Genomic DNA, 143,328 nt, shown 5'->3' on the forward strand with positions numbered 1-143,328 from the left:
CAGCCAGCATGGGGGAAAGATGTAGCCTGGGAGGCTAAGCCAGTCTAGTCTTTTCACGTTCTTCTGCCTGCTTTTTATTCTGGCTGCACTGGCAGCTGATTAGATGGCGCCCACCCAGATTAAGGGTGGGTCTGCCTTTCCCAGCCCACTGACTGGAATGTTAATCTCTTCATAGACACACCCAGGGTCAATACTTTGCATCCTTCAATCCAATCAAGTTGACACTCAGTATTAACCATCACAAATATGTATACTGAACATGGAGTTTAGAGAGATCCTATGAATTTTGAGCACAAAGTTTACAACGAAGCCAAAATATAGATGAAATTGGTTCAAAAAATAACAACAGATGTGGCTCACCCACTTTCAGTTTTGTGTTATCAGTTGTTAGAAGCAACTAGGATCAAATAGATAAGAAGCTGTTTCTCCAGATAATTTGTCTTACGTAGGTTGACCCAGCCAAAAATAAAAACATACAGTAAAACAATAATTGGAGAGGGAGTTTTTTATGTATAATATTTCAAAAATCTCATATTTCTGTTATTTTCAGATTCTACTTGGAGTGAAGAGTACAGAATATCTAAAGTGTGGGAGTGTATTAATAAATGGCCAGGCACAGTAGCTCACACCTGTAATCCTTGCACTTTGGGAGACTGAGGCAGGCAGATCACCTGAGGTCAGGAGTTCGAGACCAGACTGGCAAACATGGTGAAACCTCATCTCTACTAAAAATACAAAAAAAAAAAAAAAAAAAAAAAAATTAGCTGGCGGTGGTGGTGGGTGCCTATAATCCCAGCTACTTGGGAGGCTGAGACAGGAGAATCACTTGAACCCGGGAGGTGGAGGTTGCAGTGAGCCTAGATTGCACCACTGCACTCTAGCCCAGGTGACAAGAGCAAAACTCTTATCTCAAAAATAAATAAATAAATAAATAAATAAATAAATAAATGGCCACTGAAATTTAGAGTGCATTTGAAGAATTTCTCACAAAATGTTTTCTTTTCTCTAGAATGAAACTGAACTTCAACCTTTACATACTAATCTTTTTCTGTTATTATTGTAATTTAATTGATTTTAATATTCAAATTATCCCTGATTCATTCAGTCATCAAAATTTAGGAGGCACCCACTATGTGAAAGTCTCGATTAGACATTCTGTAAATATTTTAACAATAGGAAGACAATAATTTCTAAATAAAGATTCCCCCAAAATAGTCTTTCACGAGTGAAGACTTAAGACTTAATTTTTTTTTCTGAAAACATGTCACAGTCATAAGAAGACTTGATTTTTAAGAGTAAAATTAGTTGTTTATTTAATGAACCAGGGAAAAATAGATAACTTCAATACGTATATATATTTTTAGACAGATTCTTGTTCTGTTGTCCAAGCTGGAGTGCAGTGGCATGATCTCAGCTCACTGCAACCTCTGCCTCCCAGGTTCAAGTGATTCTTCTGCCTCAGCCTCCTGAGTAACTGAGATTACAGGTGCCCACCACTATGCCTAGCTAATTTTTTGTATTATTAGTAGAGACAAAGTTTCACCATGTTTCCCAGGTTGGTCTCGAACTCCTGACCTTCAGTGATCCACCTGTCTCAGCCTCCCAAAGTGCTGGGATTACAGGTGTGAGCCACCACACCAGGCAAATTTGGTTAATATTAAACTGACAAGGTAATGTTTAATCCTAACTTCAGGTAAAGTAGGCTTAAAATCTTATTAGAAGTATTTCATGATGTGTTTCCATGTAAGCCACCATGAATGTCCCAAAAATGCCAAATACTGCAAAAATTATAATTCAGGTGGTTGCTCTGTTCATGTTTTTATAGTCAAATTTTCTTGTGTAATTTGGTATTCAGTGCTGGCATGATTCTTGCCTGCCTCCCCTCATTACCAAGAATAACTCAACATTCTCTCATATTTGGCCTTCTACATTAAGACTTTCTTTTCTCAAATTTGATACAAAATACTGAAAATATTTTATCTTTACAAAAGCAAGATTTTTTAGTGGGTCTTCTTTTTCTTTCTGGAGTAAAGAACAGATATGTTTTGGCCGGGCACAGTGGCTCATGCCTGTAATCCCAGCACTTTGGGAGGCTGAGGCCAGTGGATCACGAGGTCAGGGGTTCGAGACCAGCCTGACCAACATGGTGAAACCCCGGCTCTACTAAAAATACAAAAATTAGCTGGGCATGGTGGTGGGCGCCTGTAATCCCAGCTACTCAGGAGGCTGAGGCAGGAGAATTGCTTGAACCCGGGAAGCGGAGGTTGCAGTGAGCCGAGATCGCGCCACTGCACTCCAGCCTGGGCGACAGAGCGAGACTCTGTCTCAAAAAAAAAAGAAAAAAAAAAGAACATTATGTTTTAAACAAGCAAGCTTAGTTTTCTGCATTTATTTTCACAGAATTTATATGTTGCATAATAATTCTAGATTTCCTCCCGTCACTTATCCCAGTAGATACTTTTATCATGACTTATTCCTACTGGGTTCTATTTCTCAGTCTCCTTCAACAGTGCCTGTCTAAAGTGGGGCTGATAAACCACACTAAATTTAGGATCTGAAAAGCAGGAAATCATCTTAGGTCTTAAACGCATTTGTTAAATATGCATCCGTACTCTTAATTTATATAGCACTTGGTTTTAAGTTGTCATAGAAAATGTATGTCCCCTAGCCAACATGGTAAAACCTCATCTCTACTAAAAATACAAAAATTAGCCATGCATGGTGGCACATACCTGTAATCCCAGCTACTCGGGGGCTGAGGCAGGAGAATTGCTTGAACCTGGGAGGCGGAGGTTGCAGTGAGCCAAAATCGTGCCATTGCATTCAGGCCTGGGTGACACAGCGAGATTCTGTGTCAAAAAAAGAAAAGAAAAAAAGAAAAGGCATTCGTGTAATTTTATTGGTTTTTATTGCTAAAATTGTACCTTGCAATAAAAAACAAGACCAAATCTATATATTGTACAAAAAATTGGACATTGACTCTGTTCAATTTGTAATTTGAAATTACCTATGTGTCTCACATTTGTGTCTTGCATTGCATTTCTACTAGACAGCACAGCTTTGGAAAGTGGTGTAAATTTCTTACTCAATATGTCTCATGTTACCTTTTATTTATTTTGCCCTTACTCATATTTCTTTTTCTTTTCTTTTCTTCCTTTCTTTCTTTTTTTTTTTTTTTTTTTTTTTTTTTTTTTGAGACAGACTCCTGCTCTTTCATCCAGGCTGGAGTACAGATGGGATCTCAGCTCACTGCTACCTCCACCTCCTGGGTTCAAGTGATTGTCTCACTTCAGCCTCCCGCGTAGCTGGGACTACAAAGTCCATTGACTTTGTATTAAATTTCACTCCTTTGTTTAAAAGATATTTTCAAATTCTGCTCAATTCCATGAGAATTCTTGATTATTTTCTTTATACAAAAATCCTTCCATAGTCTCTGTGATGAGAAACCAGGATTACAAAGCCATGCTCCCTGCTCTCACATTAATTTTCACAAAACTTACATATTGCCTAACACTTCTAGATTTGTGTGAACCTCTCTTGCAAATATTGTCTAATAGATACATTCATCATTAGTAAGTAAGACAATGTAGTAGTGGAGAAAGCCTCATATTATCTTGAAATACAAAGAAAGAACACATAAGCAGAATCTACTAGAAAAGCAAATGTGAAACAAAGCCCTGGTTGTTTATCTTTAAAATCATATTTCAGAAGTTTGGTCGATTTTAAAGACCCCCTTCTACATTTGAATGAAAATCATAAAATTTTTGCCTTCAAAGGAAATCACCTGGCTGGGCACAATGGCTCATGCCTGTAATCCTACCACTTTCACAGGCTGAGGCAGGAGGATCACGAGGTCAGGAGATCGACACCATCCTGGCTAACACGGTGAAACCCCGTCTCTACTAAAAATACAAATAATTAGCTGGCCATGGTGGCACTTGCCTGTAGTCCCAGCTACTTGGAAGATTGAGGCAAGATAATTGCTTGAACTCAGGAGGCGGAGGTTGCAGTAAGCCAAGATTGCGCCACTGCCCTCCAGCCTGGGCGACAGAGTGAGACTCTGTCTCAAAAAAAAAAAAAAAAGAAAGAAAGAAAGAAAAAAATCACCTGTGCTTCATATATCAGAATATGATTAAATATAGCTACAGTTATTGAGAGCCAACTATATAGCTAATGCTTTGTGAATGTTATTTTTAACCTGCATGAAATTCTACAAAGGAAATATTATTATTATTTTATGGATATGAAAACTGAGACTCGGAGGATAAGTAATTTGACAAGGTGAAGCAACGCAGTCAAGCCAGTTATCCATTCTCACATCTGCTTAACACAAACCCAATGCCCTGTCCATTGTTGCAGGCCCTGTACTTTCACCATGAAGTGATAGCACTGCAGTGTCCAGCGGGGCAGTGACTAGCCACACATGCCTATTGACTAGAAGTGTGGCCAGGTCAAATTGAGACTAAAACACACGCTGGATTTGGAAGACTTAATACCAAAAAAAAGGAATGTAAAATATCACATAAATTATTTTTATGTTGACCATATGTTGAAATAGTTGAAAATACCTTGAATAAATATTTGAAATAATATTTTGAATATATTGGATTAAGTATGTTATTAAATGAATTTTCCTTATTTCTTTTTCCCTTTTTAAAATGTGGCTACTGGAAAATTTGAAATTACCTATGTGTCTCACATTTGTGGGTTACGTTGTATTTCTACCGGGCAGCACAGCTTTGGAAAATGGTGTAAATTTCTTACTCAGTATATCTCATGTTACCTTTTATTTATTTTGCTTTTACTCTTTTTTTCTTTTTTAAGACAGACTTTTGCTCTGTCACCCAGGCTGGAGTACAGGTGTGATCTCAGCTCACTGTAACCTCCACTTCCTGGGTTCAAGTGATTCTCCTAACTCAGCCTCCCAAGTAGCTAGGACTACAGGACACACCACCAGACTCAGCTAATTTTTGTATTTTTAGTAGAGACGGGGTTTTGCCTTTTTGGCCAGGCTGGTCTGGAACTCCTGGCCTCAAGTGATCTGCCTGCCTCAGCCTTCCAAAGTGCTGGGATTACAGGCGTGAATCAATGTGCCCGGTCTCATTTTTTTTCTTAAAGACTGTAAAGCTACATGTGTGGTCATTACCTAGCTGCAGAAAACTTTTACTGGATTCACTAGCAATGTCTTTCTCCCTGAAGACTCGGATCAGAGGATTTGTAACTTGCTGAGTGCTTGAAAGGCTTTTGGCTTCTACAGAATTTCATTGCTGCCTGAATAGAATTTAAGTGCTTTCAAACAAGGGCCAATTCTCGCTTTCTGTTTTATATTATTTCCACAGTTGTCAAATGTATTGGGAGATAGTTAATGAGCATTTTATTGCCTTTTAAAATCAGTTGGTACAGATGGGTTGAGTAGGACGGGAGCTGAAGGCTCAAAGCAAAACACTATCCCATCTCCTTTTCAATGCCAAAGAGACATTGCAAATTATTGTCATTAAATCCCAGGTTCACCAAAATTGTTTTTATTCCAGAAAAATGTTTATTGATACCGCCCTCCTGCTTATCTCCAACACTCTCTCTATGCCCCTTGACTTCTGAGGGTGTCATTATCTACACTCTGAAGAGACACAGGTATCTGGCTAAACTCATTCAAAATCTCCCTGCCTTCCCCCTTAGTCCCAACCACTTAGGGAAACAATCTTATCAGAGTAACATTTTAAAAAGGGAAAAGAAAGGAGAAGCAAAATATATTCAGTCTAATTTAGCTTCTCTGATTTCTAGATTAGAATATACAGATGCCCCTAGACTTAAGATGGGATTATATCCCAAAAAAACCATCATAAATTGAAAATATTTTAAGTCAAAAATGCATTTAATACACCTAACCTACTGAACACCATAGCTTAGCCCAACCTACCTTAATTATGCTCAGAACATTTACATTAGCCTGCAGATGGGCAAAATCATCTAACACCAAACCTATTTAATAATAAAGTGCTGGCCAGGCACTGTGGCTCACACCTGTAATCTCAGCACTTTAAGAGACTGCGGGAGGAGGATCACTTGAAACCAGGAGTTCGAGGCCAGCCTAGGCAACATAGTGAGATCCCATCTCTACAAAAAGTAAAAAATTAGCCAAGTGTGCTGCTGTACACCTATACTGGAATCTGAGGATAATTTCTTAATCCCAAGCATTCCAGGCTACAGAGAGCTATGATGGCACCACTGCATTCTAGCCTGGGTGACAGAGTGAGACCCTGTCTCAAAAAAATTAAAAAAAAAAAAACAGTATTCAATATCTTATGGAATTTATTGAATACTATACTGAAAGTGAAAAACAGAATGGTTATATGGATACCTGAAGTATGATTTCTGCTAAATGCATGTTGCTTTTGTACCACCATAAAGTTGAAAAAATCATGTGGAACCATTGTAAGTCCAGATTGTCTGTAATCAACACATATTTCTATCAATGAAGACGCTTTCAGTTGAAAATTATAGAATATAAATTGAGTACATAACAACATCACAATAAATCTTTTTATCTTTTAAGATAATACATAGACTCTTTCCTGAGAAAATCCATTCCAGGCTATTTAATTAGGGCCAATCCTGCATCCAATCCCAAGTTACAGGGTCTGGATTTAGCCAGACATGACCAGTCAAATTATCTCTTATTTCTGGTCACAGTAATTGGTTCTGCAATGACATCTGAAACAAGCTGAGCCAATTAGATCCTTCCTAGGATGTTTTATAAAAACTACTGGGAAAGACCATTTCTTTCTGTGCATAGGATATGCGTCTAGGGATGCTGGTGGCTATCTTTCCCACCACAGGAAGAGGGCTTATCTGGAAATACAGAGTTAGCAACCTGAAAATATCATTTGATTCCGTGGATTTAACTGTGCCCAAAACCACATATGCCCTATTACATATGTCCATGTTCTCTTTTCTTTTTAAATAGGTATGAAGTGGATTCTGTTACTTTATCCCAAAAGAGTCTTGGTTGACACAAAATTGATATTCAGAGTGGAATGTCATAGGTGAAAAACACCAAAACATGAAATAAACTCAACTGAGTTGCAATTGCAATGAAGCACAAAGAAGATCTTTTACCATCATTTTGGAAGATGGCAAGTCTTATTAGGGTGTGTTTATGTCAGCTGACTGTGAGCCAAAGTAGCAAATGTAGTAAATCATGTTTGCTTGTTTCTGCTTTCCAACGTAGTTTCATAAAGCCCCTGACTCTGACAACCTGCAGCTCTTCAGAGGGATGCTTTGAAGACAAAACAGGATAGAGCATATGGCCCCCACGTCTCTTGCCTGAGTCACTATACTCTTTAAAAGATAAATGACCCTAGTTCTTGCCTTTTCCTATACATAAGATAGTATCTGTCAGGCATAGTGACTATGCCTCCGTAACCAGATGTACTCTTACACCCAAACTTTGCTATGATTTTGAACATACTGAACCCCTACTACCTGTGTATAAGCTGTGAGCTAAAGCACCATTTTGGAGGAGTCTGACAAAACCTCTCTGAAGAATTCCTCCTGGGCTCTAGTCTTCAGTCAACAGTCCTCAGCAAGACTTCTGCATGAAACTAATTTTTTGAGAGCTCGATTTTTTTTTTTAATTTAGTCAACAAACTAATTTAACAGTTACTTGTATCTTGTAACATAGGTCATATTATCACTGAGGTTAGAGCATTAGGAGACAGGAACAATATCAGGATGTTGGAGTGTGTTAATCATTTTTTACAGCTATTAGTAAAGTTCTAAAAAAGGTAAGTATCTAAAAACAGACACATCTGGAAATAGAACCAGCATGCAGCCATGCTAAGGAAGTCCTTGTTGCTTACAGGCCAGACTTCAAAATCTCGGAGAGCCAGATAATCATGGACCCTGGGAGATTTAAGAAGCTGAATTTTCTGGCCCACGTTGTTTAAAGTTAGTATTAGCAAAGACAGGGAAGCAGGAAGCACAGAGGAAAATAAGTTTTGGACACAGGAAGGACCAAAGAACTAGCTGAATTCTGTTTACTGAGGGCCACCAAACACTTTGCTGAATATTCTTGGCTCCCACAAAAGAATAATTATCTCCAATATAAGGCACTATCCCATGGAATGAAGCCTGGGTACAGGATGTAGCAGAGCCCAGCCTCATTAGTGTAACCCATGGGTTTGTATTAGCAGGCCAAGGTGAGTGTTAGGCTAAAGGTAAGTATAGCGGCCAGTTGAGAATTGACAGATACAAGGTAGAGTCCAGATTCAAGTGTCACATCCTGGCCTTGGTTTCTAACCCACACAGTCTCAAGAATTCAATTTAGTCATCAGTAAGATGAGACATTAAGGAAGTTGGGAGCTCCAAGGAAACCCAAGGCTGGTAACCAGGCTGTTCAAACCTGAGGCCATCTCCAAGTTCCTGAACCTACAATGATAGGAATTGTTAAAACAGAATGTTCCCCAGAAGAGGAAGCTCTCAAATGCACCTCACATAAGAAGCTGTGACAGGTAATAGGAAAAGGAAATCCTCTCAGGGAGTGAAACTGGAAGCAACCAGATTAGCTGGCCAAGAAACTCATTCCTTTGCCAGGGCAGGGAGTCTCTGCTTTCCCCATCCAATGGGATACGGTACATGCCACAGACGGAGACCTCTACATGTTGTTTAGCCTTCTCCTCTTTTCTAAATGGGAACTTTTGTTAGAGTTTTGCTGGATGGGCTTATCAGTAAGCTAAAGTTGTTAAATATTCATTTGGACTAACCAAAATAAAATGTATATCATTCAGATATCTTGGAATTGGGTGCAATAACTAGATGGACTTCGGGTTGCTTCAACTTGCAGAATGGATGAATGCCCTTTCAATTTCATACTGGTCAAATGCAGGAATTTCTGAAATTGCATGCATTGAGAAAAAGATATATATATATATATAAACGCCATACAGCTAAGAGTTAGAATGTAGTCGACATCTGTTATTTCTACCTGCCCAATACCCATTCTCATTTCTGTTGATAATATAATCTCTTCCTTGAGGAACTGTAATAGAATTAGTGGGCTTTTACCACAGAATATTTGTCTAGATCATGACCTCTATAAAAACACTTGTTTAACACTACAGATAAATAAATTTAAGTGGTAAATATGAACTATTTCTGACACAACTGGAAAAGGCATAAGCTGTGATGTGGCAGGAGTTTCTGAGTCTTCTTCAGGTATTCTGATTTTACTATACCTCTGTAGATTAGTAAATGACTTATATTAACAATTTATGAAGCAGATCTTCTGTTTGAAACTAACACCTGAACAATTACACATCCTTTACAGGTACCTATTTCAGATGTTTCAGGTGGAGATGGCCCACAGTTTCCCAGCCTCAGAAATGAGTATGTGACTTGACCTAGCCACTTAAAGTGTTCCATAATCCAGAGACATTCAGAGATTGGATTTAACCAAAACTATGCTAAGTTGACCCCTCCTAGCCACTTTTCTGCCAAAACAATAAGAAAAGACATTCATTGTCTTTCCAGAACTTTAAGCTGTAAGAAATGCATCTGGGGCTGCTGGCAGCAATCTTTTCTGCTGTATGGAGAAAGCTTTGTTTATTGAGCACCTATTAGGTGTTAAATATTGTGCTACATCTATTCTATGGAAATAGAGTTGTAAAAAAATGAATCTAGTCTGTGCAATCAAAGAGCCAATAGTCTGGAATATTAGTAATAAGCTCTGTATCAGCCAGATATAAATATTGAATGAATGTGTCTATCAGTGTTCAGTTGCAGAGAACTGAATTCACACTAGCTGGTTTAAGCAGAACAGAATATTGACAATGGATTTTATAATTACCAAAAGAAGAAACTCACCACAAGAAAGAGTCTTGTCTGGGCTGATAACCTGGCTCCAATGCCAAGGCCCTGGGTGTCAGAGAAAAGGACTGGAAGGGCAGTGTAGCTGTGCTGGACTCAGCTTGCCTTGAATAAAATGACCCTGTTTGGAATTCAGGAGCTGGGCACTAAAAGCAATCCCAGTTGGGAATATCAACCCACTTTGGCACAGAATATCACAGTTCAATTGTTCCACTGGGGATAGAAGATCTCTGTGTACTCTGAAAAAGTATTGCAACATAAGAAGCAGACCTTGGCTAATGGACTGATCATATTTCCTTGTTTCTTGTCCTTTGAAACTTTTGGGTCCTTTGACCTAAGTAAGCACTTTGGGAAGAGAAATGTGTTCCTCAAAAGAGATGCCTGAGTCATACTCTAGACCACTTAAGTCCAGTCTTTGAAAGGCATAGATGAAAACTCATTATCTTTTCAAAATGCTTCCAAGGTTAAAAACAACTCGGTTAAATAATCACAAATTAAAACCATATCATATGCTTTCTTTCCTTGTCTTTCTCTACAAGCCTCAAATCCTTCTCAGGTGCTAAAATGTGGATTTTGTCAATGAATTTGTACTAAGAATTTAGCTTCTTTCAGTTATGCTTATATTCATTTATTCTTTTGTTCAACATTCTATAAACAACATGAATGCTAATCCTACTTCCTAACTAGATGCTTCAAATAGAGTGACAAACAAAATATAGTCTGTAGCTCTCCAGGAACCCAGGAGCTTTCTTCCACCTACCTCCATGCTAGATGGAACTGCATGCCCATTCATGTCTCTCAGACCTCATCAGCTCTATAAAAAATAAAATCCATTGACATAAAGTTTATTCCTAAGTGCTTTTTTCTTCAAGAAATACAACTGATTTGTCATGAGATTTCCAGCATTTCCTGTGTCATCTGAGTTTGGAATAACTTGAACTCTGATGACCCTTGTATCCCAATATATCCTCTTTTTGTCTGTCTAGTTCAGAATAATCAGAAAGACAAACAAAAAATCATGCCTATTCACATTCGTTCCAAATTTTTAATATTTCTAAGGAAATATTAAGGCTAAATTTCTTTATTCAAAAGCAGCTCACTTTTCTTTGTTAGGTAACTGAATTATGTTTAGGATTCTAAAAAAGAGGAAAACTAAAAACTATGTCTAGAGCCTTTGATTTGGAGGCTATTGTTTGCAGGTGATTTTAAAATGTATTTTTTAAAGCCCCATTATGTTTCACTAAGGACAGTTTCTCTGGTTTCCATAGTGATATTCAAAATGAGTGTAGGTGCAATCAAAGAGAATGATCGCATTAATAAGTGGTTTAGCATTTCTGTTGAATATGAAGTTTGCCCAATATTTTAAAACAATTGAGCTATTTTTTAAGTCCTCATTCCATAATGGATACATTTGCCAGACATGCTAAACCATCTATTAATGCAATCAGATGTCTCCTTTATGAAATGAGTAACAAAGCCCACTTTGCTTGAAACTTAAAAGAGTTTCAAAGATATTGAAGTTATTCTGGTTATATCTTGCATTTTTAAAAGATCCTATGAATAATTACTTCAGGCAATTATTCAGAAAGCACTTTTTAAGTAACTGTGTCCAATGGCATAATAAGACGGGTAGAGATGAGAGGTGTGAGCAGATACAAACTGGGTACAGGGTTTACATCATTTTCAATCTATCAATGAAACCCAGCCAGTGGTTCTATTTGGAAGCTAATTTCCACTATGGTAACAACCAAAGTCAACATATGTAATATAGGGAGTAAAAAAAATCATTGAACTAGCTCATAAAACCCTCAGGATGCTCTTTTCCTCCATCTACGTACTATGTGGGATTGACTCAATTAGGGGCCAGACAGCTGTTGGGTCTAATCAATTATTATTGAGTTATTTTAGGAACAAATAGAATCCACAAGATGTCTTATGACACTTACTCAGTAAACAATGGTTTTCCCCAGCTGCTGTCCAAAAATTCTCATGAATTAAATTAACAATAGTCCTTAGGAGAAAATTTAAAAAAACAAAACAAAACAAGATTTAAAAACCCCAACTGCACTAGCCAACTGAGAGAAAAATAAGCAGTAGCAGATTAGCAGAAGAATCTAATTCAACTTTAGAGGTAAGTACCTTCAAACACCAGAGGGATAATGAAAATAGCCCTTTACTGTAATTGAATGTATTTCTTTGAATTCATCATTATTTTATGCAGTTACCCCTTCCTTTCCATGATCATCTTTATCAGAACACCTGAAATTTTTTTTAACACTTAATTTTTATTTTCAAAACATTGCCATAAACATACATACAACACTGAATTTTATCCCCTCCATTGGCTGGCTGTGTGCCATGAAGCACTTGTGACAGAAAACATATGTAAGCTTAGGGTAAAAGTTTATAAGGAATCAAAATATCTTCCCAAAAGAGGGGGTAGAGGCAAGAGGAATCAATAAGTTTAAAAATCATAACTTTCATTTTATAAAAAATAGTTTGAATAATTTTCTTATAAATCTTTAACGCTTACAAAAGCAGGAAATACATTTAAAATAGTCTTTTTAACACAGATTCATTTGTACAATGTGGCCATAAGAAAAATAACTAAAATGACATTTCAGTAGTCTATATTCTATTCTTGGCAAATTCCACATAAAATTTAACTAATTTACTATTCAAAATAAGATTTTAACTGCCAAGGATGTCAGACTAGTTGTGGTTAGTACCTGAATACCAAGCTCTTCTCCATTTTATATGTTGTACTAAAATTTTAAATACAGCTTAGCAGTGATAGGTACTAATAACAATACTTGACTACATGGTTACCACCCATGACTACTGCATTGCAGTTTAAAACATGCTTTGGTCAGTAAATTTAAAAGATATACATCAAATAACAAGGCCAGGAAAGTTGTTTTAGAATTTCTTGACCTTAAGTAAACTTTAAATACATCGACAAGGCAAAAAAAAAATATGATCAAATATACAGAAAGGTTTCCAGTTTTTCAACCATATGGCATTTTATATTATTAATTTCACTGTTTAAAATAATATTTTATACTCCTGTGCACAGATTATCATTGCTCTCCAAATTAAAACTAAACTACAATTACTTTCCTAGAATGTCGAGTAGTGTATATACTAATTGCTCCTTTTGCATTTCCATGAAGATGATCCTTCATCCTGTAACTTTTTAAATTTTGGACCAAGAAAGAACCACCAACCAAATCCAATGAAAACACAGATAATGGACTCCACATAATAACCATCCAGGGCTGTAACACATGAGCCACCCAGTTTTTTGCAAAGCTTTAAAAATAAAACTATAGTAAATAATCCACAATTTCACAATGAAAGTATTTAGCAATTAACATGCTTCTACTTTAAAAAGAATTAATCAAAATATATTTTTCTTAAAACATTTCAGTATTTCACTGAATTCCAATGACAAAATATGTTAATGTATCTTAATCTCTCTAATGCTACTAACAGGATTAAAAACAATTTTCAGTTCTTGCTGTAAACAATACTCATTTTCTTTTTTGAGGCAGGGTCTCACTTGTGGCCCCGGATGGAATGCAGTGGTGTGATAATGGCTCACTGCAATCTCTGTCTCCTGGGCTCAAGCAATCCTCCCACCTCAGCCTTCTGAGTAGCAAAGACCACAGGCGTGCACCACCATGCCCCATTAATTTCTATATTTTTTGTAGAGATGATGTTTCACTATGTGGCCCAGGGTGGTCTTGAACTCCTGGGCTCAAGTAATCTGCCTGCTTCAGCCTCTCAAAATGCGGAATTACAGGTGTGAGCCACCACACCCAGCCGAATATCTGTTTTCTTTCTTTCTTTTTTTTTTTTTTTTTATTATACTTTAAGTTTTAGGGTACATGTGCACAACATGCAGGTTTGTTACATATGTATACATGTGCCATGTTGGTGTGCTGCACCCATTAAATCATCACTTACATTAGGTATATCTCCTAATGCTATCCCTCCCCACTCCACCCACCCCACAACAGGCCCTGGGGTGTGATGTTTCCCTTCCTGTGTCCAAGTGTTCTCATTCAGAACACCTGAAATTTTAAAATAAGGTAGTCCAGACTTCCATCTGTTATTTGTCACATTTTTGTATTTACCTGTGGTGATGAGTTTGAGATAAGTACATTTAACACTCTGACAGTTTTACATCAGCATAGGTCTTGCACACTGGTTGTCAAATAAATACATGCTATGGGCTGAGTTTGGAGAGAAGAACGTTCAAAGTGTGTTGATTGTATGTTGATAACTTTTTCTAGTTGTTTAGATATTGATGACACTCTTTCAGTATTCTGGGTTGAGCATTTAGTTATAAAGTGTGCCCAAGGTGGATTAAGACTGGAGCATAAGCATTGTTCTGAAATGATTAAGAGGTCTCTGCGTCCTTTTAAAGATCCAGGATCAATCAATCAATGTATCATCTATCTATCTATCCATCTGTCCATCCAGTGGGATATTTATTGAGTATATGTTGTGTGCTTTCATTGTACTTGGCATTATGAAGGGGAAAATAAACCTGGTCTCTACTTTCATTTATGTAGCGATAGACCTAAATCAAACAGCCTTGATCATTGAAAAAGTGTTTTACAAAGGAGAAATAGGTATTAACAGTGGTAATGGGTCTGTGTAAGGAAGGAATTTAACTCAACAGGATGACAGAGAAGACCCTCAGAAGAAGGGAAGCATGAAATGGGAGCTGAAGGAGGAGGAGTTAATAGAAAGATGGCCAGATAAAGGTGAAGAGAGAAGTAGAGGTAAAACCATGTAAGTGCTTGTAGTCCATATTAAGACATTCTATCAGTATGTCAATAGCCATCAGTATTAATGGCCGTTGAAAAATCTACCGAGATGTGGGTGGACATTGCCAGATTTTTGTGTTATTGTTAGTAAATGTTTCCTTTCATCTGTGGCAATACTCCTAATCTTGAAGTCTAGTTTGTTAGATATTACAGCCACTCAGCCTTCTTTTAATTGGTGTTTACATAATATATACATTTGCTATTATTTTGCTTTTAAGCTGTCAATATATATCTTTTGTAAACAGCATGGGATTGGGTCTTGGTTTTTAATGTAGTGTGACAATTTCTACCTTTTGATTAGAGAGTTTAGTATTATTGGCACAATTAGGGTTAAGGCTATGGTCTTGCCATTTGTTTTCTATTTGTTCCATCTGTTTTCATTTATTTTTTTTTTCTTTCCTTTTTGGGATTATTTTTTACACTTCTATTTTAGTTCATTTATTGGCTTTTCAGTTTTTCTTTTATGTGTTTACACTAGGAATTATAAAATGTATCCTTTATGTATTATGGTCTATTATATATTGGTACTATATGATTTAATATTAAATGTAAGAACTTTACAACCATATATTTCCACTTACCGTTTCTCATATTTTGTGATATTTGCTTCCATTCTGTAATAAATCTCACAATACATTGTTATTATCTTCACTATAAATAATCAATTATATTTTAAATTAATTAAGACATAGGAAAAAATCTATATTGCCTGCATATTTACCATTTCTTGCATTATTCATTCTGTTGTATAGATCTGGGTGTGTAAATGGTTTCATTTTCTTTCAGACTGAAGATTTTTCTTAAAAGTATTTCAAAATATATGAAGCAAAAGCTTACAAAATGGAAGACAGAGATAGACAAATTCACAATTACAGTGGAAAAATTTACTTTTCAACCTTACTTTTTCAATAATTAATAGAAAATGGTGACCAAAAACGGGTAAGGGTATGAAAGATTTGAGCAACATTCATCATCACTGGCCATCAGAGAAATGCAAATCAAAACCACAATGAGATACCATCTCACACCAGTTAGAATGGGGATCATTAAAAAGTCAGGAAACAACAGGTGCTGGAGAGGATGTGGAGAAATAGGAACACTTTTACACTGTTGGTGGGACTGTAAACTAGTTCAACCATTGTGGAAGACAGTCTGGCGATTCCTCAAGGATCTAGAACTAGAAATACCATTTGACCCAGCCATCCCATTACTGGGTATATACCCAAAGGATTATAAATCATGCTGCTAGAAAGACACATGCACACGTAGGTTTATTGCGTCACTATTCACAATAGCAAAGACTTGGAACCAACCCAAATGTCCATCAATGATAGACTGGGTTAAGAAAATGTGGCACATATACACCATGGAATGCTATGCAGCCTTAAAAAATGATAAGTTCATGTCCTTTGTAGGGACATGGATGAAGCTGGAAACCATTATCCTTAGCAAACTACCACGAGGACAAAAAACCAAACACCACATGTTCTCACTCATAGGTGGGAATTGAACAATGAGAACACATGGACACAGGAAGGGGAACATCACACACCAGGGCCTGTTGTGGGGTGGGGGGCGGGGGAAGGGAAAGCATTAGGAGACATACCTAATATAAATGACGAGTTAATGGGTGCAGCACACCAACATGGCACGTGTATACATATGTAACAAACCTGCAAGTTGTGCACATGTACCCTAGAACTTAAAGTATAATTAAAAAAAAGAAAGATTTGAGCAACACTGTCAATCAATTTGACTCAATAACATTTGTAGAAAATATGCTCAACAATACAGAATACCCATCCTATTCAAGGGCATGTGAAACAATCACTAAGAAGGTAATATATTAAGGCATAAAACAAATACCAATAACATTAAAATATGAAAATTATACACAGTATATTATTTTACCATAACAGAATTAAATTATAAATTAATAACAAAAAGATACTTGAAAAATACCAAATATATGGAAATCAAATAATCTATGGGTCTAACAAGAAATCACAATAAAGTTAGAAAATATTTTGAACTAAGTGATGATGAAAATAAAGCATATCAGAAACATGTGAGATACAGCTAAAGCAGTGGTTAGGGGACATTTATAGCTTTAAATGCTTATATTAGGGAAAAAATTCTAAAATCAGTAATCTATGCTTCCATCTTAAGAATCATAAAAAAGTCAAGAACAAATTAAAGTCAAAATAAGTAAGAAAATAGAAACAAGAAAGATGAAGGTATAAATCAATGAAATAGTAAACGGACAAGTTAACAAAGTCTTAAAAATAATTTTTGAAAAGACTGATAACATTGAAAACATTGTGATACCATTTTCATATTTGAGTTTTAAAATTTTCAGGTATTTTAAATTTTATGTAATTTAAGGTTCACAACCACATTTTCCTCATATCAGTGTGTCGTAATTTGTTACTAATAAAAAATTACCAAAATTTTAAATGACATTTTAATAATTAGAGCTTATTCAAGTTTATTCCTACAATGTTATTCTCACCAAATTCCATTAATACATGCTTTTCTGAAAGAGAAGAAAAGAATGACATCATAAGGTGTACTTTGTGGGTTGTATATAACCGTAGATATTCCCATGAGAATGTCTCAAATTTGAATATCACTTGGCATGCTTGATAGAAGTAAGGGGAAAAAAAAAGCTAAGAATCATTTAAGTAGCTCAGCTAATAAAAGTCTCTATATTAGAACATGAATATTTGTCCAAAAGTTACATGGAATAAAATCACAGAAAAATGATCAAGAACATGATAAAAGGGTTGAAATAAACCAAGAGTCAATGTGCATTAGGCCATTCTTGCATTGCTATAAAGAAACACCTAAGACTGGGTAATTTATAAGAAAAGAGGTTGAGTTGGCTCATGGTTATGCAGGCTTTATAGGAAGCACTGTGTCATCTGCTTCTGGGGCGGCCTCAGGAAGCTTTAACTATGGCAGAAGGTGAAGCAAGAGCAGGCAGTTCACACGGTGAAACCAAGAGCAAGAGAGACATAGTGGTGCTGGTGGGGAGGCGGGGAGTGCTACACACTTTTAAACAACCAGATATCATGTGAACTCAGGGGAAGAGCTCACTTATCACCAAGGAAATGGCCCAAACCATTCATTCATGAGGGATCCACCCCCATCATCCAAAAACCTCCCACCAGTCTCCACCTCCAGCATTGGGGATTACTTTTCAACATAAGATTAGGGCGGAGACAAATATACAAACTGTATCACAAGGTCTGTTGGCACTTGCATCCGTTTCTTTGTGTGAATCCATTAGATCCTATTCCAAGGTTGCAAAAGAGTTATTTCTAAAAAATAAACTCTGCCCTTTAAGTTGAGAAATGTTTTGTTTTACAGGGATCTTTCTAAAACTTCAGATAGCAAATTTCTAAGCAGGGTCAGAATCTTTCAGGATGATGTAAATTAAACATAATTATATCTCTTAAATAAATGTTTCCATTGTTTCATTCCTAAGCATTATATATATATTTATATATGATAGATATTTTTGTATATGTATATATATACATATATATATTTCTAGGTGCTGTTTTTGAATGAAGAAAGACTATGATTATTTTACCTACCCAATGCAGAAGTATGGAAGTAAAATTAATACTATGTCTATGCAAAGATTTCATAAAAACATGTTTGTAGGATAAATTGTGAATCCTTCTAATTCCCTGGCTATTTTCTAGAACATGTGTGTCTTCTATTTATTTGACAAAAAATGTATGGAGTGCCTACTATATGACAGACACTGTGCTAAGTGTTTGGGATGCATCACTGATAAAACAGATTTCTCTCCTCATGGAATTTGAGATTAATTTTCCCAATGCAAAGTTCTAGTCACTTTATAACTCCATTTAAAAACTTTCAGTAGGCTGGGTGAAGTGGCTCATACCTGTAATCCCAGCACTTTGGGAGGCCAAGGCGGGCAGATCACCTGAGGTCAGGAGTTCAAGACCAGCCTGACAAACATGGAGAAACCCCATCTCTACTAAAAATACAAAATTAGTCAGGTGTGGTGGCGCATGCCTGTAATCCCTGCTACTCGGGAGTCTGAGGCAGGAGAATCACTTGAACCCGGGAGGCGGAGGTTGCAGTGAGCCAAGATCGTGCCATTGCACTCCAGCCTGGGCAGGAAGAGCAAAACTCTGTCTCAAAAACAAACAAACAAACAAAATCTTTCAGTTGTTCCCCGGTTTCTGCTAAGTTAAAAACAAGCTCCTTAGTCTTTCATTAAGACACGATCTGGCCCAAACTTCCTTCCCATGTTTGCCTCCTGTGTTTTATTTTCTTTGGCTTGATCTTATACTTCAGTGAAACTGGGAGATTCCTACCTTCAGGTTTTCACCTACCCAGAATGTTCCAGGGCCTGTCTTTATTATCATCTTTCTTTTTCCTTTCAGTCTGTCTTATGTTTCCCCTCCATCCTTCCCTTTCTCCCTCCTTTCCTCCCTTCTGATCCTCTGTCCCTTCCTACCTATCCACTCATTTCCTCAGCAAACATAATTGAGTGTCTACAGTGTGCCAGGCACTGTGCTAGATGCTGGGGAGGTAAAGACAGTTTTCTCCTTATTTCCACTTATTGAAATATAAGCAAGCAAGGCTTGAATTTGAGCATTAAATCTAAGTAACACTCTTGAGTGTGGGGCAAGACACGTCACTCAAATGTCTGTCAGCTCAGTTACTGGACACTGACATCCTATAAGCTCCAAGAGGGCAGGGGCCATGTGCGTTGTTCACTTTTTAATCTCCAGTGCTTGGCACATATCCTGGTTATATGGCTGATGTTTACGAGTAATTTTTGAATGAATGAATGAATGAGAACAAACAATAAGACAGTATACTACTTTAGAAGAATAGTAGCAGAAGACAAAATTATTGAACTGCCCAAGATCCTTGAAGAGGCTGAGCATAATGGCTCATGCCTGCAATCCCAGCACTTTGGGAGGCTAAGGAGGGAAAATCACTTGAGCCCAGGAGTTCAAGAGTAGCCTGGGAAACATAGAGAGACCTCATTTTTACAAAAAATTTAAAAATTAGCCAGCAGTGGTGGTGCACTCCTGTAGTCCCAGCTATTATAGAGGCTGAGGTTTGAGGATTGTTTGAGCCTGTGAGGTCAAGGCAGCAATGAGCAGTGCTCATGCCACCTACTGCACTCCAGCCTGGGTGACACACAGAGCAAGGCCTTGTCTCAAAAAAAAAAAAAAAAAAAAAAAAAAAGAAGGAAAAGAAAATGCATAAGGAGAGGAAACTTGGAAGCCTTGGAGTTGGAATGATAAAACCAGTTGAGAGTTGAGTTTCAACTCAATGTTCTAGGTAGATGAAACCCTGAGGGTACGAATCTCCCTGTTTGACTGCAGTATAAGATCATCACAAAGAAAATAAAACACAGGCGGCAAACAAGGGAAGGTGGTTTGGGCCAGACTGGACTGTCTTCATGAAAGACTGAGGAGTTTGCTCTTAACTTAGTAAAAACAAGGGAATAACTGAAAGTTTTTAAATGGGGTTATAAAATGGCTAGAAATTGGACTGTTACCCATCTCTGAACTATCCCCAAGCCCAGCAAGTAATGAAAAAGAAAACTTAGAAAACATATTTATTTTAGAGACATATTTCTTGAATCTAAGGCAAAAAAAAAATGTATCTTTTCAGTTGCACTTCCTTTGATTAGGCAATTAAAATCTCTTTTTTACTTATTTGCTAGGAAACTCAGCTGAATAGTGTTCAACTCTCAAGTCCAGCTAAGCCTCAACTATAAATGCAGGTGCTATGATTTCTCTCATCAGGGTACAGTTAAGACAAAGTGTGATAACTTAAAACATGAGAACTACACAGGTCCAGTTACACAGGAAGAGCTCAATGCGTATAGCTGCTCCAAATATTCCAGGAACTCTTTATACTCCTGGTGTCTTCAGATAGGACCAACTTGTTTTGGATCCTAGCATCCAGCAATAGTAAGTGGCTGGGAACTCCGAAACCAGACTGCCAGGACTTTAATCCTGACTTTGTCCATTTTTATGTAAATTTGAGCATCAATTAATATTTATCTGCTTATTTTCTTATCTATAATATAGCTATCATATTACTATTTGCCTCAGAGCACTGTAAAAAATAAGTTAATAGATATAAAAGTCTTGGTAAACAAATAAAAAATAAGTTAAACAGATAAAAAAGGCTTGGTAGATCGGGCACGGTGACTCGTGTCTGTAATCCCAGCACTTTGGGAGGCCGAGGTGGGTGGACCACCTGAGGTCAGGAGTTTGAGACCAGCCTGACCAATGTGATGAAAACCCATCTCTACTAAAAATACAAAAATTAGCCAGGTGTGGTGGCATGTGCTTGTAATCCCAGCTACTCAGGAGGCTGAGACAGGAGAATCGCTTAAATCTGGGAGGTGGAGGTTGCAGTGAGCCAAGATCGTGCCGTTGCACTCCTGCCTGGGCAACAAGAGAGAAACTCTGTCTCAATAAATAAATAAATACATAAAAGGCTTGGTATACATTCCCAAAACACAGAAAGCATATGATGAACATTAGCTTTTACAAGATTCTTGGCTGTAATCAACAGAGTCTTCAAAGTGGGAACATCTTAATGATTGAGAGCAAGAACCCTGGGGTAAAATTGCCTGGATGCACATTATAGGTCTACCACTTCCTAACTTCCTTTGTGAACTCAAGCAAATTAATGCCTCTGAGTTTAAATTTCCTCCTCCCTAAAATGAGAATACTAATAGTTCCCATGTCATAAAGTTTTGTGAGTTTTAACTCCAATAACTGATCGTACACTTAAAATAGAATCGGTCATATAAGTATCACTCAGTAAATATTAGCCCTTCTTATAATGAAAAAAAATGCATACCCTCAAAGTGCTCATAGTCTCATAGGAGGGAGAAAATGAGACATGTAACAAATAATTACAACATACAGTGGTCAGGGCTGATGGGCCTATGCTTAATGAGAGTATAAGACAGACTCCTTTGTGTGGCGCTTCAGGGAAATTATCACCTAATTGATAGTTAACCAAATATATTTACTGGGTAGACTATAAGCACTTAATTACCTGATTGGAATAACAAATATTGGCAAAGAAGGGGAAACCCCTCTGAAGAAAATAAGCATTTTCTTAGTGGGACATTTTTGTTTTGATCATTAATGACTTAGCTACATTTCATTTATTCTAAGTTTCCTAAAAGATTGTTCAACTGTGCTAATAACAGTGAATCCAGCTCTTGCTTCATAAGAACAGACAATATGCTTAATTAACAATGCAAATCACAACAGCCCCCCGCCAAGTAACTATGCTATTTTCACAGCTTGCTTCATACCTCTTCTACCAGCCCCTGGTAATTCTTTGTGTATTTTTGTACTCCAGGGGAAATCATGGTTATTGTCTAGGCTGTGTCTAAATAGGTTGCATGTACCCAAGAGTTTGTGCCATTTCTTTACACTCATCAACTTCATCTGTCTACTTTGTTCCTTTTGTTCATTGTATTTTTTTCCCCCTATGACTATGCTGAGAAAGATCAAAGAGCAGATTCCTACTTTGTATGAGTATATTGTTGGGGAGATTGAAATGTAAGTCAGAAAGGTTTAAACCAAAGCCATCAGAGCCCAAGTAAGCCCGACACACGGAGGGGGCTTGCAGTGATGGCTCAGAGTTATCATTAGATAAAGTGACAATGACTGCACTTTGTTCTGTGAATGTGCTGATTAGTAGAAAGTTCTAGTTAATGGAATTGACCATCTGAAAATATAAAAGACTATGCTTGGTTTTTCTATGGTTCTGCTTGTTACTTAACTTGCTTGCTATTTTTCAGTTTAGATTTGGTTTGCAATATATTTTTCTTACGCTTTCTTTACCCTTAGAGAAGAATGCAACAGTTTATATAGTTGCCGTCCATGTGAGTGACAAAAGGAAATCCAAGAAAATCACACAGAAACTCCCGTCTCCATAAAAGACCAGTCTGAAGATTTTATGTCCCAGAAACATCTTGCCAGAAATGTATTCCTACTGGGAATAAAAGCCTGAACCTCAGGGAAGAAAATACTTTATTAATACTTTCTTAAAGATTTTAACGTTAGTCAGTTTTGGATCATTTATGAAGAGCAGCCTTGAGAACATGTTGGTAAGCTTAAGTAACACAGAATTAAAAAGTCACAAAGTAATAATTTTGTAGAAGCTGCATTGGTTGGGATCTTTTTCCATCCCCTTGCCCTGCTTTTCTCTCCAGGCTTCAATCTTAAGAATCCATGCAGCAAGAAGACATCTGACAGCAGCTGCAGCCCTCTATCCACCCACATACAAAGGCAGTAGCATTTCAGTCTCCTCATTGACCTGAGTTGAGTTATGTTCTTAGGTGCCACTTGACTTAGGCATAAAAAACATGCCTTTCCCCAAGCCTTAGGACTGAAATATTGGGGAAGGATGGTTTCTATGGGTAATTTAGAGTGTTCTTAACAAGCACAAAATGAGAAATGGGATAGTAGGCACTTAGAATACAGCAAATACATTCTATTAAAAGTGCTAGGAAGTCATTTAACAATCAGTAAACGTGCATTATATGAGGGAGGCACTTAACTGTTGGACAAGTAATGCTCTATTAGTATATTGGCTCTCAACAGAAAATAATTTCCCATATTTCCTTGTGTTACGATAACAAATAATGTGAAATAGAATTTTGGTTTCTTCCTTCCACCCTTCAGACCTTTGACAAAAAAATCAGAATCACAGAATATTAGAGCTGGAAAGAATCTGGAGCTTCATTATGGAGCTAGGTACCATTTAATTTAACATAGGGCCGGATTTGCCAAAACATTTTCATCAAGGTCTTCTATGAATAGGAACTTTTTCTTTTCTTTTTTTTTTTTTTTTGAGACAAAGTCTTGCTCAGTCGCCCAGGCTGGAGTGCAGTGGCAGGATCTTGGCTCACTGCAAGCTCCGCCTCCCGGATTCATGCCATTCTCCTGCCTCAGCCTCCAGAGTAGCTGGGACTACAGGCGCCCACCACCACACCCGGTTATTTTTTTTTTTTAATTTATTTTTTGTTTTTAGTAGAGACAGGGTTTCACCGGGTTAGCCAGGATGGTCTTGATCTCCTGACCTCGTGTTCCGCCCGCCTTGGCCTCCCAAAGTGCTGGAATTACAGGCATGATGAATAGGAACTTAATGAATACATATATATATTACTAATAAATTATATTCCTCTACTATCCTACCAGTATACTGTCTATATTATAAATGTACATCAAGAAAAGAAATTTCAAAAAAATTTAAAGATGAGATAGATGATACATTATAATGTCTTCCTAATCATGATGGTTTCATGTTTTCATTTGCACAACATTTACTTCCTGAGATTCGTAACTAATTATGGTGGATGAAAATCCAAAGTCCAGGTAGTCTCTTGATCATTTCAAATATTTGGGCCAATTCATTTCTAGTACTGGTTAAACTGACTTTTGAAAAAATCCTGTAGTATTGCTGATAAAAAGATGGCAATAAGTTTAAGGAAAGGGTCAAGTCTACCGTTTTCTTTCTTATTTGAATCTGAATTAGTAGTATTTGCTTCATTCTGATTTTTATTTTGTTCTGTTTTTTATCAGAAATCTTTTTAAACCACATGCCCATTCTATAAGTATTATTTTATCTAAAACAAAAAATAGTAAATCCATAAAGCTCCCTGACTGGACACTCATCATCTGCCATTAGAGTAACGACCCTCTGTCAAGAGCCACCCTCTCTGTCCTCAGGACGCTTCTCACATCTTAAGTGCTCACTGAACAGTCCAATGAAGGACAAGCATCAATCTATGTATTAGATACTTTTAAAGCCAATTTCGTTCTCATTTCTAAGATAAAGATAAAAATAAGTGCTGTTTTCTCCCCACAACCTGGGGCCTGCCTTGAACATTCTCTAGGTTAGACCAATCCACGTTGGAGACCAAAGACTAGTGGCATAGGATGTGTACAGGCCAACAACATCTGTTCCTACTGGAAGCCAACTGTGCAGCTTGGCTCTATTTGCCCATCAGTAAAAACAGGATTATAAAGTGATTCTCACAGAGTTTTTGCAAGGATTAAGTGAGATAATTATTTTCAGTGCTGAGCAACCTTTTCTGAAGAGACAATAAGTTGTCTTCATTAGGATCTTGTGTGGCCTGAAGTCAGACTACCTAAGCTCAAAGGCTAAGTATCAAGTCTGCTAATGACGTGACCTTGGGCAAGTTACTTACACTTTGCAAGGCCCGGTCTCTTCACGTGTTAAATGGTACAGTAATTCATTAATGGCACAATCTTTTGAGGATTAAGTTAAATAACATTTGTAAAGCTCTTCCTACAGAGTTTGATATAAGGGAGTACTCTATAAGTATTAAATATTGTTTTATTATTATTCTCAGGATCAGTTACAAAAAATGTTTACTAAGCTATTTTCATAATGGATATAACTATATAACCCTTTATAATTATATATAAAATCTCCTTACAATTTAGACTAACTGCATCATACAGAACAGCAGTTATAAGGTGGAGTCTGGAATTCCTTGGGTTTTCTGAAACTCTTTCAAAAGCTCCGGCAGGTCTAAAGCATTTTTGTAACGATACTAAGAAGTTGCATTATTTTTTCACTCTCATTCTTTCTTGAATTTACAGTGGAGTTTTCCAAAGGCTATATATGTGATGTTGCAACAGACCTATTCAGCTGGACATTAAAGAATTTGTCAAAATTTCCTTTACATTTTCTTACTAGATTGTTTTTTATTTATAACATATATTTATTTTTCATAAAGATACATTATATATGTAATGGTTTGTTATTGTTTTTAAGTAAACAAGTAAATATGTATTTTCAGTTTTTCTCAGAGTAATTTCCAGTAAGATAAATCTTGACAACTATAACCCACATAAATAAAAATCTGTGGGATTCTTAGTAATTTTTTTAGTAAACAAGTTTCTAAAACCAACAAGTTTGAGAATTGATATAGAAGATTGTCTATGAAGAAAATGGCAATGTTTTTAGCCACTAAAATTAGCCACACTGTCTATTCTTTCAGCCTGAAGGTAGAGCCCAGCTGGGAGGCTGTGGTTAAGCTGGATGCATGAGCCTTCTCCAGGAGACGACTCTGTGATGCTGATGTGAGCACTGAGCATCCTACCTGGTGAAAAGTGGGGATTGTAGGCTGGGCCTGGTGGTTTACCTGCAATCCCAGAACTCTGGGAGGCGGAGGCAGGCAGATCACTTGAGCTCAGGAGTTTGAGACTAGCCTGGGCAATATAGTGTGACCCTGTCTCTACTAAAAATGCAAAAAAATAGCCAGGCATGGTATTGCGCACCTGTGGTCCCAGCTACTCCAGAGGCTCAGGTGGGAAGATGGCTTGAGCCTGGTAGGTGGAGGTTGCAGTGGGCCAAGATGGTGCCACTGCAGCCTGGGGTGACAGAGGACCCCATCTCAAAAAAAAAAAAAAAAAAAAAAAAAGCGGGGTTTGTAGCACAGGGTCATGGTGGTTGAAAAGGGACCCAGAAGTGTTGAATGTCTTTCCTAAGGTCACAGTCCGTTAGTGACAAAGCGGGAATACCTAATGGAGTATTTATTCCTTCTCCAAATTTTTATCTGAAGGTGAACTTTTAAATATAAATATTCCAGAGATTCTCACAATTATCTTTCTGTCTTACAATCCCTTGTAAATATAGTAGAAATAAAATAACAAAACATTGTGATCATTATGAAACATTCATTCATTAAATTGTAATTCCATCAATCTTATTGTGACTCTCATCTTACCATTGTCCCTTTTAGCTAGACCTTATAAGATCTATAAATAGAGACATGTTACTATTTTCTAGTTGTAAACAGAGTATACAACTTAAGGATATTTGTCATATTTTGTAGGTCTCTTTAGAGAATTGTTCAACCTAGAATCTGCATTTTCTTCACAAAATGTCTTCTACAAATGTCCCATTGCTCTATTCCTTCACTATCTAGTGCTATTTAGGTCTTTCCTGTTTTTTTTCTCCCTCCCTGCCCTTCCTCCCTCCCTCCCTCTTTGCCTCCCTCCCTCCCTTCCTGCCTTCCTCCCTCCCTCCCTCCCTTCCTTCCTTCCTTCCTGCCTGCCTGCCTCCAGTCTGCCTTCCTTCCTTCCTTTCTTCTTTCTTTCCTTCCTTCCACTTTAAAATACATCCTATAGGGATAATGGCATATTTCTTCTCTTCTTCATCTCTCATTCTCACATATTAAAGGCCAACTGTAACCTGCCAACTAGCAAAAAATTGTCCTTCTGGACAGAAAAGAAATATCCATTCTGGTTGTACTCTCTAGATGCTTAAAAATGAAAGCAGAGAGCTAGTCAGTCAATTCTGTTTGAAATCAGCTTTTCAAGGTGACATGTGGCCTTTTTGTGCTTCAACATGGTAATGGGATAGAATAATTTGCTTCTTTTGGTAGATTTTTCTTTAACGGTAATAGAAACCAAGTTTGAGGTTTCACTGTTCTCGTATCAAACTCTTGTAAATTCTAAGGATATTTAAATGGTAACAGCTGTGAGACTGCCATGGGAAATTTTGAGGCAGCTTAATCTTTTGCCACAAACAGGCAGTTCCAAAGCAGTAATAATTTAATAATGTTGTTTTGTTTTGCAACTATGATCTGTGGGCTTAATTTTCTTGCAGCCACAAAGTTTACTGAAAGTGTTTGCTTGTCCTCTGTAGTTTTCTTCCAAGTTATAATTACAGTAATGATTTGTATAAAATATTTTTTAAGATGTGGGTTCTATCTGCCATGCTTTATGCAGGAAGTCTCAGAGGCAAAAGTAACTGTGAAGTCTGCAGTTTAGCATCATGGTTAGGAGTTGCTGTCAGGCACATCTGAGTTATCATTGTTTCACCAGCCTCTGTTCAATCTTGGGCAGGTCACTTGACTGCCCTCAAACTGTGAACTATAAATTAGGCTTGTAAATAGTTCCTGCATGCTGTTGCTATGCAGATTAAATAAGGCTAGGTTAGTTAATGCCAAGTACAATTTCAACAGCTAATTAGCAATACAGACACATTCGCCATTTTTATTATGTCATAGGATATGGGAGCTAAAGGCAGAGAGAGGGAGAGAATGGAAAAGACTGAATAAACAGAAAAACAGAAAGTTTAGGGCCAGGTGTGGTGGCTCATGCCTGTAATCCCAGCACTTTGGGAGGCTGAGGCGGGTGGATCACCTGAGGTCGAGGGTCGGAGACCAGCCTGATCAACATGGAGAAACCCCATCTCTACTAAAAATACAAAATTAGCCGAGCATCGTGGCACATCCTGTAATGCCAGCTACTCGGAAGGCTGAGGCAGGAGAATCGCTTGAATCAGGGAGACAGGTTGCGGTGAGCCGAGATCACCCCACTGCACTCTAGCCAGAGCAACAAAAGTGAAACTACGTCCAAAAAAAACAAAACAAACAAACAAAAAAAACTCCCACGGGCACCTCCGTGTTAATTAGCAATAGAAGTTAGAAAAATTCACAAGAATGTATGGCCAGGTGCGGTGACTCACGCCTATAATCCTAGCACGTTAGAAGGCCGAGGCAGGTGAATCACCTGAGGTCAGGAGTTTAAGACCATCCTGGGCAATGTGGCAAAACCCCGTCTCTACTAAAAATACAGAAAAATTAGCTGGGCGTGGTGGTGCCTGCCTGTAATCTCAGATACTCGGCAGGTTGAGGCAGGAGAATCGCTTAAACCTGGGAGGCGGAGGTTGCAAGGAGCCGAGATCAAGCCACTGCACTCCAGCCTAGGGCGATAGAGCGAGACTCCGTAGCAAAAAAAAAGAAAGAAAGTTTAACATAACAAGAGAACAAGAAAGAAAGTAGTAAAAGAAGTTTTTTAAGAGGTAGCTTTATAAACATAGGAATAGAAAAAAGGGACATTTGGTTATGGAGACTGAGAAAAAATGGAATGAAAAAGAAAGATAAATCAATTGCTGAAACATATGCTAGATTTAGAACTCACGCCAGAGATTTATTTTTCAAACAGTACTGTTTGAGCAAGTACAGATGAGATTATTTAGATCTAATTTTTTATAAGGTCTAGCATCATCACTTGCTTCTTGGGTTTCTCTGGAGGCTGGGAAGCAGGAGCAGCTTCTGCAGTCTCCCTTGAGGCTTGGCCTCTTGGAAATTTGTCTATCTTGCTTTGTGACAATGTCCCAAATGCAGACTCTTTCAGAGACAACAAAGGTCTTTTACCAATATAGTAATGAAGTTGTAACCGATCAGTGACCCTGCCTACTGCCCAGAAAACAATACAATTTTCAAGAGCTTCAGTGAACTGTCTTGGCCTAAAGTCATCTCCTTTGTGTCACCACCTCCCAAACATTTTTCTTATATTTAAGATGTTTTTCAGAATCCTCATAAATGCCAAAGCGAAGTTCCTTTGAAGGAAAGAAAAAGACAATTGTTTCACAGCTATTATTTTGTTTTTCAGTCTGAATGGTTTGGGAGAATGAATGCAATACAGAAATCTGGATTATTTGAATTAAACTCTTTGAGCTTTATATATTCTGCCAGTAAAATCTAAAAGAAAAACAAAAAAGGCTGGACGCAGTGGCTCACGCCTGTAATCCCAGCACTTTGGGAGGCCGAGGCAGGCAGATCAGCTGAGGTCAGGAGTTTTACACCAGCCTGGCCAACGTGGTGAAACTCTGTCTCTATTAAAATTCAAAAATTAGCTGGGCATGGTGGCCGGCACCTGTAGTCCCAGCTATTTGGGAGGCTGAGGCAGGAGAATAGCTTGAAGCCAGGAGATGGAGGTTGCAGTGAGCCGAGATCGCACCATTGCACTCCAGCCTGGTTGACAGGAGTGACACTCCATCTCCAAAGAAAAAAGAAAAACAAAAAATACCCAAAACCTGAAACAGACCTGTCTGACTGTCTTACCTTGGAATATTGGAAAAGTGAAAGGGCTTGCTCTTATATTTTGAGGTTAATGTTAAATTCTAATTTAGCACATAAAGTAGTCTTTCTGAAATAATTCTTACATATTGCTCCCTATTGATATTCCAGGTCAGTGAGCAGTGGACCTTTTCCATATTTAAATTATTTATTATAAAATGGCTTTAGCCTTATTTTGTTTCCCCTCTATTAAATAATACATTCAGTTGGGAGTTTTACTGGCCGGCTGCTTACAGCTATGAGTTAAATTACCACTGAGAATGAGAGCTGCATAAAATCAGATAAGATGTCTTCTCACTGTCTTAACAGATAAAACAAGGAAGCCTGTACGGAAGCTTAGAAAACCCTCCAGGAAAATGTGTTTTACCTGGAAAAGAATAGTAAAAGGTACCAAAATGTCACTTGTGGAAATCTGAGGTAAATGAGCAGACAGACATTTTTCATTGATGTCTAAACAATTATTCCTTCATGTCACCTCAGCCATTTTCTAACAGGGGTAGGTCAAAAAACACTCACCTCCTGCTCTTTCATGAACCATTGACTTATACTCCTTGGCTCAAACTCAAAAAGAGTAATTTAAGTTAAAAAAATATGGTAAACATGACAATTCTAGCTATGGAGTCACCGGTAGCATATTAACACTTATAGTGTAACGTGTCTCTCCTCCCAGAGTCAACTGTGCTACCAGTGGGCATTTACATGGGCTGACTCCCTTCTGATGTAGATTTAATAGGGCTTTTAAAATCCCTTCACATCTGATTACATAGCATCCACTCACTCATTCATCAGGTATTTATCAAGTGCCTACTCTGTGCCCAATTCTGTTCTCGACATGTTTAATGCTTGCTCCCAAAATATTACTGACACAACCCATGAATGAGACCAAGCTGAGTTTCCTGAGTTTATTGGTAAGGGACAATGCCAGCTCTACCAAGTAGCAGTTATGTCTCTGATCACATAGGCAAGGTCAGATTTGTTGAGAATTAAAAGTCTGGTTGAAAGAGGGTCTTTCAATGTCAGGGAAAGGAGAAGACTAGATTAGAATTAGACTAGTATCATGATATAACAGTTTAGAATTGATGAAAAGAGCAAGGTGGGGATTTTTTAGGCAAAAGAGTCAAAGAATCCTCCTTAGTTAATAATCCCTCTCTGTTTTCTATTGAAGAGTTGATAGATCTTTCTGGATCTAATATAATGAATAATCAAGTTATGTGCCTGGGCAAGAGTCTCTTGGAGTGAGAAAGTTATGCTAATGAAGACAGTGGACTAGTCAAGTCATGTTAATACTTCCAGTAAGTTGCATGTGGCAGTGCAGATGGGGATCGGTAGTTCCCATTCTCAGACACTTAGGATCCATCAGCAGACAAACGGGAGGAAAACCTTTGCATTTGTGGGGTTTACATTCTGGCAATTTCAATCAATCTCAAATTGTGAACAAAAATGACTCGTTTAAATTATGTGTCAGTCACTGTTTTTTTCTTTCACAGTTTGAATTTAGAATTAGCCAGACATTATTATTTATTCATTAGGCTATTCGACCAGGCTTTCTGGACTACTCCAAATGCCTGGCCATTGAGTTAGCTGTGATGGTGAGACTCTGTCCTAGAAATTTTGCTGTTTAGCATGTGATACACCCTTGCAAAGAGATACCTCTTTATACAAGGTAGTAAGTGACTTCTAAGAAACAGTTGTTTATCTGATAAAATTAATATTTGTTCTAACACAGGGTTCTATTTAGAAAAGTACTTACTTTATAGTCACAATACATGAAAAGGGAAAGTGAGTTAAGTGGAAAGGTGAATTTACAGACTTATATAACCTGATCTATGATTGTTACATCTGTTTCAAAGTGACTGTGTGTTTGAATAAGACCCAAGTTCATTGCATTTACTTGTTCTTATGACTAAGCATGAAGAAACTGACAATGTATCTCCTCCCCAGTGTGGAGACCCCGCTTTGTTAATGTTACTCTACACGTGGTTTTAACACTTACTAAGGAGTTACAAAATGCACAGGACCTCTGAAACCTGACAGACACAGTAACCTGTGAAGTGTTTAGCTGTAGGTGAGAACTGAGCTCAACCTGAGGGTACAGAGGGACAGAGTATGTGCTCCGCCTAAGGGTATTCACATTGCCTCAGGGGAAAAGAAGGTACAGACCAAAGGAAGACCTGTAGACATGATTCAGCTTGCCTCTGGCCTTCTTATTAGCCCTGATTAAAACAAGGAAATTCCATAAACTAGGGCTTCACCTTCAGTGGACTGGATCTCCTGGTAGATCTAGAAGCTCATCGGTAAATAGAAAGAAAGGTGCTGTTCACTTCCCTGCTTCATCAGGGACTTGACCATTAACCTCCTTCCTTTATAGAAATTCCACTATACAACCTTCACCCATACAGGGAGAATCAAAATATAAGGCAAGTGGAGGTGGTATGGGCTTGGATTTTACTTATGTAAAATAGTGATAAAAAGGTGGCACAGTAATAAAAGGTAGCACAGTAATAATTTCAGCAGCAACAATGGCAACTTTAATTTGGAGAAAAAAGATAAATATAAATAAATCTCTTTGGGTTAAAGTGTGGTCACTATGTTATAATTAAGACATGTCTAATGCTCATGCATTTTGTTTAATATACGTATTCCAAATGTCATTCTAAATTCAGAATTGTGTTTGTATATATCATAAAACATAAAAAAGACCTGTGTTCATAAATTGGGCATGTGTACCTAATGTGGGCCACATATGGACCTAATGCCCACATAATTCAAATCTTTCACTCTTCAGATGGATGAACAAAGACAGAGAGATGGATCTATTTATTCCAAGTGATAAAACATGTTAGAGTTGGAGCCGAAGCCAAATCTTACAATCTCTGCCTATTTATACCCTTCTCCCTTTTCTGAGGAGTTTCTCTTCTAAGGTGTGACAGTAGATAGAACTATATTCTTTGCAAAATTGCTTTTAAAAACTAACAAGGTAATACATACAACTTGAATACAAACAATGCAGATATCTATGAAGTAAATTTAAATTAAAAGTAAAATTATTCCCTTTGCTCACTCTTGGTCACACCCCCTAGGCCTTACCACTTTAACAACTTTGTGTGTATTCTTGCAGAGTTCTCATGCGCATACAAAACATATACAGGCTGGGCACGGTGGCTCACGACTGTAATCCCACCACTTTGGGAGGCCGAGGTGGGTGGATCATTTGAGGTCAGGAGTTCCAGACCAGCCTGGCCAACATGGTGAAACCCCATCTCTACTAAAAATACAAAAATTATCTGGGCGTGGTGGCAGGCACCTGTAGTCCCAGCTACTCAGGAGGCTGAGACAGGAGAATCGCTTGAACTCAGGAGGTGGAAGTTGCAATGAGCCGAGATCGCGCCATTGCACTACAGCCTGGGTGACAGAGTGAGACTCTCTTTGAAGAAAAAAAATATATATATACAATACGTGTATACTTATTTAATTCTAGCTTGTTGTCACCAAAATTGGATTCTACGTTTGCAATTTGATTTTTTTCTCCAATAACATGTCATGCTCTTCCTTCCATATGTAGACAGCTTATTATTTATGTGCAAAGCACTCCATGGTAGGTGAGCCATAGTTATTTTCAGCATTTCTCTATTGATAGTTTGCTTTCCACTATTTTTGGCTAGTACAAAAACATGTCACTGTACATCTTTTTTTTATGTCCTTTATCAAGTGTGTTAATATTTCTATAGCGGAGGTTCCTAAGTGTGGAATGTCTAGGTCAAAGTGTTTTTGCCTGTGTAAATTTTGGTTGTAAAATTTGGTATGTTCTACCAAATTGCCATCAAAAAAGCAAAGAAAAGAATGTGTCAGTCTACAGCCCAGCAACAGTGAATGCAAGAGCTCTCTCTAACACCGAGTGCCATCGAGGATGGCGTTTGTACTACTCCTTTGTATTTACAGGAAGAAAGTTCCCAGATCTTAACAGGAACTAAAATAAACAGAAAGGGGAAATTGATTGAGCCAGTTTGAGAGGGAAAGATGCAGCAGTGGCCTTAGAGAACTCTATCACCAGGAACTTCAAGGTCACCAGAGTGCAATGGTGCTCCTTTTCCACACCTTTCTGCATGTCAGCTGCATTAGCTCAGTGGGCTTCTCCATGAGCCCCTCTTCCCAGTTTTTAAGAAATGAGACACACTTCTGAGTTCATACACTAATAAGTTCCATTAGCAAATAGTAGAAGAGGCTTCTTCCTCCTACCATTAGTTTGAAAAGCCCTAGGGAAAATTCCAATTGGCCAGCTTGCATCACAGGCTCACCACTTAGAACAATTACGGTGTGTGTGTCTGTATGTGTGTGCTCACACACAGGAGTGTGAAGTACTGTGCTTGAATCAGTTGAAAGTGTGTGCCCTGCCAACTCCTGTGCTTGATACCTACAAAAGGCAGAAAAGAAATGTTGGATTGGCTGATATTGTTGGAAATTTTATGTCTATGTTTGATATTTTATATATATGTCTGTGTGTGCATAACTAAAATAAATTGGTCATTTGAATGATTAAATTACCATCAAGCTGGAAATTTGCATGATTAATTTACCTTTAAACTGGTCGTTTAGATGATTGAATTATTAATTTATCCTTTGGAATCTTAGTTCAGCTTTTTACATGTAAAATAATTTTTGTTTGTTTTTGTTTTTTTGAGACAAAGTCTCACACTGTCACTCAGGCTACAGTGCAGTGGTGGGATCTTGGATGATCCACTTGTCTCTACCTCCCAAAATGCTGAGATTACAGGCCTCAGCCACCGCGCCCAGCCATAAAATAATTTTAAAGTTATTCAGATGTTTAAACAACTGCCATGGACAGCATCTCTTAGCCTAAAATGTGTTCTCTAAAAGTTTGTTACAAGTTTAGATTGAAGTAATAACTGCAGACTCATAGTAGAAAGACTTTTTTTTTTTTTTTTTGAGACGGAGTCTTGCTCTTTCGCCCAGGCTGGAGTGCAGTGGCCCGATCTCAGCTCACTGCAAGCTCCGCCTCCTGGGTTCACGCCATTCTCCTGCCGCAGCCTCCCGAGTAGCTGGGACTACAGGCGCCCGCCACCACGCCCGGCTAATTTTTTTCTATTTTTAATAGAAACGGGGTTTCACCGTGTTAGCTAGGATGGTCTCGATCTCCTGACCTCGTGATCCGCCCGCCTCGGCCTCCCAAAGTGCTGGGATTACAGGCGTGAGCCACCGCGCCCGGCCAGTAGAAAGACTTTTATGACCGACCTTCTGAAGCCTAATTCTGTCAGCTCGTCATTCTCTGACCACCTTTCTTCCGTTGCTGGCGAGGAGTTGCGATCCTTTGAAGGAGAAGAGGCACTCTGGTTTTTAGAATTTTCAGCTTTTCTGCTCTGGTTTCTCCCCACCTTTGTGGTTTTATCTGCCTTTGGTCTTTGATGTTGGTGACCTACAGATGGGGTTTGGTGTGGATCTCCCTTTTGTTGATGTTGATGGTATTTTTCTGTTTGTTAGTTTTCCTTCTAACAGTCAGGTCCCTCAGCTGCAGATCTGTTGGAGTTTGCTGGAAGTCTGTCCACTCCACACCCTGTTTGCCTAGGTTGGTGGGAGTGTAAACTAGTTCAACCATTGTGGAAGACAGTGTGGCGATTGCTCAAGGATCTAGAGCTAGAAATACCGTTTGACCCAGCCATCCCATTACTGGGTATATACCCAAAGGATTATAAATCATGCTACTATAAAGACACATGCACACGTATGTTTATTGTGGCATGATTCACAAAGCAAAGACTTGGAACAAACCCAAATGTCCATCGATGATAGATTGCATTAGGAAAATGTGGCACAGATACACCATGGAATACTATGCAGCCATAAAAAAGGATAAGTTCATGTCCTTTGCAGGGACATGGATGAAGGTACAAACCATCATTTTGAGAAACTATCACAAGGAATGAAAACCAAACACCCCATGTTCTCCCTCATAGGTGGGAATTGAACAATGAGAACACTTGGACACAGGGTGGGGAACATCACACACTGGGGCCTGTCATGGGGTGGAGGGCGGGGGAAGGGATAGCATTGGGAGAAATACCTAATGTAAATGAAGAGATGATGGGTGCAGCAGGTCAGCATGGCACATGTATACCTATGGAACAAGCCTGCACGTTGTGCACACGTACCCTAGAATTTAAAGTATAATAAAAAATAAAAAAAATGCAGCAATAACGTTTTTTGTATATTTGATTCAGGTTCTTTTGGACAGTTTCTTGATACAAATTATACAACCCTGAGATTCCTCAATCAAAGGATATGAAGGTTTCAATGATAATTGATATACATATATATCAATACCTATTTCAAATACATACTTTATCAATTTAATGCTGCCTCAAAATACCACACTTTTGTCAGAATTGGGTATAGTGTTTTTTAAAAACCTAGTGATTAAAAATAGTGCCTCACTTACATTTTAATTACATTTCTATGATTACTACAGATGTTTGACTTCTCTTGGGTGCTGTAAAATTATTCTCTTCTGAGTATATCATTTTTTTCATGATGTTTACCCAATTCTCTATTAAGGCTTTCAATCCAACTAATTTGTAAAGTCTCTTATTAAACTGCAGTGCTGCAAATTAAAACCACAATGTGGCCCAGCACAGTGGCTCACACCTGTAATTCCAGTACATCGGGAGGCCAAGCCTGGCAGATAATTGAGGCAGGAGTTCAAGACCAGCCTGGCCAACATGGTGAAACCCCATCTCTACTAGAAACACAAAATTTGCGGGACATGGTGGTACATGCCTCTAATCTCAGCTGAGGCAGGAGAATCACTTGAACCTGGGAGGCAGAGGTTGTTGTGAGCCGAAATCACGCCACTGCACTCCAGCCTGGGCAACAAGAGCAAAAAGCTGTCTCAAAAAAAAAAAAAAAAAAAAAAAAGTGGTGTATATACCCAATAGAATACTATTCAGCCTTAGAAAAGAAAGAAATCATGTCATTTGCAACATGAATGAGTCTAGAGGATGTTATAGTGAGTGAAATAAAGCAAAGGCCAGGCATGGTGGCTCATGCCTGTAATCCCAGTACTTTGGGAGGCAAAGGCAGGTGGAGAACTTTAGCCCAGGAGTTCGAGATCAATCTGGGCAGCATGGTGAAACCCCATCTCTACAAAAAATACAAACATTAGCCAGATGTGGTATTGGACGCCTGTAGTCCTAGCTACTCAGGAGGCTGAAGTGGGAGGATCTCTTGACCCGGGGAGGTGGAGACCATGGTGAGTGACCCGTGTTTCTGTCAGTGTACTACAGCCTGCATGACAGACTGAGACCCTGTCTCATAAAATAAATAAATACATAATAAAGTTTTAAAAAGCAAGCACAGAAAGACAAATACTGCATGATCTCACTTATATATGGAATCTGAAAACATTGAACTCATAGTTGTAGAGAGCAGACGGGTGGTTGCCCCAGGCAGGGGCTGGGGAGGGATTGGGGAGATGTTAGTCAAATGATACAAAATTTCAGATAGGAATAGTGATAGAGATCTATTGAACAGCATGCAACTGCAGTGAATAACTATGTATTATGTACTTGAAACTTGCTATAAGAGTAGATTTAAAACATGTTCTCATAACAATAAAATCAGTATGTGAGGAAATCAGTGTGTTAATTAGCTTGATTTTGTCATTCCACAATGCATACATATAGGAAACCTCATGTTGTACCCCATAAACATATATAATTTTTACTTGTCAATTTAAAATTAAAATTTAAGTAAATTATAAAAATAAAATGAAATAACATACACTAAAAAAGACTTTTATTTATTAAATCTCCACAAGAAGTCTAAGTTATGAAGGAAAATAAAATTCCAGGAACAGTAAAATCAATCAGAAATGCCCTACGTCAGTGCTTTCCGAAATTTGTCTGACAGAGTGGAAATCCAGTTCTTCACTAAGTCATTGTTTTGGAACAGTTAGTGAGTGTGTATATATGTTTGTGTGGGCTCACATACACAAATTAAATTCATGGTAATGTAAGCATTCAAAATATCAGTTTAATTTAGTTACGTACACATACACAAACACACACCCCCCACACACATTTATAAAAGCAGCCATTCCACCAAAACTAGCTACTTAGTGTCTCATCTCTCACTGAAGATTCAAAACAGAAACGTGGATTTAGGGAGGCATGATGGTTCATTCTCTCTTGGAGCCCAGTTGGAAGTTGACTGACTGATTCAGACAATATAATTGATTGGTCTGGGTGGAAGAATCCACTTTGACTCTTAATTGAACACCTACTATGTGCCATTGTTTTAAGGCTTGCCATGTGTTGCTTCATTCCTTCCTCACCATTACCTTATGATCACACTTTAAAGATAAAAAAGTAGAAGCGCAAAGAAGTTATTTGTCCAATATTACAATGCTAGTAAGTAGTGGAATTTGAATTTGAACCCAGATATCTAACTCCAGAGCCTAAGTGCTTCACCCATCTCACTGTGGTGGCTCTAGAGAAAAACAGGTAAGTGCACATTAAGAAGCAAATGCCTCTGAGTTGTTTTCAATTTTTTTTTATTTTTAATTTTTAAATTCTTATAACCATTTATTCTGCGCCTGCGCCGGGGGTGGGGGAAAAATCGGGTGCGGTAGGGGAGGTTCAGAAAGCCCCACAGAAGGAGAAGAGGCCCAGGAGAGAAGACTGTCAGGAGGCTGGTGGGCCTGGGGGCTGGCCTTGTTCTCAGAGGCCAGGGAAGTCCAGGTGGGCTGAGTGAGGCTAGTGGTGTAGCGACAGAGGTCTGCGAGGGGCAGAGGGATGGGGACAGGCGCGAGGGGCCGTGGCAGGGACCTGGGGGAATGGGAGTTGGGGCTCGGGCCTCAGGGAGGCGATTGGTGGAAGGACAGAGGTCTGGGAGGGGCAGAGCGATGGGGACATGGACGGCGGCCCGCTGCAGGGATTCCGGAGGACTGGGAGTGGGGGGTTGGGGTTACTCTTGGCTTTTTGCCCTCTCCTGCCGCCGGCTGCTCCAGTTCCTCTTGCTCTGCGGCGAGGTGGACAGGGTGAGCTCTCGGGACTGATGGCGGTTTTGGAAGAGGCCTGGGGCCAAGGACAGGCCAGGGCGGCGGGAGAGGCGGACCGGTGGCGTGGCTGGATCTGGGCGCGCTGTCGGACCTTCCACATCACCAGCTGCAGGCAGGCGTTTGCGTCCTCGCTGGAGTTGTGGCCGTCCTGGCTGTCCCGGATGATCTGTCCCAGGTAGTCGGCCGCGAGATTCCTGAGGGAGCGCTTGTAGGGGAAACCTAGGTAGTGTGGGAAGAGCACGGCCGTGTCCACCACGGTGCTGTGGATGAGCTTCAGGGCCAGCAGACCGCTCTCCAGGCTGTGCCCGATGAGGATGGTTTGGGCGCTGGAAAAGCTCAGCAGGATGGCTTGGACTTGGGGCAAGGTGATGCTCGTCTTGGCGACGTCGGCCTCGGTGACTCCGGAAAACCTGATGTTGTAGTCCACGATCTCGTTGTCGGGCTTAACGAAGGTGTCGTACACCACTCGCATGTCGGCGTCCACCACGGTGACGCGGGTCAGCTCTAGGCCATGCGTGGTGTAGCACATCTCACAGTCCAAGGCGTAGATTACTGGATGAGGGTCTCTGGACAATTCTTTCTTGAAAGTCTCCACGAAACCATCGAGGCTCTCCTTGCGGCCGTCCCGCACGTGCTGCTTTGCCACCTGGCAGCCCACAGAGCCAGGAGCAGCTGCACAGCAGGTGTACTGACTAACCCGGCCTCTAGCCACCTGGCTCGAGGGGACCCGCCCCCAGTGACAGTAACACAACTGGTCGCGTACACAGCGGCCCGAGGAGGACACCAGGTACTCGGTGCCACAACGGCAGCAGACCCTGCAGGAGGAGTCGCCGGGCCCCTTCCCCTGGCCAGTGAAGAGGACGGCGCCTCTGGGCCGCTCGGGGTGCGGGAAGGGGTAGCCGTTCTCCTTGAGCTGGTCCTGGCTGAGCAGGAACCCCTGGAGGCGGCTGTACAGGGCGGCCCTGCTGAGGCCCGGCATGGAGCTGGGGGTCAGGCCCCTCAGTCTCTTGAGGGTGTTCAGGACCACGTTCAGGTACCTGTTCTTGTTGGGGCTGCAGTCGTAGGCCACCTTCTCCTCGTTCAGCGCCTTCTCCTCGGCCTCCTGCTTGGAGGCGCAGAACTTGAGACACTCTTCGGCGAACAGTTGGAGATACCCTCGGCGGAGGACGGTGGGGACTTGGCACCCAGACCTTCGGAGGATAATGGGTTTCTTCAAACTCGGTAAGGATGGACGACGGACGATTCGCTTAGAGCTGATGGTGGTGGTGGTCTTGCATGCCATCCCTGACCTGTTGCGCGTCTTCCCTGGCTGTCTGCCGACCTTGGAGCCACTGGAGCGTTGGCTGCTGCTGGCCACCCGGGTTCTCTTGGCATCTGTGTAACCTGTGACCAAGCAAGGGACGGAAGAGTGGGCGATCGTCTTCCTCTTCCTGGGGGCTGAGATGCGGACTCCCGAGGGCCTCTCTGTCAGCCTTGGGGCGGCTGGCAAGCAGCAGGCCGATCCCCTCTGTGCAGGGAAGTAGCACGCTTCGGTCACCACCTTGGGACACGCTGGGGGCACCGCCGGACCCCTGTTCTGGGGCTCCGCCTGGATGTCCACAAATGCGGAGGCCTGGTTGTGCATCTGGGGCACCCGGAGCCCGAAGCTCTGGGCAGGCTGATGAGAGGGCAGGGGGAATTCTGGAGCCTCGAGGGCCGCTTGGACACAGAAAGGGGAACATCACACACCGGGGCCTGTCATGGGCGGGGGGAGGGGGAGGGATAGCATTAAGAGATATACCTAATGTAAATGACTAGTGAATGGGTGCAACACACCAACCAGGTGAATCTTGGAAGGCAAAAGCTACTGAATTTAGCGAATTTGTGGAGGCATTCCCAGAAATCAGCCAGGTGAAGTATCACACAACCGAAGACTGCACAACTCCTGTAAGGCAGCATGATGCGGCAAACCCAGACGGCCACTCTTCTCACCCCTCCTCCGTTGGCTGTTCTGGGTAATGAGGTTCAAAAGTCACCTAGGCAACTGCCAAAATAGCTGAAATGGAGTAAGGGCTTCAGGCTGGTGACTAGCAGAGGTCCACCTGACCCCCGTAAGCTGCTGAACAAGAAGGGCTGCCAGAAATGTCCCCCTAGGGAATTTGGTGGAGACGAAGACCCGCTCACTGGACAAGGGTTCCTCCCAGGAGACGCCCGAGCGGAAGAAACGGGCTGTGAGCCACGCCCTTTCACCCTCCGCTACCCCGCCCTGGGCTGGTGAAGGTGCGCGTAAGGATGAGGACTACTGAGCCCTGAAGAAATAAATCCTTCCCCTTTGACCCCAAGGAGGATTGCCTGTGAGGATCTTCAACGAGTCTACCCGTGTCTAGACACGGGAGCAGGTCTGTCCGGCACAGCACCTCCCTCAAGGAGGAGAAGAGTGAGGAGAAAGGAAACTCAAGTCTGACCATTCTGTCCTGGGAGAGAAGAGGAGGATCTCATCTCTCATCTGTCCAAGCAAGGCAAGGAGACTTTCTCTCATCTTTCCAAGCAAGGCAAGGAGACTTTGTATAATTAGGAAACAAAAAGAATTTAGAAGGAATGAAAGCAGCCCGTAAGGTGCATTCCTAAGGACTGCCCATTGAAACTGACACAATTGCCCTTGTTTGATGAGAGGAATGAGCAGAGCACTGAGGTGGTGAACAGGGATCTAGTGAGACTTTCCCAGCATGTTTCTACCAAAGCTTTCTCTAAGCTTCTCGGAACACTCTCCTAATCAGCAGATGTTTGGCCCTTCAGAAAGTCAACAAGCAAAATGCCTTGAGTGTCCCAAAACACTGATGCCATGATGTTGGCTCCTGACTGGCCTCCTTTTCCTTTGACTGGACCACTGCCACCTCTCGGTAGCCGTCGCTTTGATGATGCTTTGCCTTCGAGGTCATATTGGTAAAGCCATGTTCCAACTTCCGGTTACAATTTGTCAGAGGGATGCGTCAGGATCGTGATCCCTCCTGTTTAAAATTTCCACTGATAGCTCTCGTCGTAACTGCAGCTGATCTGGGCACAGTGGTTTTCACAGCCACTGCAGGATTCATCTCCCACATCTTCTCACCTCTTCTTGAAACAAGCTATACATTCGTAAAGAGTTCATTTCTTTGGGGTAGTGTCCTTAGAAGCTTTTGTGAAAACATCAATGATTTCTTCATTCTTCCACCCAAGCTTCACCAGAAATTTGATGTTTGCTCTTGCTGCAATTTTCGTGGAATTCATGTTGCTCTGATAGGAGTCCTTTTCAGTGGATGTCTCATCCTTCTCAGTGCCTCAAACTCGATCTAGTTCAGAAAGGTTATAAGGAGTTCGGACAAGTTTATTTGAGTGCAAACCAGTGGAAACCCATGCATAGTTTCTTCACCATGTGCATTTTCTATGAACCTTTTGAAGAACCCCTGTGTTGAACATTGCCCAAGTCGTGGGAGAGAAGTGGGTGCGGTCCACTTCCTGTCCTCAATTTGCCCGCAGCGGAGGAGTGCAGAGAGCAGGGAAACGCAACCCCAGAGAGATCCTGCCCTGCAGCATGCAGCAGACTGCTGGCCCAGTCCTGGCTCCATGGGGTGCTGTGTGGGCCCAAGCAAGTTGACCAAACTCCCTGACGCTGAAATGAATCCTAGGTGGCCCAATTCCAGTAGCCATTATAGGACTGCCCTGCAGGGACAGTTAATTAACTCAGGAAAAGCAACCTAGCTCCAAGGTTAGCAACCAGGAGTTCCAGTTGATTCCATTAGTGCACCCCTTGAGGCATTCCCAAGCTGGAGTCTGGTGGAAGATGAGGCTCAGTGTGATTGGATGGAAGCACCAACCTATCAAGGAGAAGTCCCACCCACTCTGCCCTGTGCGTCTATAAAGGCGACGGGTGGCGGCCGCGGCACTCATTGAAGCCGCCAGTTGGGAGAGGAGCAGAGCCAGGCCGGTGCTCCCGAAGGCAGCAAGATGTTGCGAGCCACAGCTCCCTGCTGGTTCCCACCTGGATACCCAGAAGCTAAGAAGGTGGCCGAGGAAGCGGCCCTGGAGGCAAGAAGCCGCCAGTTGGGAGCGGAGCAGAGCCAGGCCGGTGCTCCCGAAGGCAGCAAGATGTTGCGAGCCACAGCTCCCTGCTGGTTCCCACCTGGATACCCAGAAGCTAAGAAGGTGGCCGAGGAGGCGGCCCTGGAGGCAAGAAGCCGCCAGTTGGGAGCGGAGCAGAGCCAGGCCGGTGCTCCCGAAGGCAGCAAGATGTTGCGAGCCACAGCTCCCTGCTGGTTCCCACCTGGATACCCAGAAGCTAAGAAGGTGGCCGAGGAGGCGGCCCTCGAGGCTCCAGAATTCCCCCTGCCCTCTCATCAGCCTGCCCAGAGCTTCGGGCTCCGGGTGCCCCAGATGCACAACCAGGCCTCCGCATTTGTGGACATCCAGGCGGAGCCCCAGAACAGGGGTCCGGCGGTGCCCCCAGCGTGTCCCAAGGTGGTGACGGAGGCGTGCTACTTCCCTGCACAGAGGGGATCGGCCTGCTGCTTGCCATCCGCCCCAAGGCTGACAGAGAGGCCCTCGGGAGTCCGCATCTCAGCCCCCAGGAAGAGGAAGACGATCGCCCAGTCTTCCAGCCCTTGCTTGGTCACAGGTTGCACAGATGCCAAGAGAACCCGCGTGGCCAGCAGCAGCCAACGCTCCAGTGGCTCCAAGGTCGGCAGACAGCCAGGGAAGACGCGCAACAGGTCAGGGATGGCATGCAAGACCACCACCACCATCAGCTCTAAGCGAATCGTCCGTCGTCCATCCTTACCGAGTTTGAAGAAACCTATTGTCCTCCGAAGGTCTGGGTGCCAAGTCCCCACCGTCCTCCGCCGAGGCTATCTCCAACTGTTCACCGAAGAGTGTCTCAAGTTCTGCGCCTCCAAGCAGGAGGCCGAGGAGAAGGCGCTGAACGAGGAGAAGGTGGCCTACGACTGCAGCCCCAACAAGAACAGGTACCTGAACGTGGTCCTGAACACCCTCAAGAGACTGAAGGGCCTGACCCCCAGCTCCATGCCGGGCCTCAGCAGGGCCGCCCTGTACAGCCGCCTCCAGGAGTTCCTGCTCAGCCAGGACCAGCTCGAGGAGAACGGCTACCCCTTCCCGCACCCCGAGCGGCCCGGAGGCGCCGTCCTCTTCACTGGCCAGGGGAAGGGGCCCGGCGACTCCTCCTGCAGGGTCTGCTGCCGTTGTGGCACCGAGTACCTGGTGTCCTCCTCGGGCCGCTGTGTACGCGACCAGTTGTGTTATTATCACTGGGGGCGGGTCCGCTCGAGCCAGGTGGCTGGAGGCCGGGTTAGCCAGTACACCTGCTGTGCAGCTGCTCCTGGCTCTGTGGGCTGCCAGGTGGCAAAGCAGCACGTGCGGGACGGCCGCAAGGACAGCCTCGATGGCTTCGTGGAGACCTTCAAGAAAGAGTTGTCCAGAGACGCTTATCCAGGAATCTACGCCTTGGACTGTGAGATGTGCTACACCACGCATGGCCTAGAGCTGACCCGCGTCACCGTGGTGGACGCCGACATGCGAGTGGTGTACGACACCTTCGTCAAGCCCGACAACGAGATCGTGGACTACAACACCAGGTTTTCCGGAGTCACCGAGGCCGACGTCGCCAAGACGAGCATCACCTTGCCCCAAGTGCAAGCCATCCTGCTGAGCTTTTTCAGCGCCCAAACCATCCTCATCGGGCACAGCCTGGAGAGCGATCTGCTGGCCCTGAAGCTCATCCACAGCACCGTGGTGGACACGGCCGTGCTCTTCCCGCACTACCTGGGTTTCCCCTACAAGCGTTCCCTCAGGAATCTCGCGGCCGACTACCTGGGACAGATCATCCAGGACAGCCAGGACGGCCACAACTCCAGCGAGGACGCAAACGCCTGCCTGCAGCTGGTGATGTGGAAGGTCCGACAGCGCGCCCAGATCCAGCCACGCCACCGGTCCGCCTCTCCCGCCGCCCTGGCCTGTCCTTGGCCCCAGGCCCCTTCCACAACCGCCATCAGTCCTGAGAGCTCACCCTGTCCACCTCGCCGCAAGGCCAAAGAAACCGGAGCAGTCGACGGCAGGAGAGGGCAAAAAGCCAAGAGTAACCCCAACCGGCCACTCCCAGTCCCCCGGAATCCCTGCCGCGGACCCTCGGGCCTGTCCCCATCCCTCTGCCCTTCCCAGACCTCTGTCCTTCCACTAATCGCCTCCCGCAGCACCGAGCCGCCACTCCCAGTCCCCCGAGTCCCTGCCGCGCCCCCTCGCGCCTGTCCACATCCCTCTGCCCATCCGAGACCTCTGTCCTTACACCACTAGCCACCCCACGTGGGACTTCCATGGCCTCTGAGTACAAGGCCAGCCCCCCGGCCCACCAGCTTTCTGAATGTGTGCTTACCTGTTTTTCTCGAGAGGCACCACAGTGAGGTGGGTGAAGCACTTAGGCTCTGGAGTTAGATATCTGGGTTCAAGGCCAAATTCCACCACTTACTAGGTTTCTAATATTGCACAGATAATGTCTTTGCGCTTCTACCTTTTGATCTTTAAAGTGTGATCAAAAGAGACTTAGACTCCCACATCATAATCATGGGAAACTTTAACAGCCCTCTGTAAACATTAGACAGACCAACGAGACAGAAATCTAAAAAGGATATCCAGGAATTGAACTCAGCTCTGCACCAAGCGGACCTAGGAGACATCTACAGAACGCTCCACCCCAAATCGACAGAATATACATGCTTCTCAGCACCACATCACACTTATTTCCACATTGACCACATAGTTGGAAGTAAAGCACTCCTCAGTAAATGTAAAATAACAGAAATTACTGCAAACGGTCTCTCAGACCACATTGCAATCAAAGTAGACCTCAGGATAAAGAAACTCACTCAAAACCGCTCAACTGCATGGAAACCGGACACCCTGCTCCTTAATGAGTACTGGGTACATAACGAAATGAAGGGAGAAAGAAAGATATTCTCTGAAACCAATGAAAACAAAGGCACAACATACCAGAATCTCTGCGTCACATTTAAAGCAGTGTGTAGAGGGAAATTTATAGCACTAATTGCCCACGAGAGAAAGCAGGAAAAATCAAAAATGCATACCCTAACATCACCATTAAAAGAATGAGAGAAGCAAGAGCAAACACATTCAAAAACTAGCAGAAGGCAAGAAATAACTAAGATCCGAGCAGAACTGATGGAGATAGAGACACAATAAACCCTTCAACAAATCAATGAATCCAGGAGCGGGTTTTTTGCAGTGATCAACAAAATTGATAGAGCACTAGCAAGACTAAGAAAGAAGAAAAGAAAGAAGAATCAAACAGATGCAGTAAAAAATGATAAAGGGGATATCACCACCGATCCCACAGAAATACAAACTACCATCAGACAATACTATCAGCACCTCTAAGCTAATGAACTAGAAAATCTAGAAGAAATGGATAAATTCCTGGACGCATACAACCTCCCCAGAGTAAACCAGGAAGAAGTTGAATGCCTGAGTAGACCACTAACAGGCTCTGAAATTGAGGCAATAATTAACAGCCTATCAAGCAATAAAACTCCAGGACCAGACGGATTCACAGCCGAATTCTACCAGAAGGACAAGGAGGAGCTGGTACCATGCCTTCTGAAACTATTCCAATCAACAGAAAAAGAGGGAATCCTCCCTCACTCATTTCATGAGGCCGGCATCATCCTGATCCCAAAGCCTGAGAGAGACACAACCCAAAAAGAGAATTTTAGGCCTATGTCCCTGAGGAACATCGATGGGAAAATCCTCCATAAAATACTGGAAAACCGAATCCAGCAGCACATCAAAGAGCTTATCCATCATGATGAAGTGGGCTTCATCCCTGACATGCAAGGCTGGTCCAACATATGCAAAACAATAAACATAATCCAGCGTATAATCAGGACCAAAGTCAGAAACCACGTGATTATCTCAACAGATGCAGAAAAGGCCTTTGACAAAATTCAACAGCCCTTCATGACAAAAACTCTCAATAAATTAGGTATTGATGGGACATCTCCCAAAATAATACGGGCTATTTAGGGCAAACCCACAGCCAATATCATACTGAATGGGCAAAAAGTGGAAGCATTCCCTTTGCAAACTGCCACAAGACAGGGATGCCCTCTCTCACCACTCCTATTCAACATAGTGTTGGAACTTCTGCCCAGGGCAATCAGGCAGGAGAAAGAAATAAAGAGAAATCAATTAGGAAAAGAGGAAGTCAAATTGTCCCTGTTTGCAGATGACATGATTGAATATTTAGAAAACCCCATCGTCTCAGTCCAAAATCTCCTTAAGCTGATAAGCAACTTCAGCAAAGTCTCAGGATACAAAATCGAGGTGCAAAAATCACAAGCATTCTTATACACCAATAAGAGGCAAACAGAGAGCCAAATCATGAGTGAGCTCCCATTCACAATTGCTTCAAAGAGAATAAAATGCCTAGGAATCCAACTAACAAGGGATGTGAAGGACCTCTTCAAGGAGAACTACAAAGCATTGCTCCACGAACTAAAAGAGGAGACAAACAAATGGAAGAATATTCCACCATCACGGATTGGAAGAATCAATATCGTGAAAATGGCCATACTGCCCAAGGTAAATTATAGATTCAATGCCATCCCCATCAAACTACCAATGACTTTCTTCACAGAACTGGAAAAAACTGCTTTAAAGCTCATATGGAACCACAAAACGGCCCCCACTGCCAACATAATCCTAAGCCAAAAGAACAAAGATGGAGGCATCAAGCCGTCCGACTTCAAGCTACAGTAGAAGGCTACAGTAACCAAAGAGCATGCTATCGGTTGCCGTTTTGGTTACCGTAGACCAATGGAACAGAATAGAGCCCTCAGAAATAATACGACACATCTACAACCATCTGATCTTTGACAAACCTGACAAAAACAAGAAATGGGGAAAGGATTCCCTATTTAAAAAAATGGTGCTGGGAAAACAGGCTAGCCATATGTCGAAAGCTGATATCGGATCCCTTCCTTACACCTTGTACAAAAATTAATTCAAGACAGATGAAAGACTTAAATGTTAGATCTTAAACCATACAAACCCTAGGAGAAAACCCAGCCAATACCATTGAGGACAAAGGCATGGGCAAGGACCTCATGTCTAAAACGCCAAAAGCAATGGCAACGAAAGCCAACATTGACAAACAGCATCTAATTACACTAAAGACGTTCTGCATAGCTAAAGAAACTCCCATGAGAGTGAACAGGCATCCTGCAGAAAGGGAGAACATTTTTGCAATCTACTCATCTGACAAAAGGCTAATATCCAGAATCTACTAAGACCTCAAACAGAGTTACAAGAAAAACCAAACAAGCCCATCAACAAGTGGGGGAAGGATATGAAGAGACACTTCTCAAAAGAAGACATTTATGCAGCCAACAGACACATGAAAAAATGCTCATCAAAACTGGCCATCAGAGAAATGCAAATCAAATCCGCAATGAGATATCATCTCACACCAGTTAGAATAGCGATCATTAAAAAGTCAGGAAACAACAGGTGCTGGAGAGGTAGTGGACAAATAGGAACACTTTTACACTGTTGGTGGGACTGTAAACTAGTTCAACGGTAGTGGAAGATAGTGTGGCGAATCCTCAAGGATCTCGAAATAGAAATACCGTTTGACCCAGCCATCCCATTGCTGGGTATATATACCCATAGGATTAGAAATCATGCTGCTAAAAGGACACACGCAGACGTATGTTTATTGCGGCACCATTCACAGTAGCAAAGACTTGGAACCAACCCAGATGTCCATCAATGATAGACTGGATTAAGAAAATGTGGCACAAATACACCATGGAATACTATGCAGCCATGAAAAAGCATGAGTTCATCCCCTTTGGAGGGACACGGATGAAGATGGAAACCATCATTCTTAGCAAAGTATCGCAAGGACAAAAAAAGCAAACACCGCATGTTCTCATTCATAGGTGGGAATTGAAGTATGAGAACGCTTGGACACAGAAAGGGGAACATCACACACCGGGGCCTGTCATGGGCGGGGGGAGGGGGAGGGATAGCATTAAGAGATATACCTAATGTAAATGACTAGTGAATGGGTGCAACACACCAACCAGGTGAATCTTGGAAGGCAAAAGCTACTGAATTTAGCGAATTTGTGGAGGCATTCCCAGAAATCAGCCAGGTGAAGTATCACACAACCGAAGACTGCACAACTCCTGTAAGGCAGCATGATGCGGCAAACCCAGACGGCCACTCTTCTCACCCCTCCTCCGTTGGCTGTTCTGGGTAATGAGGTTCAAAAGTCACCTAGGCAACTGCCAAAATAGCTGAAATGGAGTAAGGGCTTCAGGCTGGTGACTAGCAGAGGTCCACCTGACCCCCGTAAGCTGCTGAACAAGAAGGGCTGCCAGAAATGTCCCCCTAGGGAATTTGGTGGAGACGAAGACCCGCTCACTGGACAAGGGTTCCTCCCAGGAGACGCCCGAGCGGAAGAAACGGGCTGTGAGCCACGCCCTTTCACCCTCCGCTACCCCGCCCTGGGCTGGTGAAGGTGCGCGTAAGGATGAGGACTACTGAGCCCTGAAGAAATAAATCCTTCCCCTTTGACCCCAAGGAGGATTGCCTGTGAGGATCTTCAACGAGTCTACCCGTGTCTAGACACGGGAGCAGGTCTGTCCGGCACAGCACCTCCCTCAAGGAGGAGAAGAGTGAGGAGAAAGGAAACTCAAGTCTGACCATTCTGTCCTGGGAGAGAAGAGGAGGATCTCATCTCTCATCTGTCCAAGCAAGGCAAGGAGACTTTCTCTCATCTTTCCAAGCAAGGCAAGGAGACTTTGTATAATTAGGAAACAAAAAGAATTTAGAAGGAATGAAAGCAGCCCGTAAGGTGCATTCCTAAGGACTGCCCATTGAAACTGACACAATTGCCCTTGTTTGATGAGAGGAATGAGCAGAGCACTGAGGTGGTGAACAGGGATCTAGTGAGACTTTCCCAGCATGTTTCTACCAAAGCTTTCTCTAAGCTTCTCGGAACACTCTCCTAATCAGCAGATGTTTGGCCCTTCAGAAAGTCAACAAGCAAAATGCCTTGAGTGTCCCAAAACACTGATGCCATGATGTTGGCTCCTGACTGGCCTCCTTTTCCTTTGACTGGACCACTGCCACCTCTCGGTAGCCGTCGCTTTGATGATGCTTTGCCTTCGAGGTCATATTGGTAAAGCCATGTTCCAACTTCCGGTTACAATTTGTCAGAGGGATGCGTCAGGATCGTGATCCCTCCTGTTTAAAATTTCCACTGATAGCTCTCGTCGTAACTGCAGCTGATCTGGGCACAGTGGTTTTCACAGCCACTGCAGGATTCATCTCCCACATCTTCTCACCTCTTCTTGAAACAAGCTATACATTCGTAAAGAGTTCATTTCTTTGGGGTAGTGTCCTTAGAAGCTTTTGTGAAAACATCAATGATTTCTTCATTCTTCCACCCAAGCTTCACCAGAAATTTGATGTTTGCTCTTGCTGCAATTTTCGTGGAATTCATGTTGCTCTGATAGGAGTCCTTTTCAGTGGATGTCTCATCCTTCTCAGTGCCTCAAACTCGATCTAGTTCAGAAAGGTTATAAGGAGTTCGGACAAGTTTATTTGAGTGCAAACCAGTGGAAACCCATGCATAGTTTCTTCACCATGTGCATTTTCTATGAACCTTTTGAAGAACCCCTGTGTTGAACATTGCCCAAGTCGTGGGAGAGAAGTGGGTGCGGTCCACTTCCTGTCCTCAATTTGCCCGCAGCGGAGGAGTGCAGAGAGCAGGGAAACGCAACCCCAGAGAGATCCTGCCCTGCAGCATGCAGCAGACTGCTGGCCCAGTCCTGGCTCCATGGGGTGCTGTGTGGGCCCAAGCAAGTTGACCAAACTCCCTGACGCTGAAATGAATCCTAGGTGGCCCAATTCCAGTAGCCATTATAGGACTGCCCTGCAGGGACAGTTAATTAACTCAGGAAAAGCAACCTAGCTCCAAGGTTAGCAACCAGGAGTTCCAGTTGATTCCATTAGTGCACCCCTTGAGGCATTCCCAAGCTGGAGTCTGGTGGAAGATGAGGCTCAGTGTGATTGGATGGAAGCACCAACCTATCAAGGAGAAGTCCCACCCACTCTGCCCTGTGCGTCTATAAAGGCGACGGGTGGCGGCCGCGGCACTCATTGAAGCCGCCAGTTGGGAGAGGAGCAGAGCCAGGCCGGTGCTCCCGAAGGCAGCAAGATGTTGCGAGCCACAGCTCCCTGCTGGTTCCCACCTGGATACCCAGAAGCTAAGAAGGTGGCCGAGGAAGCGGCCCTGGAGGCAAGAAGCCGCCAGTTGGGAGCGGAGCAGAGCCAGGCCGGTGCTCCCGAAGGCAGCAAGATGTTGCGAGCCACAGCTCCCTGCTGGTTCCCACCTGGATACCCAGAAGCTAAGAAGGTGGCCGAGGAGGCGGCCCTGGAGGCAAGAAGCCGCCAGTTGGGAGCGGAGCAGAGCCAGGCCGGTGCTCCCGAAGGCAGCAAGATGTTGCGAGCCACAGCTCCCTGCTGGTTCCCACCTGGATACCCAGAAGCTAAGAAGGTGGCCGAGGAGGCGGCCCTCGAGGCTCCAGAATTCCCCCTGCCCTCTCATCAGCCTGCCCAGAGCTTCGGGCTCCGGGTGCCCCAGATGCACAACCAGGCCTCCGCATTTGTGGACATCCAGGCGGAGCCCCAGAACAGGGGTCCTGCGGTGCCCCCAGCGTGTCCCAAGGTGGTGACGGAGGCGTGCTACTTCCCTGCACAGAGGGGATCGGCCTGCTGCTTGCCAGCCGCCCCAAGGCTGACAGAGAGGCCCTCGGGAGTCCGCATCTCAGCCCCCAGGAAGAGGAAGACGATCGCCCAGTCTTCCAGCCCTTGCTTGGTCACAGGTTGCACAGATGCCAAGAGAACCCGCGTGGCCAGCAGCAGCCAACGCTCCAGTGGCTCCAAGGTCGGCAGACAGCCAGGGAAGACGCGCAACAGGTCAGGGATGGCATGCAAGACCACCACCACCATCAGCTCTAAGCGAATCGTCCGTCGTCCATCCTTACCGAGTTTGAAGAAACCTATTGTCCTCCGAAGGTCTGGGTGCCAAGTCCCCACCGTCCTCCGCCGAGGCTATCTCCAACTGTTCACCGAAGAGTGTCTCAAGTTCTGCGCCTCCAAGCAGGAGGCCGAGGAGAAGGCGCTGAACGAGGAGAAGGTGGCCTACGACTGCAGCCCCAACAAGAACAGGTACCTGAACGTGGTCCTGAACACCCTCAAGAGACTGAAGGGCCTGACCCCCAGCTCCATGCCGGGCCTCAGCAGGGCCGCCCTGTACAGCCGCCTCCAGGAGTTCCTGCTCAGCCAGGACCAGCTCGAGGAGAACGGCTACCCCTTCCCGCACCCCGAGCGGCCCGGAGGCGCCGTCCTCTTCACTGGCCAGGGGAAGGGGCCCGGCGACTCCTCCTGCAGGGTCTGCTGCCGTTGTGGCACCGAGTACCTGGTGTCCTCCTCGGGCCGCTGTGTACGCGACCAGTTGTGTTATTATCACTGGGGGCGGGTCCGCTCGAGCCAGGTGGCTGGAGGCCGGGTTAGCCAGTACACCTGCTGTGCAGCTGCTCCTGGCTCTGTGGGCTGCCAGGTGGCAAAGCAGCACGTGCGGGACGGCCGCAAGGACAGCCTCGATGGCTTCGTGGAGACCTTCAAGAAAGAGTTGTCCAGAGACGCTTATCCAGGAATCTACGCCTTGGACTGTGAGATGTGCTACACCACGCATGGCCTAGAGCTGACCCGCGTCACCGTGGTGGACGCCGACATGCGAGTGGTGTACGACACCTTCGTCAAGCCCGACAACGAGATCGTGGACTACAACACCAGGTTTTCCGGAGTCACCGAGGCCGACGTCGCCAAGACGAGCATCACCTTGCCCCAAGTGCAAGCCATCCTGCTGAGCTTTTTCAGCGCCCAAACCATCCTCATCGGGCACAGCCTGGAGAGCGATCTGCTGGCCCTGAAGCTCATCCACAGCACCGTGGTGGACACGGCCGTGCTCTTCCCGCACTACCTGGGTTTCCCCTACAAGCGTTCCCTCAGGAATCTCGCGGCCGACTACCTGGGACAGATCATCCAGGACAGCCAGGACGGCCACAACTCCAGCGAGGACGCAAACGCCTGCCTGCAGCTGGTGATGTGGAAGGTCCGACAGCGCGCCCAGATCCAGCCACGCCACCGGTCCGCCTCTCCCGCCGCCCTGGCCTGTCCTTGGCCCCAGGCCCCTTCCACAACCGCCATCAGTCCTGAGAGCTCACCCTGTCCACCTCGCCGCAAGGCCAAAGAAACCGGAGCAGTCGACGGCAGGAGAGGGCAAAAAGCCAAGAGTAACCCCAACCGGCCACTCCCAGTCCCCCGGAATCCCTGCCGCGGACCCTCGGGCCTGTCCCCATCCCTCTGCCCTTCCCAGACCTCTGTCCTTCCACTAATCGCCTCCCGCAGCACCGAGCCGCCACTCCCAGTCCCCCGAGTCCCTGCCGCGCCCCCTCGCGCCTGTCCACATCCCTCTGCCCATCCGAGACCTCTGTCCTTACACCACTAGCCACCCCACGTGGGACTTCCATGGCCTCTGAGTACAAGGCCAGCCCCCCGGCCCACCAGCTTTCTGAATGTGTGCTTACCTGTTTTTCTCGAGAGGCACCACAGTGAGGTGGGTGAAGCACTTAGGCTCTGGAGTTAGATATCTGGGTTCAAGGCCAAATTCCACCACTTACTAGGTTTCTAATATTGCACAGATAATGTCTTTGCGCTTCTACCTTTTGATCTTTAAAGTGTGATCAAAAGAGACTTAGACTCCCACATCATAATCATGGGAAACTTTAACAGCCCTCTGTAAACATTAGACAGACCAACGAGACAGAAATCTAAAAAGGATATCCAGGAATTGAACTCAGCTCTGCACCAAGCGGACCTAGGAGACATCTACAGAACGCTCCACCCCAAATCGACAGAATATACATGCTTCTCAGCACCACATCACACTTATTTCCACATTGACCACATAGTTGGAAGTAAAGCACTCCTCAGTAAATGTAAAATAACAGAAATTACTGCAAACGGTCTCTCAGACCACATTGCAATCAAAGTAGACCTCAGGATAAAGAAACTCACTCAAAACCGCTCAACTGCATGGAAACCGGACACCCTGCTCCTTAATGAGTACTGGGTACATAACGAAATGAAGGGAGAAAGAAAGATATTCTCTGAAACCAATGAAAACAAAGGCACAACATACCAGAATCTCTGCGTCACATTTAAAGCAGTGTGTAGAGGGAAATTTATAGCACTAATTGCCCACGAGAGAAAGCAGGAAAAATCAAAAATGCATACCCTAACATCACCATTAAAAGAATGAGAGAAGCAAGAGCAAACACATTCAAAAACTAGCAGAAGGCAAGAAATAACTAAGATCCGAGCAGAACTGATGGAGATAGAGACACAATAAACCCTTCAACAAATCAATGAATCCAGGAGCGGGTTTTTTGCAGTGATCAACAAAATTGATAGAGCACTAGCAAGACTAAGAAAGAAGAAAAGAAAGAAGAATCAAACAGATGCAGTAAAAAATGATAAAGGGGATATCACCACCGATCCCACAGAAATACAAACTACCATCAGACAATACTATCAGCACCTCTAAGCTAATGAACTAGAAAATCTAGAAGAAATGGATAAATTCCTGGACGCATACAACCTCCCCAGAGTAAACCAGGAAGAAGTTGAATGCCTGAGTAGACCACTAACAGGCTCTGAAATTGAGGCAATAATTAACAGCCTATCAAGCAATAAAACTCCAGGACCAGACGGATTCACAGCCGAATTCTACCAGAAGGACAAGGAGGAGCTGGTACCATGCCTTCTGAAACTATTCCAATCAACAGAAAAAGAGGGAATCCTCCCTCACTCATTTCATGAGGCCGGCATCATCCTGATCCCAAAGCCTGAGAGAGACACAACCCAAAAAGAGAATTTTAGGCCTATGTCCCTGAGGAACATCGATGGGAAAATCCTCCATAAAATACTGGAAAACCGAATCCAGCAGCACATCAAAGAGCTTATCCATCATGATGAAGTGGGCTTCATCCCTGACATGCAAGGCTGGTCCAACATATGCAAAACAATAAACATAATCCAGCGTATAATCAGGACCAAAGTCAGAAACCACGTGATTATCTCAACAGATGCAGAAAAGGCCTTTGACAAAATTCAACAGCCCTTCATGACAAAAACTCTCAATAAATTAGGTATTGATGGGACATCTCCCAAAATAATACGGGCTATTTAGGGCAAACCCACAGCCAATATCATACTGAATGGGCAAAAAGTGGAAGCATTCCCTTTGCAAACTGCCACAAGACAGGGATGCCCTCTCTCACCACTCCTATTCAACATAGTGTTGGAACTTCTGCCCAGGGCAATCAGGCAGGAGAAAGAAATAAAGAGAAATCAATTAGGAAAAGAGGAAGTCAAATTGTCCCTGTTTGCAGATGACATGATTGAATATTTAGAAAACCCCATCGTCTCAGTCCAAAATCTCCTTAAGCTGATAAGCAACTTCAGCAAAGTCTCAGGATACAAAATCGAGGTGCAAAAATCACAAGCATTCTTATACACCAATAAGAGGCAAACAGAGAGCCAAATCATGAGTGAGCTCCCATTCACAATTGCTTCAAAGAGAATAAAATGCCTAGGAATCCAACTAACAAGGGATGTGAAGGACCTCTTCAAGGAGAACTACAAAGCATTGCTCCACGAACTAAAAGAGGAGACAAACAAATGGAAGAATATTCCACCATCACGGATTGGAAGAATCAATATCGTGAAAATGGCCATACTGCCCAAGGTAAATTATAGATTCAATGCCATCCCCATCAAACTACCAATGACTTTCTTCACAGAACTGGAAAAAACTGCTTTAAAGCTCATATGGAACCACAAAACGGCCCCCACTGCCAACATAATCCTAAGCCAAAAGAACAAAGATGGAGGCATCAAGCCGTCCGACTTCAAGCTACAGTAGAAGGCTACAGTAACCAAAGAGCATGCTATCGGTTGCCGTTTTGGTTACCGTAGACCAATGGAACAGAATAGAGCCCTCAGAAATAATACGACACATCTACAACCATCTGATCTTTGACAAACCTGACAAAAACAAGAAATGGGGAAAGGATTCCCTATTTAAAAAAATGGTGCTGGGAAAACAGGCTAGCCATATGTCGAAAGCTGATATCGGATCCCTTCCTTACACCTTGTACAAAAATTAATTCAAGACAGATGAAAGACTTAAATGTTAGATCTTAAACCATACAAACCCTAGGAGAAAACCCAGCCAATACCATTGAGGACAAAGGCATGGGCAAGGACCTCATGTCTAAAACGCCAAAAGCAATGGCAACGAAAGCCAACATTGACAAACAGCATCTAATTACACTAAAGACGTTCTGCATAGCTAAAGAAACTCCCATGAGAGTGAACAGGCATCCTGCAGAAAGGGAGAACATTTTTGCAATCTACTCATCTGACAAAAGGCTAATATCCAGAATCTACTAAGACCTCAAACAGAGTTACAAGAAAAACCAAACAAGCCCATCAACAAGTGGGGGAAGGATATGAAGAGACACTTCTCAAAAGAAGACATTTATGCAGCCAACAGACACATGAAAAAATGCTCATCAAAACTGGCCATCAGAGAAATGCAAATCAAATCCGCAATGAGATATCATCTCACACCAGTTAGAATAGCGATCATTAAAAAGTCAGGAAACAACAGGTGCTGGAGAGGTAGTGGACAAATAGGAACACTTTTACACTGTTGGTGGGACTGTAAACTAGTTCAACGGTAGTGGAAGATAGTGTGGCGAATCCTCAAGGATCTCGAAATAGAAATACCGTTTGACCCAGCCATCCCATTGCTGGGTATATATACCCATAGGATTAGAAATCATGCTGCTAAAAGGACACACGCAGACGTATGTTTATTGCGGCACCATTCACAGTAGCAAAGACTTGGAACCAACCCAGATGTCCATCAATGATAGACTGGATTAAGAAAATGTGGCACAAATACACCATGGAATACTATGCAGCCATGAAAAAGCATGAGTTCATCCCCTTTGGAGGGACACGGATGAAGATGGAAACCATCATTCTTAGCAAAGTATCGCAAGGACAAAAAAAGCAAACACCGCATGTTCTCATTCATAGGTGGGAATTGAAGTATGAGAACGCTTGGACACAGAAAGGGGAACATCACACACCGGGGCCTGTCATGGGCGGGGGGAGGGGGAGGGATAGCATTAAGAGATATACCTAATGTAAATGACTAGTGAATGGGTGCAACACACCAACCAGGTGAATCTTGGAAGGCAAAAGCTACTGAATTTAGCGAATTTGTGGAGGCATTCCCAGAAATCAGCCAGGTGAAGTATCACACAACCGAAGACTGCACAACTCCTGTAAGGCAGCACGATGCGGCAAACCCAGACGGCCACTCTTCTCACCCCTCCTCCGTTGGCTGTTCTGGGTAACGAGGTTCAAAAGTCACCTAGGCAACTGCCAAAATAGCTGAAATGGAGTAAGGGCTTCAGGCTGGTGACTAGCAGAGGTCCACCTGACCCCCGTAAGCTGCTGAACAAGAAGGGCTGCCAGAAATGTCCCCCTAGGGAATTTGGTGGAGACGAAGACCCGCTCACTGGACAAGGGTTCCTCCCAGGAGACGCCCGAGCGGAAGAAACGGGCTGTGAGCCACGCCCTTTCACCCTCCGCTACCCCGCCCTGGGCTGGTGAAGGTGCGCGTAAGGATGAGGACTACTGAGCCCTGAAGAAATAAATCCTTCCCCTTTGACCCCAAGGAGGATTGCCTGTGAGGATCTTCAACGAGTCTACCCGTGTCTAGACACGGGAGCAGGTCTGTCCGGCACAGCACCTCCCTCAAGGAGGAGAAGAGTGAGGAGAAAGGAAACTCAAGTCTGACCATTCTGTCCTGGGAGAGAAGAGGAGGATCTCATCTCTCATCTGTCCAAGCAAGGCAAGGAGACTTTCTCTCATCTTTCCAAGCAAGGCAAGGAGACTTTGTATAATTAGGAAACAAAAAGAATTTAGAAGGAATGAAAGCAGCCCGTAAGGTGCATTCCTAAGGACTGCCCATTGAAACTGACACAATTGCCCTTGTTTGATGAGAGGAATGAGCAGAGCACTGAGGTGGTGAACAGGGATCTAGTGAGACTTTCCCAGCATGTTTCTACCAAAGCTTTCTCTAAGCTTCTCGGAACACTCTCCTAATAAGCAGATGTTTGGCCCTTCAGAAAGTCAACAAGCAAAATGCCTTGAGTGTCCCAAAACACTGATGCCATGATGTTGGCTCCTGACTGGCCTCCTTTTCCTTTGACTGGACCACTGCCACCTCTCGGTAGCCGTCGCTTTGATGATGCTTTGCCTTCGAGGTCATATTGGTAAAGCCATGTTCCAACTTCCGGTTACAATTTGTCAGAGGGATGCGTCAGGATCGTGATCCCTCCTGTTTAAAATTTCCACTGATAGCTCTCGTCGTAACTGCAGCTGATCTGGGCACAGTGGTTTTCACAGCCACTGCAGGATTCATCTCCCACATCTTCTCACCTCTTCTTGAAACAAGCTATACATTCGTAAAGAGTTCATTTCTTTGGGGTAGTGTCCTTAGAAGCTTTTGTGAAAACATCAATGATTTCTTCATTCTTCCACCCAAGCTTCACCAGAAATTTGATGTTTGCTCTTGCTGCAATTTTCGTGGAATTCATGTTGCTCTGATAGGAGTCCTTTTCAGTGGATGTCTCATCCTTCTCAGTGCCTCAAACTCGATCTAGTTCAGAAAGGTTATAAGAAGTTCGGACAAGTTTATTTGAGTGCAAACCAGTGGAAACCCATGCATAGTTTCTTCACCATGTGCATTTTCTATGAACCTTTTGAAGAACCCCTGTGTTGAACATTGCCCAAGTCGTGGGAGAGAAGTGGGTGCGGTCCACTTCCTGTCCTCAATTTGCCCGCAGCGGAGGAGTGCAGAGAGCAGGGAAACGCAACCCCAGAGAGATCCTGCCCTGCAGCATGCAGCAGACTGCTGGCCCAGTCCTGGCTCCATGGGGTGCTGTGTGGGCCCAAGCAAGTTGACCAAACTCCCTGACGCTGAAATGAATCCTAGGTGGCCCAATTCCAGTAGCCATTATAGGACTGCCCTGCAGGGACAGTTAATTAACTCAGGAAAAGCAACCTAGCTCCAAGGTTAGCAACCAGGAGTTCCAGTTGATTCCATTAGTGCACCCCTTGAGGCATTCCCAAGCTGGAGTCTGGTGGAAGATGAGGCTCAGTGTGATTGGATGGAAGCACCAACCTATCAAGGAGAAGTCCCACCCACTCTGCCCTGTGCGTCTATAAAGGCGACGGGTGGCGGCCGCGGCACTCATTGAAGCCGCCAGTTGGGAGAGGAGCAGAGCCAGGCCGGTGCTCCCGAAGGCAGCAAGATGTTGCGAGCCACAGCTCCCTGCTGGTTCCCACCTGGATACCCAGAAGCTAAGAAGGTGGCCGAGGAGGCGGCCCTGGAGGCAAGAAGCCGCCAGTTGGGAGCGGAGCAGAGCCAGGCCGGTGCTCCCGAAGGCAGCAAGATGTTGCGAGCCACAGCTCCCTGCTGGTTCCCACCTGGATACCCAGAAGCTAAGAAGGTGGCCGAGGAGGCGGCCCTGGAGGCAAGAAGCCGCCAGTTGGGAGCGGAGCAGAGCCAGGCCGGTGCTCCCGAAGGCAGCAAGATGTTGCGAGCCACAGCTCCCTGCTGGTTCCCACCTGGATACCCAGAAGCTAAGAAGGTGGCCGAGGAGGCGGCCCTCGAGGCTCCAGAATTCCCCCTGCCCTCTCATCAGCCTGCCCAGAGCTTCGGGCTCCGGGTGCCCCAGATGCACAACCAGGCCTCCGCATTTGTGGACATCCAGGCGGAGCCCCAGAACAGGGGTCCGGCGGTGCCCCCAGCGTGTCCCAAGGTGGTGACGGAGGCGTGCTACTTCCCTGCACAGAGGGGATCGGCCTGCTGCTTGCCAGCCGCCCCAAGGCTGACAGAGAGGCCCTCGGGAGTCCGCATCTCAGCCCCCAGGAAGAGGAAGACGATCGCCCAGTCTTCCAGCCCTTGCTTGGTCACAGGTTGCACAGATGCCAAGAGAACCCGCGTGGCCAGCAGCAGCCAACGCTCCAGTGGCTCCAAGGTCGGCAGACAGCCAGGGAAGACGCGCAACAGGTCAGGGATGGCATGCAAGACCACCACCACCATCAGCTCTAAGCGAATCGTCCGTCGTCCATCCTTACCGAGTTTGAAGAAACCTATTGTCCTCCGAAGGTCTGGGTGCCAAGTCCCCACCGTCCTCCGCCGAGGCTATCTCCAACTGTTCACCGAAGAGTGTCTCAAGTTCTGCGCCTCCAAGCAGGAGGCCGAGGAGAAGGCGCTGAACGAGGAGAAGGTGGCCTACGACTGCAGCCCCAACAAGAACAGGTACCTGAACGTGGTCCTGAACACCCTCAAGAGACTGAAGGGCCTGACCCCCAGCTCCATGCCGGGCCTCAGCAGGGCCGCCCTGTACAGCCGCCTCCAGGAGTTCCTGCTCAGCCAGGACCAGCTCGAGGAGAACGGCTACCCCTTCCCGCACCCCGAGCGGCCCGGAGGCGCCGTCCTCTTCACTGGCCAGGGGAAGGGGCCCGGCGACTCCTCCTGCAGGGTCTGCTGCCGTTGTGGCACCGAGTACCTGGTGTCCTCCTCGGGCCGCTGTGTACGCGACCAGTTGTGTTATTATCACTGGGGGCGGGTCCGCTCGAGCCAGGTGGCTGGAGGCCGGGTTAGCCAGTACACCTGCTGTGCAGCTGCTCCTGGCTCTGTGGGCTGCCAGGTGGCAAAGCAGCACGTGCGGGACGGCCGCAAGGACAGCCTCGATGGCTTCGTGGAGACCTTCAAGAAAGAGTTGTCCAGAGACGCTTATCCAGGAATCTACGCCTTGGACTGTGAGATGTGCTACACCACGCATGGCCTAGAGCTGACCCGCGTCACCGTGGTGGACGCCGACATGCGAGTGGTGTACGACACCTTCGTCAAGCCCGACAACGAGATCGTGGACTACAACACCAGGTTTTCCGGAGTCACCGAGGCCGACGTCGCCAAGACGAGCATCACCTTGCCCCAAGTGCAAGCCATCCTGCTGAGCTTTTTCAGCGCCCAAACCATCCTCATCGGGCACAGCCTGGAGAGCGATCTGCTGGCCCTGAAGCTCATCCACAGCACCGTGGTGGACACGGCCGTGCTCTTCCCGCACTACCTGGGTTTCCCCTACAAGCGTTCCCTCAGGAATCTCGCGGCCGACTACCTGGGACAGATCATCCAGGACAGCCAGGACGGCCACAACTCCAGCGAGGACGCAAACGCCTGCCTGCAGCTGGTGATGTGGAAGGTCCGACAGCGCGCCCAGATCCAGCCACGCCACCGGTCCGCCTCTCCCGCCGCCCTGGCCTGTCCTTGGCCCCAGGCCCCTTCCACAACCGCCATCAGTCCTGAGAGCTCACCCTGTCCACCTCGCCGCAAGGCCAAAGAAACCGGAGCAGTCGACGGCAGGAGAGGGCAAAAAGCCAAGAGTAACCCCAACCGGCCACTCCCAGTCCCCCGGAATCCCTGCCGCGGACCCTCGGGCCTGTCCCCATCCCTCTGCCCTTCCCAGACCTCTGTCCTTCCACTAATCGCCTCCCGCAGCACCGAGCCGCCACTCCCAGTCCCCCGAGTCCCTGCCGCGCCCCCTCGCGCCTGTCCACATCCCTCTGCCCATCCGAGACCTCTGTCCTTACACCACTAGCCACCCCACGTGGGACTTCCATGGCCTCTGAGTACAAGGCCAGCCCCCCGGCCCACCAGCTTTCTGAATGTGTGCTTACCTGTTTTTCTCGAGAGGCACCACAGTGAGGTGGGTGAAGCACTTAGGCTCTGGAGTTAGATATCTGGGTTCAAGGCCAAATTCCACCACTTACTAGGTTTCTAATATTGCACAGATAATGTCTTTGCGCTTCTACCTTTTGATCTTTAAAGTGTGATCAAAAGAGACTTAGACTCCCACATCATAATCATGGGAAACTTTAACAGCCCTCTGTAAACATTAGACAGACCAACGAGACAGAAATCTAAAAAGGATATCCAGGAATTGAACTCAGCTCTGCACCAAGCGGACCTAGGAGACATCTACAGAACGCTCCACACCAAATCGACAGAATATACATGCTTCTCAGCACCACATCACACTTATTTCCACATTGACCACATAGTTGGAAGTAAAGCACTCCTCAGTAAATGTAAAATAACAGAAATTACTGCAAACGGTCTCTCAGACCACATTGCAATCAAAGTAGACCTCAGGATAAAGAAACTCACTCAAAACCGCTCAACTGCATGGAATCCGGACACCCTGCTCCTTAATGAGTACTGGGTACATAACGAAATGAAGGGAGAAAGAAAGATATTTTCTGAAACCAATGAAAACCAAGGCACAACATACCAGAATCTCTGCGTCACATTTAAAGCAGTGTGTAGAGGGAAATTTATAGCACTAATTGCCCACGAGAGAAAGCAGGAAAAATCAAAAATGCATACCCTAACATCACCATTAAAAGAATGAGAGAAGCAAGAGCAAACACATTCAAAAACTAGCAGAAGGCAAGAAATAACTAAGATCCGAGCAGAACTGATGGAGATAGAGACACAATAAACCCTTCAACAAATCAATGAATCCAGGAGCGGGTTTTTTGCAGTGATCAACAAAATTGATAGAGCACTAGCAAGACTAAGAAAGAAGAAAAGAAAGAAGAATCAAACAGATGCAGTAAAAATGATAAAGGGGATATCACCACCGATCCCACAGAAATACAAACTACCATCAGACAATACTATCAGCACCTCTAAGCTAATGAACTAGAAAATCTAGAAGAAATGGATAAATTCCTGGACGCATACAACCTCCCCAGAGTAAACCAGGAAGAAGTTGAATGCCTGAGTAGACCACTAACAGGCTCTGAAATTGAGGCAATAATTAACAGCCTATCAAGCAATAAAACTCCAGGACCAGACGGATTCACAGCCGAATTCTACCAGAAGGACAAGGAGGAGCTGGTACCATGCCTTCTGAAACTATTCCAATCAACAGAAAAAGAGGGAATCCTCCCTCACTCATTTCATGAGGCCGGCATCATCCTGATCCCAAAGCCTGAGAGAGACACAACCCAAAAAGAGAATTTTAGGCCTATGTCCCTGAGGAACATCGATGGGAAAATCCTCCATAAAATACTGGAAAACCGAATCCAGCAGCACATCAAAGAGCTTATCCATCATGATGAAGTGGGCTTCATCCCTGACATGCAAGGCTGGTCCAACATATGCAAAACAATAAACATAATCCAGCGTATAATCAGGACCAAAGACAGAAACCACGTGATTATCTCAACAGATGCAGAAAAGGCCTTCGACAAAATTCAACAGCCCTTCATGCCAAAAACTCTCAATAAATTAGGTATTGATGGGACATCTCCCAAAATAATACGGGCTATTTAGGGCAAACCCACAGCCAATATCATACTGAATGGGCAAAAAGTGGAAGCATTCCCTTTGCAAACTGCCACAAGACAGGGATGCCCTCTCTCACCACTCCTATTCAACATAGTGTTGGAACTTCTGCCCAGGGCAATCAGGCAGGAGAAAGAAATAAAGAGAAATCAATTAGGAAAAGAGGAAGTCAAATTGTCCCTGTTTGCAGATGACATGATTGAATATTTAGAAAACCCCATCGTCTCAGTCCAAAATCTCCTTAAGCTGATAAGCAACTTCAGCAAAGTCTCAGGATACAAAATCGAGGTGCAAAAATCACAAGCATTCTTATACACCAATAAGAGGCAAACAGAGAGCCAAATCATGAGTGAGCTCCCATTCACAATTGCTTCAAAGAGAATAAAATGCCTAGGAATCCAACTAACAAGGGATGTGAAGGACCTCTTCAAGGAGAACTACAAAGCATTGCTCCACGAACTAAAAGAGGAGACAAACAAATGGAAGAATATTCCACCATCACGGATTGGAAGAATCAATATCGTGAAAATGGCCATACTGCCCAAGGTAAATTATAGATTCAATGCCATCCCCATCAAACTACCAATGACTTTCTTCACAGAACTGGAAAAAACTGCTTTAAAGCTCATATGGAACCACAAAACGGCCCCCACTGCCAACATAATCCTAAGCCAAAAGAACAAAGATGGAGGCATCAAGCCGTCCGACTTCAAGCTACAGTAGAAGGCTACAGTAACCAAAGAGCATGCTATCGGTTGCCGTTTTGGTTACCGTAGACCAATGGAACAGAATAGAGCCCTCAGAAATAATACGACACATCTACAACCATCTGATCTTTGACAAACCTGACAAAAACAAGAAATGGGGAAAGGATTCCCTATTTAAAAAAATGGTGCTGGGAAAACAGGCTAGCCATATGTCGAAAGCTGATATCGGATCCCTTCCTTACACCTTGTACAAAAATTAATTCAAGACAGATGAAAGACTTAAATGTTAGATCTTAAACCATACAAACCCTAGGAGAAAACCCAGCCAATACCATTGAGGACAAAGGCATGGGCAAGGACCTCATGTCTAAAACGCCAAAAGCAATGGCAACGAAAGCCAACATTGACAAACAGCATCTAATTACACTAAAGACGTTCTGCATAGCTAAAGAAACTCCCATGAGAGTGAACAGGCATCCTGCAGAAAGGGAGAACATTTTTGCAATCTACTCATCTGACAAAAGGCTAATATCCAGAATCTACTAAGACCTCAAACAGAGTTACAAGAAAAACCAAACAAGCCCATCAACAAGTGGGGGAAGGATATGAAGAGACACTTCTCAAAAGAAGACATTTATGCAGCCAACAGACACATGAAAAAATGCTCATCAAAACTGGCCATCAGAGAAATGCAAATCAAATCCGCAATGAGATATCATCTCACACCAGTTAGAATAGCGATCATTAAAAAGTCAGGAAACAACAGGTGCTGGAGAGGTAGTGGACAAATAGGAACACTTTTACACTGTTGGTGGGACTGTAAACTAGTTCAACGGTAGTGGAAGATAGTGTGGCGAATCCTCAAGGATCTCGAAATAGAAATACCGTTTGACCCAGCCATCCCATTGCTGGGTATATATACCCATAGGATTAGAAATCATGCTGCTAAAAGGACACACGCAGACGTATGTTTATTGCGGCACCATTCACAGTAGCAAAGACTTGGAACCAACCCAGATGTCCATCAATGATAGACTGGATTAAGAAAATGTGGCACAAATACACCATGGAATACTATGCAGCCATGAAAAAGCATGAGTTCATCCCCTTTGGAGGGACACGGATGAAGATGGAAACCATCATTCTTAGCAAAGTATCGCAAGGACAAAAAAAGCAAACACCGCATGTTCTCATTCATAGGTGGGAATTGAAGTATGAGAACGCTTGGACACAGAAAGGGGAACATCACACACCGGGGCCTGTCATGGGCGGGGGGAGGGGGAGGGATAGCATTAAGAGATATACCTAATGTAAATGACTAGTGAATGGGTGCAACACACCAACCAGGTGAATCTTGGAAGGCAAAAGCTACTGAATTTAGCGAATTTGTGGAGGCATTCCCAGAAATCAGCCAGGTGAAGTATCACACAACCGAAGACTGCACAACTCCTGTAAGGCAGCACGATGCGGCAAACCCAGACGGCCACTCTTCTCACCCCTCCTCCGTTGGCTGTTCTGGGTAACGAGGTTCAAAAGTCACCTAGGCAACTGCCAAAATAGCTGAAATGGAGTAAGGGCTTCAGGCTGGTGACTAGCAGAGGTCCACCTGACCCCCGTAAGCTGCTGAACAAGAAGGGCTGCCAGAAATGTCCCCCTAGGGAATTTGGTGGAGACGAAGACCCGCTCACTGGACAAGGGTTCCTCCCAGGAGACGCCCGAGCGGAAGAAACGGGCTGTGAGCCACGCCCTTTCACCCTCCGCTACCCCGCCCTGGGCTGGTGAAGGTGCGCGTAAGGATGAGGACTACTGAGCCCTGAAGAAATAAATCCTTCCCCTTTGACCCCAAGGAGGATTGCCTGTGAGGATCTTCAACGAGTCTACCCGTGTCTAGACACGGGAGCAGGTCTGTCCGGCACAGCACCTCCCTCAAGGAGGAGAAGAGTGAGGAGAAAGGAAACTCAAGTCTGACCATTCTGTCCTGGGAGAGAAGAGGAGGATCTCATCTCTCATCTGTCCAAGCAAGGCAAGGAGACTTTCTCTCATCTTTCCAAGCAAGGCAAGGAGACTTTGTATAATTAGGAAACAAAAAGAATTTAGAAGGAATGAAAGCAGCCCGTAAGGTGCATTCCTAAGGACTGCCCATTGAAACTGACACAATTGCCCTTGTTTGATGAGAGGAATGAGCAGAGCACTGAGGTGGTGAACAGGGATCTAGTGAGACTTTCCCAGCATGTTTCTACCAAAGCTTTCTCTAAGCTTCTCGGAACACTCTCCTAATAAGCAGATGTTTGGCCCTTCAGAAAGTCAACAAGCAAAATGCCTTGAGTGTCCCAAAACACTGATGCCATGATGTTGGCTCCTGACTGGCCTCCTTTTCCTTTGACTGGACCACTGCCACCTCTCGGTAGCCGTCGCTTTGATGATGCTTTGCCTTCGAGGTCATATTGGTAAAGCCATGTTCCAACTTCCGGTTACAATTTGTCAGAGGGATGCGTCAGGATCGTGATCCCTCCTGTTTAAAATTTCCACTGATAGCTCTCGTCGTAACTGCAGCTGATCTGGGCACAGTGGTTTTCACAGCCACTGCAGGATTCATCTCCCACATCTTCTCACCTCTTCTTGAAACAAGCTATACATTCGTAAAGAGTTCATTTCTTTGGGGTAGTGTCCTTAGAAGCTTTTGTGAAAACATCAATGATTTCTTCATTCTTCCACCCAAGCTTCACCAGAAATTTGATGTTTGCTCTTGCTGCAATTTTCGTGGAATTCATGTTGCTCTGATAGGAGTCCTTTTCAGTGGATGTCTCATCCTTCTCAGTGCCTCAAACTCGATCTAGTTCAGAAAGGTTATAAGAAGTTCGGACAAGTTTATTTGAGTGCAAACCAGTGGAAACCCATGCATAGTTTCTTCACCATGTGCATTTTCTATGAACCTTTTGAAGAACCCCTGTGTTGAACATTGCCCAAGTCGTGGGAGAGAAGTGGGTGCGGTCCACTTCCTGTCCTCAATTTGCCCGCAGCGGAGGAGTGCAGAGAGCAGGGAAACGCAACCCCAGAGAGATCCTGCCCTGCAGCATGCAGCAGACTGCTGGCCCAGTCCTGGCTCCATGGGGTGCTGTGTGGGCCCAAGCAAGTTGACCAAACTCCCTGACGCTGAAATGAATCCTAGGTGGCCCAATTCCAGTAGCCATTATAGGACTGCCCTGCAGGGACAGTTAATTAACTCAGGAAAAGCAACCTAGCTCCAAGGTTAGCAACCAGGAGTTCCAGTTGATTCCATTAGTGCACCCCTTGAGGCATTCCCAAGCTGGAGTCTGGTGGAAGATGAGGCTCAGTGTGATTGGATGGAAGCACCAACCTATCAAGGAGAAGTCCCACCCACTCTGCCCTGTGCGTCTATAAAGGCGACGGGTGGCGGCCGCGGCACTCATTGAAGCCGCCAGTTGGGAGAGGAGCAGAGCCAGGCCGGTGCTCCCGAAGGCAGCAAGATGTTGTGAGCCACAGCTCCCTGCTGGTTCCCACCTGGATACCCAGAAGCTAAGAAGGTGGCCGAGGAGGCGGCCCTGGAGGCAAGAAGCCGCCAGTTGGGAGCGGAGCAGAGCCAGGCCGGTGCTCCCGAAGGCAGCAAGATGTTGCGAGCCACAGCTCCCTGCTGGTTCCCACCTGGATACCCAGAAGCTAAGAAGGTGGCCGAGGAGGCGGCCCTGGAGGCAAGAAGCCGCCAGTTGGGAGCGGAGCAGAGCCAGGCCGGTGCTCCCGAAGGCAGCAAGATGTTGCGAGCCACAGCTCCCTGCTGGTTCCCACCTGGATACCCAGAAGCTAAGAAGGTGGCCGAGGAGGCGGCCCTCGAGGCTCCAGAATTCCCCCTGCCCTCTCATCAGCCTGCCCAGAGCTTCGGGCTCCGGGTGCCCCAGATGCACAACCAGGCCTCCGCATTTGTGGACATCCAGGCGGAGCCCCAGAACAGGGGTCCGGCGGTGCCCCCAGCGTGTCCCAAGGTGGTGACGGAGGCGTGCTACTTCCCTGCACAGAGGGGATCGGCCTGCTGCTTGCCAGCCGCCCCAAGGCTGACAGAGAGGCCCTCGGGAGTCCGCATCTCAGCCCCCAGGAAGAGGAAGACGATCGCCCAGTCTTCCAGCCCTTGCTTGGTCACAGGTTGCACAGATGCCAAGAGAACCCGCGTGGCCAGCAGCAGCCAACGCTCCAGTGGCTCCAAGGTCGGCAGACAGCCAGGGAAGACGCGCAACAGGTCAGGGATGGCATGCAAGACCACCACCACCATCAGCTCTAAGCGAATCGTCCGTCGTCCATCCTTACCGAGTTTGAAGAAACCTATTGTCCTCCGAAGGTCTGGGTGCCAAGTCCCCACCGTCCTCCGCCGAGGCTATCTCCAACTGTTCACCGAAGAGTGTCTCAAGTTCTGCGCCTCCAAGCAGGAGGCCGAGGAGAAGGCGCTGAACGAGGAGAAGGTGGCCTACGACTGCAGCCCCAACAAGAACAGGTACCTGAACGTGGTCCTGAACACCCTCAAGAGACTGAAGGGCCTGACCCCCAGCTCCATGCCGGGCCTCAGCAGGGCCGCCCTGTACAGCCGCCTCCAGGAGTTCCTGCTCAGCCAGGACCAGCTCGAGGAGAACGGCTACCCCTTCCCGCACCCCGAGCGGCCCGGAGGCGCCGTCCTCTTCACTGGCCAGGGGAAGGGGCCCGGCGACTCCTCCTGCAGGGTCTGCTGCCGTTGTGGCACCGAGTACCTGGTGTCCTCCTCGGGCCGCTGTGTACGCGACCAGTTGTGTTATTATCACTGGGGGCGGGTCCGCTCGAGCCAGGTGGCTGGAGGCCGGGTTAGCCAGTACACCTGCTGTGCAGCTGCTCCTGGCTCTGTGGGCTGCCAGGTGGCAAAGCAGCACGTGCGGGACGGCCGCAAGGACAGCCTCGATGGCTTCGTGGAGACCTTCAAGAAAGAGTTGTCCAGAGACGCTTATCCAGGAATCTACGCCTTGGACTGTGAGATGTGCTACACCACGCATGGCCTAGAGCTGACCCGCGTCACCGTGGTGGACGCCGACATGCGAGTGGTGTACGACACCTTCGTCAAGCCCGACAACGAGATCGTGGACTACAACACCAGGTTTTCCGGAGTCACCGAGGCCGACGTCGCCAAGACGAGCATCACCTTGCCCCAAGTGCAAGCCATCCTGCTGAGCTTTTTCAGCGCCCAAACCATCCTCATCGGGCACAGCCTGGAGAGCGATCTGCTGGCCCTGAAGCTCATCCACAGCACCGTGGTGGACACGGCCGTGCTCTTCCCGCACTACCTGGGTTTCCCCTACAAGCGTTCCCTCAGGAATCTCGCGGCCGACTACCTGGGACAGATCATCCAGGACAGCCAGGACGGCCACAACTCCAGCGAGGACGCAAACGCCTGCCTGCAGCTGGTGATGTGGAAGGTCCGACAGCGCGCCCAGATCCAGCCACGCCACCGGTCCGCCTCTCCCGCCGCCCTGGCCTGTCCTTGGCCCCAGGCCCCTTCCACAACCGCCATCAGTCCTGAGAGCTCACCCTGTCCACCTCGCCGCAAGGCCAAAGAAACCGGAGCAGTCGACGGCAGGAGAGGGCAAAAAGCCAAGAGTAACCCCAACCGGCCACTCCCAGTCCCCCGGAATCCCTGCCGCGGACCCTCGGGCCTGTCCCCATCCCTCTGCCCTTCCCAGACCTCTGTCCTTCCACTAATCGCCTCCCGCAGCACCGAGCCGCCACTCCCAGTCCCCCGAGTCCCTGCCGCGCCCCCTCGCGCCTGTCCACATCCCTCTGCCCATCCGAGACCTCTGTCCTTACACCACTAGCCACCCCACGTGGGACTTCCATGGCCTCTGAGTACAAGGCCAGCCCCCCGGCCCACCAGCTTTCTGAATGTGTGCTTACCTGTTTTTCTCGAGAGGCACCACAGTGAGGTGGGTGAAGCACTTAGGCTCTGGAGTTAGATATCTGGGTTCAAGGCCAAATTCCACCACTTACTAGGTTTCTAATATTGCACAGATAATGTCTTTGCGCTTCTACCTTTTGATCTTTAAAGTGTGATCAAAAGAGACTTAGACTCCCACATCATAATCATGGGAAACTTTAACAGCCCTCTGTAAACATTAGACAGACCAACGAGACAGAAATCTAAAAAGGATATCCAGGAATTGAACTCAGCTCTGCACCAAGCGGACCTAGGAGACATCTACAGAACGCTCCACACCAAATCGACAGAATATACATGCTTCTCAGCACCACATCACACTTATTTCCACATTGACCACATAGTTGGAAGTAAAGCACTCCTCAGTAAATGTAAAATAACAGAAATTACTGCAAACGGTCTCTCAGACCACATTGCAATCAAAGTAGACCTCAGGATAAAGAAACTCACTCAAAACCGCTCAACTGCATGGAATCCGGACACCCTGTTCCTTAATGAGTACTGGGTACATAACGAAATGAAGGGAGAAAGAAAGATATTTTCTGAAACCAATGAAAACCAAGGCACAACATACCAGAATCTCTGCGTCACATTTAAAGCAGTGTGTAGAGGGAAATTTATAGCACTAATTGCCCACGAGAGAAAGCAGGAAAAATCAAAAATGCATACCCTAACATCACCATTAAAAGAATGAGAGAAGCAAGAGCAAACACATTCAAAAACTAGCAGAAGGCAAGAAATAACTAAGATCCGAGCAGAACTGATGGAGATAGAGACACAATAAACCCTTCAACAAATCAATGAATCCAGGAGCGGGTTTTTTGCAGTGATCAACAAAATTGATAGAGCACTAGCAAGACTAAGAAAGAAGAAAAGAAAGAAGAATCAAACAGATGCAGTAAAAAATGATAAAGGGGATATCACCACCGATCCCACAGAAATACAAACTACCATCAGACAATACTATCAGCACCTCTAAGCTAATGAACTAGAAAATCTAGAAGAAATGGATAAATTCCTGGACGCATACAACCTCCCCAGAGTAAACCAGGAAGAAGTTGAATGCCTGAGTAGACCACTAACAGGCTCTGAAATTGAGGCAATAATTAACAGCCTATCAAGCAATAAAACTCCAGGACCAGACGGATTCACAGCCGAATTCTACCAGAAGGACAAGGAGGAGCTGGTACCATGCCTTCTGAAACTATTCCAATCAACAGAAAAAGAGGGAATCCTCCCTCACTCATTTCATGAGGCCGGCATCATCCTGATCCCAAAGCCTGAGAGAGACACAACCCAAAAAGAGAATTTTAGGCCTATGTCCCTGAGGAACATCGATGGGAAAATCCTCCATAAAATACTGGAAAACCGAATCCAGCAGCACATCAAAGAGCTTATCCATCATGATGAAGTGGGCTTCATCCCTGACATGCAAGGCTGGTCCAACATATGCAAAACAATAAACATAATCCAGCGTATAATCAGGACCAAAGACAGAAACCACGTGATTATCTCAACAGATGCAGAAAAGGCCTTCGACAAAATTCAACAGCCCTTCATGCCAAAAACTCTCAATAAATTAGGTATTGATGGGACATCTCCCAAAATAATACGGGCTATTTAGGGCAAACCCACAGCCAATATCATACTGAATGGGCAAAAAGTGGAAGCATTCCCTTTGCAAACTGCCACAAGACAGGGATGCCCTCTCTCACCACTCCTATTCAACATAGTGTTGGAACTTCTGCCCAGGGCAATCAGGCAGGAGAAAGAAATAAAGAGAAATCAATTAGGAAAAGAGGAAGTCAAATTGTCCCTGTTTGCAGATGACATGATTGAATATTTAGAAAACCCCATCGTCTCAGTCCAAAATCTCCTTAAGCTGATAAGCAACTTCAGCAAAGTCTCAGGATACAAAATCGAGGTGCAAAAATCACAAGCATTCTTATACACCAATAAGAGGCAAACAGAGAGCCAAATCATGAGTGAGCTCCCATTCACAATTGCTTCAAAGAGAATAAAATGCCTAGGAATCCAACTAACAAGGGATGTGAAGGACCTCTTCAAGGAGAACTACAAAGCATTGCTCCACGAACTAAAAGAGGAGACAAACAAATGGAAGAATATTCCACCATCACGGATTGGAAGAATCAATATCGTGAAAATGGCCATACTGCCCAAGGTAAATTATAGATTCAATGCCATCCCCATCAAACTACCAATGACTTTCTTCACAGAACTGGAAAAAACTGCTTTAAAGCTCATATGGAACCACAAAACGGCCCCCACTGCCAACATAATCCTAAGCCAAAAGAACAAAGATGGAGGCATCAAGCCGTCCGACTTCAAGCTACAGTAGAAGGCTACAGTAACCAAAGAGCATGCTATCGGTTGCCGTTTTGGTTACCGTAGACCAATGGAACAGAATAGAGCCCTCAGAAATAATACGACACATCTACAACCATCTGATCTTTGACAAACCTGACAAAAACAAGAAATGGGGAAAGGATTCCCTATTTAAAAAAATGGTGCTGGGAAAACAGGCTAGCCATATGTCGAAAGCTGATATCGGATCCCTTCCTTACACCTTGTACAAAAATTAATTCAAGACAGATGAAAGACTTAAATGTTAGATCTTAAACCATACAAACCCTAGGAGAAAACCCAGCCAATACCATTGAGGACAAAGGCATGGGCAAGGACCTCATGTCTAAAACGCCAAAAGCAATGGCAACGAAAGCCAACATTGACAAACAGCATCTAATTACACTAAAGACGTTCTGCATAGCTAAAGAAACTCCCATGAGAGTGAACAGGCATCCTGCAGAAAGGGAGAACATTTTTGCAATCTACTCATCTGACAAAAGGCTAATATCCAGAATCTACTAAGACCTCAAACAGAGTTACAAGAAAAACCAAACAAGCCCATCAACAAGTGGGGGAAGGATATGAAGAGACACTTCTCAAAAGAAGACATTTATGCAGCCAACAGACACATGAAAAAATGCTCATCAAAACTGGCCATCAGAGAAATGCAAATCAAATCCGCAATGAGATATCATCTCACACCAGTTAGAATAGCGATCATTAAAAAGTCAGGAAACAACAGGTGCTGGAGAGGTAGTGGACAAATAGGAACACTTTTACACTGTTGGTGGGACTGTAAACTAGTTCAACGGTAGTGGAAGATAGTGTGGCGAATCCTCAAGGATCTCGAAATAGAAATACCATTTGACCCAGCCATCCCATTGCTGGGTATATATACCCATAGGATTAGAAATCATGCTTCTGAAAGGACACACGCAGACGTATGTTTATTGCGGCACCATTCACAGTAGCAAAGACTTGGAACCAACCCAGATGTCCATCAATGATAGACTGGATTAAGAAAATGTGGCACAAATACACCATGGAATACTATGCAGCCATGAAAAAGCATGAGTTCATCCCCTTTGGAGGGACACGGATGAAGCTGGAAACCATCATTCTTAGCAAACTATCGCAAGGACAAAAAAAGCAAACACCGCATGTTCTCATTCATAGGTGGGAATTGAAGTATGAGAACGCTTGGACACAGAAAGGGGAACATCACACACCGGGGCCTGTCATGGGCGGGGGGAGGGGGAGGGATAGCATTAAGAGATATACCTAATGTAAATGACTAGTGAATGGGTGCAACACACCAACCAGGTGAATCTTGGAAGGCAAAAGCTACTGAATTTAGCGAATTTGTGGAGGCATTCCCAGAAATCAGCCAGGTGAAGTATCACACAACCGAAGACTGCACAACTCCTGTAAGGCAGCACGATGCGGCAAACCCAGACGGCCACTCTTCTCACCCCTCCTCCGTTGGCTGTTCTGGGTAACGAGGTTCAAAAGTCACCTAGGCAACTGCCAAAATAGCTGAAATGGAGTAAGGGCTTCAGGCTGGTGACTAGCAGAGGTCCACCTGACCCCCGTAAGCTGCTGAACAAGAAGGGCTGCCAGAAATGTCCCCCTAGGGAATTTGGTGGAGACGAAGACCCGCTCACTGGACAAGGGTTCCTCCCAGGAGACGCCCGAGCGGAAGAAACGGGCTGTGAGCCACGCCCTTTCACCCTCCGCTACCCCGCCCTGGGCTGGTGAAGGTGCGCGTAAGGATGAGGACTACTGAGCCCTGAAGAAATAAATCCTTCCCCTTTGACCCCAAGGAGGATTGCCTGTGAGGATCTTCAACGAGTCTACCCGTGTCTAGACACGGGAGCAGGTCTGTCCGGCACAGCACCTCCCTCAAGGAGGAGAAGAGTGAGGAGAAAGGAAACTCAAGTCTGACCATTCTGTCCTGGGAGAGAAGAGGAGGATCTCATCTCTCATCTGTCCAAGCAAGGCAAGGAGACTTTCTCTCATCTTTCCAAGCAAGGCAAGGAGACTTTGTATAATTAGGAAACAAAAAGAATTTAGAAGGAATGAAAGCAGCCTGTAAGGTGCATTCCTAAGGACTGCCCATTGAAACTGACACAATTGCCCTTGTTTGATGAGAGGAATGAGCAGAGCACTGAGGTGGTGAACAGGGATCTAGTGAGACTTTCCCAGCATGTTTCTACCAAAGCTTTCTCTAAGCTTCTCGGAACACTCTCCTAATAAGCAGATGTTTGGCCCTTCAGAAAGTCAACAAGCAAAATGCCTTGAGTGTCCCAAAACACTGATGCCATGATGTTGGCTCCTGACTGGCCTCCTTTTCCTTTGACTGGACCACTGCCACCTCTCGGTAGCCGTCGCTTTGATGATGCTTTGCCTTCGAGGTCATATTGGTAAAGCCATGTTCCAACTTCCGGTTACAATTTGTCAGAGGGATGCGTCAGGATCGTGATCCCTCCTGTTTAAAATTTCCACTGATAGCTCTCGTCGTAACTGCAGCTGATCTGGGCACAGTGGTTTTCACAGCCACTGCAGGATTCATCTCCCACATCTTCTCACCTCTTCTTGAAACAAGCTATACATTCGTAAAGAGTTCATTTCTTTGGGGTAGTGTCCTTAGAAGCTTTTGTGAAAACATCAATGATTTCTTCATTCTTCCACCCAAGCTTCACCAGAAATTTGATGTTTGCTCTTGCTGCAATTTTCGTGGAATTCATGTTGCTCTGATAGGAGTCCTTTTCAGTGGATGTCTCATCCTTCTCAGTGCCTCAAACTCGATCTAGTTCAGAAAGGTTATAAGGAGTTCGGACAAGTTTATTTGAGTGCAAACCAGTGGAAACCCATGCATAGTTTCTTCACCATGTGCATTTTCTATGAACCTTTTGAAGAACCCCTGTGTTGAACATTGCCCAAGTCGTGGGAGAGAAGTGGGTGCGGTCCACTTCCTGTCCTCAATTTGCCCGCAGCGGAGGAGTGCAGAGAGCAGGGAAACGCAACCCCAGAGAGATCCTGCCCTGCAGCATGCAGCAGACTGCTGGCCCAGTCCTGGCTCCATGGGGTGCTGTGTGGGCCCAAGCAAGTTGACCAAACTCCCTGACGCTGAAATGAATCCTAGGTGGCCCAATTCCAGTAGCCATTATAGGACTGCCCTGCAGGGACAGTTAATTAACTCAGGAAAAGCAACCTAGCTCCAAGGTTAGCAACCAGGAGTTCCAGTTGATTCCATTAGTGCACCCCTTGAGGCATTCCCAAGCTGGAGTCTGGTGGAAGATGAGGCTCAGTGTGATTGGATGGAAGCACCAACCTATCAAGGAGAAGTCCCACCCACTCTGCCCTGTGCGTCTATAAAGGCGACGGGTGGCGGCCGCGGCACTCATTGAAGCCGCCAGTTGGGAGAGGAGCAGAGCCAGGCCGGTGCTCCCGAAGGCAGCAAGATGTTGCGAGCCACAGCTCCCTGCTGGTTCCCACCTGGATACCCAGAAGCTAAGAAGGTGGCCGAGGAGGCGGCCCTGGAGGCAAGAAGCCGCCAGTTGGGAGCGGAGCAGAGCCAGGCCGGTGCTCCCGAAGGCAGCAAGATGTTGCGAGCCACAGCTCCCTGCTGGTTCCCACCTGGATACCCAGAAGCTAAGAAGGTGGCCGAGGAGGCGGCCCTGGAGGCAAGAAGCCGCCAGTTGGGAGCGGAGCAGAGCCAGGCCGGTGCTCCCGAAGGCAGCAAGATGTTGCGAGCCACAGCTCCCTGCTGGTTCCCACCTGGATACCCAGAAGCTAAGAAGGTGGCCGAGGAGGCGGCCCTCGAGGCTCCAGAATTCCCCCTGCCCTCTCATCAGCCTGCCCAGAGCTTCGGGCTCCGGGTGCCCCAGATGCACAACCAGGCCTCCGCATTTGTGGACATCCAGGCGGAGCCCCAGAACAGGGGTCCGGCGGTGCCCCCAGCGTGTCCCAAGGTGGTGACGGAGGCGTGCTACTTCCCTGCACAGAGGGGATCGGCCTGCTGCTTGCCAGCCGCCCCAAGGCTGACAGAGAGGCCCTCGGGAGTCCGCATCTCAGCCCCCAGGAAGAGGAAGACGATCGCCCAGTCTTCCAGCCCTTGCTTGGTCACAGGTTGCACAGATGCCAAGAGAACCCGCGTGGCCAGCAGCAGCCAACGCTCCAGTGGCTCCAAGGTCGGCAGACAGCCAGGGAAGACGCGCAACAGGTCAGGGATGGCATGCAAGACCACCACCACCATCAGCTCTAAGCGAATCGTCCGTCGTCCATCCTTACCGAGTTTGAAGAAACCTATTGTCCTCCGAAGGTCTGGGTGCCAAGTCCCCACCGTCCTCCGCCGAGGCTATCTCCAACTGTTCACCGAAGAGTGTCTCAAGTTCTGCGCCTCCAAGCAGGAGGCCGAGGAGAAGGCACTGAACGAGGAGAAGGTGGCCTACGACTGCAGCCCCAACAAGAACAGGTACGTGAACGTGGTCCTGAACACCCTCAAGAGACTGAAGGGCCTGACCCCCAGCTCCATGCCGGGCCTCAGCAGGGCCGCCCTGTACAGCCGCCTCCAGGAGTTCCTGCTCAGCCAGGACCAGCTCGAGGAGAACGGCTACCCCTTCCCGCACCCCGAGCGGCCCGGAGGCGCCGTCCTCTTCACTGGCCAGGGGAAGGGGCCCGGCGACTCCTCCTGCAGGGTCTGCTGCCGTTGTGGCACCGAGTACCTGGTGTCCTCCTCGGGCCGCTGTGTACGCGACCAGTTGTGTTATTATCACTGGGGGCGGGTCCGCTCGAGCCAGGTGGCTGGAGGCCGGGTTAGCCAGTACACCTGCTGTGCAGCTGCTCCTGGCTCTGTGGGCTGCCAGGTGGCAAAGCAGCACGTGCGGGACGGCCGCAAGGACAGCCTCGATGGCTTCGTGGAGACCTTCAAGAAAGAGTTGTCCAGAGACGCTTATCCAGGAATCTACGCCTTGGACTGTGAGATGTGCTACACCACGCATGGCCTAGAGCTGACCCGCGTCACCGTGGTGGACGCCGACATGCGAGTGGTGTACGACACCTTCGTCAAGCCCGACAACGAGATCGTGGACTACAACACCAGGTTTTCCGGAGTCACCGAGGCCGACGTCGCCAAGACGAGCATCACCTTGCCCCAAGTGCAAGCCATCCTGCTGAGCTTTTTCAGCGCCCAAACCATCCTCATCGGGCACAGCCTGGAGAGCGATCTGCTGGCCCTGAAGCTCATCCACAGCACCGTGGTGGACACGGCCGTGCTCTTCCCGCACTACCTGGGTTTCCCCTACAAGCGTTCCCTCAGGAATCTCGCGGCCGACTACCTGGGACAGATCATCCAGGACAGCCAGGACGGCCACAACTCCAGCGAGGACGCAAACGCCTGCCTGCAGCTGGTGATGTGGAAGGTCCGACAGCGCGCCCAGATCCAGCCACGCCACCGGTCCGCCTCTCCCGCCGCCCTGGCCTGTCCTTGGCCCCAGGCCCCTTCCACAACCGCCATCAGTCCTGAGAGCTCACCCTGTCCACCTCGCCGCAAGGCCAAAGAAACCGGAGCAGTCGACGGCAGGAGAGGGCAAAAAGCCAAGAGTAACCCCAACCGGCCACTCCCAGTCCCCCGGAATCCCTGCCGCGGACCCTCGGGCCTGTCCCCATCCCTCTGCCCTTCCCAGACCTCTGGCCTTCCACTAATCGCCTCCCGCAGCACCGAGCCGCCACTCCCAGTCCCCCGAGTCCCTGCCGCGCCCCCTCGCGCCTGTCCACATCCCTCTGCCCATCCGAGACCTCTGTCCTTACACCACTAGCCACCCCACGTGGGACTTCCATGGCCTCTGAGTACAAGGCCAGCCCCCCGGCCCACCAGCTTTCTGAATGTGTGCTTACCTGTTTTTCTCGAGAGGCACCACAGTGAGGTGGGTGAAGCACTTAGGCTCTGGAGTTAGATATCTGGGTTCAAGGCCAAATTCCACCACTTACTAGGTTTCTAATATTGCACAGATAATGTCTTTGCGCTTCTACCTTTTGATCTTTAAAGTGTGATCAAAAGAGACTTAGACTCCCACATCATAATCATGGGAAACTTTAACAGCCCTCTGTAAACATTAGACAGACCAACGAGACAGAAATCTAAAAAGGATATCCAGGAATTGAACTCAGCTCTGCACCAAGCGGACCTAGGAGACATCTACAGAACGCTCCACCCCAAATCGACAGAATATACATGCTTCTCAGCACCACATCACACTTATTTCCACATTGACCACATAGTTGGAAGTAAAGCACTCCTCAGTAAATGTAAAATAACAGAAATTACTGCAAACGGTCTCTCAGACCACATTGCAATCAAAGTAGACCTCAGGATAAAGAAACTCACTCAAAACCGCTCAACTGCATGGAATCCGGACACCCGGCTCCTTAATGAGTACTGGGTACATAACGAAATGAAGGGAGAAAGAAAGATATTCTCTGAAACCAATGAAAACAAAGGCACAACATACCAGAATCTCTGCGTCACATTTAAAGCAGTGTGTAGAGGGAAATTTATAGCACTAATTGCCCACGAGAGAAAGCAGGAAAAATCAAAAATGCATACCCTAACATCACCATTAAAAGAATGAGAGAAGCAAGAGCAAACACATTCAAAAACTAGCAGAAGGCAAGAAATAACTAAGATCCGAGCAGAACTGATGGAGATAGAGACACAATAAACCCTTCAACAAATCAATGAATCCAGGAGCGGGTTTTTTGCAGTGATCAACAAAATTGATAGAGCACTAGCAAGACTAAGAAAGAAGAAAAGAAAGAAGAATCAAACAGATGCAGTAAAAAATGATAAAGGGGATATCACCACCGATCCCACAGAAATACAAACTACCATCAGACAATACTATCAGCACCTCTAAGCTAATGAACTAGAAAATCTAGAAGAAATGGATAAATTCCTGGACGCATACAACCTCCCCAGAGTAAACCAGGAAGAAGTTGAATGCCTGAGTAGACCACTAACAGGCTCTGAAATTGAGGCAATAATTAACAGCCTATCAAGCAATAAAACTCCAGGACCAGACGGATTCACAGCCGAATTCTACCAGAAGGACAAGGAGGAGCTGGTACCATGCCTTCTGAAACTATTCCAATCAACAGAAAAAGAGGGAATCCTCCCTCACTCATTTCATGAGGCCGGCATCATCCTGATCCCAAAGCCTGAGAGAGACACAACCCAAAAAGAGAATTTTAGGCCTATGTCCCTGAGGAACATCGATGGGAAAATCCTCCATAAAATACTGGAAAACCGAATCCAGCAGCACATCAAAGAGCTTATCCATCATGATGAAGTGGGCTTCATCCCTGACATGCAAGGCTGGTCCAACATATGCAAAACAATAAACATAATCCAGCGTATAATCAGGACCAAAGTCAGAAACCACGTGATTATCTCAACAGATGCAGAAAAGGCCTTCGACAAAATTCAACAGCCCTTCATGCCAAAAACTCTCAATAAATTAGGTATTGATGGGACATCTCCCAAAATAATACGGGCTATTTAGGGCAAACCCACAGCCAATATCATACTGAATGGGCAAAAAGTGGAAGCATTCCCTTTGCAAACTGCCACAAGACAGGGATGCCCTCTCTCACCACTCCTATTCAACATAGTGTTGGAACTTCTGCCCAGGGCAATCAGGCAGGAGAAAGAAATAAAGAGAAATCAATTAGGAAAAGAGGAAGTCAAATTGTCCCTGTTTGCAGATGACATGATTGAATATTTAGAAAACCCCATCGTCTCAGTCCAAAATCTCCTTAAGCTGATAAGCAACTTCAGCAAAGTCTCAGGATACAAAATCGAGGTGCAAAAATCACAAGCATTCTTATACACCAATAAGAGGCAAACAGAGAGCCAAATCATGAGTGAGCTCCCATTCACAATTGCTTCAAAGAGAATAAAATGCCTAGGAATCCAACTAACAAGGGATGTGAAGGACCTCTTCAAGGAGAACTACAAAGCATTGCTCCACGAACTAAAAGAGGAGACAAACAAATGGAAGAATATTCCACCATCACGGATTGGAAGAATCAATATCGTGAAAATGGCCATACTGCCCAAGGTAAATTATAGATTCAATGCCATCCCCATCAAACTACCAATGACTTTCTTCACAGAACTGGAAAAAACTGCTTTAAAGCTCATATGGAACCACAAAACGGCCCCCACTGCCAACATAATCCTAAGCCAAAAGAACAAAGATGGAGGCATCAAGCCGTCCGACTTCAAGCTACAGTAGAAGGCTACAGTAACCAAAGAGCATGCTATCGGTTGCCGTTTTGGTTACCGTAGACCAATGGAACAGAATAGAGCCCTCAGAAATAATACGACACATCTACAACCATCTGATCTTTGACAAACCTGACAAAAACAAGAAATGGGGAAAGGATTCCCTATTTAAAAAAATGGTGCTGGGAAAACAGGCTAGCCATATGTCGAAAGCTGATATCGGATCCCTTCCTTACACCTTGTACAAAAATTAATTCAAGACAGATGAAAGACTTAAATGTTAGATCTTAAACCATACAAACCCTAGGAGAAAACCCAGCCAATACCATTGAGGACAAAGGCATGGGCAAGGACCTCATGTCTAAAACGCCAAAAGCAATGGCAACGAAAGCCAACATTGACAAACAGCATCTAATTACACTAAAGACGTTCTGCATAGCTAAAGAAACTCCCATGAGAGTGAACAGGCATCCTGCAGAAAGGGAGAAAATTTTTGCAATCTACTCATCTGACAAAAGGCTAATATCCAGAATCTACTAAGACCTCAAACAGAGTTACAAGAAAAACCAAACAAGCCCATCAACAAGTGGGGGAAGGATATGAAGAGACACTTCTCAAAAGAAGACATTTATGCAGCCAACAGACACATGAAAAAATGCTCATCAAAACTGGCCATCAGAGAAATGCAAATCAAATCCGCAATGAGATATCATCTCACACCAGTTAGAATAGCGATCATTAAAAAGTCAGGAAACAACAGGTGCTGGAGAGGTAGTGGACAAATAGGAACACTTTTACACTGTTGGTGGGACTGTAAACTAGTTCAACGGTAGTGGAAGATAGTGTGGCGAATCCTCAAGGATCTCGAAATAGAAATACCGTTTGACCCAGCCATCCCATTGCTGGGTATATATACCCATAGGATTAGAAATCATGCTGCTAAAAGGACACACGCAGACGTATGTTTATTGCGGCACCATTCACAGTAGCAAAGACTTGGAACCAACCCAGATGTCCATCAATGATAGACTGGATTAAGAAAATGTGGCACAAATACACCATGGAATACTATGCAGCCATGAAAAAGCATGAGTTCATCCCCTTTGGAGGGACACGGATGAAGATGGAAACCATCATTCTTAGCAAAGTATCGCAAGGACAAAAAAAGCAAACACCGCATGTTCTCATTCATAGGTGGGAATTGAAGTATGAGAACGCTTGGACACAGAAAGGGGAACATCACACACCGGGGCCTGTCATGGGCGGGGGGAGGGGGAGGGATAGCATTAAGAGATATACCTAATGTAAATGACTAGTGAATGGGTGCAACACACCAACCAGGTGAATCTTGGAAGGCAAAAGCTACTGAATTTAGCGAATTTGTGGAGGCATTCCCAGAAATCAGCCAGGTGAAGTATCACACAACCGAAGACTGCACAACTCCTGTAAGGCAGCACGATGCGGCAAACCCAGACGGCCACTCTTCTCACCCCTCCTCCGTTGGCTGTTCTGGGTAACGAGGTTCAAAAGTCACCTAGGCAACTGCCAAAATAGCTGAAATGGAGTAAGGGCTTCAGGCTGGTGACTAGCAGAGGTCCACCTGACCCCCGTAAGCTGCTGAACAAGAAGGGCTGCCAGAAATGTCCCCCTAGGGAATTTGGTGGAGACGAAGACCCGCTCACTGGACAAGGGTTCCTCCCAGGAGACGCCCGAGCGGAAGAAACGGGCTGTGAGCCACGCCCTTTCACCCTCCGCTACCCCGCCCTGGGCTGGTGAAGGTGCGCGTAAGGATGAGGACTACTGAGCCCTGAAGAAATAAATCCTTCCCCTTTGACCCCAAGGAGGATTGCCTGTGAGGATCTTCAACGAGTCTACCCGTGTCTAGACACGGGAGCAGGTCTGTCCGGCACAGCACCTCCCTCAAGGAGGAGAAGAGTGAGGAGAAAGGAAACTCAAGTCTGACCATTCTGTCCTGGGAGAGAAGAGGAGGATCTCATCTCTCATCTGTCCAAGCAAGGCAAGGAGACTTTCTCTCATCTTTCCAAGCAAGGCAAGGAGACTTTGTATAATTAGGAAACAAAAAGAATTTAGAAGGAATGAAAGCAGCCCGTAAGGTGCATTCCTAAGGACTGCCCATTGAAACTGACACAATTGCCCTTGTTTGATGAGAGGAATGAGCAGAGCACTGAGGTGGTGAACAGGGATCTAGTGAGACTTTCCCAGCATGTTTCTACCAAAGCTTTCTCTAAGCTTCTCGGAACACTCTCCTAATAAGCAGATGTTTGGCCCTTCAGAAAGTCAACAAGCAAAATGCCTTGAGTGTCCCAAAACACTGATGCCATGATGTTGGCTCCTGACTGGCCTCCTTTTCCTTTGACTGGACCACTGCCACCTCTCGGTAGCCGTCGCTTTGATGATGCTTTGCCTTCGAGGTCATATTGGTAAAGCCATGTTCCAACTTCCGGTTACAATTTGTCAGAGGGATGCGTCAGGATCGTGATCCCTCCTGTTTAAAATTTCCACTGATAGCTCTCGTCGTAACTGCAGCTGATCTGGGCACAGTGGTTTTCACAGCCACTGCAGGATTCATCTCCCACATCTTCTCACCTCTTCTTGAAACAAGCTATACATTCGTAAAGAGTTCATTTCTTTGGGGTAGTGTCCTTAGAAGCTTTTGTGAAAACATCAATGATTTCTTCATTCTTCCACCCAAGCTTCACCAGAAATTTGATGTTTGCTCTTGCTGCAATTTTCGTGGAATTCATGTTGCTCTGATAGGAGTCCTTTTCAGTGGATGTCTCATCCTTCTCAGTGCCTCAAACTCGATCTAGTTCAGAAAGGTTATAAGAAGTTCGGACAAGTTTATTTGAGTGCAAACCAGTGGAAACCCATGCATAGTTTCTTCACCATGTGCATTTTCTATGAACCTTTTGAAGAACCCCTGTGTTGAACATTGCCCAAGTCGTGGGAGAGAAGTGGGTGCGGTCCACTTCCTGTCCTCAATTTGCCCGCAGCGGAGGAGTGCAGAGAGCAGGGAAACGCAACCCCAGAGAGATCCTGCCCTGCAGCATGCAGCAGACTGCTGGCCCAGTCCTGGCTCCATGGGGTGCTGTGTGGGCCCAAGCAAGTTGACCAAACTCCCTGACGCTGAAATGAATCCTAGGTGGCCCAATTCCAGTAGCCATTATAGGACTGCCCTGCAGGGACAGTTAATTAACTCAGGAAAAGCAACCTAGCTCCAAGGTTAGCAACCAGGAGTTCCAGTTGATTCCATTAGTGCACCCCTTGAGGCATTCCCAAGCTGGAGTCTGGTGGAAGATGAGGCTCAGTGTGATTGGATGGAAGCACCAACCTATCAAGGAGAAGTCCCACCCACTCTGCCCTGTGCGTCTATAAAGGCGACGGGTGGCGGCCGCGGCACTCATTGAAGCCGCCAGTTGGGAGAGGAGCAGAGCCAGGCCGGTGCTCCCGAAGGCAGCAAGATGTTGCGAGCCACAGCTCCCTGCTGGTTCCCACCTGGATACCCAGAAGCTAAGAAGGTGGCCGAGGAGGCGGCCCTGGAGGCAAGAAGCCGCCAGTTGGGAGCGGAGCAGAGCCAGGCCGGTGCTCCCGAAGGCAGCAAGATGTTGCGAGCCACAGCTCCCTGCTGGTTCCCACCTGGATACCCAGAAGCTAAGAAGGTGGCCGAGGAGGCGGCCCTGGAGGCAAGAAGCCGCCAGTTGGGAGCGGAGCAGAGCCAGGCCGGTGCTCCCGAAGGCAGCAAGATGTTGCGAGCCACAGCTCCCTGCTGGTTCCCACCTGGATACCCAGAAGCTAAGAAGGTGGCCGAGGAGGCGGCCCTCGAGGCTCCAGAATTCCCCCTGCCCTCTCATCAGCCTGCCCAGAGCTTCGGGCTCCGGGTGCCCCAGATGCACAACCAGGCCTCCGCATTTGTGGACATCCAGGCGGAGCCCCAGAACAGGGGTCCGGCGGTGCCCCCAGCGTGTCCCAAGGTGGTGACGGAGGCGTGCTACTTCCCTGCACAGAGGGGATCGGCCTGCTGCTTGCCAGCCGCCCCAAGGCTGACAGAGAGGCCCTCGGGAGTCCGCATCTCAGCCCCCAGGAAGAGGAAGACGATCGCCCAGTCTTCCAGCCCTTGCTTGGTCACAGGTTGCACAGATGCCAAGAGAACCCGCGTGGCCAGCAGCAGCCAACGCTCCAGTGGCTCCAAGGTCGGCAGACAGCCAGGGAAGACGCGCAACAGGTCAGGGATGGCATGCAAGACCACCACCACCATCAGCTCTAAGCGAATCGTCCGTCGTCCATCCTTACCGAGTTTGAAGAAACCTATTGTCCTCCGAAGGTCTGGGTGCCAAGTCCCCACCGTCCTCCGCCGAGGCTATCTCCAACTGTTCACCGAAGAGTGTCTCAAGTTCTGCGCCTCCAAGCAGGAGGCCGAGGAGAAGGCGCTGAACGAGGAGAAGGTGGCCTACGACTGCAGCCCCAACAAGAACAGGTACGTGAACGTGGTCCTGAACACCCTCAAGAGACTGAAGGGCCTGACCCCCAGCTCCATGCCGGGCCTCAGCAGGGCCGCCCTGTACAGCCGCCTCCAGGAGTTCCTGCTCAGCCAGGACCAGCTCGAGGAGAACGGCTACCCCTTCCCGCACCCCGAGCGGCCCGGAGGCGCCGTCCTCTTCACTGGCCAGGGGAAGGGGCCCGGCGACTCCTCCTGCAGGGTCTGCTGCCGTTGTGGCACCGAGTACCTGGTGTCCTCCTCGGGCCGCTGTGTACGCGACCAGTTGTGTTATTATCACTGGGGGCGGGTCCGCTCGAGCCAGGTGGCTGGAGGCCGGGTTAGCCAGTACACCTGCTGTGCAGCTGCTCCTGGCTCTGTGGGCTGCCAGGTGGCAAAGCAGCACGTGCGGGACGGCCGCAAGGACAGCCTCGATGGCTTCGTGGAGACCTTCAAGAAAGAGTTGTCCAGAGACGCTTATCCAGGAATCTACGCCTTGGACTGTGAGATGTGCTACACCACGCATGGCCTAGAGCTGACCCGCGTCACCGTGGTGGACGCCGACATGCGAGTGGTGTACGACACCTTCGTCAAGCCCGACAACGAGATCGTGGACTACAACACCAGGTTTTCCGGAGTCACCGAGGCCGACGTCGCCAAGACGAGCATCACCTTGCCCCAAGTGCAAGCCATCCTGCTGAGCTTTTTCAGCGCCCAAACCATCCTCATCGGGCACAGCCTGGAGAGCGATCTGCTGGCCCTGAAGCTCATCCACAGCACCGTGGTGGACACGGCCGTGCTCTTCCCGCACTACCTGGGTTTCCCCTACAAGCGTTCCCTCAGGAATCTCGCGGCCGACTACCTGGGACAGATCATCCAGGACAGCCAGGACGGCCACAACTCCAGCGAGGACGCAAACGCCTGCCTGCAGCTGGTGATGTGGAAGGTCCGACAGCGCGCCCAGATCCAGCCACGCCACCGGTCCGCCTCTCCCGCCGCCCTGGCCTGTCCTTGGCCCCAGGCCCCTTCCACAACCGCCATCAGTCCTGAGAGCTCACCCTGTCCACCTCGCCGCAAGGCCAAAGAAACCGGAGCAGTCGACGGCAGGAGAGGGCAAAAAGCCAAGAGTAACCCCAACCGGCCACTCCCAGTCCCCCGGAATCCCTGCCGCGGACCCTCGGGCCTGTCCCCATCCCTCTGCCCTTCCCAGACCTCTGTCCTTCCACTAATCGCCTCCCGCAGCACCGAGCCGCCACTCCCAGTCCCCCGAGTCCCTGCCGCGCCCCCTCGCGCCTGTCCACATCCCTCTGCCCATCCGAGACCTCTGTCCTTACACCACTAGCCACCCCACGTGGGACTTCCATGGCCTCTGAGTACAAGGCCAGCCCCCCGGCCCACCAGCTTTCTGAATGTGTGCTTACCTGTTTTTCTCGAGAGGCACCACAGTGAGGTGGGTGAAGCACTTAGGCTCTGGAGTTAGATATCTGGGTTCAAGGCCAAATTCCACCACTTACTAGGTTTCTAATATTGCACAGATAATGTCTTTGCGCTTCTACCTTTTGATCTTTAAAGTGTGATCAAAAGAGACTTAGACTCCCACATCATAATCATGGGAAACTTTAACAGCCCTCTGTAAACATTAGACAGACCAACGAGACAGAAATCTAAAAAGGATATCCAGGAATTGAACTCAGCTCTGCACCAAGCGGACCTAGGAGACATCTACAGAACGCTCCACACCAAATCGACAGAATATACATGCTTCTCAGCACCACATCACACTTATTTCCACATTGACCACATAGTTGGAAGTAAAGCACTCCTCAGTAAATGTAAAATAACAGAAATTACTGCAAACGGTCTCTCAGACCACATTGCAATCAAAGTAGACCTCAGGATAAAGAAACTCACTCAAAACCGCTCAACTGCATGGAATCCGGACACCCTGCTCCTTAATGAGTACTGGGTACATAACGAAATGAAGGGAGAAAGAAAGATATTTTCTGAAACCAATGAAAACCAAGGCACAACATACCAGAATCTCTGCGTCACATTTAAAGCAGTGTGTAGAGGGAAATTTATAGCACTAATTGCCCACGAGAGAAAGCAGGAAAAATCAAAAATGCATACCCTAACATCACCATTAAAAGAATGAGAGAAGCAAGAGCAAACACATTCAAAAACTAGCAGAAGGCAAGAAATAACTAAGATCCGAGCAGAACTGATGGAGATAGAGACACAATAAACCCTTCAACAAATCAATGAATCCAGGAGCGGGTTTTTTGCAGTGATCAACAAAATTGATAGAGCACTAGCAAGACTAAGAAAGAAGAAAAGAAAGAAGAATCAAACAGATGCAGTAAAAAATGATAAAGGGGATATCACCACCGATCCCACAGAAATACAAACTACCATCAGACAATACTATCAGCACCTCTAAGCTAATGAACTAGAAAATCTAGAAGAAATGGATAAATTCCTGGACGCATACAACCTCCCCAGAGTAAACCAGGAAGAAGTTGAATGCCTGAGTAGACCACTAACAGGCTCTGAAATTGAGGCAATAATTAACAGCCTATCAAGCAATAAAACTCCAGGACCAGACGGATTCACAGCCGAATTCTACCAGAAGGACAAGGAGGAGCTGGTACCATGCCTTCTGAAACTATTCCAATCAACAGAAAAAGAGGGAATCCTCCCTCACTCATTTCATGAGGCCGGCATCATCCTGATCCCAAAGCCTGAGAGAGACACAACCCAAAAAGAGAATTTTAGGCCTATGTCCCTGAGGAACATCGATGGGAAAATCCTCCATAAAATACTGGAAAACCGAATCCAGCAGCACATCAAAGAGCTTATCCATCATGATGAAGTGGGCTTCATCCCTGACATGCAAGGCTGGTCCAACATATGCAAAACAATAAACATAATCCAGCGTATAATCAGGACCAAAGACAGAAACCACGTGATTATCTCAACAGATGCAGAAAAGGCCTTCGACAAAATTCAACAGCCCTTCATGCCAAAAACTCTCAATAAATTAGGTATTGATGGGACATCTCCCAAAATAATACGGGCTATTTAGGGCAAACCCACAGCCAATATCATACTGAATGGGCAAAAAGTGGAAGCATTCCCTTTGCAAACTGCCACAAGACAGGGATGCCCTCTCTCACCACTCCTATTCAACATAGTGTTGGAACTTCTGCCCAGGGCAATCAGGCAGGAGAAAGAAATAAAGAGAAATCAATTAGGAAAAGAGGAAGTCAAATTGTCCCTGTTTGCAGATGACATGATTGAATATTTAGAAAACCCCATCGTCTCAGTCCAAAATCTCCTTAAGCTGATAAGCAACTTCAGCAAAGTCTCAGGATACAAAATCGAGGTGCAAAAATCACAAGCATTCTTATACACCAATAAGAGGCAAACAGAGAGCCAAATCATGAGTGAGCTCCCATTCACAATTGCTTCAAAGAGAATAAAATGCCTAGGAATCCAACTAACAAGGGATGTGAAGGACCTCTTCAAGGAGAACTACAAAGCATTGCTCCACGAACTAAAAGAGGAGACAAACAAATGGAAGAATATTCCACCATCACGGATTGGAAGAATCAATATCGTGAAAATGGCCATACTGCCCAAGGTAAATTATAGATTCAATGCCATCCCCATCAAACTACCAATGACTTTCTTCACAGAACTGGAAAAAACTGCTTTAAAGCTCATATGGAACCACAAAACGGCCCCCACTGCCAACATAATCCTAAGCCAAAAGAACAAAGATGGAGGCATCAAGCCGTCCGACTTCAAGCTACAGTAGAAGGCTACAGTAACCAAAGAGCATGCTATCGGTTGCCGTTTTGGTTACCGTAGACCAATGGAACAGAATAGAGCCCTCAGAAATAATACGACACATCTACAACCATCTGATCTTTGACAAACCTGACAAAAACAAGAAATGGGGAAAGGATTCCCTATTTAAAAAAATGGTGCTGGGAAAACAGGCTAGCCATATGTCGAAAGCTGATATCGGATCCCTTCCTTACACCTTGTACAAAAATTAATTCAAGACAGATGAAAGACTTAAATGTTAGATCTTAAACCATACAAACCCTAGGAGAAAACCCAGCCAATACCATTGAGGACAAAGGCATGGGCAAGGACCTCATGTCTAAAACGCCAAAAGCAATGGCAACGAAAGCCAACATTGACAAACAGCATCTAATTACACTAAAGACGTTCTGCATAGCTAAAGAAACTCCCATGAGAGTGAACAGGCATCCTGCAGAAAGGGAGAACATTTTTGCAATCTACTCATCTGACAAAAGGCTAATATCCAGAATCTACTAAGACCTCAAACAGAGTTACAAGAAAAACCAAACAAGCCCATCAACAAGTGGGGGAAGGATATGAAGAGACACTTCTCAAAAGAAGACATTTATGCAGCCAACAGACACATGAAAAAATGCTCATCAAAACTGGCCATCAGAGAAATGCAAATCAAATCCGCAATGAGATATCATCTCACACCAGTTAGAATAGCGATCATTAAAAAGTCAGGAAACAACTGGTGCTGGAGAGGTAGTGGACAAATAGGAACACTTTTACACTGTTGGTGGGACTGTAAACTAGTTCAACGGTAGTGGAAGATAGTGTGGCGAATCCTCAAGGATCTCGAAATAGAAATACCGTTTGACCCAGCCATCCCATTGCTGGGTATATATACCCATAGGATTAGAAATCATGCTGCTAAAAGGACACACGCAGACGTATGTTTATTGCGGCACCATTCACAGTAGCAAAGACTTGGAACCAACCCAGATGTCCATCAATGATAGACTGGATTAAGAAAATGTGGCACAAATACACCATGGAATACTATGCAGCCATGAAAAAGCATGAGTTCATCCCCTTTGGAGGGACACGGATGAAGCTGGAAACCATCATTCTTAGCAAACTATCGCAAGGACAAAAAAAGCAAACACCGCATGTTCTCATTCATAGGTGGGAATTGAAGTATGAGAACGCTTGGACACAGAAAGGGGAACATCACACACCGGGGCCTGTCATGGGCGGGGGGAGGGGGAGGGATAGCATTAAGAGATATACCTAATGTAAATGACTAGTGAATGGGTGCAACACACCAACCAGGTGAATCTTGGAAGGCAAAAGCTACTGAATTTAGCGAATTTGTGGAGGCATTCCCAGAAATCAGCCAGGTGAAGTATCACACAACCGAAGACTGCACAACTCCTGTAAGGCAGCACGATGCGGCAAACCCAGACGGCCACTCTTCTCACCCCTCCTCCGTTGGCTGTTCTGGGTAATGAGGTTCAAAAGTCACCTAGGCAACTGCCAAAATAGCTGAAATGGAGTAAGGGCTTCAGGCTGGTGCCTAGCAGAGGTCCACCTGACCCCCGTAAGCTGCTGAACAAGAAGGGCTGCCAGAAATGTCCCCCTAGGGAATTTGGTGGAGACGAAGACCCGCTCACTGGACAAGGGTTCCTCCCAGGAGACGCCCGAGCGGAAGAAACGGGCTGTGAGCCACGCCCTTTCACCCTCCGCTACCCCGCCCTGGGCTGGTGAAGGTGCGCGTAAGGATGAGGACTACTGAGCCCTGAAGAAATAAATCCTTCCCCTTTGACCCCAAGGAGGATTGCCTGTGAGGATCTTCAACGAGTCTACCCGTGTCTAGACACGGGAGCAGGTCTGTCCGGCACAGCACCTCCCTCAAGGAGGAGAAGAGTGAGGAGAAAGGAAACTCAAGTCTGACCATTCTGTCCTGGGAGAGAAGAGGAGGATCTCATCTCTCATCTGTCCAAGCAAGGCAAGGAGACTTTCTCTCATCTTTCCAAGCAAGGCAAGGAGACTTTGTATAATTAGGAAACAAAAAGAATTTAGAAGGAATGAAAGCAGCCTGTAAGGTGCATTCCTAAGGACTGCCCATTGAAACTGACACAATTGCCCTTGTTTGATGAGAGGAATGAGCAGAGCACTGAGGTGGTGAACAGGGATCTAGTGAGACTTTCCCAGCATGTTTCTACCAAAGCTTTCTCTAAGCTTCTCGGAACACTCTCCTAATAAGCAGATGTTTGGCCCTTCAGAAAGTCAACAAGCAAAATGCCTTGAGTGTCCCAAAACACTGATGCCATGATGTTGGCTCCTGACTGGCCTCCTTTTCCTTTGACTGGACCACTGCCACCTCTCGGTAGCCGTCGCTTTGATGATGCTTTGCCTTCGAGGTCATATTGGTAAAGCCATGTTCCAACTTCCGGTTACAATTTGTCAGAGGGATGCGTCAGGATCGTGATCCCTCCTGTTTAAAATTTCCACTGATAGCTCTCGTCGTAACTGCAGCTGATCTGGGCACAGTGGTTTTCACAGCCACTGCAGGATTCATCTCCCACATCTTCTCACCTCTTCTTGAAACAAGCTATACATTCGTAAAGAGTTCATTTCTTTGGGGTAGTGTCCTTAGAAGCTTTTGTGAAAACATCAATGATTTCTTCATTCTTCCACCCAAGCTTCACCAGAAATTTGATGTTTGCTCTTGCTGCAATTTTCGTGGAATTCATGTTGCTCTGATAGGAGTCCTTTTCAGTGGATGTCTCATCCTTCTCAGTGCCTCAAACTCGATCTAGTTCAGAAAGGTTATAAGGAGTTCGGACAAGTTTATTTGAGTGCAAACCAGTGGAAACCCATGCATAGTTTCTTCACCATGTGCATTTTCTATGAACCTTTTGAAGAACCCCTGTGTTGAACATTGCCCAAGTCGTGGGAGAGAAGTGGGTGCGGTCCACTTCCTGTCCTCAATTTGCCCGCAGCGGAGGAGTGCAGAGAGCAGGGAAACGCAACCCCAGAGAGATCCTGCCCTGCAGCATGCAGCAGACTGCTGGCCCAGTCCTGGCTCCATGGGGTGCTGTGTGGGCCCAAGCAAGTTGACCAAACTCCCTGACGCTGAAATGAATCCTAGGTGGCCCAATTCCAGTAGCCATTATAGGACTGCCCTGCAGGGACAGTTAATTAACTCAGGAAAAGCAACCTAGCTCCAAGGTTAGCAACCAGGAGTTCCAGTTGATTCCATTAGTGCACCCCTTGAGGCATTCCCAAGCTGGAGTCTGGTGGAAGATGAGGCTCAGTGTGATTGGATGGAAGCACCAACCTATCAAGGAGAAGTCCCACCCACTCTGCCCTGTGCGTCTATAAAGGCGACGGGTGGCGGCCGCGGCACTCATTGAAGCCGCCAGTTGGGAGAGGAGCAGAGCCAGGCCGGTGCTCCCGAAGGCAGCAAGATGTTGCGAGCCACAGCTCCCTGCTGGTTCCCACCTGGATACCCAGAAGCTAAGAAGGTGGCCGAGGAGGCGGCCCTGGAGGCAAGAAGCCGCCAGTTGGGAGCGGAGCAGAGCCAGGCCGGTGCTCCCGAAGGCAGCAAGATGTTGCGAGCCACAGCTCCCTGCTGGTTCCCACCTGGATACCCAGAAGCTAAGAAGGTGGCCGAGGAGGCGGCCCTGGAGGCAAGAAGCCGCCAGTTGGGAGCGGAGCAGAGCCAGGCCGGTGCTCCCGAAGGCAGCAAGATGTTGCGAGCCACAGCTCCCTGCTGGTTCCCACCTGGATACCCAGAAGCTAAGAAGGTGGCCGAGGAGGCGGCCCTCGAGGCTCCAGAATTCCCCCTGCCCTCTCATCAGCCTGCCCAGAGCTTCGGGCTCCGGGTGCCCCAGATGCACAACCAGGCCTCCGCATTTGTGGACATCCAGGCGGAGCCCCAGAACAGGGGTCCGGCGGTGCCCCCAGCGTGTCCCAAGGTGGTGACGGAGGCGTGCTACTTCCCTGCACAGAGGGGATCGGCCTGCTGCTTGCCAGCCGCCCCAAGGCTGACAGAGAGGCCCTCGGGAGTCCGCATCTCAGCCCCCAGGAAGAGGAAGACGATCGCCCAGTCTTCCAGCCCTTGCTTGGTCACAGGTTGCACAGATGCCAAGAGAACCCGCGTGGCCAGCAGCAGCCAACGCTCCAGTGGCTCCAAGGTCGGCAGACAGCCAGGGAAGACGCGCAACAGGTCAGGGATGGCATGCAAGACCACCACCACCATCAGCTCTAAGCGAATCGTCCGTCGTCCATCCTTACCGAGTTTGAAGAAACCTATTGTCCTCCGAAGGTCTGGGTGCCAAGTCCCCACCGTCCTCCGCCGAGGCTATCTCCAACTGTTCACCGAAGAGTGTCTCAAGTTCTGCGCCTCCAAGCAGGAGGCCGAGGAGAAGGCACTGAACGAGGAGAAGGTGGCCTACGACTGCAGCCCCAACAAGAACAGGTACGTGAACGTGGTCCTGAACACCCTCAAGAGACTGAAGGGCCTGACCCCCAGCTCCATGCCGGGCCTCAGCAGGGCCGCCCTGTACAGCCGCCTCCAGGAGTTCCTGCTCAGCCAGGACCAGCTCGAGGAGAACGGCTACCCCTTCCCGCACCCCGAGCGGCCCGGAGGCGCCGTCCTCTTCACTGGCCAGGGGAAGGGGCCCGGCGACTCCTCCTGCAGGGTCTGCTGCCGTTGTGGCACCGAGTACCTGGTGTCCTCCTCGGGCCGCTGTGTACGCGACCAGTTGTGTTATTATCACTGGGGGCGGGTCCGCTCGAGCCAGGTGGCTGGAGGCCGGGTTAGCCAGTACACCTGCTGTGCAGCTGCTCCTGGCTCTGTGGGCTGCCAGGTGGCAAAGCAGCACGTGCGGGACGGCCGCAAGGACAGCCTCGATGGCTTCGTGGAGACCTTCAAGAAAGAGTTGTCCAGAGACGCTTATCCAGGAATCTACGCCTTGGACTGTGAGATGTGCTACACCACGCATGGCCTAGAGCTGACCCGCGTCACCGTGGTGGACGCCGACATGCGAGTGGTGTACGACACCTTCGTCAAGCCCGACAACGAGATCGTGGACTACAACACCAGGTTTTCCGGAGTCACCGAGGCCGACGTCGCCAAGACGAGCATCACCTTGCCCCAAGTGCAAGCCATCCTGCTGAGCTTTTTCAGCGCCCAAACCATCCTCATCGGGCACAGCCTGGAGAGCGATCTGCTGGCCCTGAAGCTCATCCACAGCACCGTGGTGGACACGGCCGTGCTCTTCCCGCACTACCTGGGTTTCCCCTACAAGCGTTCCCTCAGGAATCTCGCGGCCGACTACCTGGGACAGATCATCCAGGACAGCCAGGACGGCCACAACTCCAGCGAGGACGCAAACGCCTGCCTGCAGCTGGTGATGTGGAAGGTCCGACAGCGCGCCCAGATCCAGCCACGCCACCGGTCCGCCTCTCCCGCCGCCCTGGCCTGTCCTTGGCCCCAGGCCCCTTCCACAACCGCCATCAGTCCTGAGAGCTCACCCTGTCCACCTCGCCGCAAGGCCAAAGAAACCGGAGCAGTCGACGGCAGGAGAGGGCAAAAAGCCAAGAGTAACCCCAACCGGCCACTCCCAGTCCCCCGGAATCCCTGCCGCGGACCCTCGGGCCTGTCCCCATCCCTCTGCCCTTCCCAGACCTCTGTCCTTCCACTAATCGCCTCCCGCAGCACCGAGCCGCCACTCCCAGTCCCCCGAGTCCCTGCCGCGCCCCCTCGCGCCTGTCCACATCCCTCTGCCCATCCGAGACCTCTGTCCTTACACCACTAGCCACCCCACGTGGGACTTCCATGGCCTCTGAGTACAAGGCCAGCCCCCCGGCCCACCAGCTTTCTGAATGTGTGCTTACCTGTTTTTCTCGAGAGGCACCACAGTGAGGTGGGTGAAGCACTTAGGCTCTGGAGTTAGATATCTGGGTTCAAGGCCAAATTCCACCACTTACTAGGTTTCTAATATTGCACAGATAATGTCTTTGCGCTTCTACCTTTTGATCTTTAAAGTGTGATCAAAAGAGACTTAGACTCCCACATCATAATCATGGGAAACTTTAACAGCCCTCTGTAAACATTAGACAGACCAACGAGACAGAAATCTAAAAAGGATATCCAGGAATTGAACTCAGCTCTGCACCAAGCGGACCTAGGAGACATCTACAGAACGCTCCACCCCAAATCCACAGAATATACATGCTTCTCAGCACCACATCACACTTATTTCCACATTGACCACATAGTTGGAAGTAAAGCACTCCTCAGTAAATGTAAAATAACAGAAATTACTGCAAACGGTCTCTCAGACCACATTGCAATCAAAGTAGACCTCAGGATAAAGAAACTCACTCAAAACCGCTCAACTGCATGGAATCCGGACACCCGGCTCCTTAATGAGTACTGGGTACATAACGAAATGAAGGGAGAAAGAAAGATATTCTCTGAAACCAATGAAAACAAAGGCACAACATACCAGAATCTCTGCGTCACATTTAAAGCAGTGTGTAGAGGGAAATTTATAGCACTAATTGCCCACGAGAGAAAGCAGGAAAAATCAAAAATGCATACCCTAACATCACCATTAAAAGAATGAGAGAAGCAAGAGCAAACACATTCAAAAACTAGCAGAAGGCAAGAAATAACTAAGATCCGAGCAGAACTGATGGAGATAGAGACACAATAAACCCTTCAACAAATCAATGAATCCAGGAGCGGGTTTTTTGCAGTGATCAACAAAATTGATAGAGCACTAGCAAGACTAAGAAAGAAGAAAAGAAAGAAGAATCAAACAGATGCAGTAAAAAATGATAAAGGGGATATCACCACCGATCCCACAGAAATACAAACTACCATCAGACAATACTATCAGCACCTCTAAGCTAATGAACTAGAAAATCTAGAAGAAATGGATAAATTCCTGGACGCATACAACCTCCCCAGAGTAAACCAGGAAGAAGTTGAATGCCTGAGTAGACCACTAACAGGCTCTGAAATTGAGGCAATAATTAACAGCCTATCAAGCAATAAAACTCCAGGACCAGACGGATTCACAGCCGAATTCTACCAGAAGGACAAGGAGGAGCTGGTACCATGCCTTCTGAAACTATTCCAATCAACAGAAAAAGAGGGAATCCTCCCTCACTCATTTCATGAGGCCGGCATCATCCTGATCCCAAAGCCTGAGAGAGACACAACCCAAAAAGAGAATTTTAGGCCTATGTCCCTGAGGAACATCGATGGGAAAATCCTCCATAAAATACTGGAAAACCGAATCCAGCAGCACATCAAAGAGCTTATCCATCATGATGAAGTGGGCTTCATCCCTGACATGCAAGGCTGGTCCAACATATGCAAAACAATAAACATAATCCAGCGTATAATCAGGACCAAAGTCAGAAACCACGTGATTATCTCAACAGATGCAGAAAAGGCCTTTGACAAAATTCAACAGCCCTTCATGACAAAAACTCTCAATAAATTAGGTATTGATGGGACATCTCCCAAAATAATACGGGCTATTTAGGGCAAACCCACAGCCAATATCATACTGAATGGGCAAAAAGTGGAAGCATTCCCTTTGCAAACTGCCACAAGACAGGGATGCCCTCTCTCACCACTCCTATTCAACATAGTGTTGGAACTTCTGCCCAGGGCAATCAGGCAGGAGAAAGAAATAAAGAGAAATCAATTAGGAAAAGAGGAAGTCAAATTGTCCCTGTTTGCAGATGACATGATTGAATATTTAGAAAACCCCATCGTCTCAGTCCAAAATCTCCTTAAGCTGATAAGCAACTTCAGCAAAGTCTCAGGATACAAAATCGAGGTGCAAAAATCACAAGCATTCTTATACACCAATAAGAGGCAAACAGAGAGCCAAATCATGAGTGAGCTCCCATTCACAATTGCTTCAAAGAGAATAAAATGCCTAGGAATCCAACTAACAAGGGATGTGAAGGACCTCTTCAAGGAGAACTACAAAGCATTGCTCCACGAACTAAAAGAGGAGACAAACAAATGGAAGAATATTCCACCATCACGGATTGGAAGAATCAATATCGTGAAAATGGCCATACTGCCCAAGGTAAATTATAGATTCAATGCCATCCCCATCAAACTACCAATGACTTTCTTCACAGAACTGGAAAAAACTGCTTTAAAGCTCATATGGAACCACAAAACGGCCCCCACTGCCAACATAATCCTAAGCCAAAAGAACAAAGATGGAGGCATCAAGCCGTCCGACTTCAAGCTACAGTAGAAGGCTACAGTAACCAAAGAGCATGCTATCGGTTGCCGTTTTGGTTACCGTAGACCAATGGAACAGAATAGAGCCCTCAGAAATAATACGACACATCTACAACCATCTGATCTTTGACAAACCTGACAAAAACAAGAAATGGGGAAAGGATTCCCTATTTAAAAAAATGGTGCTGGGAAAACAGGCTAGCCATATGTCGAAAGCTGATATCGGATCCCTTCCTTACACCTTGTACAAAAATTAATTCAAGACAGATGAAAGACTTAAATGTTAGATCTTAAACCATACAAACCCTAGGAGAAAACCCAGCCAATACCATTGAGGACAAAGGCATGGGCAAGGACCTCATGTCTAAAACGCCAAAAGCAATGGCAACGAAAGCCAACATTGACAAACAGCATCTAATTACACTAAAGACGTTCTGCATAGCTAAAGAAACTCCCATGAGAGTGAACAGGCATCCTGCAGAAAGGGAGAAAATTTTTGCAATCTACTCATCTGACAAAAGGCTAATATCCAGAATCTACTAAGACCTCAAACAGAGTTACAAGAAAAACCAAACAAGCCCATCAACAAGTGGGGGAAGGATATGAAGAGACACTTCTCAAAAGAAGACATTTATGCAGCCAACAGACACATGAAAAAATGCTCATCAAAACTGGCCATCAGAGAAATGCAAATCAAATCCGCAATGAGATATCATCTCACACCAGTTAGAATAGCGATCATTAAAAAGTCAGGAAACAACTGGTGCTGGAGAGGTAGTGGACAAATAGGAACACTTTTACACTGTTGGTGGGACTGTAAACTAGTTCAACGGTAGTGGAAGATAGTGTGGCGAATCCTCAAGGATCTCGAAATAGAAATACCGTTTGACCCAGCCATCCCATTGCTGGGTATATATACCCATAGGATTAGAAATCATGCTGCTAAAAGGACACACGCAGACGTATGTTTATTGCGGCACCATTCACAGTAGCAAAGACTTGGAACCAACCCAGATGTCCATCAATGATAGACTGGATTAAGAAAATGTGGCACAAATACACCATGGAATACTATGCAGCCATGAAAAAGCATGAGTTCATCCCCTTTGGAGGGACACGGATGAAGCTGGAAACCATCATTCTTAGCAAACTATCGCAAGGACAAAAAAAGCAAACACCGCATGTTCTCATTCATAGGTGGGAATTGAAGTATGAGAACGCTTGGACACAGAAAGGGGAACATCACACACCGGGGCCTGTCATGGGCGGGGGGAGGGGGAGGGATAGCATTAAGAGATATACCTAATGTAAATGACTAGTGAATGGGTGCAACACACCAACCAGGTGAATCTTGGAAGGCAAAAGCTACTGAATTTAGCGAATTTGTGGAGGCATTCCCAGAAATCAGCCAGGTGAAGTATCACACAACCGAAGACTGCACAACTCCTGTAAGGCAGCACGATGCGGCAAACCCAGACGGCCACTCTTCTCACCCCTCCTCCGTTGGCTGTTCTGGGTAATGAGGTTCAAAAGTCACCTAGGCAACTGCCAAAATAGCTGAAATGGAGTAAGGGCTTCAGGCTGGTGCCTAGCAGAGGTCCACCTGACCCCCGTAAGCTGCTGAACAAGAAGGGCTGCCAGAAATGTCCCCCTAGGGAATTTGGTGGAGACGAAGACCCGCTCACTGGACAAGGGTTCCTCCCAGGAGACGCCCGAGCGGAAGAAACGGGCTGTGAGCCACGCCCTTTCACCCTCCGCTACCCCGCCCTGGGCTGGTGAAGGTGCGCGTAAGGATGAGGACTACTGAGCCCTGAAGAAATAAATCCTTCCCCTTTGACCCCAAGGAGGATTGCCTGTGAGGATCTTCAACGAGTCTACCCGTGTCTAGACACGGGAGCAGGTCTGTCCGGCACAGCACCTCCCTCAAGGAGGAGAAGAGTGAGGAGAAAGGAAACTCAAGTCTGACCATTCTGTCCTGGGAGAGAAGAGGAGGATCTCATCTCTCATCTGTCCAAGCAAGGCAAGGAGACTTTCTCTCATCTTTCCAAGCAAGGCAAGGAGACTTTGTATAATTAGGAAACAAAAAGAATTTAGAAGGAATGAAAGCAGCCTGTAAGGTGCATTCCTAAGGACTGCCCATTGAAACTGACACAATTGCCCTTGTTTGATGAGAGGAATGAGCAGAGCACTGAGGTGGTGAACAGGGATCTAGTGAGACTTTCCCAGCATGTTTCTACCAAAGCTTTCTCTAAGCTTCTCGGAACACTCTCCTAATAAGCAGATGTTTGGCCCTTCAGAAAGTCAACAAGCAAAATGCCTTGAGTGTCCCAAAACACTGATGCCATGATGTTGGCTCCTGACTGGCCTCCTTTTCCTTTGACTGGACCACTGCCACCTCTCGGTAGCCGTCGCTTTGATGATGCTTTGCCTTCGAGGTCATATTGGTAAAGCCATGTTCCAACTTCCGGTTACAATTTGTCAGAGGGATGCGTCAGGATCGTGATCCCTCCTGTTTAAAATTTCCACTGATAGCTCTCGTCGTAACTGCAGCTGATCTGGGCACAGTGGTTTTCACAGCCACTGCAGGATTCATCTCCCACATCTTCTCACCTCTTCTTGAAACAAGCTATACATTCGTAAAGAGTTCATTTCTTTGGGGTAGTGTCCTTAGAAGCTTTTGTGAAAACATCAATGATTTCTTCATTCTTCCACCCAAGCTTCACCAGAAATTTGATGTTTGCTCTTGCTGCAATTTTCGTGGAATTCATGTTGCTCTGATAGGAGTCCTTTTCAGTGGATGTCTCATCCTTCTCAGTGCCTCAAACTCGATCTAGTTCAGAAAGGTTATAAGAAGTTCGGACAAGTTTATTTGAGTGCAAACCAGTGGAAACCCATGCATAGTTTCTTCACCATGTGCATTTTCTATGAACCTTTTGAAGAACCCCTGTGTTGAACATTGCCCAAGTCGTGGGAGAGAAGTGGGTGCGGTCCACTTCCTGTCCTCAATTTGCCCGCAGCGGAGGAGTGCACAGAAGAGGGAAACGCAACCCCAGAGAGATCCTGCCCTGCAGCATGCAGCAGACTGCTGGCCCAGTCCTGGCTCCATGGGGTGCTGTGTGGGCCCAAGCAAGTTGACCAAACTCCCTGACGCTGAAATGAATCCTAGGTGGCCCAATTCCAGTAGCCATTATAGGACTGCCCTGCAGGGACAGTTAATTAACTCAGGAAAAGCAACCTAGCTCCAAGGTTAGCAACCAGGAGTTCCAGTTGATTCCATTAGTGCACCCCTTGAGGCATTCCCAAGCTGGAGTCTGGTGGAAGATGAGGCTCAGTGTGATTGGATGGAAGCACCAACCTATCAAGGAGAAGTCCCACCCACTCTGCCCTGTGCGTCTATAAAGGCGACGGGTGGCGGCCGCGGCACTCATTGAAGCCGCCAGTTGGGAGAGGAGCAGAGCCAGGCCGGTGCTCCCGAAGGCAGCAAGATGTTGCGAGCCACAGCTCCCTGCTGGTTCCCACCTGGATACCCAGAAGCTAAGAAGGTGGCCGAGGAGGCGGCCCTGGAGGCAAGAAGCCGCCAGTTGGGAGCGGAGCAGAGCCAGGCTGGTGCTCCCGAAGGCAGCAAGATGTTGCGAGCCACAGCTCCCTGCTGGTTCCCACCTGGATACCCAGAAGCTAAGAAGGTGGCCGAGGAGGCGGCCCTGGATGCAAGAAGCCGCCAGTTGGGAGCGGAGCAGAGCCAGGCCGGTGCTCCCGAAGGCAGCAAGATGTTGCGAGCCACAGCTCCCTGCTGGTTCCCACCTGGATACCCAGAAGCTAAGAAGGTGGCCGAGGAGGCGGCCCTCGAGGCTCCAGAATTCCCCCTGCCCTCTCATCAGCCTGCCCAGAGCTTCGGGCTCCGGGTGCCCCAGATGCACAACCAGGCCTCCGCATTTGTGGACATCCAGGCGGAGCCCCAGAACAGGGGTCCTGCGGTGCCCCCAGCGTGTCCCAAGGTGGTGACGGAGGCGTGCTACTTCCCTGCACAGAGGGGATCGGCCTGCTGCTTGCCATCCGCCCCAAGGCTGACAGAGAGGCCCTCGGGAGTCCGCATCTCAGCCCCCAGGAAGAGGAAGACGATCGCCCAGTCTTCCAGCCCTTGCTTGGTCACAGGTTGCACAGATGCCAAGAGAACCCGCGTGGCCAGCAGCAGCCAACGCTCCAGTGGCTCCAAGGTCGGCAGACAGCCAGGGAAGACGCGCAACAGGTCAGGGATGGCATGCAAGACCACCACCACCATCAGCTCTAAGCGAATCGTCCGTCGTCCATCCTTACCGAGTTTGAAGAAACCTATTGTCCTCCGAAGGTCTGGGTGCCAAGTCCCCACCGTCCTCCGCCGAGGCTATCTCCAACTGTTCACCGAAGAGTGTCTCAAGTTCTGCGCCTCCAAGCAGGAGGCCGAGGAGAAGGCGCTGAACGAGGAGAAGGTGGCCTACGACTGCAGCCCCAACAAGAACAGGTACGTGAACGTGGTCCTGAACACCCTCAAGAGACTGAAGGGCCTGACCCCCAGCTCCATGCCGGGCCTCAGCAGGGCCGCCCTGTACAGCCGCCTCCAGGAGTTCCTGCTCAGCCAGGACCAGCTCGAGGAGAACGGCTACCCCTTCCCGCACCCCGAGCGGCCCGGAGGCGCCGTCCTCTTCACTGGCCAGGGGAAGGGGCCCGGCGACTCCTCCTGCAGGGTCTGCTGCCGTTGTGGCACCGAGTACCTGGTGTCCTCCTCGGGCCGCTGTGTACGCGACCAGTTGTGTTATTATCACTGGGGGCGGGTCCGCTCGAGCCAGGTGGCTGGAGGCCGGGTTAGCCAGTACACCTGCTGTGCAGCTGCTCCTGGCTCTGTGGGCTGCCAGGTGGCAAAGCAGCACGTGCGGGACGGCCGCAAGGACAGCCTCGATGGCTTCGTGGAGACCTTCAAGAAAGAGTTGTCCAGAGACGCTTATCCAGGAATCTACGCCTTGGACTGTGAGATGTGCTACACCACGCATGGCCTAGAGCTGACCCGCGTCACCGTGGTGGACGCCGACATGCGAGTGGTGTACGACACCTTCGTCAAGCCCGACAACGAGATCGTGGACTACAACACCAGGTTTTCCGGAGTCACCGAGGCCGACGTCGCCAAGACGAGCATCACCTTGCCCCAAGTGCAAGCCATCCTGCTGAGCTTTTTCAGCGCCCAAACCATCCTCATCGGGCACAGCCTGGAGAGCGATCTGCTGGCCCTGAAGCTCATCCACAGCACCGTGGTGGACACGGCCGTGCTCTTCCCGCACTACCTGGGTTTCCCCTACAAGCGTTCCCTCAGGAATCTCGCGGCCGACTACCTGGGACAGATCATCCAGGACAGCCAGGACGGCCACAACTCCAGCGAGGACGCAAACGCCTGCCTGCAGCTGGTGATGTGGAAGGTCCGACAGCGCGCCCAGATCCAGCCACGCCACCGGTCCGCCTCTCCCGCCGCCCTGGCCTGTCCTTGGCCCCAGGCCCCTTCCACAACCGCCATCAGTCCTGAGAGCTCACCCTGTCCACCTCGCCGCAAGGCCAAAGAAACCGGAGCAGTCGACGGCAGGAGAGGGCAAAAAGCCAAGAGTAACCCCAACCGGCCACTCCCAGTCCCCCGGAATCCCTGCCGCGGACCCTCGGGCCTGTCCCCATCCCTCTGCCCTTCCCAGACCTCTGTCCTTCCACTAATCGCCTCCCGCAGCACCGAGCCGCCACTCCCAGTCCCCCGAGTCCCTGCCGCGCCCCCTCGCGCCTGTCCACATCCCTCTGCCCATCCGAGACCTCTGTCCTTACACCACTAGCCACCCCACGTGGGACTTCCATGGCCTCTGAGTACAAGGCCAGCCCCCCGGCCCACCAGCTTTCTGAATGTGTGCTTACCTGTTTTTCTCGAGAGGCACCACAGTGAGGTGGGTGAAGCACTTAGGCTCTGGAGTTAGATATCTGGGTTCAAGGCCAAATTCCACCACTTACTAGGTTTCTAATATTGCACAGATAATGTCTTTGCGCTTCTACCTTTTGATCTTTAAAGTGTGATCAAAAGAGACTTAGACTCCCACATCATAATCATGGGAAACTTTAACAGCCCTCTGTAAACATTAGACAGACCAACGAGACAGAAATCTAAAAAGGATATCCAGGAATTGAACTCAGCTCTGCACCAAGCGGACCTAGGAGACATCTACAGAACGCTCCACCCCAAATCCACAGAATATACATGCTTCTCAGCACCACATCACACTTATTTCCACATTGACCACATAGTTGGAAGTAAAGCACTCCTCAGTAAATGTAAAATAACAGAAATTACTGCAAACGGTCTCTCAGACCACATTGCAATCAAAGTAGACCTCAGGATAAAGAAACTCACTCAAAACCGCTCAACTGCATGGAATCCGGACACCCGGCTCCTTAATGAGTACTGGGTACATAACGAAATGAAGGGAGAAAGAAAGATATTCTCTGAAACCAATGAAAACAAAGGCACAACATACCAGAATCTCTGCGTCACATTTAAAGCAGTGTGTAGAGGGAAATTTATAGCACTAATTGCCCACGAGAGAAAGCAGGAAAAATCAAAAATGCATACCCTAACATCACCATTAAAAGAATGAGAGAAGCAAGAGCAAACACATTCAAAAACTAGCAGAAGGCAAGAAATAACTAAGATCCGAGCAGAACTGATGGAGATAGAGACACAATAAACCCTTCAACAAATCAATGAATCCAGGAGCGGGTTTTTTGCAGTGATCAACAAAATTGATAGAGCACTAGCAAGACTAAGAAAGAAGAAAAGAAAGAAGAATCAAACAGATGCAGTAAAAATGATAAAGGGGATATCACCACCGATCCCACAGAAATACAAACTACCATCAGACAATACTATCAGCACCTCTAAGCTAATGAACTAGAAAATCTAGAAGAAATGGATAAATTCCTGGACGCATACAACCTCCCCAGAGTAAACCAGGAAGAAGTTGAATGCCTGAGTAGACCACTAACAGGCTCTGAAATTGAGGCAATAATTAACAGCCTATCAAGCAATAAAACTCCAGGACCAGACGGATTCACAGCCGAATTCTACCAGAAGGACAAGGAGGAGCTGGTACCATGCCTTCTGAAACTATTCCAATCAACAGAAAAAGAGGGAATCCTCCCTCACTCATTTCATGAGGCCGGCATCATCCTGATCCCAAAGCCTGAGAGAGACACAACCCAAAAAGAGAATTTTAGGCCTATGTCCCTGAGGAACATCGATGGGAAAATCCTCCATAAAATACTGGAAAACCGAATCCAGCAGCACATCAAAGAGCTTATCCATCATGATGAAGTGGGCTTCATCCCTGACATGCAAGGCTGGTCCAACATATGCAAAACAATAAACATAATCCAGCGTATAATCAGGACCAAAGTCAGAAACCACGTGATTATCTCAACAGATGCAGAAAAGGCCTTTGACAAAATTCAACAGCCCTTCATGACAAAAACTCTCAATAAATTAGGTATTGATGGGACATCTCCCAAAATAATACGGGCTATTTAGGGCAAACCCACAGCCAATATCATACTGAATGGGCAAAAAGTGGAAGCATTCCCTTTGCAAACTGCCACAAGACAGGGATGCCCTCTCTCACCACTCCTATTCAACATAGTGTTGGAACTTCTGCCCAGGGCAATCAGGCAGGAGAAAGAAATAAAGAGAAATCAATTAGGAAAAGAGGAAGTCAAATTGTCCCTGTTTGCAGATGACATGATTGAATATTTAGAAAACCCCATCGTCTCAGTCCAAAATCTCCTTAAGCTGATAAGCAACTTCAGCAAAGTCTCAGGATACAAAATCGAGGTGCAAAAATCACAAGCATTCTTATACACCAATAAGAGGCAAACAGAGAGCCAAATCATGAGTGAGCTCCCATTCACAATTGCTTCAAAGAGAATAAAATGCCTAGGAATCCAACTAACAAGGGATGTGAAGGACCTCTTCAAGGAGAACTACAAAGCATTGCTCCACGAACTAAAAGAGGAGACAAACAAATGGAAGAATATTCCACCATCACGGATTGGAAGAATCAATATCGTGAAAATGGCCATACTGCCCAAGGTAAATTATAGATTCAATGCCATCCCCATCAAACTACCAATGACTTTCTTCACAGAACTGGAAAAAACTGCTTTAAAGCTCATATGGAACCACAAAACGGCCCCCACTGCCAACATAATCCTAAGCCAAAAGAACAAAGATGGAGGCATCAAGCCGTCCGACTTCAAGCTACAGTAGAAGGCTACAGTAACCAAAGAGCATGCTATCGGTTGCCGTTTTGGTTACCGTAGACCAATGGAACAGAATAGAGCCCTCAGAAATAATACGACACATCTACAACCATCTGATCTTTGACAAACCTGACAAAAACAAGAAATGGGGAAAGGATTCCCTATTTAAAAAAATGGTGCTGGGAAAACAGGCTAGCCATATGTCGAAAGCTGATATCGGATCCCTTCCTTACACCTTGTACAAAAATTAATTCAAGACAGATGAAAGACTTAAATGTTAGATCTTAAACCATACAAACCCTAGGAGAAAACCCAGCCAATACCATTGAGGACAAAGGCATGGGCAAGGACCTCATGTCTAAAACGCCAAAAGCAATGGCAACGAAAGCCAACATTGACAAACAGCATCTAATTACACTAAAGACGTTCTGCATAGCTAAAGAAACTCCCATGAGAGTGAACAGGCATCCTGCAGAAAGGGAGAAAATTTTTGCAATCTACTCATCTGACAAAAGGCTAATATCCAGAATCTACTAAGACCTCAAACAGAGTTACAAGAAAAACCAAACAAGCCCATCAACAAGTGGGGGAAGGATATGAAGAGACACTTCTCAAAAGAAGACATTTATGCAGCCAACAGACACATGAAAAAATGCTCATCAAAACTGGCCATCAGAGAAATGCAAATCAAATCCGCAATGAGATATCATCTCACACCAGTTAGAATAGCGATCATTAAAAAGTCAGGAAACAACTGGTGCTGGAGAGGTAGTGGACAAATAGGAACACTTTTACACTGTTGGTGGGACTGTAAACTAGTTCAACGGTAGTGGAAGATAGTGTGGCGAATCCTCAAGGATCTCGAAATAGAAATACCGTTTGACCCAGCCATCCCATTGCTGGGTATATATACCCATAGGATTAGAAATCATGCTGCTAAAAGGACACACGCAGACGTATGTTTATTGCGGCACCATTCACAGTAGCAAAGACTTGGAACCAACCCAGATGTCCATCAATGATAGACTGGATTAAGAAAATGTGGCACAAATACACCATGGAATACTATGCAGCCATGAAAAAGCATGAGTTCATCCCCTTTGGAGGGACACGGATGAAGCTGGAAACCATCATTCTTAGCAAACTATCGCAAGGACAAAAAAAGCAAACACCGCATGTTCTCATTCATAGGTGGGAATTGAAGTATGAGAACGCTTGGACACAGAAAGGGGAACATCACACACCGGGGCCTGTCATGGGCGGGGGGAGGGGGAGGGATAGCATTAAGAGATATACCTAATGTAAATGACTAGTGAATGGGTGCAACACACCAACCAGGTGAATCTTGGAAGGCAAAAGCTACTGAATTTAGCGAATTTGTGGAGGCATTCCCAGAAATCAGCCAGGTGAAGTATCACACAACCGAAGACTGCACAACTCCTGTAAGGCAGCACGATGCGGCAAACCCAGACGGCCACTCTTCTCACCCCTCCTCCGTTGGCTGTTCTGGGTAATGAGGTTCAAAAGTCACCTAGGCAACTGCCAAAATAGCTGAAATGGAGTAAGGGCTTCAGGCTGGTGCCTAGCAGAGGTCCACCTGACCCCCGTAAGCTGCTGAACAAGAAGGGCTGCCAGAAATGTCCCCCTAGGGAATTTGGTGGAGACGAAGACCCGCTCACTGGACAAGGGTTCCTCCCAGGAGACGCCCGAGCGGAAGAAACGGGCTGTGAGCCACGCCCTTTCACCCTCCGCTACCCCGCCCTGGGCTGGTGAAGGTGCGCGTAAGGATGAGGACTACTGAGCCCTGAAGAAATAAATCCTTCCCCTTTGACCCCAAGGAGGATTGCCTGTGAGGATCTTCAACGAGTCTACCCGTGTCTAGACACGGGAGCAGGTCTGTCCGGCACAGCACCTCCCTCAAGGAGGAGAAGAGTGAGGAGAAAGGAAACTCAAGTCTGACCATTCTGTCCTGGGAGAGAAGAGGAGGATCTCATCTCTCATCTGTCCAAGCAAGGCAAGGAGACTTTCTCTCATCTTTCCAAGCAAGGCAAGGAGACTTTGTATAATTAGGAAACAAAAAGAATTTAGAAGGAATGAAAGCAGCCTGTAAGGTGCATTCCTAAGGACTGCCCATTGAAACTGACACAATTGCCCTTGTTTGATGAGAGGAATGAGCAGAGCACTGAGGTGGTGAACAGGGATCTAGTGAGACTTTCCCAGCATGTTTCTACCAAAGCTTTCTCTAAGCTTCTCGGAACACTCTCCTAATAAGCAGATGTTTGGCCCTTCAGAAAGTCAACAAGCAAAATGCCTTGAGTGTCCCAAAACACTGATGCCATGATGTTGGCTCCTGACTGGCCTCCTTTTCCTTTGACTGGACCACTGCCACCTCTCGGTAGCCGTCGCTTTGATGATGCTTTGCCTTCGAGGTCATATTGGTAAAGCCATGTTCCAACTTCCGGTTACAATTTGTCAGAGGGATGCGTCAGGATCGTGATCCCTCCTGTTTAAAATTTCCACTGATAGCTCTCGTCGTAACTGCAGCTGATCTGGGCACAGTGGTTTTCACAGCCACTGCAGGATTCATCTCCCACATCTTCTCACCTCTTCTTGAAACAAGCTATACATTCGTAAAGAGTTCATTTCTTTGGGGTAGTGTCCTTAGAAGCTTTTGTGAAAACATCAATGATTTCTTCATTCTTCCACCCAAGCTTCACCAGAAATTTGATGTTTGCTCTTGCTGCAATTTTCGTGGAATTCATGTTGCTCTGATAGGAGTCCTTTTCAGTGGATGTCTCATCCTTCTCAGTGCCTCAAACTCGATCTAGTTCAGAAAGGTTATAAGAAGTTCGGACAAGTTTATTTGAGTGCAAACCAGTGGAAACCCATGCATAGTTTCTTCACCATGTGCATTTTCTATGAACCTTTTGAAGAACCCCTGTGTTGAACATTGCCCAAGTCGTGGGAGAGAAGTGGGTGCGGTCCACTTCCTGTCCTCAATTTGCCCGCAGCGGAGGAGTGCAGAGAGCAGGGAAACGCAACCCCAGAGAGATCCTGCCCTGCAGCATGCAGCAGACTGCTGGCCCAGTCCTGGCTCCATGGGGTGCTGTGTGGGCCCAAGCAAGTTGACCAAACTCCCTGACGCTGAAATGAATCCTAGGTGGCCCAATTCCAGTAGCCATTATAGGACTGCCCTGCAGGGACAGTTAATTAACTCAGGAAAAGCAACCTAGCTCCAAGGTTAGCAACCAGGAGTTCCAGTTGATTCCATTAGTGCACCCCTTGAGGCATTCCCAAGCTGGAGTCTGGTGGAAGATGAGGCTCAGTGTGATTGGATGGAAGCACCAACCTATCAAGGAGAAGTCCCACCCACTCTGCCCTGTGCGTCTATAAAGGCGACGGGTGGCGGCCGCGGCACTCATTGAAGCCGCCAGTTGGGAGAGGAGCAGAGCCAGGCCGGTGCTCCCGAAGGCAGCAAGATGTTGCGAGCCACAGCTCCCTGCTGGTTCCCACCTGGATACCCAGAAGCTAAGAAGGTGGCCGAGGAGGCGGCCCTGGAGGCAAGAAGCCGCCAGTTGGGAGCGGAGCAGAGCCAGGCCGGTGCTCCCGAAGGCAGCAAGATGTTGCGAGCCACAGCTCCCTGCTGGTTCCCACCTGGATACCCAGAAGCTAAGAAGGTGGCCGAGGAGGCGGCCCTGGATGCAAGAAGCCGCCAGTTGGGAGCGGAGCAGAGCCAGGCCGGTGCTCCCGAAGGCAGCAAGATGTTGCGAGCCACAGCTCCCTGCTGGTTCCCACCTGGATACCCAGAAGCTAAGAAGGTGGCCGAGGAGGCGGCCCTCGAGGCTCCAGAATTCCCCCTGCCCTCTCATCAGCCTGCCCAGAGCTTCGGGCTCCGGGTGCCCCAGATGCACAACCAGGCCTCCGCATTTGTGGACATCCAGGCGGAGCCCCAGAACAGGGGTCCTGCGGTGCCCCCAGCGTGTCCCAAGGTGGTGACGGAGGCGTGCTACTTCCCTGCACAGAGGGGATCGGCCTGCTGCTTGCCATCCGCCCCAAGGCTGACAGAGAGGCCCTCGGGAGTCCGCATCTCAGCCCCCAGGAAGAGGAAGACGATCGCCCAGTCTTCCAGCCCTTGCTTGGTCACAGGTTGCACAGATGCCAAGAGAACCCGCGTGGCCAGCAGCAGCCAACGCTCCAGTGGCTCCAAGGTCGGCAGACAGCCAGGGAAGACGCGCAACAGGTCAGGGATGGCATGCAAGACCACCACCACCATCAGCTCTAAGCGAATCATCCGTCGTCCATCCTTACCGAGTTTGAAGAAACCTATTGTCCTCCGAAGGTCTGGGTGCCAAGTCCCCACCGTCCTCCGCCGAGGCTATCTCCAACTGTTCACCGAAGAGTGTCTCAAGTTCTGCGCCTCCAAGCAGGAGGCCGAGGAGAAGGCGCTGAACGAGGAGAAGGTGGCCTACGACTGCAGCCCCAACAAGAACAGGTACCTGAACGTGGTCCTGAACACCCTCAAGAGACTGAAGGGCCTGACCCCCAGCTCCATGCCGGGCCTCAGCAGGGCCGCCCTGTACAGCCGCCTCCAGGAGTTCCTGCTCAGCCAGGACCAGCTCGAGGAGAACGGCTACCCCTTCCCGCACCCCGAGCGGCCCGGAGGCGCCGTCCTCTTCACTGGCCAGGGGAAGGGGCCCGGCGACTCCTCCTGCAGGGTCTGCTGCCGTTGTGGCACCGAGTACCTGGTGTCCTCCTCGGGCCGCTGTGTACGCGACCAGTTGTGTTATTATCACTGGGGGCGGGTCCGCTCGAGCCAGGTGGCTGGAGGCCGGGTTAGCCAGTACACCTGCTGTGCAGCTGCTCCTGGCTCTGTGGGCTGCCAGGTGGCAAAGCAGCACGTGCGGGACGGCCGCAAGGACAGCCTCGATGGCTTCGTGGAGACCTTCAAGAAAGAGTTGTCCAGAGACGCTTATCCAGGAATCTACGCCTTGGACTGTGAGATGTGCTACACCACGCATGGCCTAGAGCTGACCCGCGTCACCGTGGTGGACGCCGACATGCGAGTGGTGTACGACACCTTCGTCAAGCCCGACAACGAGATCGTGGACTACAACACCAGGTTTTCCGGAGTCACCGAGGCCGACGTCGCCAAGACGAGCATCACCTTGCCCCAAGTGCAAGCCATCCTGCTGAGCTTTTTCAGCGCCCAAACCATCCTCATCGGGCACAGCCTGGAGAGCGATCTGCTGGCCCTGAAGCTCATCCACAGCACCGTGGTGGACACGGCCGTGCTCTTCCCGCACTACCTGGGTTTCCCCTACAAGCGTTCCCTCAGGAATCTCGCGGCCGACTACCTGGGACAGATCATCCAGGACAGCCAGGACGGCCACAACTCCAGCGAGGACGCAAACGCCTGCCTGCAGCTGGTGATGTGGAAGGTCCGACAGCGCGCCCAGATCCAGCCACGCCACCGGTCCGCCTCTCCCGCCGCCCTGGCCTGTCCTTGGCCCCAGGCCCCTTCCACAACCGCCATCAGTCCTGAGAGCTCACCCTGTCCACCTCGCCGCAAGGCCAAAGAAACCGGAGCAGTCGACGGCAGGAGAGGGCAAAAAGCCAAGAGTAACCCCAACCGGCCACTCCCAGTCCCCCGGAATCCCTGCCGCGGACCCTCGGGCCTGTCCCCATCCCTCTGCCCTTCCCAGACCTCTGTCCTTCCACTAATCGCCTCCCGCAGCACCGAGCCGCCACTCCCAGTCCCCCGAGTCCCTGCCGCGCCCCCTCGCGCCTGTCCACATCCCTCTGCCCATCCGAGACCTCTGTCCTTACACCACTAGCCACCCCACGTGGGACTTCCATGGCCTCTGAGTACAAGGCCAGCCCCCCGGCCCACCAGCTTTCTGAATGTGTGCTTACCTGTTTCTCTCGAGAGGCACCACAGTGAGGTGGGTGAAGCACTTAGGCTCTGGAGTTAGATATCTGGGTTCAAGGCCAAATTCCACCACTTACTAGGTTTCTAATATTGCACAGATAATGTCTTTGCGCTTCTACCTTTTGATCTTTAAAGTGTGATCAAAAGAGACTTAGACTCCCACATCATAATCATGGGAAACTTTAACAGCCCTCTGTAAACATTAGACAGACCAACGAGACAGAAATCTAAAAAGGATATCCAGGAATTGAACTCAGCTCTGCACCAAGCGGACCTAGGAGACATCTACAGAACGCTCCACCCCAAATCCACAGAATATACATGCTTCTCAGCACCACATCACACTTATTTCCACATTGACCACATAGTTGGAAGTAAAGCACTCCTCAGTAAATGTAAAATAACAGAAATTACTGCAAACGGTCTCTCAGACCACATTGCAATCAAAGTAGACCTCAGGATAAAGAAACTCACTCAAAACCGCTCAACTGCATGGAATCCGGACACCCGGCTCCTTAATGAGTACTGGGTACATAACGAAATGAAGGGAGAAAGAAAGATATTCTCTGAAACCAATGAAAACAAAGGCACAACATACCAGAATCTCTGCGTCACATTTAAAGCAGTGTGTAGAGGGAAATTTATAGCACTAATTGCCCACGAGAGAAAGCAGGAAAAATCAAAAATGCATACCCTAACATCACCATTAAAAGAATGAGAGAAGCAAGAGCAAACACATTCAAAAACTAGCAGAAGGCAAGAAATAACTAAGATCCGAGCAGAACTGATGGAGATAGAGACACAATAAACCCTTCAACAAATCAATGAATCCAGGAGCGGGTTTTTTGCAGTGATCAACAAAATTGATAGAGCACTAGCAAGACTAAGAAAGAAGAAAAGAAAGAAGAATCAAACAGATGCAGTAAAAAATGATAAAGGGGATATCACCACCGATCCCACAGAAATACAAACTACCATCAGACAATACTATCAGCACCTCTAAGCTAATGAACTAGAAAATCTAGAAGAAATGGATAAATTCCTGGACGCATACAACCTCCCCAGAGTAAACCAGGAAGAAGTTGAATGCCTGAGTAGACCACTAACAGGCTCTGAAATTGAGGCAATAATTAACAGCCTATCAAGCAATAAAACTCCAGGACCAGACGGATTCACAGCCGAATTCTACCAGAAGGACAAGGAGGAGCTGGTACCATGCCTTCTGAAACTATTCCAATCAACAGAAAAAGAGGGAATCCTCCCTCACTCATTTCATGAGGCCGGCATCATCCTGATCCCAAAGCCTGAGAGAGACACAACCCAAAAAGAGAATTTTAGGCCTATGTCCCTGAGGAACATCGATGGGAAAATCCTCCATAAAATACTGGAAAACCGAATCCAGCAGCACATCAAAGAGCTTATCCATCATGATGAAGTGGGCTTCATCCCTGACATGCAAGGCTGGTCCAACATATGCAAAACAATAAACATAATCCAGCGTATAATCAGGACCAAAGTCAGAAACCACGTGATTATCTCAACAGATGCAGAAAAGGCCTTTGACAAAATTCAACAGCCCTTCATGACAAAAACTCTCAATAAATTAGGTATTGATGGGACATCTCCCAAAATAATACGGGCTATTTAGGGCAAACCCACAGCCAATATCATACTGAATGGGCAAAAAGTGGAAGCATTCCCTTTGCAAACTGCCACAAGACAGGGATGCCCTCTCTCACCACTCCTATTCAACATAGTGTTGGAACTTCTGCCCAGGGCAATCAGGCAGGAGAAAGAAATAAAGAGAAATCAATTAGGAAAAGAGGAAGTCAAATTGTCCCTGTTTGCAGATGACATGATTGAATATTTAGAAAACCCCATCGTCTCAGTCCAAAATCTCCTTAAGCTGATAAGCAACTTCAGCAAAGTCTCAGGATACAAAATCGAGGTGCAAAAATCACAAGCATTCTTATACACCAATAAGAGGCAAACAGAGAGCCAAATCATGAGTGAGCTCCCATTCACAATTGCTTCAAAGAGAATAAAATGCCTAGGAATCCAACTAACAAGGGATGTGAAGGACCTCTTCAAGGAGAACTACAAAGCATTGCTCCACGAACTAAAAGAGGAGACAAACAAATGGAAGAATATTCCACCATCACGGATTGGAAGAATCAATATCGTGAAAATGGCCATACTGCCCAAGGTAAATTATAGATTCAATGCCATCCCCATCAAACTACCAATGACTTTCTTCACAGAACTGGAAAAAACTGCTTTAAAGCTCATATGGAACCACAAAACGGCCCCCACTGCCAACATAATCCTAAGCCAAAAGAACAAAGATGGAGGCATCAAGCCGTCCGACTTCAAGCTACAGTAGAAGGCTACAGTAACCAAAGAGCATGCTATCGGTTGCCGTTTTGGTTACCGTAGACCAATGGAACAGAATAGAGCCCTCAGAAATAATACGACACATCTACAACCATCTGATCTTTGACAAACCTGACAAAAACAAGAAATGGGGAAAGGATTCCCTATTTAAAAAAATGGTGCTGGGAAAACAGGCTAGCCATATGTCGAAAGCTGATATCGGATCCCTTCCTTACACCTTGTACAAAAATTAATTCAAGACAGATGAAAGACTTAAATGTTAGATCTTAAACCATACAAACCCTAGGAGAAAACCCAGCCAATACCATTGAGGACAAAGGCATGGGCAAGGACCTCATGTCTAAAACGCCAAAAGCAATGGCAACGAAAGCCAACATTGACAAACAGCATCTAATTACACTAAAGACGTTCTGCATAGCTAAAGAAACTCCCATGAGAGTGAACAGGCATCCTGCAGAAAGGGAGAAAATTTTTGCAATCTACTCATCTGACAAAAGGCTAATATCCAGAATCTACTAAGACCTCAAACAGAGTTACAAGAAAAACCAAACAAGCCCATCAACAAGTGGGGGAAGGATATGAAGAGACACTTCTCAAAAGAAGACATTTATGCAGCCAACAGACACATGAAAAAATGCTCATCAAAACTGGCCATCAGAGAAATGCAAATCAAATCCGCAATGAGATATCATCTCACACCAGTTAGAATAGCGATCATTAAAAAGTCAGGAAACAACTGGTGCTGGAGAGGTAGTGGACAAATAGGAACACTTTTACACTGTTGGTGGGACTGTAAACTAGTTCAACGGTAGTGGAAGATAGTGTGGCGAATCCTCAAGGATCTCGAAATAGAAATACCGTTTGACCCAGCCATCCCATTGCTGGGTATATATACCCATAGGATTAGAAATCATGCTGCTAAAAGGACACACGCAGACGTATGTTTATTGCGGCACCATTCACAGTAGCAAAGACTTGGAACCAACCCAGATGTCCATCAATGATAGACTGGATTAAGAAAATGTGGCACAAATACACCATGGAATACTATGCAGCCATGAAAAAGCATGAGTTCATCCCCTTTGGAGGGACACGGATGAAGCTGGAAACCATCATTCTTAGCAAACTATCGCAAGGACAAAAAAAGCAAACACCGCATGTTCTCATTCATAGGTGGGAATTGAAGTATGAGAACGCTTGGACACAGAAAGGGGAACATCACACACCGGGGCCTGTCATGGGCGGGGGGAGGGGGAGGGATAGCATTAAGAGATATACCTAATGTAAATGACTAGTGAATGGGTGCAACACACCAACCAGGTGAATCTTGGAAGGCAAAAGCTACTGAATTTAGCGAATTTGTGGAGGCATTCCCAGAAATCAGCCAGGTGAAGTATCACACAACCGAAGACTGCACAACTCCTGTAAGGCAGCACGATGCGGCAAACCCAGACGGCCACTCTTCTCACCCCTCCTCCGTTGGCTGTTCTGGGTAACGAGGTTCAAAAGTCACCTAGGCAACTGCCAAAATAGCTGAAATGGAGTAAGGGCTTCAGGCTGGTGACTAGCAGAGGTCCACCTGACCCCCGTAAGCTGCTGAACAAGAAGGGCTGCCAGAAATGTCCCCCTAGGGAATTTGGTGGAGACGAAGACCCGCTCACTGGACAAGGGTTCCTCCCAGGAGACGCCCGAGCGGAAGAAACGGGCTGTGAGCCACGCCCTTTCACCCTCCGCTACCCCGCCCTGGGCTGGTGAAGGTGCGCGTAAGGATGAGGACTACTGAGCCCTGAAGAAATAAATCCTTCCCCTTTGACCCCAAGGAGGATTGCCTGTGAGGATCTTCAACGAGTCTACCCGTGTCTAGACACGGGAGCAGGTCTGTCCGGCACAGCACCTCCCTCAAGGAGGAGAAGAGTGAGGAGAAAGGAAACTCAAGTCTGACCATTCTGTCCTGGGAGAGAAGAGGAGGATCTCATCTCTCATCTGTCCAAGCAAGGCAAGGAGACTTTCTCTCATCTTTCCAAGCAAGGCAAGGAGACTTTGTATAATTAGGAAACAAAAAGAATTTAGAAGGAATGAAAGCAGCCCGTAAGGTGCATTCCTAAGGACTGCCCATTGAAACTGACACAATTGCCCTTGTTTGATGAGAGGAATGAGCAGAGCACTGAGGTGGTGAACAGGGATCTAGTGAGACTTTCCCAGCATGTTTCTACCAAAGCTTTCTCTAAGCTTCTCGGAACACTCTCCTAATAAGCAGATGTTTGGCCCTTCAGAAAGTCAACAAGCAAAATGCCTTGAGTGTCCCAAAACACTGATGCCATGATGTTGGCTCCTGACTGGCCTCCTTTTCCTTTGACTGGACCACTGCCACCTCTCGGTAGCCGTCGCTTTGATGATGCTTTGCCTTCGAGGTCATATTGGTAAAGCCATGTTCCAACTTCCGGTTACAATTTGTCAGAGGGATGCGTCAGGATCGTGATCCCTCCTGTTTAAAATTTCCACTGATAGCTCTCGTCGTAACTGCAGCTGATCTGGGCACAGTGGTTTTCACAGCCACTGCAGGATTCATCTCCCACATCTTCTCACCTCTTCTTGAAACAAGCTATACATTCGTAAAGAGTTCATTTCTTTGGGGTAGTGTCCTTAGAAGCTTTTGTGAAAACATCAATGATTTCTTCATTCTTCCACCCAAGCTTCACCAGAAATTTGATGTTTGCTCTTGCTGCAATTTTCGTGGAATTCATGTTGCTCTGATAGGAGTCCTTTTCAGTGGATGTCTCATCCTTCTCAGTGCCTCAAACTCGATCTAGTTCAGAAAGGTTATAAGAAGTTCGGACAAGTTTATTTGAGTGCAAACCAGTGGAAACCCATGCATAGTTTCTTCACCATGTGCATTTTCTATGAACCTTTTGAAGAACCCCTGTGTTGAACATTGCCCAAGTCGTGGGAGAGAAGTGGGTGCGGTCCACTTCCTGTCCTCAATTTGCCCGCAGCGGAGGAGTGCACAGAAGAGGGAAACGCAACCCCAGAGAGATCCTGCCCTGCAGCATGCAGCAGACTGCTGGCCCAGTCCTGGCTCCATGGGGTGCTGTGTGGGCCCAAGCAAGTTGACCAAACTCCCTGACGCTGAAATGAATCCTAGGTGGCCCAATTCCAGTAGCCATTATAGGACTGCCCTGCAGGGACAGTTAATTAACTCAGGAAAAGCAACCTAGCTCCAAGGTTAGCAACCAGGAGTTCCAGTTGATTCCATTAGTGCACCCCTTGAGGCATTCCCAAGCTGGAGTCTGGTGGAAGATGAGGCTCAGTGTGATTGGATGGAAGCACCAACCTATCAAGGAGAAGTCCCACCCACTCTGCCCTGTGCGTCTATAAAGGCGACGGGTGGCGGCCGCGGCACTCATTGAAGCCGCCAGTTGGGAGAGGAGCAGAGCCAGGCCGGTGCTCCCGAAGGCAGCAAGATGTTGCGAGCCACAGCTCCCTGCTGGTTCCCACCTGGATACCCAGAAGCTAAGAAGGTGGCCGAGGAGGCGGCCCTGGAGGCAAGAAGCCGCCAGTTGGGAGCGGAGCAGAGCCAGGCCGGTGCTCCCGAAGGCAGCAAGATGTTGCGAGCCACAGCTCCCTGCTGGTTCCCACCTGGATACCCAGAAGCTAAGAAGGTGGCCGAGGAGGCGGCCCTGGATGCAAGAAGCCGCCAGTTGGGAGCGGAGCAGAGCCAGGCCGGTGCTCCCGAAGGCAGCAAGATGTTGCGAGCCACAGCTCCCTGCTGGTTCCCACCTGGATACCCAGAAGCTAAGAAGGTGGCCGAGGAGGCGGCCCTCGAGGCTCCAGAATTCCCCCTGCCCTCTCATCAGCCTGCCCAGAGCTTCGGGCTCCGGGTGCCCCAGATGCACAACCAGGCCTCCGCATTTGTGGACATCCAGGCGGAGCCCCAGAACAGGGGTCCTGCGGTGCCCCCAGCGTGTCCCAAGGTGGTGACGGAGGCGTGCTACTTCCCTGCACAGAGGGGATCGGCCTGCTGCTTGCCAGCCGCCCCAAGGCTGACAGAGAGGCCCTCGGGAGTCCGCATCTCAGCCCCCAGGAAGAGGAAGACGATCGCCCAGTCTTCCAGCCCTTGCTTGGTCACAGGTTGCACAGATGCCAAGAGAACCCGCGTGGCCAGCAGCAGCCAACGCTCCAGTGGCTCCAAGGTCGGCAGACAGCCAGGGAAGACGCGCAACAGGTCAGGGATGGCATGCAAGACCACCACCACCATCAGCTCTAAGCGAATCGTCCGTCGTCCATCCTTACCGAGTTTGAAGAAACCTATTGTCCTCCGAAGGTCTGGGTGCCAAGTCCCCACCGTCCTCCGCCGAGGCTATCTCCAACTGTTCACCGAAGAGTGTCTCAAGTTCTGCGCCTCCAAGCAGGAGGCCGAGGAGAAGGCGCTGAACGAGGAGAAGGTGGCCTACGACTGCAGCCCCAACAAGAACAGGTACCTGAACGTGGTCCTGAACACCCTCAAGAGACTGAAGGGCCTGACCCCCAGCTCCATGCCGGGCCTCAGCAGGGCCGCCCTGTACAGCCGCCTCCAGGAGTTCCTGCTCAGCCAGGACCAGCTCGAGGAGAACGGCTACCCCTTCCCGCACCCCGAGCGGCCCGGAGGCGCCGTCCTCTTCACTGGCCAGGGGAAGGGGCCCGGCGACTCCTCCTGCAGGGTCTGCTGCCGTTGTGGCACCGAGTACCTGGTGTCCTCCTCGGGCCGCTGTGTACGCGACCAGTTGTGTTATTATCACTGGGGGCGGGTCCGCTCGAGCCAGGTGGCTGGAGGCCGGGTTAGCCAGTACACCTGCTGTGCAGCTGCTCCTGGCTCTGTGGGCTGCCAGGTGGCAAAGCAGCACGTGCGGGACGGCCGCAAGGACAGCCTCGATGGCTTCGTGGAGACCTTCAAGAAAGAGTTGTCCAGAGACGCTTATCCAGGAATCTACGCCTTGGACTGTGAGATGTGCTACACCACGCATGGCCTAGAGCTGACCCGCGTCACCGTGGTGGACGCCGACATGCGAGTGGTGTACGACACCTTCGTCAAGCCCGACAACGAGATCGTGGACTACAACACCAGGTTTTCCGGAGTCACCGAGGCCGACGTCGCCAAGACGAGCATCACCTTGCCCCAAGTGCAAGCCATCCTGCTGAGCTTTTTCAGCGCCCAAACCATCCTCATCGGGCACAGCCTGGAGAGCGATCTGCTGGCCCTGAAGCTCATCCACAGCACCGTGGTGGACACGGCCGTGCTCTTCCCGCACTACCTGGGTTTCCCCTACAAGCGTTCCCTCAGGAATCTCGCGGCCGACTACCTGGGACAGATCATCCAGGACAGCCAGGACGGCCACAACTCCAGCGAGGACGCAAACGCCTGCCTGCAGCTGGTGATGTGGAAGGTCCGACAGCGCGCCCAGATCCAGCCACGCCACCGGTCCGCCTCTCCCGCCGCCCTGGCCTGTCCTTGGCCCCAGGCCCCTTCCACAACCGCCATCAGTCCTGAGAGCTCACCCTGTCCACCTCGCCGCAAGGCCAAAGAAACCGGAGCAGTCGACGGCAGGAGAGGGCAAAAAGCCAAGAGTAACCCCAACCGGCCACTCCCAGTCCCCCGGAATCCCTGCCGCGGACCCTCGGGCCTGTCCCCATCCCTCTGCCCTTCCCAGACCTCTGTCCTTCCACTAATCGCCTCCCGCAGCACCGAGCCGCCACTCCCAGTCCCCCGAGTCCCTGCCGCGCCCCCTCGCGCCTGTCCACATCCCTCTGCCCATCCGAGACCTCTGTCCTTACACCACTAGCCACCCCACGTGGGACTTCCATGGCCTCTGAGTACAAGGCCAGCCCCCCGGCCCACCAGCTTTCTGAATGTGTGCTTACCTGTTTTTCTCGAGAGGCACCACAGTGAGGTGGGTGAAGCACTTAGGCTCTGGAGTTAGATATCTGGGTTCAAGGCCAAATTCCACCACTTACTAGGTTTCTAATATTGCACAGATAATGTCTTTGCGCTTCTACCTTTTGATCTTTAAAGTGTGATCAAAAGAGACTTAGACTCCCACATCATAATCATGGGAAACTTTAACAGCCCTCTGTAAACATTAGACAGACCAACGAGACAGAAATCTAAAAAGGATATCCAGGAATTGAACTCAGCTCTGCACCAAGCGGACCTAGGAGACATCTACAGAACGCTCCACCCCAAATCCACAGAATATACATGCTTCTCAGCACCACATCACACTTATTTCCACATTGACCACATAGTTGGAAGTAAAGCACTCCTCAGTAAATGTAAAATAACAGAAATTACTGCAAACGGTCTCTCAGACCACATTGCAATCAAAGTAGACCTCAGGATAAAGAAACTCACTCAAAACCGCTCAACTGCATGGAATCCGGACACCCGGCTCCTTAATGAGTACTGGGTACATAACGAAATGAAGGGAGAAAGAAAGATATTCTCTGAAACCAATGAAAACAAAGGCACAACATACCAGAATCTCTGCGTCACATTTAAAGCAGTGTGTAGAGGGAAATTTATAGCACTAATTGCCCACGAGAGAAAGCAGGAAAAATCAAAAATGCATACCCTAACATCACCATTAAAAGAATGAGAGAAGCAAGAGCAAACACATTCAAAAACTAGCAGAAGGCAAGAAATAACTAAGATCCGAGCAGAACTGATGGAGATAGAGACACAATAAACCCTTCAACAAATCAATGAATCCAGGAGCGGGTTTTTTGCAGTGATCAACAAAATTGATAGAGCACTAGCAAGACTAAGAAAGAAGAAAAGAAAGAAGAATCAAACAGATGCAGTAAAAAATGATAAAGGGGATATCACCACCGATCCCACAGAAATACAAACTACCATCAGACAATACTATCAGCACCTCTAAGCTAATGAACTAGAAAATCTAGAAGAAATGGATAAATTCCTGGACGCATACAACCTCCCCAGAGTAAACCAGGAAGAAGTTGAATGCCTGAGTAGACCACTAACAGGCTCTGAAATTGAGGCAATAATTAACAGCCTATCAAGCAATAAAACTCCAGGACCAGACGGATTCACAGCCGAATTCTACCAGAAGGACAAGGAGGAGCTGGTACCATGCCTTCTGAAACTATTCCAATCAACAGAAAAAGAGGGAATCCTCCCTCACTCATTTCATGAGGCCGGCATCATCCTGATCCCAAAGCCTGAGAGAGACACAACCCAAAAAGAGAATTTTAGGCCTATGTCCCTGAGGAACATCGATGGGAAAATCCTCCATAAAATACTGGAAAACCGAATCCAGCAGCACATCAAAGAGCTTATCCATCATGATGAAGTGGGCTTCATCCCTGACATGCAAGGCTGGTCCAACATATGCAAAACAATAAACATAATCCAGCGTATAATCAGGACCAAAGTCAGAAACCACGTGATTATCTCAACAGATGCAGAAAAGGCCTTTGACAAAATTCAACAGCCCTTCATGACAAAAACTCTCAATAAATTAGGTATTGATGGGACATCTCCCAAAATAATACGGGCTATTTAGGGCAAACCCACAGCCAATATCATACTGAATGGGCAAAAAGTGGAAGCATTCCCTTTGCAAACTGCCACAAGACAGGGATGCCCTCTCTCACCACTCCTATTCAACATAGTGTTGGAACTTCTGCCCAGGGCAATCAGGCAGGAGAAAGAAATAAAGAGAAATCAATTAGGAAAAGAGGAAGTCAAATTGTCCCTGTTTGCAGATGACATGATTGAATATTTAGAAAACCCCATCGTCTCAGTCCAAAATCTCCTTAAGCTGATAAGCAACTTCAGCAAAGTCTCAGGATACAAAATCGAGGTGCAAAAATCACAAGCATTCTTATACACCAATAAGAGGCAAACAGAGAGCCAAATCATGAGTGAGCTCCCATTCACAATTGCTTCAAAGAGAATAAAATGCCTAGGAATCCAACTAACAAGGGATGTGAAGGACCTCTTCAAGGAGAACTACAAAGCATTGCTCCACGAACTAAAAGAGGAGACAAACAAATGGAAGAATATTCCACCATCACGGATTGGAAGAATCAATATCGTGAAAATGGCCATACTGCCCAAGGTAAATTATAGATTCAATGCCATCCCCATCAAACTACCAATGACTTTCTTCACAGAACTGGAAAAAACTGCTTTAAAGCTCATATGGAACCACAAAACGGCCCCCACTGCCAACATAATCCTAAGCCAAAAGAACAAAGATGGAGGCATCAAGCCGTCCGACTTCAAGCTACAGTAGAAGGCTACAGTAACCAAAGAGCATGCTATCGGTTGCCGTTTTGGTTACCGTAGACCAATGGAACAGAATAGAGCCCTCAGAAATAATACGACACATCTACAACCATCTGATCTTTGACAAACCTGACAAAAACAAGAAATGGGGAAAGGATTCCCTATTTAAAAAAATGGTGCTGGGAAAACAGGCTAGCCATATGTCGAAAGCTGATATCGGATCCCTTCCTTACACCTTGTACAAAAATTAATTCAAGACAGATGAAAGACTTAAATGTTAGATCTTAAACCATACAAACCCTAGGAGAAAACCCAGCCAATACCATTGAGGACAAAGGCATGGGCAAGGACCTCATGTCTAAAACGCCAAAAGCAATGGCAACGAAAGCCAACATTGACAAACAGCATCTAATTACACTAAAGACGTTCTGCATAGCTAAAGAAACTCCCATGAGAGTGAACAGGCATCCTGCAGAAAGGGAGAAAATTTTTGCAATCTACTCATCTGACAAAAGGCTAATATCCAGAATCTACTAAGACCTCAAACAGAGTTACAAGAAAAACCAAACAAGCCCATCAACAAGTGGGGGAAGGATATGAAGAGACACTTCTCAAAAGAAGACATTTATGCAGCCAACAGACACATGAAAAAATGCTCATCAAAACTGGCCATCAGAGAAATGCAAATCAAATCCGCAATGAGATATCATCTCACACCAGTTAGAATAGCGATCATTAAAAAGTCAGGAAACAACTGGTGCTGGAGAGGTAGTGGACAAATAGGAACACTTTTACACTGTTGGTGGGACTGTAAACTAGTTCAACGGTAGTGGAAGATAGTGTGGCGAATCCTCAAGGATCTCGAAATAGAAATACCGTTTGACCCAGCCATCCCATTGCTGGGTATATATACCCATAGGATTAGAAATCATGCTGCTAAAAGGACACACGCAGACGTATGTTTATTGCGGCACCATTCACAGTAGCAAAGACTTGGAACCAACCCAGATGTCCATCAATGATAGACTGGATTAAGAAAATGTGGCACAAATACACCATGGAATACTATGCAGCCATGAAAAAGCATGAGTTCATCCCCTTTGGAGGGACACGGATGAAGCTGGAAACCATCATTCTTAGCAAACTATCGCAAGGACAAAAAAAGCAAACACCGCATGTTCTCATTCATAGGTGGGAATTGAAGTATGAGAACGCTTGGACACAGAAAGGGGAACATCACACACCGGGGCCTGTCATGGGCGGGGGGAGGGGGAGGGATAGCATTAAGAGATATACCTAATGTAAATGACTAGTGAATGGGTGCAACACACCAACCAGGTGAATCTTGGAAGGCAAAAGCTACTGAATTTAGCGAATTTGTGGAGGCATTCCCAGAAATCAGCCAGGTGAAGTATCACACAACCGAAGACTGCACAACTCCTGTAAGGCAGCACGATGCGGCAAACCCAGACGGCCACTCTTCTCACCCCTCCTCCGTTGGCTGTTCTGGGTAACGAGGTTCAAAAGTCACCTAGGCAACTGCCAAAATAGCTGAAATGGAGTAAGGGCTTCAGGCTGGTGACTAGCAGAGGTCCACCTGACCCCCGTAAGCTGCTGAACAAGAAGGGCTGCCAGAAATGTCCCCCTAGGGAATTTGGTGGAGACGAAGACCCGCTCACTGGACAAGGGTTCCTCCCAGGAGACGCCCGAGCGGAAGAAACGGGCTGTGAGCCACGCCCTTTCACCCTCCGCTACCCCGCCCTGGGCTGGTGAAGGTGCGCGTAAGGATGAGGACTACTGAGCCCTGAAGAAATAAATCCTTCCCCTTTGACCCCAAGGAGGATTGCCTGTGAGGATCTTCAACGAGTCTACCCGTGTCTAGACACGGGAGCAGGTCTGTCCGGCACAGCACCTCCCTCAAGGAGGAGAAGAGTGAGGAGAAAGGAAACTCAAGTCTGACCATTCTGTCCTGGGAGAGAAGAGGAGGATCTCATCTCTCATCTGTCCAAGCAAGGCAAGGAGACTTTCTCTCATCTTTCCAAGCAAGGCAAGGAGACTTTGTATAATTAGGAAACAAAAAGAATTTAGAAGGAATGAAAGCAGCCCGTAAGGTGCATTCCTAAGGACTGCCCATTGAAACTGACACAATTGCCCTTGTTTGATGAGAGGAATGAGCAGAGCACTGAGGTGGTGAACAGGGATCTAGTGAGACTTTCCCAGCATGTTTCTACCAAAGCTTTCTCTAAGCTTCTCGGAACACTCTCCTAATAAGCAGATGTTTGGCCCTTCAGAAAGTCAACAAGCAAAATGCCTTGAGTGTCCCAAAACACTGATGCCATGATGTTGGCTCCTGACTGGCCTCCTTTTCCTTTGACTGGACCACTGCCACCTCTCGGTAGCCGTCGCTTTGATGATGCTTTGCCTTCGAGGTCATATTGGTAAAGCCATGTTCCAACTTCCGGTTACAATTTGTCAGAGGGATGCGTCAGGATCGTGATCCCTCCTGTTTAAAATTTCCACTGATAGCTCTCGTCGTAACTGCAGCTGATCTGGGCACAGTGGTTTTCACAGCCACTGCAGGATTCATCTCCCACATCTTCTCACCTCTTCTTGAAACAAGCTATACATTCGTAAAGAGTTCATTTCTTTGGGGTAGTGTCCTTAGAAGCTTTTGTGAAAACATCAATGATTTCTTCATTCTTCCACCCAAGCTTCACCAGAAATTTGATGTTTGCTCTTGCTGCAATTTTCGTGGAATTCATGTTGCTCTGATAGGAGTCCTTTTCAGTGGATGTCTCATCCTTCTCAGTGCCTCAAACTCGATCTAGTTCAGAAAGGTTATAAGAAGTTCGGACAAGTTTCTTTGAGTGCAAACCAGTGGAAACCCATGCATAGTTTCTTCACCATGTGCATTTTCTATGAACCTTTTGAAGAACCCCTGTGTTGAACATTGCCCAAGTCGTGGGAGAGAAGTGGGTGCGGTCCACTTCCTGTCCTCAATTTGCCCGCAGCGGAGGAGTGCAGAGAGCAGGGAAACGCAACCCCAGAGAGATCCTGCCCTGCAGCATGCAGCAGACTGCTGGCCCAGTCCTGGCTCCATGGGGTGCTGTGTGGGCCCAAGCAAGTTGACCAAACTCCCTGACGCTGAAATGAATCCTAGGTGGCCCAATTCCAGTAGCCATTATAGGACTGCCCTGCAGGGACAGTTAATTAACTCAGGAAAAGCAACCTAGCTCCAAGGTTAGCAACCAGGAGTTCCAGTTGATTCCATTAGTGCACCCCTTGAGGCATTCCCAAGCTGGAGTCTGGTGGAAGATGAGGCTCAGTGTGATTGGATGGAAGCACCAACCTATCAAGGAGAAGTCCCACCCACTCTGCCCTGTGCGTCTATAAAGGCGACGGGTGGCGGCCGCGGCACTCATTGAAGCCGCCAGTTGGGAGAGGAGCAGAGCCAGGCCGGTGCTCCCGAAGGCAGCAAGATGTTGCGAGCCACAGCTCCCTGCTGGTTCCCACCTGGATACCCAGAAGCTAAGAAGGTGGCCGAGGAGGCGGCCCTGGAGGCAAGAAGCCGCCAGTTGGGAGCGGAGCAGAGCCAGGCCGGTGCTCCCGAAGGCAGCAAGATGTTGCGAGCCACAGCTCCCTGCTGGTTCCCACCTGGATACCCAGAAGCTAAGAAGGTGGCCGAGGAGGCGGCCCTGGAGGCAAGAAGCCGCCAGTTGGGAGCGGAGCAGAGCCAGGCCGGTGCTCCCGAAGGCAGCAAGATGTTGCGAGCCACAGCTCCCTGCTGGTTCCCACCTGGATACCCAGAAGCTAAGAAGGTGGCCGAGGAGGCGGCCCTCGAGGCTCCAGAATTCCCCCTGCCCTCTCATCAGCCTGCCCAGAGCTTCGGGCTCCGGGTGCCCCAGATGCACAACCAGGCCTCCGCATTTGTGGACATCCAGGCGGAGCCCCAGAACAGGGGTCCGGCGGTGCCCCCAGCGTGTCCCAAGGTGGTGACGGAGGCGTGCTACTTCCCTGCACAGAGGGGATCGGCCTGCTGCTTGCCAGCCGCCCCAAGGCTGACAGAGAGGCCCTCGGGAGTCCGCATCTCAGCCCCCAGGAAGAGGAAGACGATCGCCCAGTCTTCCAGCCCTTGCTTGGTCACAGGTTGCACAGATGCCAAGAGAACCCGCGTGGCCAGCAGCAGCCAACGCTCCAGTGGCTCCAAGGTCGGCAGACAGCCAGGGAAGACGCGCAACAGGTCAGGGATGGCATGCAAGACCACCACCACCATCAGCTCTAAGCGAATCGTCCGTCGTCCATCCTTACCGAGTTTGAAGAAACCTATTGTCCTCCGAAGGTCTGGGTGCCAAGTCCCCACCGTCCTCCGCCGAGGCTATCTCCAACTGTTCACCGAAGAGTGTCTCAAGTTCTGCGCCTCCAAGCAGGAGGCCGAGGAGAAGGCGCTGAACGAGGAGAAGGTGGCCTACGACTGCAGCCCCAACAAGAACAGGTACCTGAACGTGGTCCTGAACACCCTCAAGAGACTGAAGGGCCTGACCCCCAGCTCCATGCCGGGCCTCAGCAGGGCCGCCCTGTACAGCCGCCTCCAGGAGTTCCTGCTCAGCCAGGACCAGCTCGAGGAGAACGGCTACCCCTTCCCGCACCCCGAGCGGCCCGGAGGCGCCGTCCTCTTCACTGGCCAGGGGAAGGGGCCCGGCGACTCCTCCTGCAGGGTCTGCTGCCGTTGTGGCACCGAGTACCTGGTGTCCTCCTCGGGCCGCTGTGTACGCGACCAGTTGTGTTATTATCACTGGGGGCGGGTCCGCTCGAGCCAGGTGGCTGGAGGCCGGGTTAGCCAGTACACCTGCTGTGCAGCTGCTCCTGGCTCTGTGGGCTGCCAGGTGGCAAAGCAGCACGTGCGGGACGGCCGCAAGGACAGCCTCGATGGCTTCGTGGAGACCTTCAAGAAAGAGTTGTCCAGAGACGCTTATCCAGGAATCTACGCCTTGGACTGTGAGATGTGCTACACCACGCATGGCCTAGAGCTGACCCGCGTCACCGTGGTGGACGCCGACATGCGAGTGGTGTACGACACCTTCGTCAAGCCCGACAACGAGATCGTGGACTACAACACCAGGTTTTCCGGAGTCACCGAGGCCGACGTCGCCAAGACGAGCATCACCTTGCCCCAAGTGCAAGCCATCCTGCTGAGCTTTTTCAGCGCCCAAACCATCCTCATCGGGCACAGCCTGGAGAGCGATCTGCTGGCCCTGAAGCTCATCCACAGCACCGTGGTGGACACGGCCGTGCTCTTCCCGCACTACCTGGGTTTCCCCTACAAGCGTTCCCTCAGGAATCTCGCGGCCGACTACCTGGGACAGATCATCCAGGACAGCCAGGACGGCCACAACTCCAGCGAGGACGCAAACGCCTGCCTGCAGCTGGTGATGTGGAAGGTCCGACAGCGCGCCCAGATCCAGCCACGCCACCGGTCCGCCTCTCCCGCCGCCCTGGCCTGTCCTTGGCCCCAGGCCCCTTCCACAACCGCCATCAGTCCTGAGAGCTCACCCTGTCCACCTCGCCGCAAGGCCAAAGAAACCGGAGCAGTCGACGGCAGGAGAGGGCAAAAAGCCAAGAGTAACCCCAACCGGCCACTCCCAGTCCCCCGGAATCCCTGCCGCGGACCCTCGGGCCTGTCCCCATCCCTCTGCCCTTCCCAGACCTCTGTCCTTCCACTAATCGCCTCCCGCAGCACCGAGCCGCCACTCCCAGTCCCCCGAGTCCCTGCCGCGCCCCCTCGCGCCTGTCCACATCCCTCTGCCCATCCGAGACCTCTGTCCTTACACCACTAGCCACCCCACGTGGGACTTCCATGGCCTCTGAGTACAAGGCCAGCCCCCCGGCCCACCAGCTTTCTGAATGTGTGCTTACCTGTTTCTCTCGAGAGGCACCACAGTGAGGTGGGTGAAGCACTTAGGCTCTGGAGTTAGATATCTGGGTTCAAGGCCAAATTCCACCACTTACTAGGTTTCTAATATTGCACAGATAATGTCTTTGCGCTTCTACCTTTTGATCTTTAAAGTGTGATCAAAAGAGACTTAGACTCCCACATCATAATCATGGGAAACTTTAACAGCCCTCTGTAAACATTAGACAGACCAACGAGACAGAAATCTAAAAAGGATATCCAGGAATTGAACTCAGCTCTGCACCAAGCGGACCTAGGAGACATCTACAGAATGCTCCACACCAAATCGACAGAATATACATGCTTCTCAGCACCACATCACACTTATTTCCACATTGACCACATAGTTGGAAGTAAAGCACTCCTCAGTAAATGTAAAATAACAGAAATTACTGCAAACGGTCTCTCAGACCACATTGCAATCAAAGTAGACCTCAGGATAAAGAAACTCACTCAAAACCGCTCAACTGCATGGAAACCGGACACCCTGCTCCTTAATGAGTACTGGGTATATAACGAAATGAAGGGAGAAAGAAAGATATTTTCTGAAACAAATGAAAACAAAGGCACAACATACCAGAATCTCTGCGTCACATTTAAAGCAGTGTGTAGAGGGAAATTTATAGCACTAATTGCCCACGAGAGAAAGCAGGAAAAATCAAAAATGCATACCCTAACATCACCATTAAAAGAATGAGAGAAGCAAGAGCAAACACATTCAAAAACTAGCAGAAGGCAAGAAATAACTAAGATCCGAGCAGAACTGATGGAGATAGAGACACAATAAACCCTTCAACAAATCAATGAATCCAGGAGCGGGTTTTTTGCAGTGATCAACAAAATTGATAGAGCACTAGCAAGACTAAGAAAGAAGAAAAGAAAGAAGAATCAAACAGATGCAGTAAAAAATGATAAAGGGGATATCACCACCGATCCCACAGAAATACAAACTACCATCAGACAATACTATCAGCACCTCTAAGCTAATGAACTAGAAAATCTAGAAGAAATGGATAAATTCCTGGACGCATACAACCTCCCCAGAGTAAACCAGGAAGAAGTTGAATGCCTGAGTAGACCACTAACAGGCTCTGAAATTGAGGCAATAATTAACAGCCTATCAAGCAATAAAACTCCAGGACCAGACGGATTCACAGCCGAATTCTACCAGAAGGACAAGGAGGAGCTGGTACCATGCCTTCTGAAACTATTCCAATCAACAGAAAAAGAGGGAATCCTCCCTCACTCATTTCATGAGGCCGGCATCATCCTGATCCCAAAGCCTGAGAGAGACACAACCCAAAAAGAGAATTTTAGGCCTATGTCCCTGAGGAACATCGATGGGAAAATCCTCCATAAAATACTGGAAAACCGAATCCAGCAGCACATCAAAGAGCTTATCCATCATGATGAAGTGGGCTTCATCCCTGACATGCAAGGCTGGTCCAACATATGCAAAACAATAAACATAATCCAGCGTATAATCAGGACCAAAGACAGAAACCACGTGATTATCTCAACAGATGCAGAAAAGGCCTTCGACAAAATTCAACAGCCCTTCATGCCAAAAACTCTCAATAAATTAGGTATTGATGGGACATCTCCCAAAATAATACGGGCTATTTAGGGCAAACCCACAGCCAATATCATACTGAATGGGCAAAAAGTGGAAGCATTCCCTTTGCAAACTGCCACAAGACAGGGATGCCCTCTCTCACCACTCCTATTCAACATAGTGTTGGAACTTCTGCCCAGGGCAATCAGGCAGGAGAAAGAAATAAAGAGAAATAAATTAGGAAAAGAGGAAGTCAAATTGTCCCTGTTTGCAGATGACATGATTGAATATTTAGAAAACCCCATCGTCTCAGTCCAAAATCTCCTTAAGCTGATAAGCAACTTCAGCAAAGTCTCAGGATACAAAATCGAGGTGCAAAAATCACAAGCATTCTTATACACCAATAAGAGGCAAACAGAGAGCCAAATCATGAGTGAGCTCCCATTCACAATTGCTTCAAAGAGAATAAAATGCCTAGGAATCCAACTAACAAGGGATGTGAAGGACCTCTTCAAGGAGAACTACAAAGCATTGCTCCACGAACTAAAAGAGGAGACAAACAAATGGAAGAATATTCCACCATCACGGATTGGAAGAATCAATATCGTGAAAATGGCCATACTGCCCAAGGTAAATTATAGATTCAATGCCATCCCCATCAAACTACCAATGACTTTCTTCACAGAACTGGAAAAAACTGCTTTAAAGCTCATATGGAACCACAAAACGGCCCCCACTGCCAACATAATCCTAAGCCAAAAGAACAAAGATGGAGGCATCAAGCTGTCCGACTTCAAGCTACAGTAGAAGGCTACAGTAACCAAAGAGCATGCTATCGGTTGCCGTTTTGGTTACCGTAGACCAATGGAACAGAATAGAGCCCTCAGAAATAATACGACACATCTACAACCATCTGATCTTTGACAAACCTGACAAAAACAAGAAATGGGGAAAGGATTCCCTATTTAAAAAAATGGTGCTGGGAAACCAGGCTAGCCATATGTCGAAAGCTGATATCGGATCCCTTCCTTACACCTTGTACAAAAATTAATTCAAGACAGATGAAAGACTTAAATGTTAGATCTTAAACCATACAAACCCTAGGAGAAAACCCAGCCAATACCATTGAGGACAAAGGCATGGGCAAGGACCTCATGTCTAAAACGCCAAAAGCAATGGCAACGAAAGCCAACATTGACAAACAGCATCTAATTACACTAAAGACGTTCTGCATAGCTAAAGAAAGTCCCATGAGAGTGAACAGGCATCCTGCAGAAAGGGAGAAAATTTTTGCAATCTACTCATCTGACAAAAGGCTAATATCCAGAATCTACTAAGACCTCAAACAGAGTTACAAGAAAAACCAAACAAGCCCATCAACAAGTGGGGGAAGGATATGAAGAGACACTTCTCAAAAGAAGACATTTATGCAGCCAACAGACACATGAAAAAATGCTCATCAAAACTGGCCATCAGAGAAATGCAAATCAAATCCGCAATGAGATATCATCTCACACCAGTTAGAATAGCGATCATTAAAAAGTCAGGAAACAACAGGTGCTGGAGAGGTAGTGGACAAATAGGAACACTTTTACACTGTTGGTGGGACTGTAAACTAGTTCAACGGTAGTGGAAGATAGTGTGGCGAATCCTCAAGGATCTCGAAATAGAAATACCATTTGACCCAGCCATCCCATTGCTGGGTATATATACCCATAGGATTAGAAATCATGCTTCTGAAAGGACACAAGCAGACGTATGTTTATTGCGGCACCATTCACAGTAGCAAAGACTTGGAACCAACCCAGATGTCCATCAATGATAGACTGGATTAAGAAAATGTGGCACAAATACACCATGGAATACTATGCAGCCATGAAAAAGCATGAGTTCATCCCCTTTGGAGGGACACGGATGAAGCTGGAAACCATCATTCTTAGCAAACTATCGCAAGGACAAAAAAAGCAAACACCGCATGTTCTCATTCATAGGTGGGAATTGAAGTATGAGAACGCTTGGACACAGAAAGGGGAACATCACACACCGGGGCCTGTCATGGGCGGGGGGAGGGGGAGGGATAGCATTAAGAGATATACCTAATGTAAATGACTAGTGAATGGGTGCAACACACCAACCAGGTGAATCTTGGAAGGCAAAAGCTACTGAATTTAGCGAATTTGTGGAGGCATTCCCAGAAATCAGCCAGGTGAAGTATCACACAACCGAAGACTGCACAACTCCTGTAAGGCAGCACGATGCGGCAAACCCAGACGGCCACTCTTTTCACCCCTCCTCCGTTGGCTGTTCTGGGTAATGAGGTTCAAAAGTCACCTAGGCAACTGCCAAAATAGCTGAAATGGAGTAAGGGCTTCAGGCTGGTGCCTAGCAGAGGTCCACCTGAACCCCGTAAGCTGCTGAACAAGAAGGGCTGCCAGAAATGTCCCCCTAGGGAATTTGGTGGAGACGAAGACCCGCTCACTGGACAAGGGTTCCTCCCAGGAGACGCCCGAGCGGAAGAAACGGGCTGTGAGCCACGCCCTTTCACCCTCCGCTACCCCGCCCTGGGCTGGTGAAGGTGCGCGTAAGGATGAGGACTACTGAGCCCTGAAGAAATAAATCCTTCCCCTTTGACCCCAAGGAGGATTGCCTGTGAGGATCTTCAACGAGTCTACCCGTGTCTAGACACGGGAGCAGGTCTGTCCGGCACAGCACCTCCCTCAAGGAGGAGAAGAGTGAGGAGAAAGGAAACTCAAGTCTGACCATTCTGTCCTGGGAGAGAAGAGGAGGATCTCATCTCTCATCTGTCCAAGCAAGGCAAGGAGACTTTCTCTCATCTTTCCAAGCAAGGCAAGGAGACTTTGTATAATTAGGAAACAAAAAGAATTTAGAAGGAATGAAAGCAGCCTGTAAGGTGCATTCCTAAGGACTGCCCATTGAAACTGACACAATTGCCCTTGTTTGATGAGAGGAATGAGCAGAGCACTGAGGTGGTGAACAGGGATCTAGTGAGACTTTCCCAGCATGTTTCTACCAAAGCTTTCTCTAAGCTTCTCGGAACACTCTCCTAATAAGCAGATGTTTGGCCCTTCAGAAAGTCAACAAGCAAAATGCCTTGAGTGTCCCAAAACACTGATGCCATGATGTTGGCTCCTGACTGGCCTCCTTTTCCTTTGACTGGACCACTGCCACCTCTCGGTAGCCGTCGCTTTGATGATGCTTTGCCTTCGAGGTCATATTGGTAAAGCCATGTTCCAACTTCCGGTTACAATTTGTCAGAGGGATGCGTCAGGATCGTGATCCCTCCTGTTTAAAATTTCCACTGATAGCTCTCGTCGTAACTGCAGCTGATCTGGGCACAGTGGTTTTCACAGCCACTGCAGGATTCATCTCCCACATCTTCTCACCTCTTCTTGAAACAAGCTATACATTCGTAAAGAGTTCATTTCTTTGGGGTAGTGTCCTTAGAAGCTTTTGTGAAAACATCAATGATTTCTTCATTCTTCCACCCAAGCTTCACCAGAAATTTGATGTTTGCTCTTGCTGCAATTTTCGTGGAATTCATGTTGCTCTGATAGGAGTCCTTTTCAGTGGATGTCTCATCCTTCTCAGTGCCTCAAACTCGATCTAGTTCAGAAAGGTTATAAGAAGTTCGGACAAGTTTATTTGAGTGCAAACCAGTGGAAACCCATGCATAGTTTCTTCACCATGTGCATTTTCTATGAACCTTTTGAAGAACCCCTGTGTTGAACATTGCCCAAGTCGTGGGAGAGAAGTGGGTGCGGTCCACTTCCTGTCCTCAATTTGCCCGCAGCGGAGGAGTGCAGAGAGCAGGGAAACGCAACCCCAGAGAGATCCTGCCCTGCAGCATGCAGCAGACTGCTGGCCCAGTCCTGGCTCCATGGGGTGCTGTGTGGGCCCAAGCAAGTTGACCAAACTCCCTGACGCTGAAATGAATCCTAGGTGGCCCAATTCCAGTAGCCATTATAGGACTGCCCTGCAGGGACAGTTAATTAACTCAGGAAAAGCAACCTAGCTCCAAGGTTAGCAACCAGGAGTTCCAGTTGATTCCATTAGTGCACCCCTTGAGGCATTCCCAAGCTGGAGTCTGGTGGAAGATGAGGCTCAGTGTGATTGGATGGAAGCACCAACCTATCAAGGAGAAGTCCCACCCACTCTGCCCTGTGCGTCTATAAAGGCGACGGGTGGCGGCCGCGGCACTCATTGAAGCCGCCAGTTGGGAGAGGAGCAGAGCCAGGCCGGTGCTCCCGAAGGCAGCAAGATGTTGCGAGCCACAGCTCCCTGCTGGTTCCCACCTGGATACCCAGAAGCTAAGAAGGTGGCCGAGGAGGCGGCCCTGGAGGCAAGAAGCCGCCAGTTGGGAGCGGAGCAGAGCCAGGCCGGTGCTCCCGAAGGCAGCAAGATGTTGCGAGCCACAGCTCCCTGCTGGTTCCCACCTGGATACCCAGAAGCTAAGAAGGTGGCCGAGGAGGCGGCCCTGGATGCAAGAAGCCGCCAGTTGGGAGCGGAGCAGAGCCAGGCCGGTGCTCCCGAAGGCAGCAAGATGTTGCGAGCCACAGCTCCCTGCTGGTTCCCACCTGGATACCCAGAAGCTAAGAAGGTGGCCGAGGAGGCGGCCCTCGAGGCTCCAGAATTCCCCCTGCCCTCTCATCAGCCTGCCCAGAGCTTCGGGCTCCGGGTGCCCCAGATGCACAACCAGGCCTCCGCATTTGTGGACATCCAGGCGGAGCCCCAGAACAGGGGTCCTGCGGTGCCCCCAGCGTGTCCCAAGGTGGTGACGGAGGCGTGCTACTTCCCTGCACAGAGGGGATCGGCCTGCTGCTTGCCATCCGCCCCAAGGCTGACAGAGAGGCCCTCGGGAGTCCGCATCTCAGCCCCCAGGAAGAGGAAGACGATCGCCCAGTCTTCCAGCCCTTGCTTGGTCACAGGTTGCACAGATGCCAAGAGAACCCGCGTGGCCAGCAGCAGCCAACGCTCCAGTGGCTCCAAGGTCGGCAGACAGCCAGGGAAGACGCGCAACAGGTCAGGGATGGCATGCAAGACCACCACCACCATCAGCTCTAAGCGAATCGTCCGTCGTCCATCCTTACCGAGTTTGAAGAAACCTATTGTCCTCCGAAGGTCTGGGTGCCAAGTCCCCACCGTCCTCCGCCGAGGCTATCTCCAACTGTTCACCGAAGAGTGTCTCAAGTTCTGCGCCTCCAAGCAGGAGGCCGAGGAGAAGGCGCTGAACGAGGAGAAGGTGGCCTACGACTGCAGCCCCAACAAGAACAGGTACCTGAACGTGGTCCTGAACACCCTCAAGAGACTGAAGGGCCTGACCCCCAGCTCCATGCCGGGCCTCAGCAGGGCCGCCCTGTACAGCCGCCTCCAGGAGTTCCTGCTCAGCCAGGACCAGCTCGAGGAGAACGGCTACCCCTTCCCGCACCCCGAGCGGCCCGGAGGCGCCGTCCTCTTCACTGGCCAGGGGAAGGGGCCCGGCGACTCCTCCTGCAGGGTCTGCTGCCGTTGTGGCACCGAGTACCTGGTGTCCTCCTCGGGCCGCTGTGTACGCGACCAGTTGTGTTATTATCACTGGGGGCGGGTCCGCTCGAGCCAGGTGGCTGGAGGCCGGGTTAGCCAGTACACCTGCTGTGCAGCTGCTCCTGGCTCTGTGGGCTGCCAGGTGGCAAAGCAGCACGTGCGGGACGGCCGCAAGGACAGCCTCGATGGCTTCGTGGAGACCTTCAAGAAAGAGTTGTCCAGAGACGCTTATCCAGGAATCTACGCCTTGGACTGTGAGATGTGCTACACCACGCATGGCCTAGAGCTGACCCGCGTCACCGTGGTGGACGCCGACATGCGAGTGGTGTACGACACCTTCGTCAAGCCCGACAACGAGATCGTGGACTACAACACCAGGTTTTCCGGAGTCACCGAGGCCGACGTCGCCAAGACGAGCATCACCTTGCCCCAAGTGCAAGCCATCCTGCTGAGCTTTTTCAGCGCCCAAACCATCCTCATCGGGCACAGCCTGGAGAGCGATCTGCTGGCCCTGAAGCTCATCCACAGCACCGTGGTGGACACGGCCGTGCTCTTCCCGCACTACCTGGGTTTCCCCTACAAGCGTTCCCTCAGGAATCTCGCGGCCGACTACCTGGGACAGATCATCCAGGACAGCCAGGACGGCCACAACTCCAGCGAGGACGCAAACGCCTGCCTGCAGCTGGTGATGTGGAAGGTCCGACAGCGCGCCCAGATCCAGCCACGCCACCGGTCCGCCTCTCCCGCCGCCCTGGCCTGTCCTTGGCCCCAGGCCCCTTCCACAACCGCCATCAGTCCTGAGAGCTCACCCTGTCCACCTCGCCGCAAGGCCAAAGAAACCGGAGCAGTCGACGGCAGGAGAGGGCAAAAAGCCAAGAGTAACCCCAACCGGCCACTCCCAGTCCCCCGGAATCCCTGCCGCGGACCCTCGGGCCTGTCCCCATCCCTCTGCCCTTCCCAGACCTCTGTCCTTCCACTAATCGCCTCCCGCAGCACCGAGCCGCCACTCCCAGTCCCCCGAGTCCCTGCCGCGCCCCCTCGCGCCTGTCCACATCCCTCTGCCCATCCGAGACCTCTGTCCTTACACCACTAGCCACCCCACGTGGGACTTCCATGGCCTCTGAGTACAAGGCCAGCCCCCCGGCCCACCAGCTTTCTGAATGTGTGCTTACCTGTTTTTCTCGAGAGGCACCACAGTGAGGTGGGTGAAGCACTTAGGCTCTGGAGTTAGATATCTGGGTTCAAGGCCAAATTCCACCACTTACTAGGTTTCTAATATTGCACAGATAATGTCTTTGCGCTTCTACCTTTTGATCTTTAAAGTGTGATCAAAAGAGACTTAGACTCCCACATCATAATCATGGGAAACTTTAACAGCCCTCTGTAAACATTAGACAGACCAACGAGACAGAAATCTAAAAAGGATATCCAGGAATTGAACTCAGCTCTGCACCAAGCGGACCTAGGAGACATCTACAGAACGCTCCACCCCAAATCCACAGAATATACATGCTTCTCAGCACCACATCACACTTATTTCCACATTGACCACATAGTGGGAAGTAAAGCACTCCTCAGTAAATGTAAAATAACAGAAATTACTACAAACGGTCTTTCAGACCACATTGCAATCAAAGTAGACCTCAGGATAAAGAAACTCACTCAAAACCGCTCAACTGCATGGAAACCGGACACCCTGCTCCTTAATGAGTACTGGGTACATAACGAAATGAAGGGAGAAAGAAAGATATTCTCTGAAACCAATGAAAACAAAGGCACAACATACCAGAATCTCTGCGTCACATTTAAAGCAGTGTGTAGAGGGAAATTTATAGCACTAATTGCCCACGAGAGAAAGCAGGAAAAATCAAAAATGCATACCCTAACATCACCATTAAAAGAATGAGAGAAGCAAGAGCAAACACATTCAAAAACTAGCAGAAGGCAAGAAATAACTAAGATCCGAGCAGAACTGATGGAGATAGAGACACAATAAACCCTTCAACAAATCAATGATTCCAGGAGCGGGTTTTTTGCAGTGATCAACAAAATTGATAGAGCACTAGCAAGACTAAGAAAGAAGAAAAGAAAGAAGAATCAAACAGATGCAGTAAAAAATGATAAAGGGGATATCACCACCGATCCCACAGAAATACAAACTACCATCAGACAATACTATCAGCACCTCTAAGCTAATGAACTAGAAAATCTAGAAGAAATGGATAAATTCCTGGACGCATACAACCTCCCCAGAGTAAACCAGGAAGAAGTTGAATGCCTGAGTAGACCACTAACAGGCTCTGAAATTGAGGCAATAATTAACAGCCTATCAAGCAATAAAACTCCAGGACCAGACGGATTCACAGCCGAATTCTACCAGAAGGACAAGGAGGAGCTGGTACCATGCCTTCTGAAACTATTCCAATCAACAGAAAAAGAGGGAATCCTCCCTCACTCATTTCATGAGGCCGGCATCATCCTGATCCCAAAGCCTGAGAGAGACACAACCCAAAAAGAGAATTTTAGGCCTATGTCCCTGAGGAACATCGATGGGAAAATCCTCCATAAAATACTGGAAAACCGAATCCAGCAGCACATCAAAGAGCTTATCCATCATGATGAAGTGGGCTTCATCCCTGACATGCAAGGCTGGTCCAACATATGCAAAACAATAAACATAATCCAGCGTATAATCAGGACCAAAGACAGAAACCACGTGATTATCTCAACAGATGCAGAAAAGGCCTTTGACAAAATTCAACAGCCCTTCATGCCAAAAACTCTCAATAAATTAGGTATTGATGGGACATCTCCCAAAATAATACGGGCTATTTAGGGCAAACCCACAGCCAATATCATACTGAATGGGCAAAAAGTGGAAGCATTCCCTTTGCAAACTGCCACAAGACAGGGATGCCCTCTCTCACCACTCCTATTCAACATAGTGTTGGAACTTCTGCCCAGGGCAATCAGGCAGGAGAAAGAAATAAAGAGAAATCAATTAGGAAAAGAGGAAGTCAAATTGTCCCTGTTTGCAGATGACATGATTGAATATTTAGAAAACCCCATCGTCTCAGTCCAAAATCTCCTTAAGCTGATAAGCAACTTCAGCAAAGTCTCAGGATACAAAATCGAGGTGCAAAAATCACAAGCATTCTTATACACCAATAAGAGGCAAACAGAGAGCCAAATCATGAGTGAGCTCCCATTCACAATTGCTTCAAAGAGAATAAAATGCCTAGGAATCCAACTAACAAGGGATGTGAAGGACCTCTTCAAGGAGAACTACAAAGCATTGCTCCACGAACTAAAAGAGGAGACAAACAAATGGAAGAATATTCCACCATCACGGATTGGAAGAATCAATATCGTGAAAATGGCCATACTGCCCAAGGTAAATTATAGATTCAATGCCATCCCCATCAAACTACCAATGACTTTCTTCACAGAACTGGAAAAAACTGCTTTAAAGCTCATATGGAACCACAAAATGGCCCCCACTGCCAACATAATCCTAAGCCAAAAGAACAAAGATGGAGGCATCAAGCCGTCCGACTTCAAGCTACAGTAGAAGGCTACAGTAACCAAAGAGCATGCTATCGGTTGCCGTTTTGGTTACCGTAGACCAATGGAACAGAATAGAGCCCTCAGAAATAATACGACACATCTACAACCATCTGATCTTTGACAAACCTGACAAAAACAAGAAATGGGGAAAGGATTCCCTATTTAAAAAAATGGTGCTGGGAAAACAGGCTAGCCATATGTCGAAAGCTGATATCGGATCCCTTCCTTACACCTTGTACAAAAATTAATTCAAGACAGATGAAAGACTTAAATGTTAGATCTTAAACCATACAAACCCTAGGAGAAAACCCAGCCAATACCATTGAGGACAAAGGCATGGGCAAGGACCTCATGTCTAAAACGCCAAAAGCAATGGCAACGAAAGCCAACATTGACAAACAGCATCTAATTACACTAAAGACGTTCTGCATAGCTAAAGAAACTCCCATGAGAGTGAACAGGCATCCTGCAGAAAGGGAGAAAATTTTTGCAATCTACTCATCTGACAAAAGGCTAATATCCAGAATCTACTAAGACCTCAAACAGAGTTACAAGAAAAACCAAACAAGCCCATCAACAAGTGGGGGAAGGATATGAAGAGACACTTCTCAAAAGAAGACATTTATGCAGCCAACAGACACATGAAAAAATGCTCATCAAAACTGGCCATCAGAGAAATGCAAATCAAATCCGCAATGAGATATCATCTCACACCAGTTAGAATAGCGATCATTAAAAAGTCAGGAAACAACTGGTGCTGGAGAGGTAGTGGACAAATAGGAACACTTTTACACTGTTGGTGGGACTGTAAACTAGTTCAACGGTAGTGGAAGATAGTGTGGCGAATCCTCAAGGATCTCGAAATAGAAATACCGTTTGACCCAGCCATCCCATTGCTGGGTATATATACCCATAGGATTAGAAATCATGCTGCTAAAAGGACACACGCAGACGTATGTTTATTGCGGCACCATTCACAGTAGCAAAGACTTGGAACCAACCCAGATGTCCATCAATGATAGACTGGATTAAGAAAATGTGGCACAAATACACCATGGAATACTATGCAGCCATGAAAAAGCATGAGTTCATCCCCTTTGGAGGGACACGGATGAAGCTGGAAACCATCATTCTTAGCAAACTATCGCAAGGACAAAGAAAGCAAACACCGCATGTTCTCATTCATAGGTGGGAATTGAAGTATGAGAACGCTTGGACACAGAAAGGGGAACATCACACACCGGGGCCTGTCATGGGCGGGGGGAGGGGGAGGGATAGCATTAAGAGATATACCTAATGTAAATGACTAGTGAATGGGTGCAACACACCAACCAGGTGAATCTTGGAAGGCAAAAGCTACTGAATTTAGCGAATTTGTGGAGGCATTCCCAGAAATCAGCCAGGTGAAGTATCACACAACCGAAGACTGCACAACTCCTGTAAGGCAGCACGATGCGGCAAACCCAGACGGCCACTCTTCTCACCCCTCCTCCGTTGGCTGTTCTGGGTAATGAGGTTCAAAAGTCACCTAGGCAACTGCCAAAATAGCTGAAATGGAGTAAGGGCTTCAGGCTGGTGACTAGCAGAGGTCCACCTGACCCCCGTAAGCTGCTGAACAAGAAGGGCTGCCAGAAATGTCCCCCTAGGGAATTTGGTGGAGACGAAGACCCGCTCACTGGACAAGGGTTCCTCCCAGGAGACGCCCGAGCGGAAGAAACGGGCTGTGAGCCACGCCCTTTCACCCTCCGCTACCCCGCCCTGGGCTGGTGAAGGTGCGCGTAAGGATGAGGACTACTGAGCCCTGAAGAAATAAATCCTTCCCCTTTGACCCCAAGGAGGATTGCCTGTGAGGATCTTCAACGAGTCTACCCGTGTCTAGACACGGGAGCAGGTCTGTCCGGCACAGCACCTCCCTCAAGGAGGAGAAGAGTGAGGAGAAAGGAAACTCAAGTCTGACCATTCTGTCCTGGGAGAGAAGAGGAGGATCTCATCTCTCATCTGTCCAAGCAAGGCAAGGAGACTTTCTCTCATCTTTCCAAGCAAGGCAAGGAGACTTTGTATAATTAGGAAACAAAAAGAATTTAGAAGGAATGAAAGCAGCCCGTAAGGTGCATTCCTAAGGACTGCCCATTGAAACTGACACAATTGCCCTTGTTTGATGAGAGGAATGAGCAGAGCACTGAGGTGGTGAACAGGGATCTAGTGAGACTTTCCCAGCATGTTTCTACCAAAGCTTTCTCTAAGCTTCTCGGAACACTCTCCTAATAAGCAGATGTTTGGCCCTTCAGAAAGTCAACAAGCAAAATGCCTTGAGTGTCCCAAAACACTGATGCCATGATGTTGGCTCCTGACTGGCCTCCTTTTCCTTTGACTGGACCACTGCCACCTCTCGGTAGCCGTCGCTTTGATGATGCTTTGCCTTCGAGGTCATATTGGTAAAGCCATGTTCCAACTTCCGGTTACAATTTGTCAGAGGGATGCGTCAGGATCGTGATCCCTCCTGTTTAAAATTTCCACTGATAGCTCTCGTCGTAACTGCAGCTGATCTGGGCACAGTGGTTTTCACAGCCACTGCAGGATTCATCTCCCACATCTTCTCACCTCTTCTTGAAACAAGCTATACATTCGTAAAGAGTTCATTTCTTTGGGGTAGTGTCCTTAGAAGCTTTTGTGAAAACATCAATGATTTCTTCATTCTTCCACCCAAGCTTCACCAGAAATTTGATGTTTGCTCTTGCTGCAATTTTCGTGGAATTCATGTTGCTCTGATAGGAGTCCTTTTCAGTGGATGTCTCATCCTTCTCAGTGCCTCAAACTCGATCTAGTTCAGAAAGGTTATAAGAAGTTCGGACAAGTTTATTTGAGTGCAAACCAGTGGAAACCCATGCATAGTTTCTTCACCATGTGCATTTTCTATGAACCTTTTGAAGAACCCCTGTGTTGAACATTGCCCAAGTCGTGGGAGAGAAGTGGGTGCGGTCCACTTCCTGTCCTCAATTTGCCCGCAGCGGAGGAGTGCAGAGAGCAGGGAAACGCAACCCCAGAGAGATCCTGCCCTGCAGCATGCAGCAGACTGCTGGCCCAGTCCTGGCTCCATGGGGTGCTGTGTGGGCCCAAGCAAGTTGACCAAACTCCCTGACGCTGAAATGAATCCTAGGTGGCCCAATTCCAGTAGCCATTATAGGACTGCCCTGCAGGGACAGTTAATTAACTCAGGAAAAGCAACCTAGCTCCAAGGTTAGCAACCAGGAGTTCCCGTTGATTCCATTAGTGCACCCCTTGAGGCATTCCCAAGCTGGAGTCTGGTGGAAGATGAGGCTCAGTGTGATTGGATGGAAGCAGCAACCTATCAAGGAGAAGTCCCACCCACTCTGCCCTGTGCGTCTATAAAGGCGACGGGTGGCGGCCGCGGCACTCATTGAAGCCGCCAGTTGGGAGAGGAGCAGAGCCAGGCCGGTGCTCCCGAAGGCAGCAAGATGTTGCGAGCCACAGCTCCCTGCTGGTTCCCACCTGGATACCCAGAAGCTAAGAAGGTGGCCGAGGAGGCGGCCCTGGAGGCAAGAAGCCGCCAGTTGGGAGCGGAGCAGAGCCAGGCCGGTGCTCCCGAAGGCAGCAAGATGTTGCGAGCCACAGCTCCCTGCTGGTTCCCACCTGGATACCCAGAAGCTAAGAAGGTGGCCGAGGAGGCGGCCCTGGAGGCAAGAAGCCGCCAGTTGGGAGCGGAGCAGAGCCAGGCCGGTGCTCCCGAAGGCAGCAAGATGTTGCGAGCCACAGCTCCCTGCTGGTTCCCACCTGGATACCCAGAAGCTAAGAAGGTGGCCGAGGAGGCGGCCCTCGAGGCTCCAGAATTCCCCCTGCCCTCTCATCAGCCTGCCCAGAGCTTCGGGCTCCGGGTGCCCCAGATGCACAACCAGGCCTCCGCATTTGTGGACATCCAGGCGGAGCCCCAGAACAGGGGTCCGGCGGTGCCCCCAGCGTGTCCCAAGGTGGTGACGGAGGCGTGCTACTTCCCTGCACAGAGGGGATCGGCCTGCTGCTTGCCAGCCGCCCCAAGGCTGACAGAGAGGCCCTCGGGAGTCCGCATCTCAGCCCCCAGGAAGAGGAAGACGATCGCCCAGTCTTCCAGCCCTTGCTTGGTCACAGGTTGCACAGATGCCAAGAGAACCCGCGTGGCCAGCAGCAGCCAACGCTCCAGTGGCTCCAAGGTCGGCAGACAGCCAGGGAAGACGCGCAACAGGTCAGGGATGGCATGCAAGACCACCACCACCATCAGCTCTAAGCGAATCGTCCGTCGTCCATCCTTACCGAGTTTGAAGAAACCTATTGTCCTCCGAAGGTCTGGGTGCCAAGTCCCCACCGTCCTCCGCCGAGGCTATCTCCAACTGTTCACCGAAGAGTGTCTCAAGTTCTGCGCCTCCAAGCAGGAGGCCGAGGAGAAGGCGCTGAACGAGGAGAAGGTGGCCT

General features: G+C 47.4%; 13 protein-coding genes across 13 annotated transcripts; 12 read left to right on the forward strand and 1 right to left on the reverse strand.

Annotated features, from left to right (window-relative positions):
• Nucleotides 1–37,821: 37,821 nt before the first annotated feature.
• On the reverse strand, nucleotides 37,822–40,085 carry LOC129398521 (exonuclease GOR-like; the record flags this gene model as incomplete). Its single annotated transcript, XM_055116202.2, has 1 exon — nucleotides 37,822–40,085. A coding segment is annotated over one exon (1,671 nt), but the record flags the coding sequence as incomplete, so codon positions are not given.
• A 3,380-nt stretch (nucleotides 40,086–43,465) lies between these two features.
• Nucleotides 43,466–45,037, forward strand: LOC134730880 (exonuclease GOR-like). The gene has a single exon (XM_063606552.1). It carries the CDS (start codon nucleotides 43,754–43,756, stop codon nucleotides 45,035–45,037), a length of 1,284 nt encoding a protein of 427 aa, XP_063462622.1. The 5' UTR covers nucleotides 43,466–43,753.
• Nucleotides 45,038–50,987: 5,950 nt separating this feature from the next.
• On the forward strand, nucleotides 50,988–53,342 carry LOC134730881 (exonuclease GOR-like). The gene has a single exon (XM_063606553.1). The coding sequence runs from the start codon at nucleotides 50,988–50,990 to the stop codon at nucleotides 53,340–53,342; it is 2,355 nt and encodes a 784-aa protein (XP_063462623.1).
• A 5,950-nt stretch (nucleotides 53,343–59,292) lies between these two features.
• On the forward strand, nucleotides 59,293–61,647 carry LOC134730882 (exonuclease GOR-like). The gene has a single exon (XM_063606554.1). The coding sequence runs from the start codon at nucleotides 59,293–59,295 to the stop codon at nucleotides 61,645–61,647; it is 2,355 nt and encodes a 784-aa protein (XP_063462624.1).
• Nucleotides 61,648–67,878: 6,231 nt separating this feature from the next.
• LOC134730883 (exonuclease GOR) lies at nucleotides 67,879–69,951 on the forward strand. The gene has a single exon (XM_063606555.1). It carries the CDS (start codon nucleotides 67,879–67,881, stop codon nucleotides 69,949–69,951), a length of 2,073 nt encoding a protein of 690 aa, XP_063462625.1.
• A 7,021-nt stretch (nucleotides 69,952–76,972) lies between these two features.
• On the forward strand, nucleotides 76,973–77,920 carry LOC134730884 (exonuclease GOR-like; the record flags this gene model as incomplete). The annotated part of the gene is made up of 1 exon (XM_063606556.1): nucleotides 76,973–77,920. A coding segment is annotated over exon 1 (948 nt), but the record flags the coding sequence as incomplete, so codon positions are not given.
• A 7,357-nt stretch (nucleotides 77,921–85,277) lies between these two features.
• On the forward strand, nucleotides 85,278–86,225 carry LOC134730885 (exonuclease GOR-like; the record flags this gene model as incomplete). The annotated part of the gene is made up of 1 exon (XM_063606557.1): nucleotides 85,278–86,225. A coding segment is annotated over exon 1 (948 nt), but the record flags the coding sequence as incomplete, so codon positions are not given.
• Nucleotides 86,226–93,582: 7,357 nt separating this feature from the next.
• On the forward strand, nucleotides 93,583–94,530 carry LOC134730886 (exonuclease GOR-like; the record flags this gene model as incomplete). The annotated part of the gene is made up of 1 exon (XM_063606558.1): nucleotides 93,583–94,530. A coding segment is annotated over exon 1 (948 nt), but the record flags the coding sequence as incomplete, so codon positions are not given.
• Nucleotides 94,531–101,887: 7,357 nt separating this feature from the next.
• On the forward strand, nucleotides 101,888–102,835 carry LOC134730887 (exonuclease GOR-like; the record flags this gene model as incomplete). The annotated part of the gene is made up of 1 exon (XM_063606559.1): nucleotides 101,888–102,835. A coding segment is annotated over exon 1 (948 nt), but the record flags the coding sequence as incomplete, so codon positions are not given.
• A 7,356-nt stretch (nucleotides 102,836–110,191) lies between these two features.
• LOC134730888 (exonuclease GOR-like) lies at nucleotides 110,192–111,139 on the forward strand (the record flags this gene model as incomplete). The annotated part of the gene is made up of 1 exon (XM_063606560.1): nucleotides 110,192–111,139. A coding segment is annotated over exon 1 (948 nt), but the record flags the coding sequence as incomplete, so codon positions are not given.
• Nucleotides 111,140–117,707: 6,568 nt separating this feature from the next.
• Nucleotides 117,708–119,780, forward strand: LOC134730889 (exonuclease GOR). Its single transcript, XM_063606561.1, has one exon. It carries the CDS (start codon nucleotides 117,708–117,710, stop codon nucleotides 119,778–119,780), a length of 2,073 nt encoding a protein of 690 aa, XP_063462631.1.
• Nucleotides 119,781–125,730: 5,950 nt separating this feature from the next.
• On the forward strand, nucleotides 125,731–128,085 carry LOC134730890 (exonuclease GOR-like). The gene has a single exon (XM_063606562.1). The coding sequence runs from the start codon at nucleotides 125,731–125,733 to the stop codon at nucleotides 128,083–128,085; it is 2,355 nt and encodes a 784-aa protein (XP_063462632.1).
• Nucleotides 128,086–134,818: 6,733 nt separating this feature from the next.
• LOC134730891 (exonuclease GOR-like) lies at nucleotides 134,819–136,390 on the forward strand. Its single transcript, XM_063606563.1, has one exon. The coding sequence runs from the start codon at nucleotides 135,107–135,109 to the stop codon at nucleotides 136,388–136,390; it is 1,284 nt and encodes a 427-aa protein (XP_063462633.1). The 5' UTR covers nucleotides 134,819–135,106.
• The last annotated feature ends 6,938 nt before the right edge of the window (nucleotides 136,391–143,328 follow it).

Source organism: Pan paniscus, chromosome 7 (genome assembly GCF_029289425.2).
Source record: "Pan paniscus chromosome 7, NHGRI_mPanPan1-v2.0_pri, whole genome shotgun sequence".
Taxonomy (NCBI): Eukaryota; Metazoa; Chordata; class Mammalia; order Primates; family Hominidae; genus Pan; species Pan paniscus.

Excerpts from the sequence above, each read along its gene's own strand:
- LOC134730891 (XM_063606563.1), top strand. The coding sequence starts at position 135,107 with ATGCCGGGCCTCAGCAGGGCCGCCCTGTACAGCCGCCTCCAGGAGTTC.
- LOC134730889 (XM_063606561.1), top strand. The coding sequence starts at position 117,708 with ATGTTGCGAGCCACAGCTCCCTGCTGGTTCCCACCTGGATACCCAGAA.
- LOC134730882 (XM_063606554.1), top strand. The coding sequence starts at position 59,293 with ATGTTGCGAGCCACAGCTCCCTGCTGGTTCCCACCTGGATACCCAGAA.
- LOC134730883 (XM_063606555.1), top strand. The coding sequence starts at position 67,879 with ATGTTGCGAGCCACAGCTCCCTGCTGGTTCCCACCTGGATACCCAGAA.
- LOC134730890 (XM_063606562.1), top strand. The coding sequence starts at position 125,731 with ATGTTGCGAGCCACAGCTCCCTGCTGGTTCCCACCTGGATACCCAGAA.
- LOC134730880 (XM_063606552.1), top strand. The coding sequence starts at position 43,754 with ATGCCGGGCCTCAGCAGGGCCGCCCTGTACAGCCGCCTCCAGGAGTTC.
- LOC134730881 (XM_063606553.1), top strand. The coding sequence starts at position 50,988 with ATGTTGCGAGCCACAGCTCCCTGCTGGTTCCCACCTGGATACCCAGAA.